This window comes from Lepidochelys kempii, chromosome 6, assembly GCF_965140265.1.
Source record: "Lepidochelys kempii isolate rLepKem1 chromosome 6, rLepKem1.hap2, whole genome shotgun sequence".
Lineage (NCBI taxonomy): Eukaryota > Metazoa > Chordata > Testudines > Cheloniidae > Lepidochelys > Lepidochelys kempii.
In genome coordinates this window covers 121,138,841-121,283,019 of record NC_133261.1, presented here as the reverse complement: position 1 = coordinate 121,283,019, position 144,179 = coordinate 121,138,841, and the positions used below count along the sequence as shown (strand labels likewise).

At 43.0% G+C, this 144,179-nt stretch overlaps 2 protein-coding genes across 2 annotated transcripts; one reads left to right on the top strand and one right to left on the bottom strand.

Annotated features, from left to right (window-relative positions):
* Positions 1–40,891: 40,891 nt before the first annotated feature.
* Positions 40,892–90,718, bottom strand: C6H14orf39 (chromosome 6 C14orf39 homolog). Its single transcript, XM_073350357.1, has 12 exons — positions 90,673–90,718; positions 80,765–80,854; positions 69,528–69,586; positions 68,750–68,956; positions 66,645–66,765; positions 62,736–62,830; positions 54,059–54,123; positions 51,892–51,962; positions 46,673–46,836; positions 44,637–44,772; positions 42,895–42,952; positions 40,892–41,094 (listed from the first exon to the last, which is right to left on the bottom strand). Exons 3-12 carry the CDS (start codon positions 69,584–69,586, stop codon positions 40,892–40,894), a joined length of 1,179 nt encoding a protein of 392 aa, XP_073206458.1. The 5' UTR covers positions 80,765–80,854; positions 90,673–90,718.
* Positions 90,719–107,734: 17,016 nt separating this feature from the next.
* Positions 107,735–112,353, top strand: SIX6 (SIX homeobox 6). Its single transcript, XM_073350739.1, has 2 exons — positions 107,735–108,306; positions 112,185–112,353. Exons 1-2 carry the CDS (start codon positions 107,735–107,737, stop codon positions 112,351–112,353), a joined length of 741 nt encoding a protein of 246 aa, XP_073206840.1.
* Positions 112,354–144,179: the final 31,826 nt, after the last annotated feature.

Genomic DNA, 144,179 nt, shown 5'->3' with positions numbered 1-144,179 from the left:
CTATTGCTGCTCTGATGGCTTTCTCTAGACAAACATCAGCACCTTGGACTGGGGTGCCAAAAGGTCCAGCTAGGTCCAGCAGCCTTAATAAAGAATCTCCCTTACTTCAATAGCTGAGTCCTGGCTCTTTGCAATCAAGAGAGGTGCCCCTGGTATATGGGCTTCCTTAGGTTCCTAGGTATGCAAGGGATCATCTGCAAATGGTGGGTTGGTGGGCTTCTTTTTAAGCTGCAAGGGGCTCTGTTAAGCATTCATTTTGTAGTTACAAATGTCTTGGGTCCCTGTTCCAGATGCTGTTGTGTGTGTGTGTAATATATAGGAGTGCAGTGCTCCACATCTGTCTCGGCATGGTATGTCTATATTTTACACTTGCTTCAGTGAGTGTTCGCAGCTCTGTCCCTGTTTCTCAGAAATGGATGCCATACTGTGTGTTAATTTGTGTAACCCATTTATATAGCTGATTGCTGCAAATCTTGGCCTTTTCCAGTATTACAAGGGGGAAGCAGAAAGACTGTCAGGTAGGCCATTCCCCCTTAGCCTAGACTGCCTACTATACGTACTCTTGCATCTCAGATGTGGGAGGAAAATTAATTATGTGAATCTTAAACTGGATCTTTTGAACTTGTCTTTCCCATTGGCAAACCTTGTCACTACCAGAAGCAATAAGCTTCTTGGCTCTAGTAGACGTATATTAATTAAGAAAATGGGCTGACTGATGGCATATTCAAGAGTGGCCAAACTGTGGCTTGCGAGCCACATGCAACTCTTTTGCCATTAAAGTGCAACTTGTGGAGCCCCTCACCCCCATCCCCCTTCTCCACCTGCTAGACTGGGTGGTGGGGAGCTTGGGACCTCTGCCTTGTAGCAGGGTGGTGAGGTAGGGGCTTCTGCCCAGTGGTGAGGGAGGTCTTGGGGCTTCAGCCCTGCAGGGTGCACCTGCCAGGGCTCGGGGGTTCAGCAGGAGCAGGGCTGAAGCCCTGAGCCCTGTCAGGCACCTCCCGCAGGGCTGAAGCCCCGAGCCCCGGCAGATGCGGCCTGGCTCCTGAATTTCTGAAGATTGTTGTATGTGGCTTGGAGGGTCAGTAAGTTTGGCCACCTATTCAGTGGATAGGAAAATGGAGGGCTGTATTCTGCTGTAGAACTGCTATACAGAGATCTATACTTGCCTCATGTATAGGTCCATTCTTATCTTTTCATCTCATTATTTCCAGTTTAGAAACCGTATGTTTTTCTATACTCCATCTAAATTATCTGCCTACGAGCCAATTTTCCACATGCAGATTATTTCTTTTATGAAGGTGTAAGCGGTGATTGTTGTGGAATTTATTTAATTAAATACCTGTACATGTTCTTATGCCTTCATGCTGAATATGAATATTGCTATTCTTGGTGTGGTGTTTAATGACATAGCGAGAATTTTGATTAGCAGTGTCAACTTTTCTGAATAGCTCCTTCAATAGAAGGACACTCTCTATCAGCTTTTTCATAGGAAGAAAAAAAGACAATTGGGGAGAAAGTCAGCTAGGGGAAAAAAGAGACTTGTTCCCTTGACCTAGGGGAATGGAGGTGTCCTTTTCAGAACAATGAATTAAGAAATGCTTTTCAATATTAAACATGTAAATAGTGATTGCCACTCACCAATCTGTTAAAGGAAATAACTGTGGTAAAAGATGGAGTGTACGGGAAGAAGGAAATATGTGGGACCTCTTGTCTGTGCCTTTATGTTGAAGAGGGTGCATGGGAGAGTAACTATTGTCATGTGGGGGCTCCACAGCTTTTAGTACATTTCTCTATGAATTACCTTCCTCTGTGCCATTTGTTAACAAAGAGACCACTTCAAACTGCTGTCAAGACTGACCAGAAAGTGGGTTTAAGAAGAAAATAAAGTAGAACAATACCAAGTTTAACTCACTGCAAACCAGCAATGTAGGGCATACGGAAGAACATTTATTAGAACAGATCTCATCCAATAGCTGAACCTGCTGTGTTTCATGCATGCTACCACGACTGAATCTGGTTTTCTAACCTGTAACCAGCTGGTGCTAAGATACTATCAGATTTTGTAAACTAAGCAAGGTTAGGCATGGTCATTAGTTGGATGGGTGAAGTACCAGGAGCATCTAGATGCTTCAGGGAGCAATGTGGTTTGATCATGTGGGACTTTTCCCTTTTGAGTCACTATTGAAACATTATTGCAGCTTGACAGCTGTCCAAATCATTTGTTGCAAACAATACACACTCACAAATCCCTTGCAAATGTGTCCAGAGATCTGTGTACCTCCAATACTGAGAACCTCTATTTGGAGACTTACCTGGGGAAAGTACATGTAGATGCTGATGTGAGGTTACTCATTCTGAATGTTCTTTTCGTACTATATTGCAGTGCAACCAGTGTGGCCATTCTTGTGTGAATGAGACTTGTAACTTAGCAAACATGTACGAGCTCTTTGGGGCAGGAGCAGTCTTTTTTGTTCTTTTAGTTTGTACAGCCCCTAGCACAATGGGGTCCTGGTCCAGGACTGGGACTCCTTGGTGTTACCACAATACACATAAATAATAATAATAATAATAATAAAGGTTAAGGTTTTCAAAGCAGTGCAGAGGTTTTAGCTATATATCTATCAGCATGTGGCAGACTAAGATGTGCCTTTGATACGTGGCTAAATCATCTATTCTGCTTTGAAAATCTAACATATTAATAAAATGCCTGCACAGAGACCACATAACCTGGCAGCTCCAACTCTCAAATGCAGAAAAAACACCAGTACTGTACCCTTGTGACTGGGAGTAGGGGAAATTGCGCTGCTTAAACCACATTCTAAAAGGAAAAGGGTATGGAAGTAATTGGAAGATCCTAAGCCTGTGACTGACATAGATTTATGAAAGAGGACAGCCTGTCTAACACACATGTGGACGTACAAGGAACAATGGCATGAAAAGCTGAGCAAACAATTTGCAACAGGTAATGCATCCAACCAGTTAAGTCAGCCTCTTTTTCTGCTGACTGAATGTGGACAAGCCGCTCGAGTTCCTTGAATTTAGTAAGTATTTGAAATTATTTACCACACTAATTTTATTTTTTATTTTTGTTTATGTATGGCCTAATTCTGGACAGTTCTCTGTAGGTATTCAGTCTTGGCTCCTGGAGAGGAGTTGGTTAGCTGTGATTGGTGAGACAATCTCTGTTCCTGTTCCTTTTACTGGATGAGTACATAAACATTTCCAGCATGAATTCTCATGCAGGAGAATCTGAAATGCATTTTCTGTGAATACAGGACTTGCATATGCAACTTTGAAGTTCACTTTCTGTAAAAGTTCAAGGCAGCAAAACTGAAATCACACAACTGCTTACAGAACGCAAATGTAAAGGGACATTAGCATGTCTAGAGCAAATGTATTTAAAAATTTGAGTATTACTGGACTCTTTTTGCTGTTTTGACCCAGCTCAAATGGTACATTTGGATGTCAGATCTGCAAGTGAAAAATCTGTGAGCTTTATGAATACTTTACTATGTGTTAACTCTTCATTGTTGCAGCATCCATCTTCCAGAGGTTAAAAAATAAATCTCAAACTTTCTGGGTTCAATGACTTATGGTTATGCAGATTCCTAAGGGATACTTTCCTGTTTTAACATATATATATTTAATATGCTTATATGAAGTATTCAGTCCCTTTCTTTAAAAGCAAGATGCTAGACTCTGCGTGGCCCAAGCTAACTCAGTTCTAGTATCTGTAAAAACTCCCAGGCAGTCAGAAGTCTTTTCACAAGAGTTGTATGAACAGTATTCATGTGGACACAGCAGAAATTGAAAAGTCCAATAAATAACATCTAGGTATTGCCCAGTACTTTGTCGCTGTCAGAGTCCTAGTGATTGGCCACTAACATTCCACACACAAAAAAAACTTATTTTTCTTCATCAAAGTGATTATTGATTGGCTTATGGCAAAGCTGGTGACTAACCATATGGGGATGTCTGTTATCCGATTGGATTAGCACTCAAATCTAACTACCCTCCATCTGAGAGTCTTTAGGATCAATAGAAGATGAGTGGCAGTGAAGAATGATTAGCCTTGTACACTCGTATTTTGTTATTTTTCAGAGTAGCACAGGAAGAAAATAGAAACTAAAAAGTAGCTTTAGAAAAATGTCAAATATCCCTAGACATTCCATTCTTTCATTTCCTAAGTAGGTAGAAAAAGTATCTAATAATGATTAGTAGTAAAGTAATATCAAATGTTGATTCCAGTATAGTTCTTTCTTCTAACCCTTCCATTAAAAATGATAAACAATTTAAAATGGTCAGTCATTTTCATTTGCTCTGATATAGTTCCTGCTCCTGACCATTACGGGTTAAGTGTTTTAATTAATGACAGATGAAAATTAAAGTATTTGCTTTGCTTCATAAAAATACATATTTATGAATGGAGAAGCATGTAAAGATTTCTAGGAAGTATTGTTTGAAAGAGATAGTGTCCTCTCTTTATTACATTTCTTAGAGAAGGCAGCTCAAAGGGTTTTTTTCTGCTTGGAGATGAGCCTGAGTAAAATAAATCTTTATAGTGGAAAAAAGCATCCCTTCCTATGTCAGAAAAAGCTTGGAGTTACTAATCCCTATTAGTAGGAGCAGATGTTGATTGTCCTATTAATCAAAGCAAATCATTAGGCAGTAATTACACTTAGTAACAAAATAATTGCTTGTTTTACCTAAACTGTAGTAGGAATGTTTTTCCCCTGAGTAAGATAAGCTTGTTTAACTTATGTCATGTGCATACTCAGTAAGCATAATGAAAGTAGAGCAAAATCTGGTTTACTGTGTACATTTAAGAGGTAAACAGTTTGCTAAGGAAAGGTCAACTGTTAGCTTTTCACAGTCTAAGAAGTGATCATCATCAGTCAAATGTCTGTTGCTTTATTAGTATGATACAGTACAGGAAAAGTAAGCCCAACGCTGACACACTTAACTGCTGCAGAAATCTGGGTCTGCTTTTCAGATGTGCTTAGTATCTTCCAGTTTGAACTCTGAGTGCTCAGCGTTTTTGAAAATCAGACTCAAATACAGTATGGAAAGAGCAGAAAGACTCTCCAATGCTAGTAAACTCCATTATCAGACCACTTCAAAAATCTAAATAACTAAAAATCTAAAGCTACAGCATAACGCCAGATGCTGATGTTTGAAATACAATCTCTTTTATAAAGGAATTGCTTAGCTTCCACAAGGTTGGGCAAATGGGATTTGCATGCCCATACTGGCCTGAATTCTCAGTTACACAAGACCCCCTTACACCACTCTGGCAACATGGAGGGACCTTAGAATAAATGGAAATCATAGATTCATAGATACTAAGGTCAGAAGGGACCATTATGATCATCTAGTCTGACCTCCTGCACAACGCAGGCCACAGAATCACACCCACCCACTCCTGCGAAAAACCTCACCTATGAAGTCCTAGCTATTGAAGTCCTCAAATCGGTTTAAAGACTTCAAGGAGCAGAGAATCCTCCAGCAAGTGGATAAATTGGAGAGAGTCCAGCGAAGGGCAACAAAAATGATTAGGGGTCTGGAACACATGACTTATGAGGAGAGGCTGAGGGAGCTGGGATTGTTTAGCCTGCAGAAGAGAAGAATGAGGGGGGATTTGATAGCTGCTTTCAACTACCTGAAAGGGGGTTCCAAAGAGGATGGCTCTAGACTGTTCTCAATGGTAGCAGATGACAGAACGAGGAGTAATGGTCTCAAGTTGCAGTGGGGGAGGTTTAGATTGGATATTAGGAAAAACTTTTTCACTAAGAGGGTGGTGAAACACTGGAATGCGTTACCTAGGGAGGTGGTAGAATCTCCTTCCTTAGAGGTTTTTAAGGTCAGGCTTGACAAAGCCCTGGCTGGGATGATTTAACTGGGAATTGATCCTACTTCGAGCAGGGGGTTGGACTAGATGACCTTCAGGGGTCCCTTCCAACCCTGATATTCTATGATTCTAAGTGACCAGTCCCCATGCTACAGAGGAAGGCGAAAAACCTCCAGGGCCTCTTCCAATCTGCCCTGAAGGAAAATTCCTTCCCGACCCCATATATGGACATCAGCTGAACTCTGAGCATATGGGCAAGATTCACCAGCCAGATACCCAGGAAAGAATTTCTGTAGTAACTCAGATCCCACCCCATCTAACATCCCATCACAGGCCATTGGGCCTATATACCATGAATATTTAACGATCAATTAATTACCAAAATCATGTTATCCCATCATACCATCTCCTCCATAAACTGATCAAGTTTAATCTTAAAGCCAGATAGGTCTTTTGCCCCCACTGCTTCCCTTGGAAGGCTATTCCAAAACTTCACTCCTCTGATGGTTAGAAACCTTCGTCTAATTTCAAGTCTTAACTTCCCAATGACCAGTTTATATCCATTTGTTCTTGTGTCCACATTGGTACTGAGCTTAAATAATTCCTCTCCCTCTCCGGTATTTATCCCTCTGATATATTTATAGAGAGCAATCATATCTCCCCTCAACCTTCTTTTAGTTAGGCTAAACAAGCCAAGCTCCTTGAGTCTCCTTAAGACAGGTTTTCCATTCCACGGATCATCCTAGTAGCCCTTCTCTGTACCTGTTCCAGTTTGAATTCATCCTTCTTAAACATGGGAGACCAGAACTGCACACAGTATTCCAGGTGAGGTCTCACCAGTGCCTTGTATAACGGTACTAAAACCTCCTTATCTCAACTGGAAATACCTCTCCTGATGCATCCCAAGACCGCATTAGCTTTTTTCACAGCCATATCACATTGCCGGCTCATAGTCATCCTATGATCAACCAATACTCTGAGGTCCTTCTCCTTCTCCGTTACTTCTAATTGATGTGTCCCCAGCTTATAACTAAAATTCTTGTTATTAATCCCTAAATGCATAACCTTACACTTCTCACTATTAAATTTCATCCTACTACTATTACTCCAGTTTACGAGGTCATCCAAATCTTCCTGTATGATTTCCCGGTCCTTCTCTAAATTGGCAATACCTCTCAGTTTTGTATCATCCGCAAACTTTATTAGCATACTCCCACTTTTTGTGCAGAGGTCAGTAATAAAAAGATTAAATAAGATTGGTCCCAAAAGTGGTCCCTGAGGAACTCCACTGGTAACCTCCCTCCAGCCTGACAGTTCACCTTTCAGTAGGACACACTGTAGTCTCCCTGTTAACCAATTCCTTATCCACCTTTCACTTTTCATATTGATCCCCATCTTTTCCAATTTAACTAATAATTCCCTACGTGGCACGGTATCAAACGCCTTACTGAAATCTAGGTAAATTAGATCCACTGCGTTTCCTTTGTCTAAAAAATCTGTTACTTTCTCAAAGAAGGAGATCAGGTTGGTTTGGCACGATCTACCTTTTGTAAAACCATGTTGTATTTTGTCCCATTTACCATTGACTTCAATGTCCTTAACTACTTTCTCCTTCAAATTTTTTTCCAAGACCTTGCATACTACAGATGTCAAACTAACAGGCCTGTAGTTACCCGGATCACTTTTTTCCCCCTTTCTTAAAAAAAGGAACTATGTTAGCAATTCTCCAATCATACGGTACAACCCCTGAGTTTACAGATTCATTAAAAATTCTTGCTAATGGGCTTGCAATTTCATGTGCCAATTCCTTTAATATTCTTGGATGAAGATTATCTGGGCCCCCCGATTTAGTCCCATTAAGCTGTTCGAGTTTCTCTTCTACCTCAGCTATGGTAATATCTACTTCCATATCCTCATTCCCATTTGTCATGCTACCATTATCCCTAAGATCCTCTTTAGCCTTATTAAAGACTGAGGCAAAGTATTTGTTTAGATATTGGGCCATGCCTAGATTATCCTTGACCTCCACTCCATCCTCAGAGTTTAGCGGTCCCACTTCTTCTTTCTTTGTTTGTTTTCTTCTTATTTATATGGCTATAGAACCTTTTACTATTGGTTTTAAGTCCCTTTGCAAGGTCCAACTCTACTTGACTTTTAGCCTGTCTCACTTTATCCCTACATGTTCTGACCTCAATAAGGTAGCTTTCCTTGCTGATCCCTCCCATCTTCCACTTCCTGTATGCTTTCTGCTTTTTCTTAATCACCTCTCTGAGATGCTTGCTCATGCAGCTTGCTACAACTCCTGCCTATGAATTTTTCCCTCCTTCTTGGGATGCAGGCTTCCGATAGCTTCTGCAGCTTTGATTTAAAGTAATCCCAGGCCTCCTCTGCCTTTAGATCCATAAGTTCTTCATCCAATCCACTTCCCTAACTAATTTCCTTAAATTTTGAAAGTCAGACCTTTTCAAATCAAACACCCTAGTTGCAGATTTATTTTTGTTAATCCTTCCATTCAGTTTGAACTGAATTAGCTCATGATCACTTGAACCAAAATTATCCCCTACAACCATTTCTTCTATGAGGTCCTCACTACTCACCAAAGCCAAATCTAAAATGGCATCCCCTCTAGTCGGTTCAGCAACTACTTGATGAAGGAATCCATCAGCTATCGCATCTAGGAAAATCTGAGCCCTATTATTATTACTAGCACTCGTCCTCAGTCTATATCTGGGAAGTGAAAGTCTCCCATGATCACGCAGTTTCCATTAGTATTTACTTCATTAATAACATTAAAGAGGGCTCTGTCCATATCCAGATTAGATCCCGGCGGTCTATAGCACGCCCCGAACACTATCCCAGGGGAGGCTCTAATAGTTTTCTTCCCCAATGTAATTTTTGCCCAGACGGACTCTGTCTTATCCATTCCATCGCTTCTTATTTCTTTACATTCTACCTCATCATTGATAGACAGCGCTACTCCACCACCTTTGCCTTTATTTCGGTCTTTCCTAAACAGCACAGACCCTTCAATACCCGTAGCCCAGTCATGACGACTATTCCACCCTGTTTCTGTTCTCCCTAGAATAGCTGGTTTCACTTCTTGCACCAGTAGCTCTAGTGCCTCCATTTTGTTACCCAGGCTCCTCGCGTTGGTGAACAAACATCTTCATTTTTGCTGTTTGGCCTCGCTCACATTCTGTACCCAATGAGGCACGGTCATTCTACAGCCAGTATAACCTATTAGACTGGTATCCACACTGCCCTTCCTCCTTATATACATTCTCCTACCCACGGCTGTATCCTTTCTTACTTCATTTTCTTCCCCCTCAATGCTAAAATCCGGCGTGGAGATTACCGGGACATCTCCCAACCATCGCCCCCAAATTCCTAGTTTAAAGCTCTCTTAATCAGTTGTGCCAGCCTCCATCCTAGAAGTCTATTTCCTTCCCTACTCAGATGAAGTCCATCCCGAGAGAACTGTCCTCTGTCCATGAATGCCTCCCAGTGGCCATACATCCCAAAGCCCTCCTTATAGCATGACTGCCTAAGCAATCTGTTGATAGTCATAATCTTGTCACACCTTTGTTGCCCTTCTCTAGGAACAGGCAGAATCCCACTAAAGATCACCTGAGCCTCAATTTCCTTAAGCATCTTCCCCAGCCTAGCATAGTCTCCCTTAACACTTTCCAGTGAGAATCTAGCCGTATTATGAAGGATAATTAGGGGATTCTTTCCTGTTCCCTTTAGGATCCTTTTCAACCTCAGGTCTACATCCCGTATCTTAGCACCTGGGAGACAGCACACCCTTCTATTCTCTGGATCAGCTCTGGTTACAGGCCTGTCTATTCTTCTCAGTAAAGAGTCCCCGATCACATAGACCTGCCTTTTCTTGGTGACGGTGCTATTCTCCAGTCTATCCCCTGTTCCCTCTGGCTGCAAGTTCTTTCCATTCCTATTCTCCCTTGTAATCCTCTTCAACCCATCCTGTATCCTCCTGGGGCTCATATTTGGTGTAGTCTCCATTGACTCTTACCCTTTTCCTATAGGGCTAGCCACTCTTCTCTTCTTCCTTGCCCTTCCACCTTCAGTGACTACCTGCTGAGCCCCTTCTTCATTTTCCAACTCTGCAAACCTGTTCTTGAGCTCTATTTCTCCTTCACTAGCCTGTCTTTTCCTCTGCCTGGTTCTTTTAGTCACATGCTTCCACTGACCACTTTCCTCACCCAGTCTCCCCTCAGAATTCCTCAGTCCTGCTTCCATCTGCAAGTCTGAACTTTTCCCTTCAGATACCTCATGTCTTTGCTCCATAATCTGCTCAAACCCCTTTCTAAACTCAACCAGACTTTCCACCTGCATCTCCAAACCTCGGATCTTTTCCTCCATCAGCTCTATCAGACGGCATTTCATGCAGACAAAACTCTTACCAGGCACCCCCTCCAGGATCACGTACATACCGCAGCTTCCACATCCAGTCATCTTCATTGTGTCTTCCACGACATGAGTCACTCCCACTGCTGCCTCTGAATCTGTCATAGCCTTCTGACCTAAAATCCTGTTAATCTGGGAAACACAAACCACACCCAAACACCACCACCCACAGCAAAAACAAACCCCAAACAAGCACCACAACACAAACTCCCCTCCAACAGAACTCCCACTGAAACTCCCCTGTTTACAGCTCTGTTTGCTGGCTCCTGTGCCCCTACAGCTGTCTGTGCCACTGCCTGACTACCTTTATAGGACCCCTAGTCAGAGAAGCCCCGCCCTCTAATCAGGGCTCAGCTTCTCTTCCAATACAAAGCCCCTACAAGCCTCTACACATACAAATTATACAAATACAAAACCAAATACAAATACCTTCTCCTTGAGGATTTGTTTACACTACCGCGCATGGTCGATCTAAGATATGCAACTTCAGCTCCGTGAATAGCATAGCTGAAGTTGACGTACTTAGATTGACTTACTGCAGTGTCTTCACTGCGATAAGTTGATAGCTGACGCTCTCCCGTTGACTCTGCTTGCGCTTCTCATTCTGGCGGAGTACCGGAGTCAATGGGAGAGCACTCAGCGGTCAATTTATCGCGTCTATACTAGACGTGATAAATCAACCCCCCGCTGGATCGATTGCTCCCCACTGATCCAGTGGGTAGTGTAGACAAACCCTGACTTCTCAAAGATTCAGGCACTGCCCCTACAGGAGGAAGAGGCGTGGAAAGGGACAGGCTGTTTCAGCATGACTTCAGCTGTGCTGGTTGAGGACAGTGCTGGACTTTTTGTAACAGTAACTAAACATTCCATTGAATGAGGTGAACAAGACTGGGTGGGCCTCTTGCAGTGAAAATGTGCTCATAATTAAATCTCTAAAGTGAGTTCATGTATAATCTTTATCATCGTACTTTAGGAACTGGCTTCCATTTGAGCATCTGAACAATGCTGTACTGTCTTTATTATTGTAGGATTGTATAGACGTCTTGATGAGTGTTTGTAAGGTTTCAGATACCAATGATTGTATCCCCACAACACCTTGGCAAGGTAGGGGAAGTGTCCTCATCCCCATTTTAAAGGTGGGGAATTGGAGGCAGAGAACTGTATAAATGACTTGTACAAAGCCCCACAAGTACTCAGGGGAAGAAGAACTCACATCTTCTGCTTCTTATGCCAGGTTCTGAACCCCAAGATCATGCATTCTTCAATTGCTTTTCAAAGGTATGTCTCAATTAACAAGCTCATGTGAGAGTGGCATTCTTATAAACACTTCTGTCCTCAGCCCAGCAGTCTGACAGGTACATAGGAAGCATTACTCGCCATGAATAAATAAAAATGTATCTTAATGTTAAAGGCCTGGAAGATGTCCACAGTGCCCCAGCTGGAGAGAGCTGCTCGTACACCACCTCCTGGCATGGTGGGGAAAGCTGGGAGTGAGTATGGCCGCAGACGCCTGTGCTCCAGCTCTCTTCACCAAGAGGTCAGCACCTGGGAGTAGTTCCAGTTGGCATCGGGGTTTTTGGGAGGGTGGGAGTGCGGTTTGTTTTTTAAGAGCGGCCTTCATGCTGCTCCAAGTTTCCACATGTTTCTTACAAACTGTATCTCACACTGCATTACAGCGTTAGAGAAGACCATCACAAAGGCAAAATGAACAAGGAATGGAGAGGGAGCTCAGTTCAGCCGGCATAAGGAATGAGGAAAGGACATGCTTCCAGATGGGATTCGAAAAGCAGACGGAGGGTCTAAGGAGCAGAGATGTACACAAAGGCCGTTTCTGAGGGCAGGAGCTCCTGTGGAGAGGTCTCTTGCACATCAACATCCACACTCTGCAATGGGCCAGGGAGGAGGATGCTGACAGACAAAGGGAGGGAGCAGGAAGCGTAGAGAAAGACAAGGTCAGTGAGACAAGCTGGATCATGTCAGTAGAGAGTTGTGAGGGGTTTTTTATTTTTAAAGGGACAGTTGTGACCTGGATCCCTGATGTGAGTGATGCTAATTGCTTAACACCAATTCAGAAGAGGCTTGTTTATTATTTATTAACTTTACTGTGGTAGTATCTAGAGGCTCCAGCAAAGACTGGGGCCCTATCCTTGTAGGCACCATACATGCTCATAGCAAGAGACTGTCCCTGCCCAGTAAAGCTTACAACCTAAACAGACAAGACAAAAGGGGTGAGAAAATAAGTTGTTGCTGTTTGTTATTATTTATGTACCTTTATTTTTACCAGTGGGGAGCTGAGGTACAGAAATATTAAAGGTATGTCTAAACTGAGAAGTCTTTCACGGGTACTTAAACCCCCTCCCTCCCTACAAAAGACAAAAGTTTTGCCGACACAAGTGGCAGTGTGAATGCGGCTTTGTCGGCAGGAGCACTCTCTTGCAGGGCTTGCAGGGCTGGAAGTATTTTGTCTGCAAAAGTGCTGACAAGGTACTGACAAAGAGCCTTTATACACGCTGACTTTTAGCAACAAGGCTGTGTCGACACAGCCTTGTCGCTAAAAGCTGCATGGTGTAGACAAGCCAGTGGCTTGCCCATGGGCAGACAGGAAGTCTGGGACAGAGCTGGGAAATGAACCGAGATCTGTATGGACAAAGTTAATTAAGGGAATTATTCCTTCTCCCTGAGAACTCATTTGGAACTTTGCCACTGATTTCAGTAGGATCGGGTTCGGGCCGTATCTTCAAACAACTGAGACAACATAAACTATTCTGTATTTGTTTAATGCCAGCAGTGTGCTCAGCACTGTGCAATAAAATAAATAAAAATAAAAAAGAGGGCCCCAAAGCTCTTCCATCTGTTCAGCAGGATCTTGTAATCTATGTACTGGCACCAGGACACTGATGTGGACAAAGTGAAGTGGCCCCTCCAGTCATAAAGGGGAAAGAAAGAGGGGGGAAGGCAGCTGGTGGGGGGAGACCGGGAGGGGAGTTGTTAGTGCGTTAGAGATTGTTGTAATAAGCCATCAGTCCAGGGTCTCTATTTACTCCATGATTTTTAGTGTCTAGCAAAGTTTTGAATTTATGCTCCCAGGCTCATCTCTTGAGGGTGTTGGGCAGGTTTCCTTTGAGAATAAGGACTGAGGTCAGATGCAGGGTGATTGTTTTGAGTAACTATAACAGTGTTTGCTATGAAAGCACTACCAAGTGTGAAATAGCAGTTTATCACAAGAGATGGTATCTCCTGCCCAACAAAAGAAGGCCTATAGACACTAGTCAAACCATTGTGGAATATCAGTGGACAAAAGACTTTGTTGATTGTTTTTCCTCATCACCCAGGATGAAGGGTCTTGTCCCATCACAGCTTGAATTCTAGGGAAAGGGAATAAAAATTCCTGTCAAGAAGACATTGTCGTCACTGTGCTGCTTGGAATTTGGAGAGTGCAATATTTCTAAACTTAAGCAAGGGATCCCCAAGCCTGAACATTGTTGTGATTTTTGGTGTAAGGGGCCATCTATCACAAAGGCAAGCTTGCCTGGGTGGCAAGATAGACTGGAGTGCCCAAGAGGCCTGTCTGTGACTCCATGTTAAAACTGTTATAGTGCTTGAAGAGTTGTTTTTGTCACCAGAGGACAGACAAGGAGATAAACTTCAATGTGACTTCTGAATCCACGCAGATTGGGATTGAGGAGACTAGCAATGCAAAAATAAACCAAACAAAATTCCATGCTTATCGCTGATATCTGATGCTCTGAATGTCCTTAAATCCTTAACAGTAGATACTGGGAGACGTCAAAATACCAGTACTACTGAGGTTACCTCTCCGGGGGAGGGAACTCCAGTCATTAGGAAAAGGCGGGTGTTAGTAATGGGAGATTCGATCATTAAAAGAATAAATCACTGGGTTTGTGATGACCAGGAGAACCGTACGGTGACTTGCCTGCCTGGTGCGAAGGCTGCGGATCTCTCAAGGCCTCTAGATAGACTTACGTGCAGTGCTGGGGAGGAGCCGGTGGTTGTGGTACATGTAGGTACCAAGGGAAGGGGAGGAGAGACGTCCTGGAGGCCAAATTTAGGCTGCTAGGAAAGAGACTAAAATCCAGGACCTCTAGGGTGGCATTCTCAGAAATGTTTCCAGTTCCACGCGCAGGGCCAGGTCGGCAGGCAGAGCTTCAGAGTCTCAAAGTGTGGATGAGACGATGGTGTAAAGAGGAGGGGTGTAGGTTCATTAGGAACTGGGGAAACTTTTGGGCTAGGGGGAGCCTATACAGGAAGGATGGGCTCCACCTAAACCAGAGTGGATCCAGCCTGCTGGCACTTCACATTAAAAAGGTTGCAGAGCAGTTTTTAAACTAGGAGATGGGAGAAGCTGATTGCTGCAGAGGCGCATGTGGATAGGACAGAGACTTCTCTTAGAGGAGAGTCTATTGATAGAGATTCTCTAGGTTTTAGTCAGGAGGAGGGGATGAAAGAGGATAAAGTATGGACCAGATCAGACGAGAAACATTCACATAAAGAATCTGACACATCAGAAAAGGGCAGACAAATAAGCAGTGATAAATTTTTAAAGTGCTTGTACACAAATGCTAGAAGTCTAAATAATAAGATGGATGAACTAGAGTGCCTCATGTTAAAGGAGGCTATTGATATAATAGGCATCACAGAAACCTGGTGGAGTGAGGACAATCAATGGGACACAATCATTCCGGGGTACAAAATATATTGGAAGGACAGAACAGGTCATGCGGGTGGGGGGGAAGAGTGACACTATATGTGAAAGAAAATGTAGAATAAAATGAAATAAAAATCTTAAATGAATCCACATGTTCCATAGAATCTCTATGGATAGTAATTCCATGCTCTAATAAGAATATAACAGTAGGGATCTATTATCGACCACCTGACCAGGACAGTGATAATGAAATACTAAGGGAGATTATTCATAGACTATCAGGATTGGAAGGGACCTGATGAGATCATCTAGTCCAACCCCCTGCTCAAAGCAGGACCAATCCCCAATTTTTGCTGGAAATGGCCCCCTCAAGGATTGAACTCACAATCCTGGGTTTAGCAGGCCAATGCTCAAACCACTGAGCTATCCCTCCCCCCTGGCTAGCAAAATAAAAGCTCAATAATAGCGGGGGGGATTTCAGTTATCCCCATACTGACTGGGTCCATGTCACCTCAGGACGAGATGCAGAGACAAAATTTCTGGATACTTTGAATGGCAGCCTCTTGGAGCAGCTGGTACAGTAACCCACCAGGGGAGAGGCAACTCTCGATCTCGTCCCGAGGGGGGCGCAGGATCTGGTCCAAGAGGGAACTGTAACAGGACCGCTTGGAAATAGTGACCACAATATAATACCATTTAACGTTCCTGTGGTGGGAAGAACACCTCCTCAACAGCCCAACACTGTGGCATTTAATTTCAGAAAGGGGAACTGTGCAAAAATGAGGAGGTCAGTTAAACAGAAATTAAAAGGTACCGTGACTAGCGTGAAATCCCTGCACGCTGCGTGGACACTTTTCAAAGACACCATAATAGAGGCTCAACTTAAACGTATACCCCAAATTAAAAAACACAGTAAAAGAACTAAAAAAGAGCCACCGTGGCTTAACAACCATGTAGAAGAAGCAGTGAGAGATAAAAAGGTATCTTTTAAAAAGTGGAAGTCAAATCCTAGGGAGGTAAATAGAAAGGCGCATAAACACTGCCAAATTAAATGTAAAGATGTAATAAGAAAAGCCAAAAAGGAGTTTGAAGAACAGCTAGCCAAAAGCTCAAAAGGTAATAACAAAATGTTTTTTTAAGTACATCAGAAGCAGGAAGCCTGCTAAACAACCAATGGGGCCCCTGGACGATCGAGATACAAAAGGAGCAGTTAAAAACAATAAAATCATCGCTGAGAAACTAAATGAATTCTTTGCTTCAGTCTTCACGGCTGTGGATGTTCCCAAACCAGGGAGATTCCCAAACCTGAGCCGTCCTTTGTAGGTGACAAATCTGAGGAATTGTTACAGACTGAAGTGTCACTAGAGGAGGTTTTGGAATTAATTGAGAAACTTAACAGTAACAAGTCACCGGGACCAGATGGCATTCACCCAGGAGTTCTGAAAGAACTCAAATGTGAAATTGCAGAACTATTAACTATGGTTTGTAACCTGTCCTTTAAATCAGCTACTGTACCCAATGACTGGAAGATAGTTAATATAATGCCAATATTTAAGAAGGGCTCTAGAGGTGATCCTGGCAATTACAGACTAGTAAGTCTAACGTCAGTACTGGGCAAATTAAATGAAACAAGAGTAAAGAATAACATTGTCAGACACATAGAAGAACATAAATTGTTCCGCAAAAGTCAACATGGTTTCTGTAAAGGGAGATCATGTCTTACTAATCTATTAGAGTTCTCTGAGGGGGTCAACAAACATGTGGACAAGGGGGATCCAGTGGACATAGTGTACTTAGATTTCCAGAAAGCCTTTGACAAGGTCCCTCACCAAATGCTCTTACGTAAATTAAGTTGTCATGAGATAAGAGGGAAGATCCTTTCATGGATTGAGAACTGGTTAAAAGACAGGGAACAAAGGGTAGGAATAAATGGTAAATTTTCAGAATGGAGAGGGGTAACTAGTGGTGTTCCCCCAGGGTCAGTCCTAGCACCAATCCTATTCAACCTATTCATAAATGATCTGGAGAAAGGGATAAACAGCGAGGTGGGAAAGTTTGCAGATGATACAAAGCTGCTCAAGATAGTTAAGACCAAAGCAGACTGTGAAGAACTTCAAAAAGATCTCACAAAACTAAGTGATTGGCAACAAAATGGCAAATTAAATTGAATGTGGATAATTGTAAAATAATGTACATTGGAAAAAATAACCCCAATTATACATACAATCTGATGGAGGCTAATTTAGCTACAACTAATGAGGAGAAAGATCTTGGAGTCATCGTGGATAGTTCTCTGAAGACATCCACGCAGTGTGCAGCGGCAGTCAAAAAAGCAAACGGGATGTTAGGAATCATTTAAAAAGGAATAGAGAATAAGATGGAGAACATCTTATTGCCCTTATATAAATCCATGGTACGCCCACATCTTGAATACTGGGTACTCATCTCAAAAAAGATATACTGGCGTTAGAAAAGGTTCAGAAAAGGCAACTAAAATGATTCGGGGTTTGGAACGGGTCCCATGTGAGGAGAGATTAAAGAGGCTAGGACTTTTCAGCTTGGAAAAGAGGAGACTAAGGGGGGATATGATAGAGGTATATAAAATCATGAGTGGTGCGGAGAAAGTGAATAAGGAAAAGTTATTTACTTGTTCCCATAATATAAGAACTAGGGGCCACCAAATGAAATTAATGGGCAGCAGGTTTAAAACAAATAAAAGGAAGTTCTTCTTCACTCAGCGCACAGTCAGCCTGTGGAACTCCTTGCCTGAGGAGGTTGTGAAGGCTAGGACTATAACAGGGTTTACAAGAGAACTGGATAAATTCATGGAGGTTAAGTCCATTAATGGCTATTAGCCAGTATGGGTAAGGAATGGTGTCCCTAGCCTCTATTTGTCAGAGGGTGGAGTTGGATGGCAAGAGAGAGATCACTACTTGTTAGGTTCACTCCCTCTGGGGCACCTGGCATTGGCCACTGTCGGTAGACAGGATACTGGGCTGGATGGACCTTTGGTCTGACCCGGTATGGCCATTCTTGTGTTCTTACTCTTTTAGTCTGCAAACCCCTGCGATGTGGAGATCAGCATTAACAGAGCAGTCACATTCCACACAGCATGTCAAACTGGGGTGGCACCAAGCTTGAATGCAGTCTATTTCACAAGCAAAGAGAAACAGTCTTCGCTTGCTCAGGTCAAAAATGCAGAACGGACAAAAAGCCTTGGCATTCCCGAGCAATGTAGTGTAGTAATTCATACACTCGAATCACATCATAAGCAAAACAGAAGCTAAACAAACACTATACAACTAACATCTGTGCTGTAGGAGAAGCTAGATTTTAGTCATTCCTTAGATTACTCCTCATCTAAGTTGCTTTAGTGGTGGCAATCAACTGTATCTAGCTACTGACAGTAAGCAGGAGAAGCAATCAAAGAGCTGGACTCCTTGCCTAACTGCAATAGTTCCATTCATTAGGCGTAGAGCAAGTCTTCCACAGCAGTCGTGTACACCCGTGGAAGAATACTTAAGCAGGAAGACACGGGAAATAAAGGAAAGAAACAGAGTTGAAATGAGCAGCCCTCCATTTTAGGATATGTGCTCTAGCTCAGGCCTCAATCCTTGTTTCTTTTGTTGCCTCCTCCCACTCTGGATTCTGTTCCTTTTTTTATCATGGTGCCCCTCTTCTCATGCATGCCAGGTGTTCTCATCCTTGTGCTTCAAATCTCCACATAAAGCCCACACCCCTCTGCTCCATACCTCATGGCACATTATATAACTGACGGACTGAGCCTGGTCAGTTTATATTGGAAGCACCGAGCTGGGGGTCACAAGCAGGCATCAGGCTGTCACAGCCACTGTCCCTTGTTTTATGTCTAGATGGGAAGGGGTGGGAGCATTGCTCAAAACTATTTTCTGTTGTGGCATCGGGTCAAGGTGTGGAAGAGGTTGAGAACCACTGGGCTAAACTGTGGGCCAAACACTACCCTTAGGTAGACTTCACTCAACCTCACCGATGTCAGTGGGATTGCATGGAGAGCGAGTGAGGGCAGGTCCAGCCTTGTGTTTTTTGTTTAGTTTGCAGGGAGCGTGGAGGGGGAGTAGTAGTGGGGGAGGGTTGTCACGTGCTGTGCACACCTGTGCCACTGTGTACACCGTGATTGTTCTCATCAATTATTATCTTGTTGCTGAGGATTAAAGGCTACGTCCATTGAAGTCCACTGGCTTCAATAATACAATACCAGGCCTTAAATGACCTGCCAGTGACAATCTGTAAGAACTGCTACCAAACGCAAGATCTCTCCGATAAGATTAGTGGAGCCACATGGACAGCCTTCTTTTCATATCCAGCAACAGATGCTAGAATCGGTTTATCTGACTCTACCAACAACAATAAAAGTAACCCTACTGCTGGTGGTTTTTACCACATAAAAATAGGACCAGGTCCTATGTAAACAGGCATAGTTCTGTTGACTTACATGGTGCCATGCTGATTTACACCAGCCAAGGATAGGCCTACTGTGTTGCACCACTGTGGTACAATGGGACATTTTTAATACAGAGGCACGTTCCACCATGCTGTGACTCTACCTAACTCTATTTGGAAAGCACCCATCACCAGCGTGTCTAGGCAGGGTTTGATCTTTCTGGTAACCAGCTCTGTACACAACAAGGAGCAGCATGCCGTATCAGTGTCATGATTTATTGTTAGCTGATATTAAGGGTTATTTCAATCCTTAAAATCACATTTCCATCTCGCCACTGGTCTCTCCTTCCCTCATCAGATTTGTTTTTTCACCATCTTCCAGGGCTGACATACACTTGAATGGACATTCAACACTTTGGAAGCTGCTGTTTTTCAAGTTTTATAAATTTCTCCTGGCTTAGTTCTTGATGACAGCTCTGCTCAGAGCATTATTTGTCATGCAGTAGCATCGATTTAGTGGAAAAGGCCAATCTGAATTTGATGCACAATGTGTTTCCCAGGTATCCTAAGGAAAGGAGGTATGGATCTTGGTTTTCTTAGTTTCTGGATTTTATTTTGCATGATTTGGGAATTGCAAACATTTAAGTCGTGGCATTTTTCACTTCAGCTGTTGGGCAACTAGCAAAGAAATCACTTATTTACACAGTTTTTTCAGTTAGCTCATTGGGCTTGGTCCAGCATGATGATGAATGCTTTTGAGATGTCTCCAGTGCCCTCAACAATCATTGGAAGTTCAGGGTGCTTAGCATCTCTAGGAAGCACCCAGCACCTTGTGTGATCAAGCCCATCCTTTGTCTGCCTTGTCTATTTAGATTGTAAAGTCTTAGGGGCAGGAACTAAATCTTACAGTGCCTAACACAATGAGGGTCCAAAATCAGTTGGGGTCTCTAGGCATTAGTGTAACATAGATAATAATTCCTACAGTTCTGCTGGATTATCATTCAAAGCAAACTCAGTGGCTGATTTCTTTTGCCACTTAAAAAGAAAAGAAAGGGCAAATTAACTCCCCAAGTCTGGTGTCATAAAAATAAGCTTCAGACCAACATTATGGTGTCCCAGGAAGCTCAACCCAGTCTTCAAGATGATCCAGCATGGACATAAGTCAAGGACTGTGTTGAGACCATGCCTGATAAACAAGAACAACATGAGACCAGAAATCAATGAACTAAAATTGGTGTGTTGGGTACTAGGCTTAACTGGTGGACAAAATAATGAGGAGATGGGTTATTCACCCCCATTACCCCCTTTTGGGGCTCTTTTTTTTTTAAAAAAGAGACATTTGGGGGAAAATATGAATGAACAGACAGAAGCTACCATAGTCCTGGCTGCCTGAAAGAAGGGGAAGGAGTGAGCTGTATCAGGCTGTCACCCCGCCATCTTTTAAGATGCTGGACCTTCTTTGTCCTGGTCAGAGAGCAAACGGAGTGAGAGGGCATGAGGCAGCTGCCTGCAGGAGTCTAGAAGCCAGAAGCAGGCTTCCTAAATGAGCCAGCCAGAGACACCTGCCATGGCGAGGGAACCTCAAGCAGCCAGATCCTTATAAGAGAGCTGAAACAGTTGTCTGAGAGGGCTGATTTTGGGCAGTCACCCCCTGAGAACTCATTTTAAAAAAGGACGCTGTGAAGGAAGAGTCCTTACCCAGGCTCTGAGGTAAGACCCAGGCCTCGGGGACAGGTCTGTGGGACTTTGAGTTTTACTTTTGAGTTAGTTGTCTGACTAAATCCAGAGCCCAATAAGGGTGGTGATTGGCTAAGCTAGTGTGTGGGTTGCTGTAAAATGGCCTGGAAGAGGGAGAATAAAGGGCAGGCCAGTGCAGAGGCATCCCGGCTCTGAGAAGGTGCGCGGGAGAAGCCAACTCATTTACAGTCCTAATCCTGAGAACTCTCCGGACCAGGCCCGGCCAGAGAGTGGGACCCACATGCCATCACCCCCGCCACTGCTTCAGGCTCCAGCTATACCCCAAACACCCCTTGAGATGTGAGACTTTGTCTCTCTCTCACACACACACATACACACTCTCTGTGTGTGTCCTTTTCCTTCCCCACCTTGCTTGCCTCTTTCCTCTCCCCCTCCTTTTTGCCTTCTGTCCAATAAGAGTCTGACTCAGCCAGGCAAGACTGTATATTTTGCAATGGTGCTATAAGCCTGTGTCAAGAAAGGGGCTGCTAAAAGCAATGTCCTAAACAGCCCGATGCTGGTACAAGTTTGCGGGGTCTTGGAGTGGCTGATCAGATCGTGTGCTGTGCCTATGTTTTTCCATCAACAAGGCTGCAAGTGAGAATCAACATCAGAGACAGAAGCGGCAGTTTCTCTCTTTTGTGTGTGTTTGTTTTGTTTGGTCTGAAAGAAAGCAGGATCTGACTTTAAAAACAATTCCCGCCCATCTCAACTAACTTCTTCTCTCTTCCCCAAACAGACAGTTATTACCACCTTTAATACCATCTGAGACAATGGTTCTCAGCAAGGAGTCTGGGGCCCCCCGGGAGGGCTGTGAGCAGGTTTAGGGGGTCCGCCAAGCAGGGCCAGCATTAGACTCACAGGGGCCCTGGACAGAAAGCCGAAGCCATAGGCTCTGAGCCCCATCCTGAGCCCCGCCGTCTGGGGCTGAAGTTGAAGCTTGAGCAATATAGCTTTGCGGGGCTCCCTCTGGCGTGGGGCCCCCAGCAATTGCCTGGCTTGCTCTGCCCTAATGCTGGCCCTGCCTTTAATGTGCAGAAAAAAGTTTGTTGTGGCACAGGTGGGTCGTGGAGTTTTTATAGCATGTTGGCGGGTGGGGGCATCAGAGAAAAAAGGGTTGAGAACCCCTGATCTAAGAGACTGCCAGCTAAGGAGGGTTTCTTTCTAAAGACTAGCTCCAGCTAAAGGGAAAGGAAACCTGGGATATGGTTGAAAGCCTTCGTTAATACTTTACATTTCAGATATTTTAGCCGCCCCCTCTTCTTTTCTGTGTCTTTAATAAATGGTTAAAATATTTGTAATGGTGTGTTAGCTATGGTACCAAGAAGGCTGAAGTCTCTGTATACCCAACCCAGAACCTTGTTTAAAATGGACAGTTTCAGGGTCATGTTAACACCTTTGACTCCTTGGGTCCCCTTTATTCCACCTAAATTAATACAATGGCACATTAATCAAATTGTATGTACAGTGTAACTTTCAATCATGTAAGACCCTCCAGTTATAAGGATTAGTGGTAATTACTGCTCTAGTGTAATTAGAGTGTAATTGCCAGGTAACTACTATATAATTACAGGTTTCAGAGTAGTAACACCCATTGTTTCATGTTCTCTATGTATATAAATCTCCCTATGGTATTTTCCACTGAATGCATCCGATGAAGTGAGCTGTCACTCACGAAAGCTTATGCTCAAATAAATTGGTTAGTCTCTAAGGTGCCACAAGTCCTCCTTTTCTTCTTACTATATAATTAGTCACCATATTATAAAATGGAACAAATAAATGAAATAAAAGATCAAATATTCGTTCCACATTTAGCGGTCATTCCTAGATCAGCTAAACATCTTAGCAGAGCAGTCCCTATACCACACAGGCCAAAACCCTGATATAAATAGATCCAAATGGTAATTACTCAAACAGTAATTTGGCTGGGATACTGGGGTGAACATCACTGCTCTGGGGGAAAATGCCACCAGATCTTTAATAATCACCAGTGATCAACCTGGACCTCAGTTTTTCACTTCACCTGAAAGACAGCACCTGCAGCAACACACTCCCCACCCTGTACCACTCTGCATTTAGTCTAGTACTGACTCTGCAGGGGGGATCACAGAAACAACCTCCCAAAGCTACCTGAGTTTTTTCATGGAAGTTTTTTTAGCTTGTGAGAGTTGGTAGGTCTGGAAACAAATGATACAACACCAGCTACCACTTGTCAGGTGCAATACAATTACCACAGTTAAATACAGGACTGATGATCTGTTTGTAGACTTGGGAAAGTCATTGAAGCTACCATTTTCAAACTTGGGTGTCTAAAATTAGTCCCCTATCCAACCTAAATAAATGCCCTTGTTTTTCAAAAATCACTGGGAGTCGTGGATACTGCACACCAGTGAACATCAGGTTTCTTCGTTAGGCACTTAGGCATTTAAATCCATACTTAACTTTAGGCACCCATTTTAAAAGTTTGGTCCTCATCTTTCTGCCTCAGTTTCCTCTTCTGTGAAAGGGAAATAATTCCCTACCCCACAGAGGTTTGAGGATTAATAGTTATTTGTAAAATGCTTAGAGGATGAAGAGTATGTGCTCAGTACTATCATCTTTCCTACTCTACTAATGCAATAAAAATCTTGTTTTAAAATTGCTTTGCATGCACATGAGATACCAAGATAATTAGCAATACTGCATTATAAATAGATGACAATTGATTCAATGAAATTAACCTTATAAGTAAGGAGAAATATATACACTGATCCTAACTTCACTTTATAATCTACAAAGACAATGTAAAAGCACTGCCCATCAACTGTCACCCCGATATGATAATAACAAGAGATAGCGTAACTATTTTTGAAGCCTTGGAAGAAATCACTAAGCCCGCAGCACTTCCTTGTCAAAACCATCCCTGTACCTGACAATGTAAGCAACAAAAGACAGAAAACAGAAATCCAAATCATTATTTTACTTTATGCCAATACTTGCAAATGATCTAAGCACTCTGCCCAGCCTTTGACAATCTACTTTATTCCAATAGTGTCATCTTAGGTAAGGCTGAACAAAAGGAATGGAAATACAATACCCTTTAGAATTTCTCTCTATCTTTTTGTAAGATGTGAAGTGTTCTGTGCTGACATTATGATATGTGAGCTAGTTGTAAAAAAACCACAATGTGAATCATAGAGCTGTCAGGCTTATGTTTTTTTTTGGCAGCTGTAAATTACACACAGAGAAAGACGTGGTCCTTGCCCTCTCATTTGCATCATGCAGCAACATAAGGTCATCCTAAATCCAGTTTGGCCAGAGAAGGATGACCTTGGTATTGACCCTCTATGCCATCCTCTTTCTGCATCCAGCATCAGGGTGTGGCCAAGAGAAAGGGGGCATGGCCAGGGCTTCCCTCTACCCCAGCAATCCTTGGCTGGGGCCATGGGCATCCAGCATAATTTTGAAAAGCCCTGAGGCGGTTCTACATGCGGAACTGGCCTGGCACCGAGTCACGCTACCCACTGCTCATAATGCTATGGTGTCTTAGCTGCAGCTAGGAATTGCAGCTACCTTATAGTTTGGCCTGCTGACAACCCCGCACTGTATTATGATGGCGTATGTCAGAGTTAACAGCTCCACTAGTTCAACACCTGGAATAAGACATAAACCATTTTATTGGAAAACAAGCATGTACACATTTATATCTATTCTTATGACTTTGGAGAAATCCTATAGAATTTAATAGGAATGGAGCCAAAAGCTATTCTGTGGAATTTGAGAGGGAATGAGATCTATTGTACAATATTAGTAAACAAGCCACTATAATTTAACTGAGAATTGTATGGTTGCTTCAGAATTCTACCGCCTCGTTTAATCATTCTAAAGAGAGGCTGTTAGTCCCCATTACATTCTATAGGACTGTTCCATAAGGGAAAACACAATTAACGTTCAGCAAAAAGGCATGAGGATCAACAAAGCTCACTCAAGCCTTCTGCCTATTCACAATGTGTCACTCCTGAGCCGCAATGTCCCAGCTCCCAAGCTGTTTTTGAATAGCTATGATGCAAATAACTGGATGTGAAAGAGATTATGTATAGTATGTTAGGCTCGTGGGACCAATCTTTGATTCCAGGTGAGTGTGTGTGACACAGCACCCGATGTGGGAGGAGGGACACAGAATGCTGCATGCTTACCTTTGCGCTCCCCCGATCCCTGGGATTGTTAAGGGACAGTTCAGCCCCCCAGCACAAGCTAGAGCCACTTCAGGGGCCATTACACAATCTGGAGACTGCCAGAATGCAGCAGTGCTGCAACCAGGAACAGCCCTAATCTGTCCCTTAACCCAGGGAGCTGAGAGAAGTGGTGGTGCTCTACTCCAGCTGAGGATTCCCCCATGCTACCTTATTCATGACTGCCCAGTTAAGAGCACTTTAATGGCCCCTTTTTGCCAGGCCAATGGTTAATTTTTAAAGATTTTTATCTGTATTTAGTGCTTGTGAAATTTACCAAATTAGCAGTCAGGAAGAGTGATGTTCTCCACCTATGCATGGAGAAGAAGGAGGGTCAAGTGGTTCACTGCCACAGACTTCCTGTCCTTGGGTAAGTCACTTAGGGTGGGATTCACAAAAGTACATAGGTGCCTAACTCCCACTGACATCAATGAGAGTTAAGCACCTAGATATCTTTGTGAATTCCACCCTTAGTCTCTCTGTGCCTCAGTTCTAGGATAAATTAAAGACACAAGATGTGTTGATACTATGGTAGCAGGCCAATAAAAGTATCTTAGATAGATAGATTGATCCACAGATCAGGTGCAGGAGAAGAAGCAGTACCACTAGTGCCCCATTGACGTCCCTGAACCTTGCCCCAGGAGGGCAATTTCTAGGAAGCTGAGCAAGTAATTCCATCATGGCCATTAAATTGTTGACCTTTATTCTCTAACTACCAATTTCAGTGGTGGCTTTTGGGATATGGACACCCACTGGAAGTAGATGGCCACTAAGCTCTTATCATATCAGTGACCAAACAACCATGTTTCAGACACTACTGCCCAGTGCTAAATTTGAACTCGCAATCTAGAAGTCAAAGATTCTGTAGCAAAAATACCAATTGCTGGAGCCAAATTAATATTACCTATTTAAATCATGTAAAGTTGGCTAAAAATTCAATGTATATCCAATATACCTTTAGGCATCAGACTGCATCGCCTATGCTAATACCAAGCCTGCTTATCTTGTGAGATCTCTTAATGGCACAATCCAAGGTGAAGTGGAGACTTACAGGACACAGCTACCCATTCCTCAAAACTAACTCCTCTTGAGCACTCTGGAACCGATGAGAAGTTGAGTTTAAAGGACCCTTGCATTGAAGTTCAATGCTGAAGTTCTCCACATGATCTGTGATTTAAACTCTAGTTTACTGGATAAACGAATGCTGCTTGGCCTCTCCTTATGTTTCATGAACATTAGTTCATGATTTGAGGGGATTTGCGCTTAGACAATGCACACAGAATAAAGACTATATTTAACTGAAAATACAGGGAGAATGTAGTTAGATGGAATGTAATTACTAGGGTTCAAAACTGGCTAGGAAGCCAGCATTATCATCTCTATTATTAACAGAAATAAAATAAAAATTGCCATGGGATCTTTAATTACCATAGCTGATCAGGGCCTCACGTTTACATCTTATCTGTAAAATGTCATCTCTGGGGCATAACTTCAGTGGAGGCAGCTGAGACCCTCTTTCTGCTGTGTGGCGGGAGGGGCGGGGAGAAGATGAAGGAAAACTGCATGTGGCAAGCCCCTTCTGCATGCAGATTTGGAAGAGGCATGAGCGGGCCAAATGTTTGGGGCAAGATTATCACATTTAGAGGTGAAAATCCCCAAAATATGTATCAGATAGAGTGGTATCTCTGAACCATGAGGCACGATTTGGAAGTGGGTCACACACCTGTCCTGATTGGGTCATGGCTAGAATGCTTCAAAGTGTTTGAAACGTCCATGAAAAATTTTTCATGGAAAATTTCACTTAAAAAATTTGTCAGAGAAACTTTTGAAGGAAAACGTATTTAGACCAGCTCCAGTGGAGTCCATAACTTCTGGGGAGCAGAGCTCTGTGGCCAGGGTAACAAGGCAGCGTCAGCCATCGCAGCATGCTGCATTTTGTGGAGAGAGCAAAATTTGCCATTCCCATGTCTCAAGAGGGAAAGAAAAGGAAGCAGAGATGGTGCTTAGCTCCAGGCTGTTCTGCTGTAGCACTAAGCAGACATGGGAGAGAAGATAAGCCTTCCAAGCCCCAAACTCAGCCCTGGACTGGCAACCCCCAAGCCTTCACCAGCCAACACCCTCAGCAATTTCAAACCCAGGCCTCTTGCCTGTGATTATCCCTCACCCATGGCACACAAAGACCTCCTGTTATTTTTTCCCATGACACAAATCCAAAAGGATTGTGGGATATAGTGTGGCACATAATTGGGTTGGGTTTTGGGGGGCGTTTTTGGGACCATTTTGTGGGTTGTGGAAGTTCCTTTTGGATAATGTTTATGGTTACCAAATTTATGCCACTAAAATATTGTATGTTGCTCTACTTCTGTGAGACTTGTAGCTTAAATTAGTTGTATACTGTGTATTTTTAGACTTCTTTAACTGAAAAATGTCCATCTTTTCTTTGATTTAACAATCCTTTTGCAGCATCTTGTGAAAAGAACACAAGTACAGGGCATAAATGCTTTTCTAAGGAATATAATAAAGACTATTGGAAAGAAGGAAATACTGAAAAATAAGAAGTTACCTTTTCAAAGGTAAAGTGTTACAAGTGCTAAAAAGAGCATCATCTTCACATCAAATCAAGCTAGGTACAGGATTCAAGAAGCACTGTGCCAACAGGCAATTTCTCAGCAAGATGTTAACATCAGAACAGATAGTGATGTGTCTGGAAGCAGAACTGCTGAGCTGCAAACAACCTGGGTGTGAGTCAGAGAATATTAGGACAGGCCCTGTCCACCAGGAATATAGACTTGATTGCATGTGACTTGTGTCAACTCTGGAGACATCAAGAGAAAAATAGAAAACCAAGGCAACAGCGATATTTCTAAATGAGCCATTCAGCCTCTAAGGCAAGTAATCTGGCAACAACTCCAATTCCAAGGGGAGAAGTCAACATGCCAAGTTTGTGTTCTACAGTTAAAGCCTTCATTCATTTCTTTCCCCCCAGGAAAAAAAAAATCACTAACACGTCAAGTTTTAAATTATGATTATGTCTTAGACTAGCCCATACTTTTGAAAGCAGAATCCAATCACCTGCTCAGGCTCATTAGTGTCTTTAGGATCCTAATGACCCACTCAGTTGCAGTAAATGAAAAACTAATCCTCATTTTATGCCATTGACCGAAAAGGATTAACCAACTCTTGCTACCCATGCAATCAGCCTTGTAGTAGGGCGATTACTGCCTTCTAATACAGTAAGTCTACACATTCCAAGCTGTTACAGTAAGTAGCATTTAAAGCTTAGTTCCTTGAAATGCTTAAGCGTATTAATGCTGTAGTATGTACGACTGTTTTCTTACGATGCAATGATTCCTTTGTCACTGCGACTAAACTTTGTATTTACACTATTTCCCAGAAGACATTTTTTAACTATGCCAAATTAGCAAGGGGGCAGCTAAATGTCATTTCCCCCAAAATGTCATTTCCATCTTGACAAAAGGATGCGAAAGCTGGAAATCCGTCAAAGTTACAGCCAAACATCTAAAGGCTAGATTCACAAAGTAGTGAGTAGTGTGATGCCTGACTCCTAGGCACCCTGCCACCTTGTGGAACTCCCAGTGCTGCATGCCCAGCTTCCCTATCCAATGTATGAGGAGAGCTAAGCACCTAAAATGAGATTCACAAAAGCTAACACACTGTTTGGGGAGCAGCCTACACTAGCCAATGCTGAGGGGAGGGCTGAGGCCTAAGTCCTGCCCCTTAAAGGGAGTTAGGCACCCAAGTCCAGGCTGGAGGGAGGTACCTATCACCACTTGGGTTCACAGCTGTGAGCCCTCTCCTGAAGTTAGGCACTTATACCAGGTCAGCCCTTTATGAAGGTGGTGGTGGTGCCCCCTTTAACAGAGGGGCTAACACTAGCCCCAGGAACAGGGACACCTGGGTTCAGTTCTCCCCTGCCTGGTGTAGGACAGGGATTTTAACTTGAGTGTTCAACCTCTGAAGTGAGTACCTAACTACTGTTCCAGAGGCATTCGTACACGTGGGACCCAATAAATATTTCAGTATTTATACACAGTGGAACAGCTTTCACAGAAGAGATTGAGTGGTTTGTCCCAGAATACCCCATAGCCCAGGGGATAAGGCACCCACTGGGGACGTGGGAGACCCACATTCAAATCAGTGCTCTACATCAGGCAGAAAAAGGTATTGAAGCTAGACAAGTGATCTAAAGCCAGAAGGGGGGCACTGCCTCCTCCTCTGGTGTACTTTGAATGGTTTTAAGTGTGCTCACAGCACCAGCTGGGGCCCCAAAAGCAAGATAGGTGGGACAATGCTTAGTTTGAGCACTGGGGCAGTGGCAGATTAGCCCCTGGGCCAACAGGGCCCATGCCCAGGGGCCCCAGCCAACTGGGGGGCTCCTGGAAAAACCCACCACTGCCGGCAGAAGCCCAAAGTCCTGGCCACCAGGCGGGCAGGGTAGGGGAAGCCTCTGCATGCCGATCCCACTCCTCAGCAGCAGCACTGGGCAGGGAGAAGCCCCCGCCAGTGGCCCCAGACACCATCCCCAGCAGAAGCCATGGGACAGCAGGGCAAGCCTCTGCACTGGACCTGCTCTCTGGCAGAAGCACCTGGCAGGTGAGGCAGGAAAAGCCCCAGCACCCGGACCCTGGTTCCCCGGGAGGGTGGCAGGGGAAGTCCTGAACCCCCACTGCAGCCCTGGGACTGGAGGAGCTCTCCATCCCTACTGAGGCCACGGGCAGTGACCTTGGGACAGAGCTTCTCCAGCCTTGGGGCTGCAGGGCAGGGGTGGCAGAAAGGACCTAAAGAGGTTGTAGGGCTGCAGTGCGGGGTGTGGAAAGGGGGGATACTGGATGGAACAGGGGTGGCCCTGGGGAAGGGGCAGAAAGGGGTGGGGAGGGGCTCCCCACTTGCTCTGTCCCAGGGCCCCTGGAAACCTTAATCTATCTCTGCCATGGGGGCGGCCGGGGGGGCGGGTGATGTTATGCACTGGATGGTGGCAGAACTGAGGCAACTGTGCACAAACTCAGCTGCCAAAATGTAGGGACTTCAGGCAGCAACCTAGTGAGGTTTTGTGAATGACAGTGCCATCTAAATGCTGGACTTAGGTGTCTAAAGTTGCAGCTAGGCACCTAAGCCCCTTTGCGAATCTAGCCCCAAATGCCCTTGAAAGTAAATTTCAGCGTTGATATAGCTGTGTTGGTCACAAGGTGGCTAGGTAATATCTTTGATTGGACCAACATCTGTGGGTGAAAGTTCGAAAGCTTGTCTCTTTCAGCCACAGAAGCTGGTCCAATGAAAGAGAGTACCTCACCCGCCTTGTCTCTTTGAAAGTAAATGTCTTAGAAAAAATACTAGGGATCTGTGATGCTCCCTGGAGCTACCTACAGTTGTAGGGTACCTCACCACTACCTGCCCTTAGTGTTAGGTAGTACTGTCTGTGCCTGAATTATCAGGCCCACTGTCCCCAAAGGAACAACACACACCAGCTTGTAAGATTTAGTGCAAAACCATCACTTCGTTTAACACCACAGCACTTAGATATATTTATAATGAAAACAAGAATAAATTTATCATCAAAGAACAGAGCTTCCAGTAAGAGTGGGTCAGAATATTGGAAACAAATGGTTACAGATAAAACAAAAACATAAAACTTTTGAGAGACCAAACAACTAACAGCTCAACCGTCTGTCTAAAGAAGTTTTATCTTAGCCAAAGTTCTTCTCAGTATTTTCAACCAAGCCTGGTTGACCCCTTTCCCATAAGCAAAACTCCATCCTTTTTACTTCCTCATTGAAGGGTGCCTGGGAGTCTTCTATGCCTCCCCCACCCCCAGCCCCCACATATAGTTAAGCAAACCTCTGGCATGCACCTCCAGATAAGCCTCTTGCACCTGCTGTTTTACTCTTCCTGTTAGATTCTTTCTTAAGTTCTGACAATCCTTTAATTGCATTCACGGCAGAATGGCAATAGGAAGCCCACTGTGAATGAGCCAATACTCAATGTACGTGTAAACGGATAGATGGACAAAATGCCTCATCTGATAGAAAACCTGTTTTTAACCTTTGCTTTTCACCAGTTCCTACAGACTTTAAGACCATATTTTCAGTATATATTCATAACTCTTTATATAATATTTGTACATACATTGCACAAGGATAGTGATTCCCAGAAGACACAGGCTTGTATTCGAGACCTCACATGACACACTTTGGTGAACTAGAATGTACACAGCAGACCCATGAGATGCCTGTAATCACTCAGCACCTCCCCTTGCCAGCTGGAATTGAAAGGTTCTTAGGTCACAGTGTGAAATGGAATCAATTTATAACAAATGCCAAGATTTGTCAGAGAGTCAATAGTTCATTATCTCTAAAGTTATCCAGAAAAAACAATGGAAAAATTTGGGCTGTGTTAAGAATGAAGTCAGAGAATCTGCCATGGCAGGCATGCCATTGTGCTGCTGGAGGGACGTGCAAAAGGTGCCAACCAAAAGAATTCCTTCATTGAACACTACTCAGCAAAAGAAAACGTGTGGGCCTTAACAACTATAGGACATGCAAACAGCAGCCCAAGATAGACAGGGATAGTAGAGCCGTGGTCATGCCTGGAAAGGATTCCGATTCAGATGCTACTTTACTTCTCACCTGTAGCTAAGTCTTAGGGTATGTCTACACTACGAAATTAGATCAAATTTATAGAAGTCGGTTTTGTAGAAAGCGTTTTTATACAGTTGATTGTGTGTCTCCCCACACAAATGGTCTAAGTGCATGTAGTCGGCGGAGTGTGTCCACAGTACCGAGGCAACCGTCGACTTCCGGAGCGTTGCACTATTGGTAGCTATCCCACAGTTCCCGCAGTCTCCGCTGCCCATTTGAATTCTGGGTAGAAATCGCAGTGCCTGTTGGGGCTAAAACATTGTCATGGGTGGTTCTGGGTACATATCGTCAGGCCCCTCTTCCCTCCCTCCTTCCGTGAAAGCAAGGGCAGACAATCGTTTTGCGTCTTTTTTCTTGAGTTACCCGTGCAGACACCATACTACGGCAAGCATGGAGCCCGCTCAGCTAACCGTCACCGTATGTCTCCTGGGTGCTGGCAGATGTGGTACTGCATTGCTACACAGCAGCAGTTTATTGCCTTTTGGCAGCAGACAGTGCAGTATGACTGGTAGCCGTCTTTGACGTAGTCCTGGGTGTTCTTTTAACCGACCTCGATGAGGTCAGGGGCGACTGGGCAAACATGGGAGTGACTCAGCCAGGTCATTTCCCTTTTAAGTTTCATCTCATGGTGATTCAGTCCTACTGGCAGTGCACTGTCTTTTAACCTCCAGCCAGCAGAAGATGATGGCCAGCAGTCACACTGCACCGTCTTCTGCCAAGCACCCAGGAGATGACGATGGCTAGCGGTCGTACTGCACAGTCTGCTGCCAGCAAGATGTATAAAGATAGATGAAGTGGATCAAAACAAGAAATAGACCAGATTTGTTTTGTATTCATTTTCTCCTTCCTCCCTCCGTGAAATCAAGGGCCTGCTAAACCCAATTTTGAGTTCTAACCTTGAGGTTTTGAGTTCTATCCTTGAGGGGGCCATTCTGCTTCTCGCAAAGCCACCCCCTTTCTTGTTTTTAATTCCCTGTAAGCCAACCCTGTAAGCCATGTCATCAGTCGCCCCTCCCTCCGTCAGGGCAACGGCAGACAATCGTTCCGCGCCTTTTTTCTGTGCAGACGCCATACCACGGCAAGCATGGAGCCCGCTTAGATCACTTTGGCAATTAGGAGCACATTAAACACCACACGCATTATCCAGCAGTATATGCAGCACCAGAACCTGGCAAAGCGAAACCGGGGGAGTAGGTGACGTCAGTGCAGTGACGAGACTGATGAGGACATGGACACAGACTTCTCTCAAAGCACGGGTCCTGGCAAGGTGGGCATCATGGTGCTAATGGGGCAGGTTCATGCGGTGGAACGCCGATTCTGGGCTCGGGAAACAAGCACAGACTGGTGGGACCGCATAGTGTTGCAGGTCTGGAACGATTCCCAGTGACTGCGAAACTTTTGCATGTGTAAGGACACTTTCTGACTTGCTTTCCCCTGCCCTGAGGTGCAAGAATACCAAGATGAGAGCAGCCCTCACAGTTGAGAAGCGAGTGGCCATAGCCCCGTGGAAGCTTGCAATGCCAGACAGCTACCAGTCAATCGGGAATCAATTTGGAGTGGGCAAATCTACTGTGGGGGCTGCTGTGATGCAAGTAGCCCACGCAATCAAAGATCTGCTGATATCAAGGGTAGTGACCCTGGGAAATGTGAAGGTCATAGTGGATGGCTTTGCTGTAATGGGATTCCCTAACTGTGGTGGGGCCATAGACGGAACCCATATCCCTATCTTGGCACCGGAGCACCAAGCTGGCGAGTACATAAACCACAAGAGGTACTTTTCAATAGTGCTGTAAGCACTGGTGGATCACAAGAGACGTTTCACCAACATCAATGTGGGATGGCCGGGAAAGGTACCTGATGCTCGCATCTTCAGGAACTCTCGTCTGTTTCAAAAGCTGCAGGAAGGGACTTTATTCCCAGACCAGAAAATAACCGTTGGGGATGTTGAAATGCCTATAGTTATCCTTGGGGACCCAGCCTACCACTTAATGCCATGGCTCATGAAGCCGTACACAGGCAGCCTGGACAGTAGTCAGGAGCTGTTCAACTACAGGCTGAGCAAGTGCAGAATGGTGGTAGAATGTGCATTTGGACATTTAAAAGCACGCTGGCGCAGTTTACTGACTTGCTTAGACCTCAGCAAAACCAATATTTCCATTGTTATTACTGCTTCCTGTGCACTCTACAATATCTGTGAGAGTAAGGGGGACATGTTTATGGCGGGGTGGGAGGTTGAGGCAAATCGTCTGGCTGCTGGACAACAGTGTGGTTAGAAGAGCACAGGAGGGCGCGGTGTGCATCAGAGAAGCTTTGAAAACCAGTTTCATGACTGGCTAGGCTACAGTGTGAAAGTTCTGTTTGTTTCTCCTTGATGAAACCCCCCGCCCCTTGGTTCACTCTACTTCCCTGTAAGCTAACCACCCTCTCCTCCTCCCTTCAATCACCGCTTGCAGAGGCAATAAAGTCATTGTTGCTTCACATTCATGCATTCTTTATTCATTCATCACACAAATAGGGGGATAACTACCAAGGTAGCCCAGGAGGGGTGGTGGAGGAGAGAAGCACGAGGAGGGGTGGTGGAGGAGGGAAGGACAAGACCACACAGCACTTTAAAAGTTTAAAACTTATTGAATGGCAGCCTTCTGTTGCTTGGGCAATCCTCTGGGGTGGAGTGGCTAGGGGGCCGGAGGCCCCCCACCGCGTTCTTGGGTGTCTGGGTGAGGAGGCTATGGAACTTGGGGAGGAGGGCGGTTGGTTACACAGGGGCTGTAGTGGCAGTCTGTGCTCCTGCTGCCTTTCCTGCAGCTCAACCATATGCTGGAGCATATTAGTTTGATCCTCCAGCTGCCTCAGCATTGAATCCTGCCTCCTCTCATCACACTGCCGCTACATTTCAGCTTCAGCCCGCCACTTACTCTCTTCAGCCCGCCACCTCTCCTCCCGGTCATTTTTGTGCTTTCCTGCACTCTGACATTTTCTGCCTCCACGCATTCGTCTGTTCTCTGTCAGTGTGGGAGGAAAGCATGAGCTCAGAGAACATTTTATCGCGAGTGCGGTTTTTTTCACCTTCTAATCTTCGCTAGCCTCTGGGAAGGAGAAGATCCTGTGATCCTTGAAACACATGCAGCTGGTGGAGAAAAAAAAAGGGACAGTGGTATTTAAAAAGACACATTTTATAGAACAATGGGTACACTCTTTCAGGGTAAACCTTGCTGTTAACATTACATACATAGCACATGTGCTTTCATTCCAAGGTCACATTTTGCCTCCCCCCCCAGCGCGTGGCTAGCCCCCCATCCCTCCCCCCTTCCTGTGGCTAACAGCGGGGAACATTTCTGTTCAGCTACAGGCAAACAGCCCAGCAGGGACGGGCACCTCTGAATGTCCCCTTAAGAAAAGCACTCTATTTCAACCAGGTGACCATGAATTATATCACTCTCCTGAGGATAACACCGAGAGATAAAGAACGGATGTTGTTTGAACGCCACAAACATATACTGCAAATCTTTGTTGTATAATGATTCCTGAGTATGTGCTACTGGCCTGGAGTGGTAAAGTGTCCTACCATGGTGGATGGAATAAGGCTGCCCTCCCCAGAAACCTTTTGCAAAGGCTTTGGGAGTACATGCAGGAGAGCCACGAATGCCAGGGCAAATTAATCATTAAACATGCTTGCTTTTAAACCCTATATAGTATTTTAAAATGTACACTCACCAGAGGTCCCTTCTCCGCCTGGCGGGTCTGGGAGGCAGCCTTGGGTGGGTTCGGGGGGTACTGGCTCCAGGTCCAGGGTGAGAAACAGTTCCTGGCTGTCGGGAAAACTGGTTTCTCTGTTTGCTTGCTGTGAGCTATCTACAACCTCATCAGCATCATCTTCCTCATCCCCAAAACCTGCTTCCGTGTTGCCTCCATCTCCACTGAAGGAGTCAAACAACACAGCTGGGGTAGTGGTGGCTGAACACCCTAAAATGGCATGCAGCTCATCATAGAAGCGGCATGTTTGGGGCTCTGACCTGGAGCAGCCATTTGCCTCTCTGGTTTTCTGGTAGGCTTGCCTCAGCTCCTTAGGTTTCACACAGCACTGCTTCGGGTCCCTGTTATGGCCTCTGTCCTTCATGCCCTGGGAGATTTTGATAAATGTTTTGGCATTTTGAAACCTGGAATGTAGTTCTGATAGCACGGATTCCTCTCCCCATACAGTGATCAGGTCCCGTACTTCCCGTTCGGTCCATGCTGGAGCTCTTTTGCGGTTCTGGGACTCCATCATGGTCACCTCTGCTGATGAGCTCTGCATGGTCATCTGCAGCTTGCCATGCTGGCCAAACAGGAAATTGAAATTCAAAAGTTCGCAGGCCTTTTCCTGTCTACCTGGCCAGTGCATCTGAGTTGAGAGTGCTGTCCAGAGCAGTCACAATGGAGCACTCTGGGATAGCTCCCGGAGGCCAATACCGTCTAATTGTGTCCACAGTACCCCAAATTCGACCCAGCAAGGCCAATTTCAGCGCTAATCCCCTTGTCGGGGGTGGAGTAAGGAAATCGATTTTAAGAGCCCTTTAAGTCAAAAAAAAGGGCTTCCTCATGTGGACAGGTGCAGGGTTAAATCGATTTAACGCTGCTAAATTTGACCTCAACTCCTAGTGTAGACCAAGGCTCACTTATGTTCAAACTCTTGAGAGATGTTCCAGAACAAAAGTTCTCTTTACTAGGGGACTGATCTTGCCAGCAATGCACATGCAGAATGTCCATTGATTGTAATGGATCAGGTCTTAAATAGCTCAAACTGAAAACAGCCTTTTAATTAGCTGATTAATATCGTAAAGTGTCAGGTTGTATTTTTGCATTTTAAAATTTTCTCAACAGATAAAGGCAATGAAAACCACTACTAACAATTAACATTCTTTCCCATCACCATTTTGGATTAAAGCTCAGTGCTGTAGCCCTTGTACGCTCTGAACTTGTTCCAAACGCAGATCTCCTGTTGATGGGTATTTCACACATGAAATGAATGAATAATTATGTGACAGAGAACCACAGCATGAATCCAGAGGGACAATTTTTCTCAAAATATTGACTTGTCATTGTCAGTAAAAAACAAATATGGCAATGAACCAGTTGTGAATTCTAACACTATTATTTGAGAGTAAGCAAACTATGTTCTCATGTGTCAGTGCTAAAGTTTTCGCTGATGTAAAATCCAGGTGCTCCTGTATTTATTTGTAAGCATTTTTAATCATCACAAAAACTTTGTAGTGAAGAATATTAATGTAACACTTTTTTTATTGTGTGAATGTCAACCACAAAATGACTGAAGACGAACTGCAGCTGCTATCTGGGAAATCTGTATTTTGAGTGAAAACAATTTTGTGAGTGTCCAATTTTGCACCAGCTGTGCAGTGCGCCATAATATAACAGCATTTCAGCAAAGTAAATTCTGTATACAAGGAGGAGCACAGAGACTTCCCAGTTCTCTTCACTTATCTTTGAAATTCATCCTTTGTGATCCAACTTGTCCTCCTGTCATTTATTTGCTTTATGCACATGTTGTGTCTTATTTATACAGTTTGTAAGATCTACGGGGCAGAGACTATCTTTCTTTATTGCCCTTGCCCCTTATCAGACCCTCTTGACACTGCCACCATATAAATAAACAATGATAATGAATTCCCAATTTTAAGGTGATGTCCCTTGACAAACTTCAGACCTTTTAAGGCAGTGGTCCCCAAACTGTGGAGCATGCCCGGGGCCAACCACCCAGGGTGGAGGGAAGCCCCACCAGGCCCACTCTGCCTCCAGCTCTCCTCCAGCCCCGCCCCTGGTCCCAGTCTCCAGATACAGCTGCAGCCCCAGCTCTGCTCCTGGCCCCTGCTCAGCCGCCAGCCCCCACTCTCGACCACCGGCCTCCAGCCCCCGCCCCCTGGCTGTGGCTCCACTCCTGGCTCCCAGCCCACAGCCTGGCTGAGACTCCGCTCTCAGCTTGCGGAGGCGGGGACACATTCCATTACTGGTAAGGGGAGTGCAAGAGGAAAAGTTTGGGCACCCCTCTTTTAAGGGGCTTATTGTGGACAAATAACTCATCTCGCTCATTGTTGGAGGACAGGGAGAGTTTTTCCCCCCCCCATGGTTTTCCCATTAACTCCTTTCTCATCCTTAAATTTTTTTAAATGATGGATACAAACATACTTGTACTAAGTGGAAGCCTCTTCTGAACAGTAAAAACTCATTTTGAAGTAAATATGATGGGAAAATATTCTTGTGGCATTTCTGGTTGAAATACCAGAATACTGACATATTTCTGTGGGTATTTTTCTGTGAGAAAGATGACTGAGAGGCATGCAGGGTTTTCCTCCTGGCAGCACCGGGTGGGTAACAGGATAACGATTCTCTATGGTATATACATATTGTATTCAATAGATTCAAATACAAGAAAAGTAGCTAAATACCCTGATATTTATTAACATTTTGTTGGACTTATGTGTGCTGCTTAGTTTTATTAAATGTTTCCTTTGGAAGAGAGAAAGTATTTAACAGTGCGTAGGTTCTATGTTGATGGGCACAAAGTAAAACCTCAGACAGCCACTAACAGTTAAAAAACAACTGAAATATAAAGTTAGGTCCCCGACGGATGTAAATTGGCACAGGTTCAGTGAAGTCAATGGAGTTATACCACTTTACACCTGCAGAGAATTTGGCTAATAGTATCCATTACAGGCATTGATATGGTGCTTTTCATTATAGGGTATGTCAATTAAAAACCAACAGCTGGCCCGTGCCAGCTGGCTCAGACTAAGGGGCTGTTCAACTGCAGTGTAGATGTCCAGGCTTGGGCTGGGGTCTGGGCTCTAAGATCCTGCGAGGTGGGAGGGTCCCAGATCTCAGTCTGCAGCACAAGCTGGAATGTCTACACCGCAATTAAACAGCCCTGCAGCCTGAACCCTGGGAGCCCAAATCAGCTGTCACAGGCCAGCTGCAAATGTCTAATTGCAGTGCAGACATACCCATGTCTAGGAGCACTGTACATTGCTTACACTGAGACAAAAAACAATTCCCATGTATGTAACTAATATTCTATAACACCACCCCTCTTTCCTCCACTTCCAGGGACGCAACTTTAAAAAGATAGAGACAAGGATGACATTGAGAGAGTAGATGACAGAGGAAACCAAGAGTCAATTATGGAATAACTAGACAAATAGGTACATTTTGCAAGGCTTTCTAGATGTGGCCAGTATTGGACTTAGGAGACTTTCTGGCTGTAGCATATTCCAAAGCTTTCTATCTACAATGACCTAACTCCAGCTCCCTCAAATCTCACCCTTACCTTAAGTGTTCCCGATAAGTACTGATTGGATGGTGGGTCAGAAAGAGAGTTCTGAGACAGATCAGGCCTACATCATTTGGGCCCCACACCACAAAGGTATTAAGGCACTAAGTTCCAGTTTTAGGCTCCACTGCAATCCACAAAACTCCCACTGAACTCTGTAGGCACCTAAACTCACTTGGTGCCTATATTTTCAGGGTAAAAATTCCCTCAGCACCTAACTGATTCTGGGCATGCACACAGCTGCCTAACTCTAGGTGTCCAGATGTCTATCTCCCAGCTAAGCTCCAGAGCGATCCACAAACTGGGGGAAGGCAGGCAGATGAATGCCTATCTTGTGTGCTGGGCCCACTCCCATAGGTGTGCTGAGAGGGTGCCTACCAGGTCTCATTCAAAATATGATCACTGGACAAGGTGGTGCTGCTACCCAACTTATAGCCCAATGGTTCGAGCACTCAACTGGGATGTAGGAAATGCAGGTTCAGTTCCCCCCTCTCTGCCAGAGGGGCAGCAAGGATTTGAAAAGGGGTCTTCCACATCTCAGGAGAGTGCTCAGACAACTGAGCTATGGAATATTCTGATGTGGGACTGCATCAGTCTCTCCTGTTGAAACTGTTCCACTGTGGAAAAATAATGAAAGAGTGTGTGGAGCAGGATAACTGGACCCTGGGTGTCCACCTCACAGGTGGGTACCCTAACCACTGGGCTACCCAGTCATTCTCTCTCTTTCTGGCCCAACAACTGTTCCACTGTGGATAAATACTTAAATAATCATCAAACTTCACACACAACTTAGGTGGCTGAATGCCTGTCTTCCCTGGGTTTGTGAATTGCTCTGGGGTTTAAGTGGGTGTTTTGTGCATCACAGTGGTACCAAAACTGGGATTTAGGCACCTAACTCCTTTTGTGCATTCTGGCCAAAATATCAAATACTCTAATTACAGAATTATTTCAGTTTGCAAAGTTGACTAAAACACTCATTCACAAAAACATATACGGTAATTGACAAACAAGTTTATTTTAAAAATGTGTAAATTTTTACTTTAAATGAGACAATCAGCCAATTTCTGAATGCTGTATTTAACCCAATAAACAAATTCAAACACTGTTTAATGCTGCAGTAAAATGGTTATTTTTTTTTACAATAAATGAGTTAACTAAAACCATACAAAACAGTATTTATACCACTGACAACAAGTGTTCTGTTGCTATTACTGACACCAAAACCAGCCTCCATTTTTTGATATCATACATTTAATGTATTCAACACGGAGGTTTAATATTCAGTAAGAGGTACTGAATAAACGGAATATGCTATTGCCATTGATATTTTTTCTGTTTATGTTAACGTGTGCAGGTTAAAGGAGAGCTTATCAAAAGGTTTCATGCAAACAATACATTAAATCATTAAAGTGATAAAAAAAATAAAAACATCTAAGAGCATGTATGATCAGTGGAGAATATTTAAATGCTCTTGATGCAAGTACAGTAATGTCACCTTACATTAAATGACAGAGAAGTGAAATGTTATGAATTTTTCTTAAGTTGCTGAAAACAAGGGTCAAGGCTAAGCAGCAAAAATATTCAAAAGAAAGTCAAGAAATCTATTCAAAAGAGTGTAAATGGCTTTGTATTTTGTGATGAAGAGTGAAAACCTTTCAGAGAGGAAGAATGTGATGATCTCTGATCCTGTCCAAATGCAAATGGAAAGCTGAAGTCATCTTTTCCTTCCCCATATGCATGAGAAGACGACTCTGATGGAAAGGAAAATGTAAATACATCTTCATTTTCCGATTTCCCAAATAAGCTTCCTAGAGGGAATACATATTTTAATTAATCTGTTAAATTAGATGAAATCTTATTTTAAGACAACTGCAATTGACTGTATTTCTGAAATAATGTACTGTATTTTAACATCCTGTTGAATATCAGCATACAATGGCATGTTTATTCATGCATTAGAAATGGAGCTCCCATTACCGAGACACTGTATTCAATGAAGGCTAGCAAGACAGTTGCATCTAATTGATTAGAGTCTTTCATGGCGTTCTATAGAGCTCTTCCTGATGGTCCACAGAATGAAATATTTTGAGACAAGCTTTAGAGGGATTGGGTGTTGAGAGGGGAGGTGTTCTGTAAAACGATCTCTTTTCTTACAAAGTGGTCACAAAATGAAAAGCCCCACTATTCTATGATTCTATGATATTCTAAGATTGAGTTCACTACGTCCGGGTGAAGGGACCACTTGTGGCCGTGGAACAACCTGCTCAGATGGTCCGCCAACTTGTTCTGGAATCAAGGGAGGTACGATGCTTGCAGGTATATGGAGTCCTCTATACAGAAGTCCCACAGAATGAGGGCTTCCTGGAAGAGGGGAGAGGAGCATGCACCCCCCCTGTTTGTTGATATAAAACACCACTGTGGTGTTGTCTGTCATGACTGATATACATCTCCCTGCTAGGTGGGCTCTGAAAGTGTGGCATGTCAGGTGCACTTCTCTTAGCTCTCTGACATTGATGTGTAGCGCGAGATCCGCCTGAGACCAGAGGCCTTGTATTCTGAGGTCTCCCAAATGTGCTCCCCAGCCCAAGTCTGACGCACCTGTCACTAGCAAGAGGGATTGCTGAGGACTGGTGAAGGGGACCCCTGCACATACAGAAATGTGATAAAGATGAGCTTGTATCATACATATGTATATAATTATATATACTTGCTTCGCTATATTCTAACAGATAATGACTGGCCTTTGAAGTTCTAGTGCTCCAAATGAGATGAGAGTATAATTCCCAACTATGAGGTTATAGAGAGACAGAGGGTGAAATCCTGGCACAAAGCTTCCATTGACTTCAGTGAGGGCAGGATGTTAACAAGAGGGTACAAATCAGAATAGCACCCTTGATTTCACTGGAGCAATGCTGATTTACACCAGTTGAGGACCTGGCCCAGAGGGGCTGATTTTCCTCTCATTCACTTCAATTTTACATTGATTTAAACAGAAGGAAGTGAAAGCAGAGTCAGGTCCAAGCATTTCACTAACAAGATGGAAACATTACTTGTACTTTAGAGATGCCCAAAGATACACAACTTCTCCTTCTTACATTGATAACCCAAAATGTTATTAACAGAACCAACGTGCACTTACAATTAAGTGGAAGCCTTGGGGTAACCCATAGGCATTAGCTGTGCTATGGCTGTTTAACATTTAATAGGACAGAAATGAGGTTTTTTAATGAGTGACAAAGCTCTCAGAATTGCTCCTTTCACCTTGGTGTTCTCTCTCATGGATTGTTCCAAGTACATCTAATGCCAGACTTCCCCCTGCCCCTCCACTGCCTCCCTCTCTCCTCCCACTTCTTCTTGCCTCCTCCTTCATGTAAATGTTGTCCAGTTTTTGTGGCTCTGATGTAATATTCAGGGACATATTTTGTGCTGTTTCAAATACACATATATACAATGGGCCACTAATTACAGGGTCACAGTTTTACTATTGCATCATTATTGAACAACATTTCTATTCATCAGGGATCTCTTTTTGAACAGAGCCACATGTAGTTAAATTATCAATTACATGAATATGAAATATAAAACTACTTTTCACTTTCAAAGCTTACCAATATCTTTGTGTGGGGAAATAGGGTTTATATTTCCTGCAGAATAACTTTCATCAGTCTGAAACATAGAAGCCATTATGTTTAGCAGATGAGAAAACTACAATATAAACTATAATACTGATGTAAGTATTGATTAATTTTACATAATTTCATAATGATTAAAGTTTTTAATTTAGCTAAATTGTTACATTTAAAGACATTAAAATAGTGTGTTTTACCTCTTCAGTCAATATTTAAAGATTACAGATGATTCAACGACTGCAGTGGTAACCAGTAAAACTACAGTCCCAAAATCAACTTTTGACCAGCTTCTAATTCCGGCAGCATATGCCTGCAAAGGGCTAATATTGTCATTATTATTCCATCTTTAATTCCAAAAAGTAATCAATAACTCTCAGAAAGATGGCATCTAAAGTCACCCTATTGGATAGCCTTTATATGACTACTCTTTGGTGTATGAAGCTATATCCTACATTCCAAAGAGCTACTGCAGTAAAAAGTTGTTGATCTCCATGCCATGAGTGCAGAGGTTGGACTAGATGGTCTCAAGGTCCCTTCCAGTTCTACAATTCTATAATTCTTCTGTTAAATGAAGTTCGAGCACAAGCACTCACTACTCTTGTAAGCCCTCACTACAAGCACTCACTACTCTTGTAAGCCATCTTATAAAGATGTTCCGATTAATTACTAATCTTTCCATATGGCTTCTGAAAAGTTCTATAGACCAGACAACATGAGGGGATCAATCCTCAGATGCTCTATGCAGCTGAGGTGTGAAGATGGGGAACAGGAAGGTAAAAGTGGCTCAATGCTACATTTGCGACTCTCCATCCTGGGGAGCAGCAGGGGGCTGGTTCAGCTCCCAGTGCCTAAGTACTCCATGGAGTTCTAGCCATGTCCTTTTTGCCCCAGCCAGATCAACCAGGCTTACACATGGCAGTGGGCCTACACAACAGAAACTCAACCAAAAGATAACTTGGGATGACATCATATTCATATTCAGGGCTTGAAAAATCCATTTGCTCTGCATGAGTAGGAAACTTTCCCATGGAAATGATATCACCTTCTGCAGAAACTAAGCTTTCTTTAAAATAATTTTAAAAAAACCAAAACCCTAATATATGGTTGCAAAGTAAACCTTCTAAACTGGAACTGAGTGTTACTAATGCATTGTTTGCTTGTACCTGCAAAGTCCTGTCAGTTTTCACTGCTGTTTTTCAAGTTGATAAGAATCAAAGCAATTTCCTTCTGCTGCCTCTTAGGAAACCTAAGCAGAGGCTGGCACTGGAGCTATGCACGGAAGAGGGGGACACAACAGTGAAGGCTGAAGGAAGGGAAGAGTAGTGGAACCATCTCCTCTTTTCCCTGTTCAGGAGCCAAAAGTTGCAGAAGGGTCCTTGGCCAAGATTCTCAAAGGTATTTAAGTGCCTCATTTCCATCAGAATTAGGCACCTAAATACCTTTGAGAATCTGAGCCCTGTTGCCTTCCATTGTACCAAATGCACAAGGGCCAGCCCCAGCGAGAAAAAATTCATACCTGAGCTGAAATTCTCGTACTGGAATTAGCAGTAGAAAAGCAGTGCCAAAGGTTATATTTTATAAAAATAAACAAGCTAGTAAACAAGTGACAACGTAAGTGAACACAAAGGATGCTGGAAACCTTTTACGCAATCAATGAAGTTTTCTAAGAATACTTCACTTTGAGAAAATCAACAGATCATATCTTTAAGATTCAATATTACCTGGTCTGATAAATTTTCTGCTCCAAATATAGATGAGTCAAATAAATTAAAGCCAGGTGACTTCTGGGTACAGGGCATAAGAAAAGAAAAAGCAGGTGATTTGGGGGCTGGTCCTTCACAACCTAAATTATGACTCCTGTAATGAAAGAAAGGAAGAAACATTTTAAGAAAGCATTTTATCTTGAGAGTTATAAAACAGAGTCTCCCTATGTTTTAATAGAAGACCCTAGGTACACTGGGTTTGATTCTGATCTCACAATGGTTTTACATTGGTGTAACTTCATTGACCTTAACAGAGTTACTCCTGATTTACACCTATGTGAAATCAGAACCAGGCATTAATTCCTGGCCCTTACACCAACAATTGCTTCCTGTAGCACAAAGCAGGTAACAGTATTACTCATAAGAACATAAGAACAGCCATACTGGGTCAGACCAAAGGTCCACCTAGCCCAGTATCCTGTCTTCTGACAGTGGCCAATGCCAGGTCCCCCCAAGGGAATGAACAGAACAGGTAATCATCAAGTGATCCATTCCCTGTCACCCATTCCCAGCTTCTGACAAACAGAAGCTAGGGACATCATTCCTGAACCTGGACCCATTGATGGACCTATCCTCCATGAATTTATCTAGTTCTTTTTTGAATCCTGTTATAGTCTTGGCCTTCACAGCATCCTCTGGCAAAGAGTTCCACAGATTGACTGCACTGTGTGAAGAAATACTTCCTTTTGTTTGTTTTAAGCCTGGTGCCTATTAATTTCATTTGGTGACCCCTAGTTCTTGTGTTATGAGAAGGAGTAAACAACACTTCCTTATCTACTTTCTCCACACCAGTCATGATTTTATAGACCTCCATCATATCCCCCTTAGTCGTATCTTTTCTAAGCTGAAAAGTCCCGGTGTTATTAACCTCTCCTCATGTGGAAACCGTTCCATGTCCTTAATCATTTTTGTTGCCCTTTTCTGAACCTTTTCAAATTGCAATATATCTTTTTTGAGACAGGGCAACTCTAAGCATGTCACATGTTTCTCCCCCTGAACGGATGCCCCAAGCAAAGAGTTTAAGAAAGAAAAAACACACAGTCTAGCAACTTTTTCACTAGATTAAAAAAAAACGTTCAGCCTTTGAATGTTTCCCACAGTCATAAATAACCCCTGTCTATGGAGCTTTTCTCCACCAGGAGAAGCAGAGTGAGCTCATTGTAGCCAGTCAGAGCAAAAGATCAAACATTGGTTCTTATTTACAGATAAATGCTGTAATACTAAAATCAATAATATACTGTAAAAATATCCCTTAACAGAAGGACTTTCATACCGGGGAAACATTTAAACTTGTTACAAATATGTGGCAAGAAATTGGAAGTAAAAAACAAAAAAATAAGCAATCAAATACAATCTCATATACACAAATCCTCAACAAGAGAGTTATTTGGAAAGCAATAATGCTGAAAAAGATTTAGTGTGCTGGAGAGCTAGTTAGACATGAATTTCAAATCTAACATGGCAGCAAAAGAAGCCAGTGCCATTTCTGGCTACATAAACAGGCAGATCTTTTTCTCCTGCAGATTCTGTAGTTAAGAAATAATATCAGATTTATGTTTTCCCAATGGCAATAGAGTGTGAGATCATAAATGCAGGATTATGATTTCACTTCAGTATCAAAGAGAGTAAGAAGCATTTTAGATTACCAATAGTCATGGTGGAATCTAAATCTCTGGCAAATTTTAAATCAAGGGGGAAAAGGCCCTTATTTAGGCATCAATGCCCCAAATAAAGCAAAAGAAAAACAAAGAATAAGTGCCCAGTACACTGTTGAATGTATAAATGTTCTCTTTCAAGTCTGCTTCAGTATGAACGTCCCTCCAAAACAAAATTCTATTTGCTATCATAATAATTTAAATAAAACCCGAACATTGTTCAGCACTGTCTTGCAGGAAAAAAAGTGTGTTTTTGCATAGAAAAATTAATCAAAATATTTATAAAATGCATATCAACATCACATGATTCATGAAAGATCAATAAAATTAAAACCTTACAATTCAAAAGGAGGAGTTTTAGGGAACTGGGCTTTCTTCCCATTAGATTTTGGTGTTCTTATAAATAAAGGCATTTCAGGGGTTTGCAGAAAATGTTCACTACTTCCTTCTGTTGCTTCAGGATTATCCTCACTTGACTTAATAAAACACTCTGTGTGTACATTCTGTTAAAAAGAAATGTCACATAATAAAAAACAAGCTTATGGCATTTTCATCTTTTACAAAATGTCAATAGTCCTTTTATCAATAAATATATTGACTGTATTTTTGTCTCCTTTGTTTAGGTAAAAATTTAATATTTCATAAAAAATAAGGGAAGACTTTAATAAACTGCTAAAATTTTAATATATTTTATTTTTTATTGGACCACTTTCTGTTGATGAGAGAGACAAGCTTTCAAGTTTACACAGGGCTCGAAAGCTTGTCACTGTCACCAACAGAAGTTGGTCCAATAAAAGATATTACCTCACACACCTTGTATCTTTAATATCCTGGGACCAACACCACTACATATGCACACTATAGTTACCTTTGCATATTAACCTATGTGGTTTACAAAAAATCACAGCTGGATTGAGACCATACATTAAAAATTGCAGCACAAAAAGAAACTGGGAAAACTTATAAAAAGACTGAAAATAGGGATTTAGAATGGAAGAGCCACCTCAACCTTACCCATCTCCAACAGATCACTATATTTCTCACAGTGGAACTATTTAGATTTAATGCTTTTAATAGCAGTGGAAAGGGATAACCTTTCAGTACTCTCTAGTGGAATTAGGGGACATCACCATGAGAACATACTTCAGTTCACCGAGATTCTCTCTTCCCAAAGGAAAGGTTAGATGAGAATGGACACTTGAACTCTGAACAGGAAATCTCCACCAGGACACAGGTGATATTTTTGTAAAGGAGATCCTTCTCTACAAGCAGCACTCAAAATGAGAGCTTTTATTAGAACTTAAAACATAGTTCTGATGGGTGAAAGTTGACACTAGACAAATTGAGACTGAAAATAAGGTGTAAACTTTTAACAGAGAGGGTAACTAAGCATTGGAGCAATTTACCAATAGTCATGGTGGAATCTAAATCTCTGGCAAATTTTAAATCAAGACTGGAATTTTCTTTTTAAAATGCAGTGTCTAGTCAAAAGGAATTATTTTGGGGAAGTTCTATGACCTGAGTTATACTGGAGATCAGACTTGGTCCCTTCTGTCCTTGGAATCTATGAACCTCAATAAATGGAATCCTATATTTGGAAGACAGAGTCAAGTGGAACAACTACAAAAATTCTACTGTGATAACTGTATGGGACATTGGTTATGAAATAAAAAGGTACAAACACACTCCGGGTTTCAGTAACCTGATTTAACTAAATAAGCCAAATCCTGGAATCCTTAAACTGACCTCTACTATGTAACTCTTTTCCCACGAATCGAGGCCTTTGCTGCCTGTCCTTAATTAACCAAATCCTACAGTCCTTACTCAGGCAAAAATTGCATTTATCTGAAAACTCAATGAGCTTTACCATGACAAGTTGCAAAGTGCAATCTTGGTAGTTTAACACAGTTAAAGTTCAGTTTTCCCCACCTTTGTCTAGATTGTGCAATTTAAGGATTCAGAAACCTGTGGATGATCATTACTTGGTTGGGGGATGGTTGTTAGTACATATATATTTGACTATGGGATACTCCTTTATCTGGCTGTGGTGGTTTCAGTGAAATAAGCAGTCCTGGTGTTTAGCAACCAAATTCTTTTGTTTTTTAGATCTGTGTACAAAACACTGAATCAGCACATCCTTTCACCACCTGGCCATTCCTCCTTCACAGGCAGCATTATTTGCTCTTCTAGATTGTGCTGGCTCTTCCCAGAGAGCCCAGTGAAATTCATAGGTTCTAATGCCAGAAGGGACCAAGTCTGACCTGCATTACACAGACAATATAACTTCCATAAATAATTCCTATTTGATCTAGAGCATATCTAGTGCCATGGAGGCTGTGGCTGCTTTTCACTATAGCAACTTTGTCCATTACAACTGAGGATTTAGCACTTTAGTTTAATCTGGTAGAAGATGTCTTAATTATTAATTATTCTGAGTGGGTGAAATTTGCCCATGCACATGGCTGTTCCCCTGCATGGGGGTGCATGGGGCTCTGTAACCTCTGTACATGGCAGAAGTGACCACTTGTACACAGCACACCACAAAGGGATATGCATCAAATGAGGCCAAGAGAAAGCGGTCCTGGATCCTGCTCCTATTGAAATCAATGATAGAGAAGCTGTGCAGGGTCTGTGAAGCTGCCCCATACTCTCACTCACATGGGCTGCACAGAGTCTATTTGCTCTAGCTTTGTGGGAACAGGGAAGGGTTAGGGTTTCACTCCAGTTTATTTGCAATTCTAAAAATATATATATTTAAAAATTGTAATTCACTTTGACGAAAAGCTGATGTGCACCAATTTTATAAAGCTATATTTAATGTGTGTGAAAGAGAGATTTTACATATAGCAGAAAGCTGCCACAAACTCCACATAGTTAAGGTACTGTAGGGAGTCAGGGGATACAATATGGGCTAGAGGACAGAGCAACGGACTGGGAATCCGGAGATCTAGATTAGCCACTGACTTGCTGTGTGACTTCAAACAAGTCATTTCACTTCCTTGGTGTATCTTGTGTATTTAAACTACAAGCTCTTTAGGGCAGGACCTGTCTCTTACTATGTGTTTGTATAGTGCCTAGCACAATGTGCTCATCTCAGTTTGATGTGGTGTGTCCCTGTCCAGCTGTCTCAAATAAAAGGGTTGTTGTCCCATTAGGGTCCCCCACCTAACTAGTAGCAAAGATGGAGAAAGGGAGGAAAGTTTACTTGTACAGAGCAGGGACAAGCAGGAAAGGACTGGACCAGGCAGGAGATCTGCTGACTGGAGGAGTATATGAGGGTGGTATTTATACCCAATGCAGCCCTGGAGACGCTCTCTTTTACCTGAATTGGGCTGGTAGCACCCACCCATAAAATCTGCCTAGGGACCATGTTTCATCAGGACCTGCTGTGTGCTTATGCTAGATACCCTTTTTTTCTGGAGGTGGGGAAGAAATTTTTCCCTCACCTCGTGATTGGAGGAGGCGAAATGCGTTTTTTTGCCTTCCCCACAGCGGTTCTGGGACCTGGTGGGCTGGGGTTGAGGGGATAAGTTATAATGTCTCATCTCAGTAAGTAAAACTCATGGTGGAGGTCCAAGGCATGTACTCATTATGGAAAGAATATGGTTATTGGACAAAAGGGACTAGAAGAGGATCTGAAGGGAATTCTCCGTAAAGAGATCTGAGTAAGCGCGGGTTGGGGCTCTTATGTCTGGTACAGTGGGAAGATGTCCCACCTCTTTTTTAGCTCCTTTCTTGCCTCAGACAAGGGGTGGGCAGGGTACCAGGTTGGGGATTATGTGCCAATGATTAAGAAAATGATGATGACCTGCACTGTACAATTTACTGTCAAATGCGCCCAGATGTTTTAAATGAATAAAGCTGCAACCTAATTAAACCACATGCATTGCCTCCTGTCTTTCTTCTGGCATGGCTGGAAAATGGGGCCTGATCTCAGCTGGGGCCTTTAGCAGTGCTTAATTTGTAATGAAAGAGGTGCCAGCCAGGGCTCAAGCAAATAGGTGCTGGGGCTCAAGCAATTTTTTTACTCTCATAACTGATGTGGCAAGCCCAGAGGCACCAGGCTATGATCTGCCACACCTAGAGGTGCCAGGGCTCAGCCCTGGCAAGCTCTGGCACAAATTAAGCACTGGCTTCTAGGTGCCACTGTGATGTGTCTGTACATAATGAAGTAGAAAGGACAAAAATGTTGAATATCTTATTTTATAGGACAGCTTCTGAGCTTCTGCCAGTGTAGATACAGGGGTCCCAAGATAGAAAGTTTCTGGGAAGAGGTTGAAGTGGCTGAAAGCTGCCACAAGCACCACTCAGCTGCGGGACTATAGGAGTCAGTATAGCCCCAAAATTGGCTAGTGCTGGCTGAGGAAGGGGCATATAGGCAGAATGATTGAGGTATGTGATGAATCAGTGCATCCTCTCAACATCTACCCTCTGTAGAAAATAAATGGCCTTCATGCAGCAAAAGGAACAAGGAAGTATCACCATCTGTCCTTACACCAGGTAAATTTCCTGTATTGCGCAGAGAAATCAACTGTTATATGGAAATATAATTTGTACCTCATTCTACCACCTTATTTGAACCAGGCTCTGTATACAATTAATTCCCAAACTATTAGTGCAATGGCAATCTGAATGTAGCACATCTCTACCATAATACAAATACAGTAATAAATCAAAATAGGTTCATATTAGGTAACACTCTAATTATTTAGTGACTTTAATTAATACCAAAATCCACAAACATGTACCAGAAAATTTCACAAGTTAATGTTGGCCCACTTGTTGTTTCTAAAAAACAACCAACCAACCAACCAAAGAAGTCCCTGGTTTCTTAATAAAAGTTCTTTATTCAGCCACCTGAAATTCATTGTGCAACAAAAAGCCCATAGCCTCCTGAAGAAAAATTTTATAACAGAAAGGTTCAGAGCTCTTATAGATATAAAACGCACAATTTTCACTACCAGCTGATATGGCTTTCAGTAAAAATTCCCTCCAGGAGGACTAATCTTTAATAATCCAAAACAAAAGAAGACACTAAAGCTTGCTTGCTACAGCAACAACTCCTTTGTTCAATCAGCCACAAAACAGAATCTCAGGGACACTCCTATATTATAGTAACCACGTTTTCTCCTCCCTGACAAAACTATAGAAGTAAGTCATTTCATTGAGGTCCTAGAGTCACGAACAAGCTGACTGTGCCGAAAGAATGCATGGTATTTCATAGCGATCTGACCACTATCCAAAAACTTTCTTGCCCTGACAGAAAGCTCTACTTTTTACAAGTATCATGAGTATGTTAATTCAAAAATTGTCACATCTTGGAGGATATGTAGTGAACTTAAGCTATCTTTAGGGGTGACTTGGATATTGGAGGAACATATCATTTTAAAATTGAAAAAAAAGTCTTTAATGTGCAGATAAATGATTGTATTGAAGGCTGTAAAAACCAAGGACTAAATCCTGCTCTCCTTGTTCTTGCCAGTAGTCTCATTTCAGGCAGAGTAATCTCATTATTCTAAAAAAAATAACTAGTTAAACAAGAAAAATGTTTAACTTACTTGAGATATATACGCAGAATCTTTTGACTTACTTGCTGCTCCCTTATCTGCACATTCAGCATCTTTGTTTCCTATACAAAGAAGTTGGCATTGTTTGTATCACAAATAACAAATAGCATTTATTTTAAAAAAGATAGTTCTTGTAGCTAAAATGAGAAACCTGATATGGGAAAAGGGTACTTGAAAATGTTTACTAACTTTACATTGCTATTCATAGACTCGCAGACTTTAAGGTCAGAAGGGACCACCATGATCTACATATTGTAGGCCACAGAACCTCACCCACCCACTCCTAGAATAGACCTGGCTGAGTTACTGAATCATGATTGAAAGGGTATGTCTACTCTAGCACTTTTGTCAGTAAAACTTTTGTTGGTAAGGAGCGTGAAAAAAAACACATCCCTAACTGACATAAGTTTCACTGACAAAAGCATCAGTATGGACAGCGCTATGTTGGCAGGAAATGCTCTTCCATCGACATAGCCACTGCCACTCATTGGCAGTGGTTTAATCATACCAACAGGAGAGCTCTCTCCTGTCGGCATAGAGCAGCTACACAGGAGATCTTACAGCAGCGCATCTGGAGCCGTACACTGTGCCACTGTAAGCTTTGTAGTGTAGACATAGCCAAAGACTTCAAGTTACAGAGACTCCACCATTTACACTAGTTTGGGTAACATTTGTATTGAAGCTGCTGAATTTGTATATTCATCTTACTGATTCTGCAAAGCATTTGATGATGATCAAACCAATTCAAATTCCATGACAATGCTTTTCAAGTGTCCTGTAATCTTAATGAAAAGGAGTACTTGTGGCACCTTAGAGACTAACCAATTTATTTGAGCATGAGCTTTCGTGAGCTACAGCTCACTTCATCGGATGCATGCCGTGGAAACTGTAGCAGACTTTATATATACACAGAGAATATGAAGGTATTTTTTCATATTCTCTGTGTATATATAAAGTCTGCTACAGTTTCCATGGCATGCATCCGATGAAGTGAGCTGTAGCTCACGAAAGCTCATGCTCAAATAAATTGGTTAGTCTCTAAGGTGCCACAAGTACTCCTTTTCTTTTTGAGAATGCAGACTAACACGGCTGTTACTCTGAAACCTGTAATCTTAATGGAATCCCACTTTGTGGCCATTTTCCAAGTAGTTTTCCCATCATTCTGCCACTTGTTCCAATATTATGGAAGCACTGCTTAGGCTGCTATCATAATGCCTGGTTTTCTCTGTTCCTCCTGACTGATGCTACTACTCTCTGAGAATGTTAGTAGCAGACACAAGAATAGAAGCAGATCTGCTGATGTGGAAGCATCCCCATACAAGGAGTGACAGAGGAATCTCTAGCGATAGGGAAAAAACAAGATGGGAAAGATAAAAGATACAGAGGGAAATGGGAAATGTTATCAGACTTTTTGTCCTAAATTTTAGGATTTACAATGTGAAACTTGCAGTGTCCCACATATTGTGGATCCTGATCCCACATTGCAGTACTGGGAGGTATAGGTAGGATCTTCACATATACAAACTGCACTACAATTTCTGACAAGGATTTAACCTGACAATACCATGGAAATACAATTGAAACCAAAACTCAGACTTGTGATTTTAAAATTATTGGTTATCTTCTCTTATTTCTGTTCTAATTTTGTACCTGTTCAGCATGTATCCCACAAATAAATTCCTATTCCCTTACAATTTACCAAAAAAAACTACAGTTACTGTGCCTATTCTCCCAATTCTTCTTTGCCCTCCTATGTCTTTTATTCTCTTATTTAGTGTTTGTTTCCCTTCTATTTATAAGTTATTTATCAGATCTTACTTCGACCATTCTTGACAGCAAAATCACTTAATTTGTTACAGCCCTTTACTTGCCATTTTCTTACACCTTTCTGACCACTGTTTCAGACACTGGCTTCCATTTTTATGCAGCCAATTTGTGTCTATAATTTCTAAGTCACTTGGATGTCTCAGAACCTCACTGCATCTACAAACCTAAATTGCCTAAGTAACCAAATTGCAGGTGCAAAAATGGAGGCCCAATTTATTCCAGGATGAAAATTTGGCCTCTCATCTTTTTTATGTCATATGTTTTATCCGGGTATAGAGGAGCTTGCATTTTGATAGCACCTTCCATCCAAAAATCTCAAATAGCCCCTTACCTATTACTGTAGCTTCATTTTCAAACCATTGCTTGCAAGTTGTTTGCTTCTGAGGAACTAGCAACCTAAGAAAACAGAAATAATGCTGCTGTTTGTCTGAATGTGGATTATTTCCATGCAATTCATCTTCATCTATAATTTCAGCAATGAAAACAAGTTTACTAAAAAAAGTTACCTGAACTGCATTTGGTTTTGCAAGCTTGCTATGGATGGAACTTTGGCAATTTTGGGATTGTTAGACCCTGCAGTCTCATTAAATTTCTAGAACACAGGAAATATTTCAAATGAAGGCATTTACAAAATTGTTACTTCAGCAATGATATTTTGACTTTTCCTTAGGCTGTGCAAATTCTGTCCTCTTAACCTCTATTTATAGGTCATAACATGCAAACCTTGTTGTTTTGCTGCTTTTCTTTGGATTACCTCCAGATGAGCATTTTTTCTACAGTATGGATTCCCAAATGATGTCCTTTTGCCAATATGACCTCAACAATGTTGTACGGAGGGGAATATTTCCTGGTTCCTAAAGTAATACTATAATTTCCCTCTTAAAACCTCATTGGCGTCTTTGTGGCAGCTTCATGTTTCATGCCCACATTTGATTTGTCTATTAGCAAACCCAAATCATTCTTGGTAGTTATTCCTTCACAGCCATGCAGAGAGTGGGGCCATAGCCTGCCTCCATCTCTAAAGGCCGATGTGTGCACACTCCTAAGCTGAGATACAGTGAGCCTGCAGTTCCTGTGTGTTGGGGAGTTCCAGAAAGCAGAACTAATACCGCCCAGCAGAGTTCCCCCTGGGGTGGTCCTACACGCTGTGTGTAGCACATGTCTGTGCCTTAATGGAATGCCTACGTAGCAGAAACACTGTACTTTATAAGGTGCTTAAAGGCTTTTTTTATTTGCAAAGCACATACCAAAATGAACTGAGCACCAAAAAGAGGACACTCATTAACTTATCTCACCCTGTTTGGGATTTTAGAGAATACAGTTAATAGGCTAAATTCTAAGATCAGGTACTCCTGGGCAACACTTTTTAAACCAGTGAGGTTGTACAGGTGTAACAGATGGCAAAATATGGCTAAGTTTGTGTGTTTCCTGTTTCTCTACATCTTTTGCCCTGTGAAGCATTATCCTGCAACTGATGTATGACTTTTACATATTCTGATCATTAAAATCTTCCAGAAAATATTTCATAATTCTGGAACCAGGTAGTTTAGTGGATGCTAAATGCTGTGGGGCCAAAATAGACCTAATTTACTCATGGGTTAGATAGCCTTGTGGTTCAGCGTATCTCTAGATTCACTATCTGAAATATTTTAGCTATGAGACATTTTCAAAACTGATTCACTAGACTCAAAGTGAACAGTGAATCCAAAGTACACCCTATGTTAAGTATCAGTATACTGTGTTTCTACTAAATAACTGGACTTTTTCTCTGCTTAGCCCCCTTTGTTCTATTATGGTGTGTTAAATTATGCCAAGACCTCTTAGACTCCAATCATGCAAAAACATTTACATTTGCTCAACTTTGTCAATAGGGACTATTCACATGCTTAATAATAATGTTTATGCTTAAAGCCTCTGCATAAACAGGGCCTTAATTAATATTGTATGTATCTGGAACTAATCTGTACCCAGGAAAGAACTAGTTTAACTGTATTGTTCCAGCTATTCCGTCAATTATCTTAATGTTTGGAGAAATGGGAATAGAACTTAACTCATTAAATACAGAAAATTGATGAAGAGAAAACTTATAGAACATAAAAAAAATCTGTACTGATTTCATAATGCTACAATACTGTATATAGTCTGATTCAGTGTAAACCTTTGCTGACAGAAAACAAAAACAATCATTATTCAGCATTTGTGGTTTTCACTCTTCTATAAAGGCATATATGAAATCCAGAAATCAATACTATAATTGGAATAATACTTTGCATGGTCCTTGAAGGGATGACACGACGGGAAGTAGGTGGATCTGAGGGCTGAATTATAAACTGGCTTGAAAAAAACCGCAAAACACTAGGATCATTGTGTGTGTATGCATGCACGTGTGAATGTCTTTTTTAAATCAGGTTAGCTATCCAGAGTTTAGCTAATTCAGGTTAAAATAGCAGTGAAAACACAGCAACTTGGCTATTAACTCAGGTTAACAGTTTAATACCAGGCTCCTCTACAGGCTTTGACTGTAGCTGCTAACCAAAGTTAAAAGCCGAGTTGCCATGTCTTCATTGCTGCTTTAACCTAAATTAAGAACATACCCTGTTTTTGCAGTGCAGACATACCATGAGACAGTGGACTCCAGTATATGAGAGCTTTCTGGGACTGAATTGAAAGAAGGAGCCAATAGAAAATCCCACTCCCCTATAGGGATAGAGAATGCTGGGGTTGATAAGAGGAGGAGGGAAAAGAGCCATGTATACCTCTCCCTCTACAGAGAGACAGGGAATACTCCTTTCTCCTAGAAGGAAGAACTGCAGGTAAGAAAACTGCCACAAGCAGTAGGGAAAAGAAAGCCCCCATCACCTTTCTAGTGCTGAAAGATACTCCTCTTTCACTCTTCTAAAAATGCAAAAGGCCACCCTCACCACACACCTAGCTGCCCATAAGTCTACCTTTTCCTTTGACAATTGCTTCAACGTATATCTGTTGCAGTTATGTATTATTAATATTAAATTCTGCAGCAGCACTTTGACATTCGGGGGCAGCATAAAATAAGCAGCTTTCCAAATGAAAAGCCTGTATTCACAATATAAATATGAATGCTAGGTACATTTTACTGATTGCTATTTATTTTAATCATAGAATATCAGGGTTGGAAGGGACCTCAGGAGGTCATCTAGCCCAAACCCCTGCTCAAAGCAGGACCAATCCCCAATTTTTGCCCCAGATCCCTAAATGGCCCCCTCAAGGATTGAACTCACAACCCTGGGTTTAGCAGGCCAATGCTCAAACCACTGAGCTATCCCTCTCCCCCATAAAAAATAAAAGTTACTGGATGTGCTTTAAGCTGTAATACATTTCAATATACCACAAAATCTGTTTTTCTGGGCATGGGAGGGAGAGACAAAATGTAAGTACAGGTTGTTCCAGTGTATGGAGAGGCTCTGTCTGAGCCTTTAAGATATAGGGCCCTGGTTTATTTTCCCTGTCTAATCTTCAAAACTGAGCTGTCAACCACAGAGTCTAATGCGTCTTGGCGTCAGTTCTTTATTAAATTCTTTATTGGGGTAGCCAGCTGATGATTCTTCAGTGATTCAGGAACATGCCCCTGTTTTAGGATGCCAAGATCTTGCTAAACATGCCCAAGTGAATCTTCTGATGTCATTTAAAAGACTTGGATACCATGTATGAGTGCGTAAGGCATAGTCATAGACCTGGATTTTGAAAAAGAGGGCAATGGTGGAATGCATTGTATGATGACCAATCTCATTTCATAATGGCCATCAGAGACTAAAAGCATTCAGTCACTAGTGACTGGAGTTTGATTTGAAATAGCAACCCTAGGGGGAAAGATTCTCTACCCTTTTACCAAATCCTGAGCCATCTACATCCCTGTGTTATCTAGTTTTAAGATACAGTATCCCTGGAAATATTTAAGTGCTTTTAATTTAAACAAATAAAACACATTCTGTGGCATCATGTCCTCAAGTGGAGAACTGCATACCTGTATTTCATTGTCCATTTGGCTCAAGGAAATACTAGCAATGCCTGAATGGTCCATGGAATTGTCTCTTTCTTCTCCACCTGCATTATTCAATAAACATTACTTAACATTGTTAGCAGTATTATATTTAAACAGTGTGCCATAATTAAATTGAACTTGTGAATAAAACTAATCAACTTGGCATTTAATATGGATCTGAGGGAAAAGTATTGCACAGTATAGAAGTACCAGGCGATTTACTGTAAACTAATGTATGCTGTTATTATATTTTATTTGTATTTGAAAAATTTTATCAATGCAAAATTTCTAATATTTCAATACTTTGTACTGGATTTACCTAAAATGAGTAAAATACTATCATGTCCCTTATGGCAGAGAAGAGACAAGAATCAGAGGTGGGGGAGATTTTCAAAGCACAAAGGGCAGTAAGATGTCCAACTCCCATTGAAAGTTCAAATTCAGTGCCATAGTAGAGACTATTGATTAGATAAGTTACTATGGTTTCTATATTTTCATTACTTTTTTAACCAAATTCCACACACCTCTGGCCCCCCACAAAACAAATAAAAGAAAGAATATCATTAGAAACACACACTGCACCTGTTTCTGTCCTTTGCGAAGACAGTCTAAAGGTCTGTACAGATTGGACTAATTTCTGAGGAATGCAAGGCAGACGTAATGGTTTATACTGTTGATTTTTCCCATTTAATAAATGTAGATTTCCAACCTCTTCAAACATCCTAAATTAAAAATGGAGTTAACAATTAAAAATGAAATTTAGTAAAACATGACTATTCTAAGTGGAGTTTTCAAAGGTGTTTTCCTCCCAAGAGCCACACTTCAAGAAAGATCCAAACCCTTTTAGCCCAGAAATCCATCAGATTTCAAACTTTCCTTAAAGCTTGCAAACCAAGCATCAAGAGGTCTTGAAGACAGCAGAAGCTGAAAGTAGCAATGGCTTGATCATAACTAAAGGGACACAGTCAATCTGAAAGTATGTCATTATAAAAGAAAAAAATAAAAGTAGTTTCAGGTACCTGCCCTCAAGTCCTCTTTGCATTATTTTGTCATTTTGAAATAAAAATTTCCTAATTAAAAACAAAAGTTTTTCCTTCCGTGTTGCTGTCTGAAAGATCCACATAACACAGCAACACACACACAAAAGAGGAAACTTTGACTTGATCTATAAGTGCACTTAAGCACATGAACGCAAGTGTTTACTTTAAGCAAGTGAATAATTCCAGTGAAGTCAATGGGACTACTCACAGGCTTAAAGTTACGCATATGCTTATTGCTTTGCTGGATTGAGGCATAATGAACTAAACAGGTGATCATACACCAAGTGCTGTCTAATGCACAAAATAAACGAACTGCGGGAAAAGAGAAGAATCTTTCGGCTATAGTATTCATATGTATTACTTCTAGCAATAGTGGATACTAAATCTTCCAAAAGAAGTGTGATATTAAAGCTTATGGTGTCATTTTAAGATGTCATAGAAATCAATGCATGGCAAGTGCTGAAAAGCAACCATGGATAAAGTTGGAGATAAACTGAGAGCTTTTGCTAGGACTACTTAGGTGCATTTTGTTCAGGATTAGTCTGTTTGGTGACACCTTGTTGAGGCCTTCATTCTGCACTGAATTGGACAAGGCTGTGATATAATGGCGGTTATGAGCAAAAACTACCTGATACTACAGGCCAGATTTTTAAAGGTATTTAGATACCTAAAGATGCAATTGGGTGCCTAGTGGGATGTTCAAAAGCCAGTGGGAGCTAGGCATCCAGGTGCTTTTGAAATCTTTAGGTGCCTAAATACCTTTAACAATCCGGCCCTATGGGAATAAAGTATTTTTACATTATTTATCATTCCAGGAAAATACATCTTTCAATCACAGCTACTGAAACAAGACTTCAGTGACACGTCATAATTTCTTAAGATGACAAAGATAAATATATAAATGAAGTCTTAGGAATAAAGACCTTCAAATCAGCTTGGAGTTAAACTTAACACATATACAAGGTGGTTATATACTTCCCCCCTAAAAATGCCATTGAAAAATCCATAGGAATCATATGGTCTTTCCTTCTCTCTGACTTAATTGATAATCATTAAATGAAAAATCAAACTACAGACTGAAGTTCAAAAGCTTCAAAATTGCAGCACAAACTAAAAGGATAATTTTTTTTCAGTATCTACTTCAGCTATACTGTTATTAGTCATCTGAGTATATAAGAAATCTTTATCTTGACCATAATTGCAAAACAGATAATTCTTTTGGTTTTTTGCAGATGGCAAAAGTAGAGGCTCTAAAGCCAAAATAAAATCTCATGTCCACAGCAGTAATTTCTTTATCCTAGCTTGATGAAGCTGCGAGACATCAGTGAACATGGCCTTGTCTTCACTACAATATTTATTGTGTTAGAACACAACCTTGAAGAGCCTCATTAACACAATGCTCACGGTGACTTTGCAGTCAGCATAGACAAAGACAAGTAGTGCTGAGTATTTTTAACCATGACTAGCTGACATGATGCTGAACATGACTTGTCCTTACCTACAGCGCCTGTGCTTTCATGGTTGGCACTGACTCTTCAAGGTCATGTTCTAAATTTCATAGTACAGACAAGCCCCTTATGAATATTTTTATTCTGGAACATATCATGAACTTTTTCCTTTTTCCTAGTAAATAAAATCTAATCAGTCATGATCTAGAGAGGATGAAAGAATTACAATTACAGACAATGGAATAGGCTTTCCAGACAGCTTTGACAAAAATCTCTTATTTGGGAAACAAATATTGTAGATACTCAAAGGGAGAATTAAAATCTTTAGTCAAATTGGGAAACAATTTGCACTTTGTCTCTCAAACAATTTTGGCGGCACGCAAGCTGATTTTCAGTCGCACTCACACTGCCCGGGTCCTGGCCAGCAGTCCCAGGGGCTCTGCTGCCAGCCTGGGGCACCATCCACCGACCCCCTGTCAGCAACGGTTCTGTCCGCCAGCCCCACTCAGCCCGCTGCCAGCCCCAGGTCACAGCCACCGATCCCAGGGGCTCTGTTGCTGGCCTGGGGTACCGGCCGCCAGCCCCTGCCAGCTGGGGTTCCTTCCGCCGGCCCCGCTCAGCCTGCTGCTGGCTCCGGGTCCTGGCCACCAGTCCGGGGGGCTCTGCAGCTGGCCTGGGGTACCGGCCGCCGGCCCCCTGCTAGCCGGGGTTTGCCGGCCCCTCTCAGCCCGGTCCAGGGGGCTCTGCTGCTGGCCTGGGGTACCGGTTGCTGGTCCTGCTCAGCCCGCTGCCAGGCCCCAGGTCCCAGCCACCGGTCTGGGGGACTCTGCTGCCGGCCTGGTGTCCCGGCCGCTGGCCCGAGACTTTGCTCCTGGCCTTGGCCCGGGGCTCTGCAGCCGCCCCCAGCTGTGGCCCTCTGGCCCCAGCCTGGGGCAGTGAGGGGTGCAGACAGGGCCAAGAGGGGACGCAGCTCAGCTTGGATCGTATGGATTCTTATTACTGGCACGTGAAACCTTAAATTAGAGTGAATAAATGAAGACTCGGCACACCACTTCTGAAAGGTTGCCGACCCCTGACCTAGAGCATGAACACCACATGTGTCAGTGTCATTTTTTAATACTTTGACCTTTCTGAGCAATAGCACATTATCTATAACTGATAAACAGAGGGTGGGATTTCTCAAAAGAGACTGAGTCACTTGGGAGCACACATCCCTTTGAAAAATCAAAGGAATCTGTGTTCCTAAATTACTTAGGTCCAGGTCCTCAAAGGTATTTAGGTACCTAAGTCACACTTAAATGAATGAGAGAAATTTGAGGATCTGGATCTTAAGTGTTTTTGACAATCCCACCTGAAGAGTTTCAGTTCGTTCTTATTTAGTCTGTTAGCCTTTTTTGCTTCTCTTTATTTCTGAAGCCTTACCAACAAAAGGGGGGAAAAGGAGACAGGGATGCACACTAACATATTTATTCAGGTGCAACTGATGTACATGTCCAAATAATCAGAAATTATTTGAACACATCCAAAGTCTGTGAGAAGACATAAACAGAGACTTCAATGAGTGGAGATTTCTGGAAGAGATTTCAAGGATAATAAAAATGATAAATGCTTCCATTTTTTGTCTCATAAACACTAATTTAAAAGCTTTAAAAATATATCATGTTCATTTTACAAGGAGATCATAATGCAAGACAATTTAATGCACAAGGATCAGGTCAAGTCCTTAAGACATACTAGGTATACATGACCACTGACTAATTTACTAAGTCATTAATCCTGTCTATACAGCTTTCAATCATGCATTTTTTTAAGAATTAAATTAGGGTTTAGATTTCTTAAGTGGCTCAAAAAATGAACTGATCACAGATGACATTTGGAAGCCTATAAAACCTGGATTGTTAGTTATGCACCAAATATTTACAACTCTTTTTGTGTGGCAAAGACGACGTGGCTGTTACTTCTGATTTCACAATAACTGCAGCAATATTCAACAGCTGCAACATGTATACATAAATCTAAGCAGTGGTGGTGTGAATCAAAGACCAACACCTAACAGATTTGAATAAGATGTCTTCAGACAGATTCAGCTTTTTAAAATCAAGTGTTCCCCAGCTTTTACTAAAAACCCAAGATATATGAAATTTTATTAAATCCCTTTGTGTTGAGATGAGATGTGCAGCAGTCATAGCCACAACCCTGGGTGTAGTTTGGGGAGCAGGTGGTATACTGTCCCCCGAAAGTGCAAGCCTCGGGCAGGCGCAGAATTCCACCCCCTCTCCCTGACGTATAGCCCCATTTGCCTGACAGGAGCTGCTCCCCCATAGACAGAAGTCAGACTACACCAATGGGCTGGTGAAGCCACTGTGGAGAAGCTGAGCTGGTTCTCTGCACAGGACTGTGGGAAAATTCTAGTGCCACAGAGATCCCAGGCTCTATACAGGGTTCCAGGCTTTGCCGCATCACACTTATCTACAGACTGTAGAACTGAGTTTAAAAGTTTACCTTTCTTTAAGCTCCTTCCTTTTCTCTAGATTTTTTTTATTTTTTCCTTCAATAATTTTAGAATGATTTTGATCTTCTGTACTCCTTTCAAACTGCTTAAAAATTAATGAATAAAATAAATGTCAAAAGTTGAAAAATATTAACTCCCTGCCACAGACGTCTGCTGATGTTGCTAAATCCATTCATAGTTAGGAGCTCTTTAGCTCTTTAATTATTATAACATGACTGTCCCTAAGCCATTTTATTGAGTGTTTATCCAGAGCCCTGCACAGTGGGACCTTCTCTGATTGGGGTCCTTAGGCACTACGGTAATACAAATAAATAAATAAATAAAACTCAAATAGGGACTGACTCTGTTCCTACTGCACTTTTGACTTAATTTTTGCCATTGACTTTAATGGAATCAGGACTGTCCCTTAGTTTATAGAACTGCAATGCAGCTTCTTGATCATTTTTATGCCTTTGATACAATGAAGTTGTATCAGTGATGGATCAATTTAGGCTATTGTTCCCCTTCAAAATCCTTTATCAATCTGCAGCAAGCCAGCAAGTAGCAAATTAATAGAAATATATCAAAAGAAGAGCAAATAATAAAGAATTGGACTAATATATACAGGAAACATGAAACCAATATCAGATGAAACAAAAATATCTGTCCTAATGCTAAATCTTTACATGGGAGAATAATCTTTCTTCCCATAGCTTCCACATTTACAAAGAGATGTGTATGTTTTAGATAATCCGATCCTTTTATGTGATTTCCAATTCTCACACCTTCATAGTGGAACTATAAGAGTCTATATTAAAAATTCATTAACATTTAATTCTTTTTTGGTTAACGTGCATAAATGTATTACAATAATTCCAACAAGGCATCAACTACATAATGCTATACTTAGGTTGGAGACTAATTTCCCAGCTTCTAAAGTTTTGGGAGTCTTCAGGAAGAACTCAGGATAAACTGTTCAGGAAGATATCACCAAGAGGTCCTGGACTGGAGAAAATTTCGCAAGCATTTAAGGAATTCCAAATTCCCATACAGTATATATTTTATTATGCTAAAAGTATTCTGGATGAAACACTATTGACTGTGAGCTAACCTGGATATTATGGGCCATACTGTGCCTTAATGCCACTGCCCACAATCTCGGGGTGCAGAGGAGCCACAGGGCAACAGAAGGAATTTTGGTTAAGTTAGCCAAAATGCCTCCTGGGCAGTGCATGCTGGAGTATCCACTGACAGGTATACAGTGTGCCTTCCTCCACACCAAGCCAGCTCAGTTGGGTAGTGTGTTAGGAGTGTGGGGCTATGGCTCTGTCCTTACACACACCTTGTTAGGAAGAAGAAAAGGAGTACTTGTGGCACCACAGAGACTAACAAATTTATTCGAGCATGAGCTTTCGTGAGCTACAGCTCACTTCATTGGATGCATTCAGTGGAAAATACAGTGGGGAGATTTATATACATAGAGTACATGAAACCATGGGTGTTACCATACACACTGTAAGGAGAGTGATCAGTTAAGGTGAGCTATTACCAGCAGGAGAGCCGGGGGGAGAGGGGGAAGGACCTTTTGTAGTGATAATCAAGGTGGGCCATTTCCAGCAGTTGACAAGAATGTCTGAGGAACAGTGGGAGGGCGGGGGGGGGGAATAAACATGGGGAAATAGTTTTACTTTGTGTAATGACCCATCCACTCCCAGTCTCTATTCAAGCCTAAGTTAATTGTATCCAGTTTGCATATTAATTCCTATTCAGCAGTCTCTCATTGGAGTCTGTTTCTGAAGTTTTTTTGTTGAAGAATTGCCACATTTAGGTCTGTAATCAAGTGACCAAAGAGATTGAAGTGTTCTCCAACTGGTTTTTGAAAGTTATAATTCTTGACGTCTGATTTGTATCCATTTATTCATTTATGTAGAGACTGTCCAGTTTGACCAATGTACATGGCAGAGGGGCATTGCTGGCACATGATGGCATATATCACATTGGTAGATGTGCAGGTGAACGAGCCTCTGATAGTGCGGCTGATATGATTAGGCCCTGTGATGGTGTCCCCTGAATAGATATGTGGACACAGTTGGCAACGGGCTTTGTGTAGGTGTTTGTCTACAGCCAAGCTCTACGATACAACTGCATTTGCTCCAACCCCTCAGACAGAGACAAACACCTACACAATCTCTATCAAGCATTCTTACAACTACAATACCCACCTGCTGAAGTGAAGAAACAGATTGACAGAGCCAGAAGAGTACCCAGAAGTCACCTACTACAGGACAGGCCCAACAAAGAAAATAACAGAACGCCACTAGCCATCACCTTCAGCCCCCAACTAAAACCTCTCCAACGCATCATCAAGGATCTACAACCTGTCCTGAAGGACGAGCCATCACTCTCATGGATCTTGGGAGACAGGCCAGTCCTTGCTTCCAGACAGGCCCCAACCTGAAGCAAATACTCCCCAGCAACCACACACACCACACCACAGAACCACTAACCCAGGAACCTATCCTTGCAACAAAGCCCGTTGCCAACTGTGTCCACATATCTATTCAGGGGACACCATCACAGGGCCTAATCATATCAGCCGCACTATCAGAGGCTCGTTCACCTGCACATCTACCAATGTGATATATGCCATCATGTGCCAGCAATGCCCCTCTGCCATGTACATTGGTCAAACTGGACAGTCTCTACATAAATGAATAAATGGATACAAATCAGATGTCAAGAATTATAACTTTCAAAAACCAGTTGGAGAACACTTCAATCTCTTTGGTCACTTGATTACAGACCTAAATGTGGCAATTCTTCAACAAAAAAACTTCAGAAACAGACTCCAATGAGAGACTGCTGAATAGGAATTAATATGCAAACTGGATACAATTAACTTAGGCTTGAATAGAGACTGGGAGTGGATGGGTCATTACACAAAGTAAAACTATTTCCCCATGTTTATTCCCCCCCCCGCCCTCCCACTGTTCCTCAGACATTCTTGTCAACTGCTGGAAATGGCCCACCTTGATTATCACTACAAAAGGTCCTTCCCCCTCTCCCCCTGGCTCTCCTGCTGGTAATAGCTCACCTTAACTGATCACTCTCCTTACAGTGTGTATAGTGACACCCATTGTTTCATGTTCTCTGTGTATATAAATCTCCCCACTGTATTTTCCACTGAATGCATCCGATGAAGTGAGCTGTCGCTCACGAAAGCTTATGCTCAAATAAATTTGTTAGTCTCTAAGGTGCCACAAGTACTCCTTTTCTTTTTGCGAATACAAACTAACACGACTGCTACTCTGAAACTCATTAGGAAGGTGGACCTAGCTGGAAGCAGTGCTTCTGGTACCCAACGGGATTATGTTTAGCTCTGGTGCAAAGGCACAAGCTGTGGAGGTGAGGATCATCTGAGACTGAGAATTATCTAGCATTACATCTATTCAAAAGAGAACAGGAATGTTTGCCATTCTGACAATGAACTCCATATTTAGGTACAATGCATTCATATTCACAAGGTTAACTTGAAACATCTTAAATGCCAGCAGGAGCTGGGAGCACTGTGGCTCATTTAGGAATGGCACTGATAGGTTTAGCCTTCTTGAGCTGGAAGAGAGGCCACCATGACACTGTGCCTTGAGGAAAATGATGGTGTAAGCTGAGATCAATATAAGGGAATCCTCAAGAGTCCATAAATTCATGGAGTCACATTACCCCCTTTCCTAAATAGAACACTTACAATGCAACAGAAACAATACAGTAATTACTCATTCTGGAATCATCCTGTGTGCTAAGAAACACAATATACTGTTATCACTACAGAAAGACACAGTGACATATTAGTGTATATCCATGCATATACAAATGTAAAATACAATTTTATATAATTAAATTATATATTAATACACTGTTACCTGTTTGAAATAATTAATTTTCATTTCTACTTCATCTGCTTCTTTCTCTAGTTCAAAAGATTTCTGGGTAAAAACTGCAGCATGCTTGAAGACGTCTTGTGTTTTTTCCCTCAGATAAGCACTTTTATGTTAAAGAATCAGTGAGTATCATATGTATGACATGACATGTTTGACAGTCATGTCAAAGAATACAGACATTAAACTATTAAATCTGTATGTATATTATACTGAAAAAGTTTCTATCTACACAGTCTATGAATTACACCTATATGATCCCTATAAGGGGTAAAATTCCCACTGGGTCATATGCTGAAGTCCTATACTCAGGGTCTGAATGTCACCTGCACTGTTAAAACCTGCTGTAGGGAGATTTGGGGGAGGAAATCTTAGTGATGATTTGTTTTTGGAGATTTTCCTACATTGTCTGTCAGGGGAGTAGAGTGTGTCCACTCACAAAAAAAGGGTACAAGGGCCACCCACAAGCCTGCAGAATCAAGGAGACCAGGGTCATCTACGTGCAGGCTATGTGCCTCCACATTAGTGTTGAATCCACTGGAGCTGCACTAACAGGGACTCCCTGCTGGTCACAGTAAGGGACTGGGCACTAGAAGTACTCTGGGACTGTACTCCCTTTTCCAGATAAGGTACATGGAGTCCCAGCCCACCCAATCACACCCTTATCCCCTCAGTGCAGACACTGGATATACTGAAAGAGTTCTGCCACACCCAGGTGGTGGTGGGGGTGCTGAAGAGTTGGCTGATCTCCCATAATGTGCAGAAACGGGGAGATTCATGAAAGGGCAACCCCTCTGAGGTAAGGATCTGGCCCATAGTTTTTACTCAATCCTTAGGCAAACTCCCTTTAAAGCCAATGGGAGTTTTGTATGAGTAAGTTCTGAGGGCCAGAGGTTTCCTTAATTGTATGCATGTAACTGCCATTTTAACTAAAAAGGGGTGTGAATGGGTAAGAAATGGCAGTATTTGACCAGTAAGTGGGAAGAAAGGTCCAGCCAGCTACACAGCACTGTTTCCAACATGTGTGCGCACACACACCTATTTCCTGGAGCCCTTTCGGATTCCAGATCCACAGTGGAGAGACAGTGAGGTTCAGCGGAACCCTTTTGGATTGAAGAAAAGCATTTCCTCCCCCAAGCTGCTCTGGAGGTTACCTTGTAGTGCAGCTACAATGTAGTTATGCAGCTGGGTGCTTCAGGGGCCTTGGAACCAGTGCAGAGGCACATGCTATATGTGCAGATAGCCTCAGCAGACTCTTGAGTCAAGGTTTGGAGACTAAATCTTCTTATTCTTCCATGGTGTAGCAAAGCCCCACCCTTCTCTATTGGAAGATTTTGATAAAAACTTCATGAAAGGAACCTCAGTTTTCTTCCTCCAGGGGCCCCACTCATGGATGGTACTATTTGGCCCTCAATTTTCCCTCGGGCAAAACTCCTGCAGAAATAATGTCTAAGTGTAAAGCTGTAATTTAATTACAGTAATTTCTTGTGGCTATTATCACATTCAAGGCTACAAAGATAATGAAAAAGCCAAACAAACTTTTCTACCAACCAGCCAGTAAAGAATGCATAGAGAATGTGTCATGGATACATCTGTAATGCCCAATCAGAAAGTGACCTAAAAGGAGCAGGCTCTGAAAAAATAAAGTTGCATTTTAGGATGTTCATTCACTAATGTCATATTCTTTGCAAAGACAATTAATATAGAATATTAATTGGTTGGGGAAGCACTTTGCGTTTATGCTGAAGTGCTGTACAGAAGAGCAATATAATACAGATGTAGAACAACAACAATACTAGGAACAGCATAAAATAAATGTTTGAAAATTAACTTCAAAATAGTAAAAGAAGCCTCCAGTGCAATGGAATACTCTAAGGACCTGTTACCACAAGCCAAAGGACATGTGGCCTAGAGGAATGAGCACTCAGAAAGCCCTGAGTTGAAATCCAGGTTTTGCCACTGACTCCATTTGTATAATGGAGAAAATAATTCTTACCTATGAAGGAGATTAATTAGTTAATGTTTGTACAATGCTTTTAATTTGCAATGCACTATAAATTATTATTATTTAGATTATACAAATAGTGTACAATATGGTAATACTGGTACCTAAAATATGCAGAAGGGTAGCTTCCTTCCATTTAAATTGTTCAGAATGTGTCAGAACTCTATTCTGGATTTCTTCAATCTCTTTTTTTTTCATATAATATTCCTGAGCAAGAGCATTTTCTGCATATTTTGCTTTGTGTTGTTTCAAAATCTCTTTATACTGATTCATGTGATCCTGATACATTTTCCTGTTAAAACAACAAAGTGGAATAATGTTTTGATTCAGAATATTTCTTGCATTGATGTATTGTAAGTCATTTAACTTAAGAAAGAAGTTAATTATGTAAAAAAAAAAAATCAACAAAATTAGATCTGTTACTCTGTTGAAAAAGGTCAGGTTATAATTAGTACAACCTTATCTGGCTGTAATTATTCCCTTTCATGGAATACTATGCAGTACAAAACAGAGTACACAGTTGTGAAATGAAAACAATAAGTTCTCATTGTTCTGAAAGTGATGCAGAATATACATGTTCAAAGACAGCCTTGCAGCATTCAGATGGTTTCATTTTTATATGGCTTAACATAAAACATACAGGAGGCCAAATTCTCTTTCAATGGAGCTGAACCAATTTATGGCCCAGCTTCCTTAAGTGCTTCTCAGCTTTCTATGTTAACAAACAGGGGCCTAATTCATAACTCGTTTAAGGGCTTTCTCTTAGGAGGTACTGAGCACTCTGAAAGCACACAAATTAGTCCCATTAAATGGAACTATTCACATTGCTTAAACATTTTGCTGGATAAGGCCAGAACACTCACCAGTTGGCAGGACTGAACCCGAAATCAATTTTATGCTGGTATAAATCCAGTGAAATCATCTGAGTACACATCCCCAAAATTAAAAAGATACATAGCATCAGTAAAAGAGACCACATTAAAAAATTATTTCATTCTCTAAATTTAAACCAGCAATGTTTGGGAATGCTTTTGTAGGCATTACTACAAACAGAAAATAAACACAATATAGAAAACATGTCATTGGAAGCATTCAGCACAAAAAGTGCTAACATGATCCATATCATCTTTGGAAAACACAGGAAAGAAAAGGAGCGTTGCATAGAAAGGTAATCATCCTGTGTTAAATCAATAAAGGTAAACCATGTTGCAAATGACTAACTTTGGTCTGTTTCTTCATCCTTACAAGTTATTTATAGGATAGATGGCCAATGACAGATCATATCTCCAACTGTCTCATTGGCATGAGTCTTTAATGTATGCCAATAATTTGGCTGAATATATCTCAAGTATTGCAGACCATTTCCATTGCAAATTTTTCAAACTAGGAACTAGTTCTAGTTTCTTAAGGCCACCCACAAATAATACAAGTTGTGGGTCTACAGGAAGTTTATACTGTTACAAAGATAAAATTTTCACTAGTACAGCCTTCAAAAATCAATGTAATAAAAAGCAGTGCATATATAGATGCAGAGTTAACAATGCTTTCACATTTCCTCCTATATTTGAAAATTATGAATTAAGCTATGATATTGTCACGGATAGGAGATATTGCCAATACAAAAGAGGACTGGAATATCATACAATGTGATCTGGATGACCTTGTAAACTGGAGTAAAAGAAATGGGATGAAATTTAAGAGTGCAAAGTGCGAGGTCATGCATTGAGAGATTAACAACAAGAATTTTTGCTATAAACTGGGGACTTATCAGTTGGAAGCAAGAGAGTAGGAGAAAGACTTGGGGGTATTGGCTGATCACAGGATGACTATGAGCCACCAATGTGATGCAGCTGTTAAAAAAAGTAATGCAGTCCTAGCATGCATCAAGTGAAAAATTTCAAGTGGAGACAGGGAAGTGTTAGTACCATTATACTAAGGTGAGATCTCATCTGGACTACTGTGTGCAATTCTGGTGTCCCATCTTTAAGAAAGATGAACTGAAGCTGAAACAGGTGCAGAGAAGAACTACTAGGATGATCCAATGAATAGAAAACCTACTCTATGAGAGGAGACTCAAGAGCTTGGCTTGTTTAGCCTAATCAGAAGAAAGCTAAGGAGAGAGATTATTGTTCTCTATAAATGCATCAAAGGGATAAATACCGAGGGTGGCGTGGGGGGAGAGAAAGTATTTAAGTTAAGCACCAGTGTGGACACAAGAACAAATGGCCATCTACAAGTTTAGGCTTGAAAGTATACAGTTTCTAACCATCAGAGAAGTGAAGTTCTGGAACAGCCTTCCAAGGGAAGCAGTGGGGGTAAAAATCCTATCTGGCTTCAAGGCTGAGTTTGATAAATTTATGGATGGGATGGCATGATGACTGCCTACAATGACATGTAGCTGATCTGCAACTGCTAGCAGCAAGTATCTCCAATGTCTGGTGATGGGACACTAGATTGAGAGGGCTCTGAGTTACTGCAGGCAATTCTTTCCCAGGTGTCTGGCTGGTGGGTTTTGCTCACATGTTCAGGGTCTAACTGATAGCCATATTTGGGGTCGGGAAAGAACTGTCCCCGGAGTCAGATTGGCAAAGACCGTAGGAGGTTTTCGCCTTCCTCTGCAGCATGGGGCACAGGTCACTTGCAGGTTTAAACTAATATGAATGGTGGATTCTCTGTAACTTGAAGTCTTTAAGTTTGAGGACTTCAGTAGTTCAGCCAGAGGTTAGGAGTGGTGGGTGAGATTCTGTGGCCTGCAATGTGCAGGAGGTTAGACTAGTTGCTCATAATGGTCCCTTCTGACCTTAAAGTCTATGAGTCTAAGACTAAAGCTATAAATTGACCCTTCCAGGATTCAAATCTGTGAATCTAGGGAAGCTAGGTATTTCAAATCTGATGTGTAGATCCTTAAGTCTTCCATCTTGTACATGAATAGTTTTGAATCTGGGTTACAAACACATTTTTGATTCACTGAATGTTTCTGGGCTCTGTATCAGATTTGCTGGATGTGACAGTTAGAAAATGTATGTTGGAAAATGTACATCAATAATATTACAAATATAAAACACTATTTTGTTTATTATAATAGATGCCCGTAAAAATAAAGATGACTGTAGCAGAACAACAAAATAATTCATTGACAAGCCAATTATTGATTCCCAGAGATATTTTAAAAATTACCGATAAAATAAAAATAAAGAGATTTTGGATAACTCAGAAAACTAAATTGCAAGCTGTTGAAAATAATGTCAGAATACTCGGCCATCCCCACGAATTCTTAGAGGACTACATTTCCCAGAATACCACCAGCCAAATGAATATTTCTGGCAGTATATCCCCAGTAGCCTTGAAAGACTGTCATAGTTTTTAATATTCCTTAAGAATAATCCAAATTTTCAGACTCAGCGATTTAAAGGCTGCCATTTAGTGCATGATACTGCTCCCACTGAAGTCTGTAACAAAACACCCAGTTAACATCAATGGGCATAGATTGGACCCATCAAAAACCTTAAAGTTATATGTATGACTGTCTTCAAATATGTTAAGTGCTATTATAAAGAGGACAGGAATCAATTGTTCTCTGTGTCCTCTAAAGGCAGAACAAGAAGTAATTGGCTTAATCTGCAGCAAGGGAGATTTAGGTTAGATATTAGGAAAAACTTTCTAACTATCAGGATAGTAAAGCTCTGGAATAAGCTTCCAAAAGAGGTTGTAGAATCCCCACCATCGGAGGTTTTCAAGAACAAGTTTGACAAACACTTGTCAAGGATGGTCTAGGTTTACTTGGTCCAGCCTCAGCACAGGAGGCTGGACTTGATGACCTCTCAAGGTCCCTTCCAGCCCTACATTTCTATGATTGTTCCTTCTTTCCTGCTTTATATCACTAATTTTCAGACTATTTTTTCAATTCCAAAATTACTTGTACGGACAATAACACTATTAGAGACACTCTCTTAGAATGCAACATTTTTAGAATGGAGAGCCTTCATACGACAAGCCTAATTAAATGTTCACTTTGTAATAACAAAATGCAAATTGACCTAGCCATCTTTTTTTTAAAAATTTCCTCCAACTGTACAAATATGTGCTGAATGCCTCCAGCAGCCAGACTAAGTGGGGCATTCAACACATTAAGTTTTAAATGTGCTTATTTTTCTTTACAAGTTTTATACTTAGAATTTGCTGAATGCCCATCATGTGACTCTGAATCACTCCTCACATACAGCTATAAATGGAATATTTTTTAAATTGTGGACCACTTTTAAAGAATACTTATTAAATCCATTACATTTATTTTATAATTTACAAATAGTCACAATACTTATAATTTGACACAGAAAAATAATAAATTAAATCAAACACTTTTATATTAGAATTGAAACTAGTCAACTAAACAAGCAATTTAAAAGTAATGCTTCTCCGGCTTGTCACCTTAAATTAGTGAAAGCTAGAATGGCTTAACCAAAAACTCACCGAAAGCCAGTTTGGACTTGTTTTTCACCAAATACACAGTTCTAAAGAGTAACAAGACAGATAAACTACTAGCTGAGTTAATTAAAGACTATCAGGCACATCATGTTATTTTGGTAATCATAGACTCCATTGGCAAAAAGCACAATTACAACAAGATATGAATTCAGGCCAAAATTTTCAAACTTGAGTGCCTAAACTTAGGTTCCTAAATCTGTATTAAATAGATCTGACCTGATTTGCTGCATTGCTAAGCAACTTCAGCTTCTGCTGATACTCAAGGGAACTTGAAAGCACCTTGAAAAAGAAGCCCAGTTCTACTTAAGGTCTTGTCTACACTGCACAGTTTTGGCAACAAAAATCAGCTTTTGTCAACAAAATAGTGGAGGTGTACACACTTCAATGCTCCGCCCACTGATTTAACTCTTTTGCTAAGCCAACAAAATAAAACCACCTCGGCGAGAGGCATAGAGCTTTTTGCGGCAAAGTTAGATCAACACAATGTCAATGTAGACACTACGCTTGGTTATATCACTGTAAATGGCCCCTAGGAGGTATACCCATCCTGACTGCTCTGCTCAGCAGTTCAAACTTTGCTGCCCTGCACCCAGGTACACAGGCATCCGCCCCTCCCCATTTAAAGGTCTGGGAATTTCTGAAATTCCACTTTCTGTTTGCTCGGTGTGGACTGCTCATATCACATCTTTCCAACTGACCACAGTGGCTCCATGCACTAAACGATCTTCCACCTTGAGTACACTGGAGTTGTTTGATCTACCGGCTTGGTGGGGAGAGAAGGCTGGGCAATCTCAGCTCTGCTCCAGCCATAGGAATTTTGATACCTTTGGAGGATTTGTCGTGGCATGTTGGATAAAGGCTACGAATGGGACAGGCATCAGTGCTGTGAGAAGATCAAGATGCTGAGGCAGGCATATCAGAAGGCAAGGGAGTCAAACCATCATAGAATCATAGAATATCAGGGTTGGAAGGGACCTCAGGAGGTCATCTAGTCCAACCCCCTGCTCAAAAGCAGGACCAATCCCCAATTAAATCATCCCAGCCAGGGCTTTGTCAAGTCACTCTGGTGCTGCACTGAATACTTGCCACTTCTATAAGGAGCCGGACTCTATCCTCGGTGGAGACCCCACCTCCCCCGCCAAGAGCCCTGTGGATACTTTGGGGGGTCTGGAGACAGCAGCCAGCTGACTCAACCCCGCGCAACTTCGCGCAGCTCCCATTGTCCGGAACGGCAAACCATGGCCACTGGGAGGCCATAAACAAACTGTCTTGCAGCCGGCCAGTGGATTACTCTGATGGGCCACATATGGACTGCGGGCCGCAGGTTGCCCACCACTGACCTAGACCCTTTTCCCCATATTGACTGTGCCTCCCACCCCGACCCCAGGCGAAACTCACCATGTTTAGGGCATTCCGCCAAGCTGTGTGCTTGCCAAGGGGCAGTGAGAAAGAGGTGTAGTTTACTATTATGATTTAATGCTGTGAGTGCACTAACAATCTTGCCTCTGTTTATTGTTTCTTGTGCTTCTGCAGATGTGCCCTTGAGGGGAACCCTCTACTCTATAGCAGAGTGTGTCCACCAGATAAGGAACCAACCCAGAAGGAGCAAGGAGGACATGTTTCGGGAGGTGCTCCAATCCTCTGATGCTGTAGATCAAGAACAGAGGGTGTGGAGAGCGACAATTAATGAAAACTTTAAAATAGATAGCCAGGACAGGAAGCAGGGCCAGGAGCGAATTTTAGATGGCCAGGAGCAGATGATAAAAGTGATGGAGGCCCAAAAGGAGATGCTGAAATCCCTAATTGCGCAGCAGGAAGAACACATGCGTGCTCCCCCAACTCTCCCTGACCACTCCCCCCACAGCCTATATAGAACTGATTGCCATGCCCTCCCCAAACTCCTGCCACATATTCCTTGCATCCTCCTGGCCCATCGCAGTACCCTGTTCACTCCACCCCAAATGATAGCTGGAGTTACACACAGCAATGAAAGCCTCCATCAGGAAAATGCTCCTCTCAGTGCTATGTCCCTTTCAAGAAAGCGTTTTTTGCGTGTTGGTTATTGCTGCTTAATAAAAAAATACTCTCTGAAAGATAATCAATCCTTATTTGTCTCCTATACATGGTGGTTGCTGCTGGAATTAATACACAATGGCAACTGTCACATTTGCACACTACAAATCATAGTCAGGAAGCACTGATCAAAATTTTCATTCAAGGCGGCAAGGTAAGAAAACATGGCAGAATGCTTTATAGCAGTGGTTCCCAAACTTGTTCCGCTGCTTGTGCGGGAAAAGCCCCTGGCGGGCCGCACCGGTTTGTTTACCTGCCGCGTCTGCAGGTTCAGTCGTTCACAGCTCCCAGTGGCCGCGGTTCGCTGCTCCAGGCCAATGGGAGCTGCTGGAAGAGGCAGCCAGTATGTCCCTCAGCCTGCGCTGCTTCCAGCAGCTCCCACTGGTCTGGAGCAGTGAACCACGGCCACTGGGAGCTGCGATCGGCCAAACCTGTGGACGCAGCAGGTAAACAAACCGGTGCGGCCCGCCAGGGGCTTTCCCTGTACAAGCGGCGGAACAAGATTGGGGACCACTGCTTTATAGAAAGACATATTGCTGGTGTGCAGTGTCAAAATGGTGCCTCAAAGCCTCCCTGATTTGAATAGCCCCCCATTGTGCCCCTCTAATAGCCCTGGTATCTGGCTGCTCAAAATCAGCTGCTAGATGATCTGCCTCCGCATGCCACCCCTGGGGAAACTTTTCGCCCTTAGCCTTACAAATATTATGCAGCACACAGTAGGCCGCTATGACCATGGGAATATTTTCCTCACTGAAGTCTAACCTGCCATAAAGGCAGCGCCAGCAAGATTTTAATCTGCCAAACGCACATTCAACGGTCATTCTGCACCTGCTCAACCTATTGTTGAAGCATTCCTTGCTGTTGTCCAGGTTTCCCGTGTAAGGCTTCATGAGCCATGAGAGTAAGAGGTACACCGGGTCTCCAGGATCACTATGGACATTTCAACATTCCCCACTGGAATCTTCTGGTCTGGAAAGAAAGTCCCTACTTGCAGCTTTCTGGACAGGCCAATGTTCCTGAAGATGCATGAGTCATGCACTTTTCCTGATCACCCTAGGCTGATATCAGTGAAACGACTCCGGTGATCCACAAGCAAATATTGCTTGGGCATGTAGGAATGTTATCAGGAGGGCCAAATCGCACCTGGAGCTGCAGCTAGCCAGAGATGTCAAGAGTAACAAGAAGGGTTTCTTCAGGTATGTTGGCAACAAGAAGAAAGCCAAGGAATGTGGGCCCCTTACTGAATGAGGGAGGCAACCTAGTGACAGAGGATGTGGAAAAAGCTAATGTACTCAATGCTTTTTTTGCCTCTGTTTTCACTAACAAGGTCAGCTCCCAGACTGCTGCGCTGGGCATCACAAAATGCGGAAGAGATGGCCAGCCCTCTGTGGAGATAGAGGCGGTTCGGGACTATTTAGAAAAGCTGGACGTGCACAAGTCCATGGGGCCGGACGAGCTGCATCCGAGAGTGCTGAAGGAATTGGCGGCTGTGATTGCAGAGCCACTGGCCATTATCTTTGAAAACTCATGGCGAACCGGGGAAGTCCCGGATGACTGGAAAAAGGCTAATGTAGTGCCAATCTTTAAAAAAGGGAAGAAGGAAGATCCTGGGAACTACAGGCCAGTCAGCCTCACCTCAGTCCCTGGAAAAATCATGGAGCAGGTCCTCAAAGAATCAATCCTGAAGCACTTGCATGAGAGGAAAGTGATCAGGAACAGCCAGCATGGATTCACCAAGGGAAGGTCATGCCTGACTAATCTAATCGCCTTTTATGATGAGATTACTGTTTCTGTGGATGAAGGGAAAGCAGTGGATGTATTGTTTCTTGACTTTAGCAAAGCTTTTGACACGGTCTCCCATAGTATTCTTGTCAGCAAGTTAAGGAAGTATGGGCTGGATGAATGCACTATAAGGTGGGTAGAAAGCTGGCTAAATTGTCGGGCTCAACGGGTAGTGATCAATGGCTCCATGTCTAGTTGGCAGCCGGTATCAAGTGGAGTGCCCCAAGGGTCGGTCCTGGGGCCGGTTTTATTCAATATCTTCATAAATGATCTGGAGGATGGTGTGGATTGCACTCTCAGCAAATTTGCGGATGATACTAAACTGGGAGGAGTGGTAGATACGCTGGAGGGGAGGGATAGGATACAGAAGGACCTAGACCAATTGGAAGATTGGACCAAAAGGAATCTGATGAGGTTCAATAAGGATAAGTGCAGGGTCCTGCACTTAGGACGGAAGAACCCAATGCACAGCTACAGACTAGGGACCGAATGGCTAGGCAGCAGTTCTGCGGAAAAGGACCTAGGGGTGACAGTGGACGAGAAGCTGGATATGAGTCAGCAGTGTGCCCTTGTTGCCAAGAAGGCCAATGGCATTTTGGGATGTATAAGTAGGGGCATAGCGAGCAGATCGAGGGACGTGATCGTTCCCCTCTATTCGACATTGGTGAGGCCTCATCTGGAGTACTGTGTCCAGTTTTGGGCCCCACACTTCAAGAAGGATGTGGATAAATTGGAGAGAGTCCAGCGAAGGGCAACAAAAATGATCAGGGGACTGGAACACATGACTTATGAGGAGAGGCTGAGGGAGCTGGGATTGTTTAGCCTGCAGAAGAGAAGAATGAGGGGGGATTTGATAGCTGCTTTCAACTACCTGAAAGGGGGTTCCAAAGAGGATGGCTCTAGACTGTTCTCAATGGTAGCAGATGAGAGAACGAGGAGTAATGGTCTCAAGTTGCAGTGGGGGAGGTTTAGATTGGATATTAGGAAAAACTTTTTCACTAAGAGGGTGGTGAAACACTGGAATGCGTTACCTAGGGAGGTGGTAGAATCTCCTTCCTTAGAGGTTTTTAAGGTCAGGCTTGACAAAGCCCTGGCTGGGATGATTTAACTGGGAATTGGTCCTGCTTTGAGCAGGGGGTTGGACTAGATGACCTTCTGGGGTCCCTTCTAACCCTGATATTCTATGATTCTAAGCACCTGCAATACCATAGAGAAGTATTCCTTTCTATTGATGTACTCCGTTGCAAGATGGTCCGGGGCCAAAATTGGGATCTGCATGCCATCTCTAGCCCCACCACAGTTAGGGATCCCATTGCCACAAAGCCATCTGCTATTTCACGCACATTTCCAAGAGTCACAGTCCTTCATAGCAGGATGCGATTAATGGCCCTGTGCACTTCCATGAACACAACTCCCACGGTGGACTTCCTGACTGCAAACTGATTTGCAACTGACCGGAAGCAGTCCAGAATTGCCAGTTTCCACACAGTGATCACCACATGCTTCTCCAGGGAGAGGGCAGCTCTCATTTTGGGACAGGGCAGGGGCGAGCTCCACACACAGTTCCAGGAAGGTGGCTTTCCAAATATCCTGCAGCCACTGCTCATCATCCCAGACTTGCATAAAGATGCAATCCCACCATTTAGTGCTTGTTTCCTGAGCCCAAAAGCAATGGTCCACTATGTGCAGCTGCTCCATGAATTCTAAAAGTAGTCTGGAATTGTTTCTTTCCATGACACACAGCAAGGCAGTCACCACGGATTCCTGTTCAGATTCGAAGCTCATGAAATACTGCATGATCAGCCATGTCGTGTTCATAACACTGACCACAAGACGGGAGAGCAGTGCAGGATCCATGCATTCAGGCAGAGATGGAAGGGATGCAATATATAGGGGCTGCTGAAAATATAGCTGGAAGGCCATGGAATGATGGGACAGAAAAAATGCATCATGGGACATTAAGCCTCCACCCATGATGCATGCAATCCACTCCACCTTCCCACAACTCTTAGCTGCAGAAGGTGGAAAGTTCCACAATGGGATAGCTACCCGCAGTGCACTGCTCTCACTGTCAATGCTAGAGCGTCAACTGTGAACGCACTCTGCTGACACGTGAAGTGTTGTGTGAACATGCACAACTGATATAATTATAACAGTTTGTAATCGTCAGCGTAACTTGCATCGACTTAACTCTGTAGTGTAGATGTAGCCTAAGTACCCAAATATAGATACAGGAGTTTAACTTTTGGGCACTCAGGTTTGTAAATTTTGGCCAGAATCTTAAGATCCACGTAAAGAAGTCCTTGATCACATGGAAGTTGTTTTATGCAGCTACACAATTCTTGTCTTCAGAAGGTGTAAATGTCTCTATTAAGTGAAAGTGAAACCTATGTGGAACACTACTCATTCAACAGTGTGCATAGTCACAACTAACCAGAATCTCATCCCCAGCAAACTTTAACATGGCATCAGAAATGGCCTTCTTGACCTACATCCCCTAATCTTCAAGGCACAATTTTCAATTTGGCATGCTCTTTGGGCACTCTGAAAAATACAGAGCCAAAGTATACAAAAGTTGATTTGACTACGCAATATAATGATCACATTTAAATAGTAACACTAAAGTGAAGCAGAATTATTTTAGTACTTGTAATTACCATTATCTGAATGTGGTGCCCCACTTCACTGGCTTCAGTCAAGTGATGTATCTCATTAAAAAAATGAAAACTGAATGCTTTTTAAAAAGACTACTTGAACTACTTCTCTACAGTAGAACCTCCGAGTTATGAACACCAGGTTATGAATTGACCGGTCAACCACACACCTCATTTGGAACCAGAAGTATGCAATCAGGCAGCAAAGACCAAAAAAAAAGAAAGCAAATGCTGTCCATTACAGTACTGTTAAACGTAAACTACTAAAAAAAGGGAAATTAAAAAAAGAAGATTTGACAAGGTAAAAAATTGTTTCTGTGCTTGTTTCATTTATGATTTATTTCAAGATGATTAAAAGCAGCATTTTTCTTCTGCACAGTAAAAAGTTTCAAATCTGTATTAAGCCAATGTTCAGTTGTAAACTTTTGAAAGAACCACCATAATGTTTTGTTCAAAGAATTACGTACATTTCAGTGTTATGAACAACCTCCATTCCTGAGGTGTTTGTAACTCTGAGATTCTACTGTATTATCCTAAAACTATTGACACTACAGTATACTTAGAAATATGTCATAGTGATGACAGATAAGTCACGGCAGGCATCAGGCTAACACTATTTAAATGGTTTCTCATTAGTACTCACTGGTTTTTACCACATATGCCTGCCAAACCTGAAATATTATTGGTCTCTGTTTCAAGGAGGAATTTTTTCCTTAAATTGTATACAGTAGAGCAAGGGTTTGAAATATTCCAATATGTACTTGAAAAGCAGTGAGGAGTTGGAGTCATTTCTAATGAAGGGCCACATTTGACCCTTAATTTTTGTATACTTACATGAAGAGCTGTACAAGCATAAGGATAAAATATGTCCCAAAATTAGTATAAGACAGAACGTTCTGAATATGCATGAACTCATATATCTCTAATGAATATTCTTTCAATTATGAAGACATTTGTTATTGTCCGGAAAATTGAAAGTATCAATTAAAAAATGATAGCTCCCCTGCAATGCTGTTTGCAGACTTCTACACTTAGCGGCTAGAGTACTTATTATCATTGTTTGAAAGTGTTCTTAACATAAAACAATCTCAAATTCTCATACTTACTTGTCGTTTTCTGTAGTTTCTTGGCAGTTTTTGAGTCGGTTATTCAAATATTCTTCATGCTTGCTAAGAACTACATATGTTGGTTTCCAGCTATGGCACAAGTTAAAAAGTGTATTAATGATTTTTTTTATTAATTAAAAGTCATTTCAGAATTAAGCACATCAAGAAGATTAATTAAATCAATCAATTTAACTGGGGCTAATCCATACGAATTATTCATCTTATTATTTGAAAATCAAGCAAGGATTTTTTCTGTAAAGGTTTTCATATACAGAAATTTGTTTTCCCAAAGCTTTTACAGCTGTGAGTCCAAAAGCATACATGGCTTAGAAAACCTGCCAGTGATTACTGTTTGATTAGACTCATTTTTTAAAGAAAACACAGGGCTACATTCACAAAGGGGACATAGGTGTTGCAATGCTAACTCCTAGAAGCCTTCTATGCAGTGGAATTCACAGCTTTGAGTTAGGCATCCAGGCTTCCCATACAATGCATGGGGAAAGTTGGCACCTAAGAAAGGGATTTGCAGAAGCCACCAAGCTGAGTATGGAGTCCCCCCTGCCTAGGACTGAAATGCAGAGGAAAAAGCCAGGGCTTATGTCAAGGTTCCTCCCCCACTCTGAACTCTAGGGTACAGATGTGGGGACCTGCATGAAAAACCTCCTAAGCTTATCTTTACCAGCTTAGGTCAAAACTTCCCCAAGGTACAAAATATTCCACCCGTTGTCCTTGGATTGGCCGCTACCACCACCAAACTAATACTGGTTACTGGGGAAGAGCTGTTTGGACACGTCTTTCCCCCCAAAATACTTCCCAAAACCTTGCACCCCACTTCCTGGACAAGGTTTGGTAAAAAGCCTCACCAATTTGCCTAGGTGACTACAGACCCAGACCCTTGGATCTTAAGAACAATGAACAATCCTCCCAACACTTGCACCCCCCCTTTCCTGGGAAATGTTGGATAAAAAGCCTCACCAATTTGCATAGGTGACCACAGACCCAAACCCTTGGATCTGAGAACAATGAAAAAGCATTCAGTTTTCTTACAAGAAGACTTTTAATAAAAATAGAAGTAAATAGAAATAAAGAAATCCCCCCTGTAAAATCAGGATGGTAGATATCTTACAGGGTAATTAGATTCAAAAACATAGAGAACCCCTCTAGGCAAAACCTTAAGTTACAAAAAAGATACACAGACAGAAATAGTTATTCTATTCAGCACAATTCTTTTCTCAGCCATTTAAAGAAATCATAATCTAACACATGCCTAGCTAGATTACTTACTAAAAGTTCTAAGACTCTATTCCTGGTCTATCCCCGGCAGAAACCAGCATATAGACAGACACAGACCTTTTGTTTCTCTCCCTCCTCCCAGCTTTTGAAAGTATCTTGTCTCCTCATTCGTCATTTTGGTCAGGTGCCAGCGAGGTTACCTTTAGCTTCTTAACCCTTTACAGGTGAGAGGAGCTTTCCCCTGGCCAGGAGGGATTTCAAAGGGGTTTACCCTTCCCTTTATATTTATGACAGCTTAGGGCCCAGATCTACAGAGCCTTAGGTGTCTAACTCCCATTGATCTAGGCCTTACATGACTGACAGGCCAGAGGGAGGCACCTATCTCTGCTCAGGATTCTCAGCAATAAACCCTCTCCTGGAGTTAGGGCTGACCTGGCTTAGATGGAAGGTGGGGAGAGGATGAAGAGATAGACCACTCCCAATGTAACCAAATAGTCCAGTGGTCAGGGAACTCCCCTATGAGGGGGATAAATCAGGTTCAAGTCTCTGCTCCAATGACTATTTAATTAGGTACATAAAGTTGAACAGCTTCAACAGAAGAGATTGAGAGATCTCCACCCCAGAATAGCCAAGAGCATGTGGTTAGGGCAATCACCTAGGACGTAGATAACCTGGGTTCAAGTCCCTAAACTAAATCAAGCAGAGTGGGGATTCAAACCTGTCTCTCCCACACGTTCTAAGTAACGAGTGTCCTAGCTGCTGGGAATTCTGATGCATGCATGTACACACCACCTGCCTCCCAGCTGTCTTTTGTGCAGGTTAGGCTTGCTCAAGAGCATGCCTACCGGATCAGGTGACACAGGCTTGGGAATGCTTAGTTTGAGAATCCCGCCCAAACTCAAGTGTGAGCTAGGCTATCCAGCAGCTCAGTAATGTCAGGACTTTGGTGGCATTGTGCATTCCCACCAGCAGAAACTTAGGCACCTAAGGGGATTTAAGTGGCAGCTGAACAGTGATTTTGTGAATGTGAGTGGTACCTAAGTGTTGGACATAGGTGCTTTTGTGAATCTAGCTCCTAGTTTCTTTTTCCAAAGAAAAATCAAACCAGACTACTTGTCTGCACCATCTAAAATAATTAATTGATCTCCAATGTCTTAAGAAAAGAAACCTGACTGACAGGACTAGACAATGAAGTTCTCAAGAACATGGGCCAAATGCATCTTTATAAACTAGCACAAATAAAATCTATCCATAGAAAGGTACAACATGAATGATGCCAGGGATAGCTAATGTCTCAAACCTTGCTCAGTCTCAAACATTACCTGAAAGAATGACCTTTGCGAGTAAGCAGAGAACTCCATCCACATGCTCACTGAACCTCTGGCTTCTCTTAAGGCTAGAAACAAGGGCACCAACTGTAATGCTGATTTTTGAGATGTGGGCCCTGTCATTTGTTAATGGGACTAAGACCACCAAATTAACATATGAGCACCTTTGGTTAGGACTAGAAGAAAAGGAGTACTTGTGGCACCTTAGAGACTAACAAATTTATTTGAACATAAGCTTTCGTGAGCTACAGCTCACTTCATCAGATGCATCCGATGAAGTGAGCTGTAGCTCACGAAAGCTTATGTTCAAATAACTTTGTTAGTCTCTAAGGTGCCACAAGTACTCCTTTTCTTTTTGCGAATACAGACTAACACGGCTGCTACTCTGAAACCTTAGGTTAGGACTATTTGCATACTTTATTATCCTATCGTTAAATTATTTATTGTTATTTATTTCAGTATTAAATTCTTTTTTTTTTACACTGCCCCTAAATCTTCAGTTTTAAATGTGATGCAGAATTTTGTTTTGAAAATGTAAAACTGCATTGTGAAAGTTCTCAGGGAGGAATCTGGATGTTTTGGAAATCTAGTAGGAAGTTTTTGTGACTTTTGGCACTTAGAAAAACATAGGGGTTGATTTGGAATTGTGAGATAAGCATATCAGTTTCATGTTGCAACTAAAACAGTCATCATGAAGTAGTTAACACTGTGGGCAATTATGTCATTGTAATTAGATTTCAGAGGTAACACCTTAGTGACATAAATGGGGCAGTTCACATCACAAATAGGTATTTATTCACGCTCTGTTTGCAGACAAAGGAAAACAGCATCCCATCCATTTACATTCCCACAATGAAAATTTTCTTAATAACCAGAAAGTTAGAAACTTATTTTTTTAAATGAAAGGAGATATTCTGCTACACAATTCTGCAGCAGGAGTAGATTCTGCAGCAGATTCTGTGGCTCCAGAACAGCAGAGTGAACTTATCCCTGTTGATAGTCGGTAAAATCACAAATTAATTCTTTAAAATATTTTGGACCGTTTCATTTTTTCTTGTGTTAATTGTTTGCTAGTTGTAAAAATATTAGGTTAAGGAATATAATCAGTAAATTAGATTATTTTATTCTGAATAATATACATATATCAAGATCCCTGCCTTTCTTTCAAAAAACAATAATATCCATCTATTCAAAGAACTTTCCCAATTTGTACTGTGCTGTATTGTCCCTGCTTGTGTTGTAAGGTCTTTAGGGCAAGATCCTGTAACTTGGCAGAAACTCACTTATTGTACATTGTCAATATACATATACCACTATATAAATAATGTTAAAAATGGAGGATATAACCAAAACCTGAAAAATAGTTGGTTTCATGACTGTTACCAAAATAGTGACTTCAATAATGGCTGATTTAGTGTAATTGCTAGCAAGAAGACAAATATTTAAAGAACAAAGACCTGACATTTAATTTGCTGAACAGGACTGCAAAAACCTTGAATAAGAAATAATATATTCCAGGTGCTGAGAAGACACAAGAAGATATAATCAACATTCACCACAGCATTAAAGTTGCAAATAAAAAGTGAACAAAAATGCAATATCCATCCAGACAACTTAATATTACTGTAATAAATGTTTGATACTATTTATGACTAAAAATGTAATTACAAAATTCTAATTCACTACATGTATTGCAAATTGGGCAAAAAGCCACATTAAAAAAGGGCCAAGTTTTTAAACAGCAGAGACTGATGGTGCACACACAAAAAACCCACTGGCACACAGGGATTGCTGTGACTTTCCTCAATTCAAAAACCAAAACCCCTGCTTTTCTTCTGGAGAAAACAAAATAACACTGAAAAAAAAAACCAAGAAGCTTTTATTAAATGAAACACAAAATGTTTATTATTAAACTCACTATGCAAGCATATTTATTCCTCAGATATAAAAAAAGACACACTGTTCAAACTGAAGAATTGGAATTCTGAAGTAAAACACAGGAATGCAATATGCAAGACACCAGTCTAACAAGTTAGGCTTATCACTTTCATATTTTCCCTTAAATACTACTACACTGTTACCACATTTATTTGCTTTTCCATCACTCAGCCTATTATAAAGTTTCAACCAAAGCAGTCCAAATATGCTAGAAATACATCTGATTGTTAGTTAGCCAGCAGAATGAGAGTAGAGGTTTTTAAAAACTAATGAAATTCTGGATTGATCTGTCTTGTCTTCTATGATTTTACTTCTACAAGTTCTCTGATGCAACACACTGTGATATAGTCTCCTTCTCAAACAAAAAATTGGGATAAATATCTGGATTTTCAAATTTAAATGCTAGAAGAGAAGGAGGAAGATCAGGATTAGATTCCATCAACCTTGTTTCATCTTCTTCTTTCAGTTCTGGGCTCAACCTTTGTATTTGTGATCACCCATGGTGGGTAGGTAATGGAAAAGTTACCTAAGTTTTTCTAAACCATTTTTCAGTTTTGTCCTTGTATGATTCCAGTTCTTTCCTGTTAATTAGATCAAGAAAGATTTCCACAGAGATATGACAATAGGTATCATCCACCTGTAATCTGTCAAAGCTCTCAGAGACCTCCTTTTCTGTAGATTCCATTGTGTAAAATGAATCCAGTGTTGCGTTCAAAGTCTTCTAATACTCAATGCAAATTTCAATATGCTTATGGTCCGTGCTTAATTTGTTTCCAGGGCTTGCCAGGGCTGAGCCCCAGCACCTCTAGGCTTTGCAGTTTATAGCACCGGCTCCTCTGGGCTTGCCAAGTCAGTTATGAAAGAAAAAAAAATTGCTTGAGCCCTGGCACCTCTTTCATTACAAATTAAGCACTGCTTATGGTATTTGGATACAAATGTAGAGACTATCTTCTTGAAAGTTCCTCTGAATGTTATTTACAAGCTAGTATATTAATCCTCCTTTTTACGTCAACCAACCATGAGGATGATCTTGAGGAACTTTCACTCTGTATAGCAGGACAGTGGAGGCCAGAGTGTTCCTACTTTCTCAATTATCTTTAAATAGTGTGCTGACCACATTTCAGAAGTTTACAGGGATTCTAACTGAGCAGATCTCTTATTTCTTTCATTTCATTTTTATTGTCTGAATAAATGGAAAAGGCTTCTTTATTATACTTTTCAATGCATTCTTGAATGCCTTCTTCATCATTTTAAAACACAATATTCTGAAGTTTTCTGAATACATTTTCCTTATATGGACACTGTAGCCACTAACAGGTTACTTCTCATTTTCAACCAATCATCCTGTGTTAATGTCAAAGTTTATTCTTTTTTTTTAGGGCCTGAGCCAAAGCCCACTGAAGATCAATGGATTTTAAATCAGGTCCTTAGTTCCTCCTTTACTTTTGTCTCTATTTCTGTGTCCAGTAGTGGAGCTGAGAATTTAAAACCTGTCTGGAGGAATACATTCAAAGCAAAATGTTTCAATAGTTCATTAAAACTGTTCATTGTGTACTATGTTGGAGGTGAATTGTTAATATAAAAGAAGGCTACAACTTTCCTGTCAAGTTCAAGTCTTTTCCTTTCCCTTTTTTCATAAATTACCATAATCGCGGCTCAGTATCCAATGACAGTTAATTCCACCAAGTAGTCACCTCCCTTTCTCCAGTCACCAATGACTCCACTCCTTCCCCTTCCTCTCTAGGCTTTTAGATAGTTCTAGCACTAATTTAGTCTTTCCTAATAGGCATAACAAGAACTTTCATGTTCTCATCACTTCTCCTTTTACTTACACTTTTCATTCAAAGGCTGAAGTTAAAGCCTAATTTTTCTAGTATCAAAAATCTTTCAAATATATGTTGTATACTTTTTTATTCCAACATTTTTATTTAAGTAGAAAATATTAACAAAAGAAACAAGATTTTTTTTTATAAAACATCAATTAGGTTACATAGGAGCTAAACCAGGACATTGTACCAGGGAGAATCATAGAATATCAGGGTTGGAAGGGACCTCGGGAGGTCATCTAGTCCAACCCCCTGCTCAAAGCAGGACCAATCCCCAACTAAATCATCCCAACCAGGGCTTTGTCAAGCCTGACCTTAAAAACCTCTAAGGAAGGAGACTCCACCATCTCCCTAGGTAACCCATTCCAGTGCTTCACCACCCTCCTAGTGAAAAAGTTTTTCCTAATATCCAATCTAAACCTCCCCCTTTGCAACTAGAGACCATTACTCATACACACACTTTTAGACTACTGTTTGGTAAAGCTTCTTGCCGCATTAGACTCAGTGACCCTTACACTCCCTTCTAACCCTGTGGTTCTATGGTTACAACCATCTGTAATTAAAAGTTCAGCTTATATCATACTTACACATTGCAATTGTCCTTACTAGTCTTGTTATGCTTGTGCAAATAAACAATTGCATCATTATTGTTGTTTATATTTTCATGTAATCTACAGATTTCATTCTTTCTTTCCACAATACTTGCAGTATATACTGAAATAAAGAATATGTTTATTTTATTTACCATATATCACTCACAACAGACAAAATAATAGACTGGATTTACATAATACTAGGATCTGGCCTTGTGCAGTATCTGGAGTTCTTTGAGATTTGTGTCTCTATGGATGCTCCACTTCAAACGTGCACGTGCCCCTGCACCTTCCATCAAAGATTTTCAGTAGCACAGCAGTCCTTTTGGTCCACACATGCAACCTACACATCCTTGTGCCCCCTACCAAGGATACATAGGATTGCACAGGTGAATTGCCTTCAGTTGCTTCTCTACCGCAAAGTCCCTGAAAGAAAACTCTGAAGCAGAGAGGAAGGAGGACAGATAGTGGAGCACACACAGGGACACACATCTCCTATGAAAGACACAGGGGCATATATGCATGCCTGAAATGGAGCACCCATAGGAACACTACTCAAAGAAGAAACAGTATGTTGTACTAACTGAAATTACCAACAATTACAAGGAAGTATTTGAGGTTAGGCTGATCTAGCAGAAAATTATATTTCATTCACACTGGTCCTCACATAGATTAAAGTGCATGGGCCACAGACTGCTCCTGGAGATGTGAGTCTCCCAGAGTTACATTGGCTTACGTGTTTTGGGAATGTCTCAGGATACAATCCTTTTGGCTAGAAGTAGACAGGAGAATTAATATGATAATACATATCTCCTTAAAAATTATGTCCCAAAACTGTATTTTGGAATATATTCCATCATCTTGGAAACTCTCCAAGTTGGTTCTCTAGAGCGGTGCATTTAGTCAAATGACTCATGTTGCTTAGATGGAAGAGCAGACTGCCTTCAAAGACAGAAGGCACCGAGACCTGGCTGACCTAGCAGCTAAAGATCGGGTAAAATCTTGAAGAAGAGGGACATCAGACAAATCTGAAAAGATTTGGTCTAACCTTTTAGAAACCTTTGATTAATTCCTAGTGGGTGGAAACTGAAATGTTGCTCTTCTTCTCCCCTTCCTTCCTTACCTTTCCCTCGTTTCCCATTTTTTTTTACTTTTTCTGTTCTTCCCTTATTTGTGGGGGGACGGGTGTCAATAAAATATAAACTGAGGTTTTGCCAGCTGCAGTATTTCTGCATGTTATATACACAAGATTTAATTATAAAATCAGCTCTTAGGGTAGGAATCATCTCAGCACAATCAGGCTCCAATCCTGACTGTGGTATCCAGGTACTACTGTAATATGAATAAGGAATTCCCATTATTCTGTGGTTACATAAATTGGCAGAGAATTTAAATGGATTACATCAACTTAAAATCTAGTCCGTTTTTAAAATTAAGTAAAAAGTAGTTTCACATATTACAGCTTCCTTTGAATCCTCATGTCAGTATTTGTGGGTTTCCATTCACATTTCTCTCCCCTGCTGCTGGGTGAATGACCCACACAAACAGGGGAATGTGACTCTGTTTGTACAGGGGTAACAGTGACATTGACTATAAAGAATAACAAATGAACAAAGCAAAACAAACAAAAAATAGATAAAAATATTAGCAAAATATTTTACTCTAATCTGTTAGTTATAGTCATCTTAAGTGTTTCTTGTAACAGCAAGTAAACATGTTCAGAAAAAGTGTGATATTTAAGTTGAGGTGCAGATTTAAGTTGCTGTCACATAATTCATAGTATAGCAAAACCTATCTCAAGGGACTGACAAAAACAAGTTGCTTAATGGAGGTGGTCTCCCAATAAAGGTGGAGGAAAACTGTACTCTTCGGCTGACATCAACTGACGTAGCTCCACTGAGAGCAAAGGACCTTTATTAATTTACCCCAGTTGAGGAACTGCCCCATATGCATTAAGGCTTCTTTAAAGAAGTCTTCTAAGACATGAGGAAGGTCTATAAGAGAGGTTTCATGTAGTTATAATATTTCCAATGTTTTACTTTTGTCTATTCTATCATTTTTAATCTGTATTGTTCTGACCTTCTGCAAAATACAGTAAGCTTTTTGGCACAATTTACTGATAAAGATAGCTGTGGAGAAATAACCTGATGTATTTGTAGATACGTTGGATAAATGATTATATATTGCAGTGAATAGGCTATTTCCTGCAGCTGAGGCTGGGGTTTGCAAGGAGTCTAAAAATTCTGACACACACACCCCCCCCCCGAAAGGGTAAAAAATAAATGGAGAGAGCCATTATGAATTAACGTGCCACAGGATATCATATCAAGAATATCTCTCTCTCTCTCACACACACACACACACACACACACACAGTTCAAATATCTACCCTCACTGATTCAAAACAGAGACTTGAATCTGAGTCTCCCATATCCCACGTGAGCACACTAACCAGGCTATTGGCTGTTCTGGGGTAGGTATCTCTTTCTGGTTTTGACCAGAAATTCCATTTTGGAGAAACATTCCTGACAAAAATTATGTCTAAACTGATAAATTTCAAAAGTTTTGATTTTAACAAAACAGCATTTTCCAACCAATCAAAAAAAAATTCTTCACCAGCTCTAGAAAGAGGCTGGAGAAAACAAGAGAGGCAGGTAGGGGAGATGTTAGAAGCTGAGCAAGGGAAGCTGAGCGGAAGAAGTGCCAGCCAGATGTGAGGAGCTACAGCTGTGTGCCAGCCAACTGGGCAGGGGCAGTTGTTTGAGCAGCATGCCCCTGGATGTACAGAAGAAACTGAGCACCACGAGATAATAGTGAAAGGAGAAAGTAAAGGCTGCTGGAGGAATAAGAATAAGAGTAGCTGCAGGCAGCTTTCATTATTCATTCATCCACCCTTTGAGCTCAAAACAGCTCTGATGTACTAGGACTAATGGGTTAAATGCAATACGTTCAAATGTCTGAAAAAAGTCTTATAATGTAAGACTACTCACAATTTATCTGGTGCTTCACATGTTCCTTAGCATAAGAAGTTTTCTCAAGCTGGAAAACTGAAATAAAAATATTCATTTTTTGTTTACTATCATTTTCTAAACAGAAATTGAATGATTAAACAATTAACATTTCACAACACAACTTATTCTTTTTTAATATTATATCTTAGCAAGAGTTACCTATAATTATTATCTCTCCCTACAAATAGCCCAGTTATTAAGTATCTGAGGGGTAGCCGTGTTAGTCTGGATCTGTAAAAGCAGAAAGGAGTCCTGTAGCACCTTATAGATTAACAGACATATTGGCGCATAAGCTTTTGTGGGTGAATACCCACTTCTTCAGATGCATGTCTGAAGAAGTGGGTATTCACCCACGAAAGCTTATGCTCCAGTACATCTGTTAGTCTATAAAGGTGCCACAGGACTCTTTGCCCCAGTTATTAACTAACTCCTAGCACCAACCTCCAACAAAACCCCATACATAACAGAATAAAATAAAGACAAAAATAAAAACTGATTACTTAAATGAAGAATGACTGCTTAAAGTTGAAATCTTCATTATAAATCAGTCCTCACATAAAATATTACTCAATTCCAGAACTCTCAATATAATATATAGTGACCTACCAAGCTCTAGCAGAAGTTTGTCTAAGTTGCTTAAGAGAGTGTCATTCATTGTGTGAACTACAGCAAAAGAAAAAAACAATACAAGGACTTACTGAAAGAAATTCAAAAGCTCATATTAATAGAATAAACAAGACAAAATTATAAGAAAATAACAGATATTTAAGATAAAAAGAAAATAAATATTTTAAAAACTATAAACTGTCTAAACTGTTTTGATAGAACTCTCACATGTACTTCATTCAAATGGTAATGGACTCCATTATGACTCTGAGCTACGTTGAGGAGAGAAGGAGGTGCATCACCTGAGCAAAGCTGTCTGGAGGAATTATACCTCTAAAACACATATCTACCTTCAGAGGCCTAGGGCAGTGCAGGGAATGGTGCCCCTTGTTATACCTGTACAAAAGTTGCAGCCACTGTTCCCCCCAGTTTAGCCATTCTGTCAAAGGCCATCCCAACAGGGAAGAGGCTACTCCCTGCTCTGTTCACACCTCTTGGAGAAGCTGCAGCATAGTTAAGGCCCCAGTTAGCACGATAAGCAGTAATAAAAACACCATATATTGTACTTGCAATGTATACTTAGGAAATGGCATAATGGATCAGACCAACAGTATGTTTATATAGCATCTAGCCTGACTGGGGTCTCTAGGCACCACCATAATACTAATAATAAATACGAATAGTGTAGCCCTATATACTGTCTAACTACTAGCACAGTACAATATTAGATGCTTCAGATAAAGGTGAAAAATACTCATAGTGGATAGCATGGCTATGGGACAAGTTTCTTCTTAATCTCTAGCAGTTAGTGGTTGGATTATGACCTGAAGCACAAGAAATAACATCCCTTACACATATTTATCCTAGCTAGAGTAACTATGGATAGTCCTCATAGTATTCATATGATGCTCTATTCTTTAAAATCCTACTACAATATTAGCCTCAGTAATATCTTGCGGTACTGAGTTCCACAGATTCTTATGTGTTGTGAAAAGTATTTATTTTTATCGGTTTTAACTATGCTGCCTTTAAATTTCATTGGAACACCCCTTGTATGTTATAGGAGATGGTAGCATCACCTACTCTATGCTGCTAATTATTGACTCTTTTATATCTTCTCTTGTACATCTCTCTAAATGTAGTAGTTCTAATCTTTTTTCAATTTATTTTCATATGTCTAATAACTTTTGTTGCCATTCTCCAACCCTTTTCTATTTCTTTCATATACTTTCTGAGATAAGACTGAACATAATATTCAAGGTAAGGGCCATGCCATCTGTTTATGTAACTGCATTATACTTTCAGTATTATTCTCTGTCTCCTTCTTAATACAACCCTAGAATCTTGCGGGGATATTTTTATCACCACTTTGCCTTAAACAAATGTTTTCACTGAGCTGTCCATAGTGACATATACGTCCTTTTGCTGACGGATTACAATTAATTACAGTTAATGATAGTCCTCATAGTATTCATATGACTACTCATAATTACAGTTAATGTGGCAGAGCAACCATTACTATAGGATACCTTGATTTATGAACTTCCCAACTTTTAACGTTTATATTTTCAAACGAGTATTTCATTAACAAATATTTTCTTTGCATTCATGTGCAATGTCTTCATTAATATCTGTCAGCACAACATATCCCTAAAATCCTCACAAAATCAGAATGATCACTTGATTGACATGCTCTATTTCTGCTGAAATGTGCCAAATAGAAGGATTTTGATGAAGAAGTTTCCCTGGACTGAAAACCGAGTCTACTGTCTGCAAAGCATTAGAAAGAAAATCTTGCAGGCCACCCTGTTGGTTGTGCATAAGCACTAAAATACTAACCATCTTATGCTAAATTCTCAAAGCAGGATAGAAAAGGTGCACCCCCAAAAATGTGTGCCTGGATGCCAGTTGCAGGCCCAAAATTTTACATGTGAATTTTTGCAGGTGCTACTGCTAAGGCTGCATATACTTTTGAGGAGCACTTATTAGGCCCTGTGTTGAAAAATTAGCAGGACATGGTCCACTAAAGAACTTTACAGGCTCTGAAAGAATTTCAGGAACAAGACAGAAGAGATGATGGAGCAAAAAGCTGCTCACAAGCAGCAGGCACCACCTGTGCTTTACCTTTAGGCAAAAGCAACATAAATGTTTGGCACCTAGGGGAGACTCCTCAACACACACATTACCCCAGTCTTCCCGTCAGCAAGACGAGGGAGGAAGACAATGTATAGATACAATCTTCCACCTCCGGCAACTTGAAGCCTCACTTTTATCTGGTGACACCACAATACTGTTCATCTGAGGCCCATGAATTGAGTCCAGCACTGGGGAGACAATGGGGGTTCTGGGCCTTAATGAAGAGTGATAATAAAAGGGAGTAATGGCCTTAAAAAATAAACCTATAGGGAGCCCCCTCACCCAAGGTGTATTGACAAGAGACCCAGGAATGGTGATACTATGGTGGATGCTATAGAAAACCATAACTTGACACAACTCCGGTGTCAAGTGGAGTGCCCCAGGGGTTGGTCCTGGGGCCGGTTTTGTTCAATATCTTCATAAATGATCTGGAGGATGGTGTGGATTGCACTCTCAGCAAATTTGCGGATGATACTAAACTGGGAGGAGTGGTAGATACGCTGGAGGGCAGGGATAGGATACAGAGGGACCTAGACAAATTGGAGGATTGGGCCAAAAGAAATCTGATGAGGTTCAATAAGGATAAGTGCAGGGTCCTGCACTTAGGACGGAAGAACCCAATGCACAGCTACAGACTAGGGACCGAATGGCTAGGCAGCAGTTCTGCGGAAAAGGACCTACGGGTGACAGTGGACGAGAAGCTGGATATGAGTCAGCAGTGTGCCCTTGTTGCCAAGAAGGCCAATGGCATTTTGGGATGTATAAGTAGGGGCATAGCGAGCAGATCGAAGGACATGATCGTCCCCCTCTATTCGACATTGGTGAGGCCTCATCTGGAGTACTGTGTCCAGTTTTGGGCCCCACACTACAAGAAGGATGTGGATAAATTGGAGAGAGTCCAGCAAAGGGCAACAAAAATGATTAGGGGTCTGGAACACATGACTTATGAGGAGAGGCTGAGGGAACTGGGATTGTTTAGTCTGCAGAAGAGAAGAATGAGGGGGGATTTGATAGCTGCTTTCAACTACCTGAGAGGTAGTTCCAGAGAGGATGGTTCTAGACTATTCTCAGTGGTAGAAGAGGACAGGACAAGGAGTAATGGTCTCAAGTTGCAGTGGGGGAGGTTTAGGTTGGATATTAAGAAAATCTTTTTCACTAGGAGGGTGGTGAAACACTGGAATGCGTTGCCTAGGGAGGTGGTGGAATCTCCTTCCTTAGAAGTTTTTAAGGTCAGGCTTGACAAAGCCTTGGCTGGGATGATTTATTTGGGGATGGGTCCTGCTTTTGAGCAGGGGGTTGGACTAGATGACCTTCTGGGGTCCCTTCCAACCCTGATATTGTATGATTCTATGAACTTCCATGAGAATAAAAATAAAATACAGTAAAAAACCCACCCTCCTACATACTAACAAGACAGAGAAGCAGGTTAAATACCCAGGCCTGCCCCAGCCCTTCTGCCCCCCAGGGCACTATGGGAAGTGAGCTGGGATCATGGGGGTAAATACACCCACCCTTCCCCCCTCGGGGCACGGTGAGGAAGAGATGGTGGGTCACAGGGGCAAATACCCAGGCCTGCCCAAGCCCCTCCCCCCTCGGGGCACTGTGGGGAGTGAGCTGGGATCACGGGGGTAAATACCCCAGCCCCCCCCCGCGGGGCACGGTGAGGAAGAGCTGGGGGGGTCACAGGGGTAAATACCCAGGCCTGCCCCATCCCAGGCACTAAGCTGAGGGCGGGATCCGGCAGGCGAACACCCGCCCCAGGGCACCGCGGAGAGAGGGGGCTGAGAGCGGCAAGTACCCAGCACCCCCAGGGCAGCTCCCGCCAAGCCGCGGCACCGCCTCAGCGCTGCCTCCAAGGCCCGGCCCGCCGCTGCGGAGCGCGGGAAGGAGGCGGGACGGCGGCTGCCCGCAGCCGGGTGAAGGGGGGCACCGAGGGGGGCAGCCGGGCAGAGGACGAGACAAACGGGGGGGCAAGGATCCAGACCCGGGAGTCCTGAGGTTTGGGCGGGATTCCCCTCCCCCATTTTCATCCAAATCTCCCGACCCGACCCTTCAGCTCTGCCTGCAGGCGAGCCCCGCCCGAGCCTGGAGCTCTTTCTGCCCCCCCCCCGCCCTTTGCTAGCCCTAGGGGCGGCCAAGGCGAGCAGGATCGGACCTACGGACGCCGGTGGCGCTTGCCCGCGGCTTGTCTGCTCCCTTCTTCCCCGGGTGCCCTCTGCCGTCGAGGCCGTGGCAAGAACTGCGGGGCTGCTGGAGACATTTGGTGGGGGAAGTCTTTACATCGGCGCGCCTACCGGCACGCCAGGACCTGAGACGCCCCCCCCCCCCCCCCCCCAGACTTTTGGGTTGTCGCGAAAAGACGTTTCTAAGCCTCATGGTTGCACAGGAAAGCCTTGAAAGTGAGGCCTAAAGGTACCTCGGACGGTCTTTTTTTAAAAGAGTACATACAAAAGAACCCCAAATGCATTATTTTTATTTAAAAACCGCATTATATTTAAGCCAATCTCATTAGTGTGGGGGATCTAACTCCTGTTTTTGAATGCTTGGGGTTGGGATTACTGGGATTGCATCCATTATCAATGCAGCATGCTGCCACACTAGGTATTCAGGTACAGAATCCAGTTCATGTCCTTTGGTTACTGACTGGCACAACTGCAGGATCCTTGGTTGGGAGTACTGCCCCCAGGAAGTCAAAACACCCCATGTAACCCTTCATTGCAGCTTTAACAGGCTCTGGAAGAAGCTGCTTCCAATCCTCCTTGCCAGAGGGAAGGTTGCAATAGCACAGGGTTGTGCTTTGAGTTGTGAATTCTGAAAGAGCTCCACCTGACTGAAAACAAAAGGCAGGACATTTTTCATATGAGCAGGTCAAAAAAGTAAAGATACACACAGAAGGCTGCACTAACAGAAGGCCTGAACTTGCATTACTTAAGCAGACCAGCTCCCACTAAAGTCACAGTATGCCCATTGTAACAGAAGTTAAGAAAATGCAGGAATAGTCCTCCTACAACATAGCCCGTTGGTTCCAGCCTGTGGAAACCCTGAAAGATCAGCTTCTATGAGTTCCCAAAACAGAAATTCTGTTTTCTTACAGCGAATCTTAAGTAACAAGCAAAAGATAAAAAAATTGGGGGGAGGAATATATTTTGCCTTGAGTACCCTATTCTTATTGCAAGTACTTCAGGAAAAGCAATGAAGATGCTCCATCTACTGGAGAGGTTGTGCAATATATCTCAAAACAAAACAAAAACTGAATAAGTAAACAAAAAAAAATTCCATATTGTACACCTTAATATTTGCTGTTGTCAAGTTATTCCAGGTGTTTCATGCAACTTGTGTAAGATTCGTGACCAAGGCAAAAATAAAAAGTCATTTTTAAAGGAAAATATTTATTTTTTCTGAAAAAGTAATATCTAATAAAAAGGTTTGACTGATATTAAAGATTTAGAAAGTACTGGTGCACTATACGAAACACATAATGATAAATTGTAAAATTAAGGTATTAAACTAATTTACAATGACAAATCTTTTCTTGAAATCCAGTCTGTTTTCTAAAATGTTACATAAACACACACGATTGTACAATCCTGTAGCCCTTGCTCCTGGAGTAATTCCAATGGGACTACACATGTGATAAAGGTTGCAGGATTGGGCTCCTTTTCTGATCCAACACATGTAAAAGCTATTACCTAATATGATAAACTGGCTTTTGGTTGTGCGTGGTACTTTGGCCTTTGACTGCAAAGGGCCTAATTCTCTTGTCACTTCCATCAGTGTAAATCTGGAGTAACTCTAGAGAAGTGAATGGAGTATACAAGACAGGAGATTCAAGCCCTGTATATTTTCCATAGATAAAGTGAATAGCCACGTATCTTCAGGCCTTATAATTTGTATATGAGCATGATTTGATGGCAAAAAGTTGATACAGTTGAGCCTATGCTACCTGCTCCTAGCTCCCTTGCCCCCAGCCTGCTGCCCAGCATAGGAAGCATGGCTGGAGTGCCTTGTGTCCCTAAATTAGAGCAAGCCTTATTCTGCTCTAATTACACCAGGGTCCAAAATGACCCCCCTGGCAGCCTCAGGAGAGAAGCAGAAAGGTTCCATTGGGCCACCTTCATAGAATATCAGGGTTGTAAGGGACCTCAGGAGATCATCTAGTCCAACCCTCTGCTCAAAGCAGGACCAATCCCCAATTTTTGCCCCAGATCCCTAAATGGCCACCTCAAGGGTTGAGCTCACAACCCTAGGTTTAGCAGGCCAGTGCTCAAGTCACTGAGCTATCCCTCCACCCCTAACCATAGATCCTACACAATAGTACATCATGGCAAGACCCAGGGATCTGGCCCAAAAAGTTTAAAAGATTTTTTAAAAATACATGAAAGTATCATAGCTTACATCATGGGCTAGTGCCTTAACAGTAATTTTACATTAAATCAAAGCTGTTTGGGGTATTATGAGTTTTGACAACCATAAGATGCAATCTAGCAGCCCTTATTCACATGAGTAGTCCATATTCTTGCAAACAGTCCCATTGAAGTCAATGACATGTGAGCAAAAGCTGCATTTATCAGTCCTCAAAATCCTTTACACCTTTAGTAGAAGCAGTTTACATAAAGAGAGTCCGCATCATGTGATCATTGTGGATCACAGTAGTTCATGGACTGCAGTTTGTGAATTACTCACCAAGGTAATATGGCAATTGGTGCTCAAAAAATATAGCAGAGAGAGTAAAGGAGTATAGAAGAAATGGATGGAATGAGGGTGAAGGAAGGTAGGAGCATATAGAGAGTGAGCAGAGATGGGTTGAAAACAGGACTGACAGTAAGGGAAATAAATGAGAAATAGCGGGGAAATGCTTGAACATAAATAGAAGAAATAAAACAGATAGGAGGAGAGAAGACACATCAGGAAAAGAAGAAAGGACACTAAAAATTGAAAAAAGGCAGATGTTAAGATAGAAGAAAAAGGCAGAGAATTAATTCTGCCATAAACAGCACCTCTTGTCAATTACAAACAGGAGATGCTAACTCAAGTAAAGCTAAACCAAGCATCAGGAAATGCAGGTGCAAAGTGGAAGGGCTGACTTACCTGGCCTACAGTCAAAAATGAAGGGAAAAAAGAGAGACAAAATAGAAGACAGTCATTTCTTCTAGAAATAAAATGTTTATAGATGTATCTATTCAAAAACTTTCTAAGAGAGTTACCATCCACCACCCCTTGTATCTGGAATTCAGAACTTACAGTAAACGTAGTCTCTTACCTAAGAGTCTCTCACTCTCTCAGTCCATCCATTTAATCCGGAGTCACCTACAAAAATCACTGCTGCCTATAGCATCATGCCGGGACTTTGTCTCCATACTCACGAGGGCTTAAGTAGCCCATAACACCTGTCCATCTTTGAGCTCTTTACTCCGTAGGTGATCTTAGGGCATCAGTAATTCCAATTTTACATCACTGCTCTAAAATGCTTTAGAATTTGAAATCCACTAAAAATTGCTTCAGATTTGTTCAGTGTTGGTTCAAATGTCAACAGGAATCTTATAAACTTCTAGAAATAGGAGTTTGTAATACAAATAATGTAGTGCACATTCAATTATAGCAATGCTAGTTTGCACATCTCTGTGATTTTTAGTTTTGTATGTAAGCAACAGTGGTCACTGGAAAGGGCATTTCTCTGAAGTTAATGGTCCAGGGCCTGAAGTCATTGGACTACCATTGACTTCAATAAACTTTGGATCAGATTCCAAAGACCTCCATTGAATTCAGCATGTTACTTAAGTAAGGACTTTCTGGATCAACTCCCTACTGGAAGTTTTGATGGCCCAAGAGTTCCTTTAACCCAGGATTCACTAATTGCTTGGAAATGCCTGACCAGGTGTCATTACTGCAAGCCTAATAGACATTTTCCTAAAACTGTAATATCTTAAGCTTTATGTGCACCTGATATTTTTAAATGCCATTCTTTACTTAGCAATAAATAACTAACAATTATCAGTGGGAAAGCAAGAGTTAATTCTTTTTCATAATACCTTCACTAATCAATGAAGAGTAGGTTGACTTCCTCAGAAGAGAGATGTGGGCAGTTCAGTGCTTTGAAAAGGTCCTCAGGACCTGATCCCCTCCAACATATCTGGCAAATGACCAGAAGAAGTTCTGCCTCTGACACCAGACAGTTAGACTGTTCTAACACACCCACTCTTTAAATTTTCTTTTCTTCATTACTCATGCCCTTTCCCTCTCATTTTGGAGTACATACATATATTTGTCTCCTCAGGAAGCTGTCCTCTGGAAAGCTGCCTTCAGATCTTCATTTCCCTTCCACTCAAGATGGTGGAGATGATCAGGAAACACAAAACCAAATCCAGTGCAATCCCAGTGTAATAGGAAATTTGTTTCTGAGGAAGTCTATAGGTCATTGGTACTCTCAAAAAGTCTAAAAAGATAAAAAAAATAGCTGAAAAAGACCAAGAAAATTTAATCTAAATCCTATAAGAAAGCAAGGAAGCATCATCTTTCTTCTGTTCTTAGTCCTCTCCTATTTCTCCTCCTGAAGAGGAAGAATTATTAGCCTCTCAAGCTAAACAATCATACCATGACAAATAGAAACTTTATTCCCCCCAGAGTGTGTAGAAACTATATGCAGACAAGTGATTAACACCATAGGCATCCAGCTAATGAAACAAGAGGAAAGTAAAAATGTCCCAGACAAATACCTTCCTTCTAAATCCAAATCAGAATCCTGCATGCCTCTGTTCTCCTCTTTTGAGGACGTAATTAAATCAGAATGAGAATGCCCAGATAATGGAAAGAAGCTAAGCTATCAGGCATTACATTTCTACAAACTTAAGGCACCCCTTAGCTCCACACCTTTTATCCCAAAAATAGACACAGCAGTCACATTGTCTGAGGAAATGGTGTTTCCTTCAGAAGGGGATTTCCATTATTACATATCCTCCTTTATAATAAAGCAATAACAAAGAGAATAATCCCAGAAATCTGTATCGGTAGATGGCCTATTTCATCAATAGTCAAAATCCCATGTGTGCATTCCTTCCCATACCTTTACTTCCCCAAATTGCAAACAACAACAAACAGAAAGAGCAGCAATCATATTAATCACTCCAGCCTGGCTAAGAAGACCTTGGTACTCACACTTAATAAGATGCCCCAGTTGGCACATTCTTCTACCTCACAGATCAACCCTCCTATCCCAGAGCTCCATTCTGCACCATCCTCCCTTGATCTAACTGTATTGAAACAGAAATGGGGATTCTTTGTGAAACAGGATATACACATGATCTCATGTATGTAATCCTACTGACTTCCAAAAGAGTATCTGGAAATCAAAAATATTCTAACACTGGGAAAAAAATGCTATTCTTCCTGACTTCACAGTCCCAAATACTTAGAATGTAGAAAGCAATTAAACTAGCTAAAACCACATAGATACCACATTCTCCCAGTATGGGATTTAAATCTGGTTCTTCAACTATCTCTACCACCTTTAAACCTATGAATTCTGCAGAGCCCTATATTCTATTAAAATATGTTTTCCTAATTATAGCCCACAACTCCAGCAAGGGAATATCAGTAACTTCAGTATTATCCATTGAAGAGCCATACTGTATTTTTCATAAAGACAAAAAAGTCTTCTGTACATCCCTTGCTTTCATTCTAAGGTAGCACTTCATTCCCAATTCCCCATAAATTGTTCTCCTCTTGTTTTGTCCAAATCCAAAGAACAAAATGGCAGATGAAAATCAATGTTGATAGGTGCCAAGAAATGCATATTGGAAAAAATAATCCCAACTATAGGTGCAAAATGAGGGATCTAGCTGTTTTCACTCAAGAAAGAAATCTTGGAGTATCATGGGTAGTTCTCTGAAAACATCTGCTCAGTGTTCAGTAGCAGTCAAAAAAGCTACCGGCATGTTAGGAACCATTAGGAAAATGATAAATAATAAGACAGAAGATATCATAATGCCACTATATAAATCCATGATACTCCCACACCTTGAATACTGCATGCAGTTCTGGTTGCCCCCTCTTAAAAGAGATATATTAGAATTGGACAAGGTAGAGAGAAGGACAACAAAAATTAAGGGTATGGAACAGCTTCCATATGAGGAGAGATTAAAAAGTCAGGGACTATTCTGATTGGGAAAGAGACAACTTTGACATATGACAGAGGTCAATAAAATTATGAATGGTGTAGAGAAAGAGTTATCTACCCCTTCACATAACACAAGAACCAGAGGTCACCCAATAAAATTAATTGGCAGCCTGTGTAAAACAAACAAAGGAAAATATTTCTTCACTGGATGCATAGTCAACCTCTGGAACTCGCTGCCAGGGGAAGTTGTGAAGGCCAAAAGTAGAGCTGGTTTCAAAAAATAATTAGGTAAGTTAGTGGAGGATAGGTTCGCTAATGGCTATTAGCCAAGATGGTCAGGGACTCAAGCCCATGTTCCAGGTCTTCCAATGCCTCCAACTGCCAGAAGCTGGGACTGGAGGACAGGGGATGGATCACTCAAATTTACCATGTTTTGTCCATTCCCTCTGAAGCACCTGGCACTGGCCACTGCAGGGACAGGATCCTGGGCTAGATGGACCCAGTACGGCAGTTCTTATGACCTTCAAGGGGAGCTTTGGCATAAACTTACAAGTTTGAAGAGCAGTAAAGATTTACCTGAAGCATAGTAGCAAATAAGGAGAACCTGTGTACTTCTCATTTCCTTCCATCCAAAATGTAAAGGTACCAAGCCTTCAAAACCAACAATATCAAGATTTATTATTTGCTATAAAAAGAGAGACAAACCAGTTTCTGAGGGCATTCCACCAGGTCCACAACTACCAGGTCCTGGACAGAAGGAACTTCAGCATCCACAGAGGAGATATGGAAAACAGAAATGTTGTCCTCCACACTAAATTCAGGAGATACTATCAGATAGGCCTGCGGATGTATATTTGGAAAGAAGATGCTTCAGTTAGTGGTCCCTAGATAACACGAAGTCCTCTTGGCATTAGGGATTCTCCTTGCACCTTTCCCTTCTGATTTCCCTTCCTCTTCTTTTTTCACTGCTTGCTACTTCTTATTCATCATGAAAGAACAGAGATGTTATGAAAGAGAATGGAAAATGTGTTACCTGATAACTTTCTTTTTCTGTCACTTTTGTGTTATTTCATGTAACTGCTTTGCTACTGTTACGTGATTGCCATGTGCTGTGCAGGAGTGGTGTATATAGTTTTATTTTTTAACTATGGTTAAAGTTTTGCTCCTAAAAAGAATATATGCCAGCTAATGTGGTACAGTAAAATGGTAACTTCTGTGATATTCAATGGAATGTTATTACCTTTCTCTAGAACAGTAAACATAAAATTGTTTAGCATCTCTGGAAGATTTTTCTCCTCTCAACCTGTAGTGTGTCTATGCCCCTCAGACATACTGTGTAATCTGAAGTGGAAAGTGGAGTATTCCTCCCCCAAGATTTTTTTATATTAGAATACCTATCATTTGCTGTCATCTGGCCCACTGCAAGGCAAAATGTATTTTCTCATCATATGTATTTTTAAAATTTTATACATCTCTAGTGACTGTGATTAACAGTCCTTGCATCTGAAGAAGTGGTTTTTTACCCACGAAAGCTTATGCCCACATAAATCTGTTAGTCTTTAAGGTGCCACCCTACTCCTTGTTGGTTTTGTGGATACAGACTAATGCGCCTAGTCCTTGGGATACAGTTGCTTCTGCATGTGAAAGTATTTAAAGATAAACAGCAAAATCACTCCTTAGCATAATTTGGCTTTGTGGCACTTCCTCATGGATGTCTGGCCCACATAGGCCAATGATTGGATTATGTTCATCTGTGAAAGATATAATAGGGATAATAATCTTCAGTTCTAATATGCAAGAATATCCTTCATGTAGGGCCCAATTCTGACTTCAATTACACAAGGATAATTCCCCACAACCATCCCTGTGTATCTGAGTTCAGAACTGGGCTCTAAATCATTATCATTATTGTTATGTAATAATAATAAAAATGAGAATATTCATGTAATATACAAACTATGAATAAATGCAATAGTCATTTACCTTTCTCTGTCTCCCTCCCTCTCTCTGCGTATATATATACGCCTACATATCACAAACAGTACATACAGAGAGAGATGGTATTTCCTAGTCATACATATCATGGAGTTAAAGATCGTTTGTTTTTCATATGAAGCTACTCATAGATAAGCGAATCTATTATCTGCTACATCGAGGTGATTTACTTGATCAGACTAGAAAACCGATCAAGACACACAGTACACATAAAAAGCATATATGAAAAAAACTCTATTTGGTACTGAGAAGTGCGCTTTAGAAACCATGCCAGCAGCCAAATCCAAAGGCAGGCGAATGTGCTGTATTACAATGCCTTGGTCACACATACATCCCCCAGAATTGTTCTTATATGGTAATGCAAAGTTTTCTTTCCAAAGAGCAAAATTTTGCCCCCACAGTTGTAGAGCAAATATTGTGGGGGTTCCCAGCATGAGAATGAAGATTTTTACCATTAATTTTTTACCAGCCCTTAATTTTTTTCTTTCGCAGAAAGTTGCCAAAAAAAATCCCCTAAAAGTGGAAGGGATCAGGGAAGTCCTATCTATTTAGAAAATAAACTAATGCACCTCTAAAGTAGTGTTTCAGTTGTGTCACAAACCCCAGAAAGAAAGAAAGAAAGAAAGAAAGAAAGAAAGAAAGAAAGAAAGAAAGAAAGAAAGAAAGAAAGAAGCAGTCCCTCCGTGCGCCGTCTTTAACTCCTCTTTTACAAAGACACAACCGAGTTCAGAACCGTGTCTGGTTGCCTCAGATTGTAACAATATTTAAACGCAGAGGTTTGCATTTAATTCTCATAATTTAAGACTCACTAATCATGGCGGGTGGGCACTGAATGCTCAGAAGTTTCCCTGGAGACCCGAACTTTTTCTTGGAAGCTAGTGCCGTATTTAAGCCGGTCGATTTGGGTTTATATATGTACAGTGCCTTTTATTTCCCCTCAGGAAGGTGCTGAAAGTCCCCTTCGGGCTGCTAGCATTTTCTCACCCAGCCCAGGCTCTGGGAAACAAAACTGGGACAAGGGGAAGAAGCCTTCCAAAACATTGTGCTGATTCTTGTCCTCTCTAGCTGCACCGGATCTCTTCATTAGAATTTCCTTAGCCTACGGTCTGGACTTTCATTATCTAGACTGCCTCCACTCTGTTCATGGTCATTACACTGCATCCCAGTAATTCACTTGTTAGATCATGTGCACATTAAAAGCCTACCTATGTTTTGTTTTGTTTTTAAAAATCTGACCAGTCTGAATAACTACCGCGTTAGCACCGTGAACCAGACAGACTTTCCGGCCACACCGAAGCAGGAAGGTCTCAGCGGCGGTAAATGAGGCTCGAAGGTCACTTATACCTGCCTAGGACAGCCTGCCTCGTTCACCTTACGATGAACTTAGGGTCTGGAGATATCTCAACGTACAATGGCAAGACAGGGAAGATAAATCGTTGGGACGAGTTATCGGCGCTTTAGTTACAGTGGGGGAAAGCTGAAAATAATACCAGGAAACCCGCCAGCTCTATAAACTCGAGCACCTTGTCCCCCGCTTGCTCGGCAATATTTTCACACCCTCCGATGCTCTTTTGAATGATGGTTTGTGCTGGGGGGTGTCTGGGGGATTTATTTTTTCATTTACAGAGTCCTATTGCCTTAATTGTGCCACGCATTTTAATTCTCCTGCACAACACTGGAGGGGAGGGGAAGGGAGGGGGATCTCTTCCTGGATTTCTGAGTTTCAGAAGCGTTTACAAGCTAGGTCTTCTCCGAGGCCTGTCCTTCTACACATCCTCACAAATTAAACACTGGTGTAGAAGGTTGAAGCCGAAAAGTCTTCTATTTCAAAAGTTTCTAGGGCGTGTTTCGGACCTTGGGATTTTGTGTGCATGCGCCTCCTTCTCCTTCTCCTTCTTCTCTTCTCTTCTTCTTCTTTTCCCTCTCCCCACCCCCGGCCCCAGCCCCCGCGCTGTCGGGTTTTATGAAAATGAGCAGTATTGAAAGCCTTTCCATCCCGCTAGCTGTGAGCCTCACATAAATGATGTAAATGGCTCCGAGGTTTCTTTTTCAAGTGAACTGTGTAGATCTGTGAAAATAATATCAGGGGTTTCCGTCAGAATGAGCTTAGCACGGTACTGAGGCATGCCATAATCTGACCCGACACCTCCAACCATCTGCGCTATCTATCCGCCTTCTGATTTACCAAATCTTCACAAGCAAAAGACAAACTGTACTTGATACTAAAGAAAAGACGGCGAGCTCCGGTCCAGGGCCTTTCTGCGGAGAGATGATGGGAGAAACTGTAAATCTGGTTAATTTCAGTCTATAGGCAACTGGCAAAAGATCCCCCCCCCTGTTTTGTTTGTTTTGTTTTGTTTTGTTTTTTTTAAGAAACAACAGCACAAGAAAATCAGATTAGGAAGGCATTTCTTTTGACAACTGTTCCAGGGGAAAAAATGCATCGCACAGGGCGTAAGAAAACATCTTGAGTTTAATTCCGAATATATGCTGCCTTTCCAAGCCTGGCTCCTAATGTTCCCACAAACAAATTGCTACCTAACAGCCCCATCTAGAATAAAGCTTGGCTGCTTTTTTCCCCCCATCCCCCTCCAGAAAACACAACGGATCTTAACAGTTCAGAAAGTGATTTCATTTCTTTCCTGGCAGCCATGATAATAATGCATCTCTTTATTTATTTGGGCAGGAGTGGAAGGGATATTAATAAATTCGCTTCTCTCCCAGGACTAGAATCATCACCCTCAGTTTAGGAACAGTCGGAGCTGATTATTAGAAGGCCATCAATATTTTAAAAGATCCCTAAAATCTGCTTTAAGTTGCTGACTTGACCTACAAATGACTTCTCACTCTCGATGGTTATTCTCGGTGTTTATTCTGGGCCACTCAACCGAAACCAATTAGGTTGTAAATGTAAACATATAAAGCTTTATTTGGGCAAAGGAGGGAGCTGGACTCCCCGAAATGAATCCCTCGCCCTAATTACCGAGGGGGGTCACAGGGCCCTGGGTGGGAGATCACTGGAGGGAGAGGTTGATCTGTCGAATATTGGCTGCCCATTTAGTGCTTCTGACAATATTCCATTATGGTTGCTTGCCTGCTTCATTTATTATCTGATTTCTTGGTTGGACCTGATCTCATCTTTTCCTTGGCAGTAGACTGTGCAGAGCTGTCTGGGAGGCAGTGCAAAGCTCACTCCTGGATTGGATGGCTCTATAGGAGACAAGGGTGGGCGCAGCAGTCTTCGAAAGAAGCTAGACAAGTCCCCTGGTTCACTGGAACCCAGCAGAGGCGGGGGGTGTACGTGTGGGTGGGGGTGGGTGGGGGTGACATTCGCATGCTTCACTCCAACTGCAATTTGATATTGTCCGCTCCCCAAAGTGCTCTGTTTATTTTCCTTTTCGCGGCCCTGTTAGGGTGCCCGCTCCACGGAAGAAAGCCTTCCCACGCGTGCCTGTGGAGATGGGAGGAGGCGGGGGATTGGTTTTTTGTTTTGTTTTCAGGCTGCGATTTGGGAAAGATCTAGCCCTCGGCCCGCTGAGACGCATGGGCAACGGGCTGCTGGGGAAAGCTGCAGACAGTATCCCCCACGTCTCTGCCGGTGTGAGTCCTTCCCCTTGCCGGTGGGTGGGTGCACCTCCTCCTGCTTTTGCAAATACCTTTGAAAGTCAAACGCTTCACCAAAGGGCGCTGGGCGCTGTCGAGTCCTGGGAGGTGCTGAAATCTCTCCAGCGCGCTGCCTTCCGCCTTGATGGGCAGAGGCTGACAGTGAGTGGCAGGCCCCTCCATGGAAACCGGGGAGCCAATCTGCCCAGTCCAAGAGCAAACCAGGATTCCCCTCCAGCATCTGAACAGCAGCGTGTTCTTCGCTTCTCCCCCCGCCCCCCACGCCATCCTCCTCCATCCCCCCACCCCCGCGCACACCTCCCCCCCCCCTGGAAACCGCCGCCTAAGCGCTCCCAATTCCTTCCCCTCCCTGCCACTTCCACCGCTGCAGCCGCCGCCGCCCGAGCGCCCCTGCGAGCCCGGGGAAAGGCGCACGCGGAGCCGCAAATCCGCCCAGTACCCCCAGATTCCCGTGTGGGTGTGCGGGGCTGGGGGGGGGAATCTCGGGGTCCTTCCGCCGCGCGTGGGTTTCCTCCCCTTCCTCCCGTCGCTCCCCAGCCGGGCGGAGACGCTGCCGCGGCCGCCTCGATGTTCCAGCTCCCCTCCCTTAATTTCAGCCCCCAGCAAGTGGCCGGGGTCTGCGAGACCCTGGAGGAGAGCGGGGACATTGAGCGCCTGGGTCGCTTCCTCTGGTCCCTGCCGGTGGCCCCCGCGGCATGCGAGGCCCTGAACAAGAACGAGTCGGTGCTGAGAGCCCGGGCCATAGTGTCCTTCCACACGGGCAACTACCGGGAGCTCTACCACATCCTGGAGAACCACAAGTTCACCAAGGGGTCGCACGCCAAGCTGCAGGCCCTCTGGCTGGAGGCGCACTACCAGGAAGCCGAGAAGCTGCGGGGCCGGCCCCTGGGGCCCGTGGACAAGTACCGGGTCCGGAAGAAGTTCCCGTTGCCCCGCACCATCTGGGACGGGGAGCAGAAGACGCACTGCTTCAAGGAGAGGACGAGGCACTTGCTGCGGGAGTGGTACCTGCAGGACCCTTACCCCAACCCCAGCAAAAAGCGGGAACTGGCCCAGGCTACCGGACTTACCCCTACACAAGTGGGCAACTGGTTCAAAAACCGCAGACAAAGAGACAGGGCAGCAGCCGCTAAGAACAGGTCGGTACCTTGCTGTTTTCCTGCTTTTCGGTTTAGAACAAGCTGCCCCTAGCCTGGTTCTTCTCCTCCGCGCTGAGCAGGGGATGCTTGGCGGCTGGAATAAAGCTGGCAGAGCCGCATTTCCCTCCAGCTGAGCGATAGACTTGCTTTTTAATACTTTGAAAGGTTGCAATGCGTACCATGGACGCTGCTGGCTTTCACTGGCACTTGCATAAATACAGAAGGAAGGCGGAAATTAATGCAGTTAGTCCCTTAAAATCTGCGCCCTTTCCCCAATCCCAGTACTTGCTCGCCTTTTGTCCCCATGTCAAATATTAAAGCTCTGAACGATATTTCTGTGTCTTGGACCCATTGCGGAAGACATGGGGTTTGTTGCCATTTCGGGGATGCTTTGTTTTATGAGGATGGTTTTGCCTTTTACATTATTCTTCAGATTGCAACATAGGAAATGACATACTTGAAAGATTCTCCGTGTTGGGGAAGCTTAAATTAATAGATTAGCTGCAAGAAACGATTTGTATTTCCCTTGAAGAAGTAGCGCCTTAGGTGGGGCATCAGAAAAGGATTTTCTGCACGGTTTCTAATAGTTAATATAATGAATATGATACAGAGATGGGGAACATTCGCTCAGTCACTCATTTTCCAGCCTTTTGCCCTTTAAATATCAAATATATAAAGAAGCTAACCAAACATATATTTAAAAAAAATCTATTCGCATTCCAAGTTTTGATTTAAAGTATTTAGAAAGCTACATAAAATAGACCCATCTATTAAACCATTAGTATAATTTTGCAGGCTCCTTTCAGAAAACATCATCAATTGTTCTAATAGGAAACAATGTTGTACACATATTTCAAGATCTGATTTTAAAATAGCCTTATTATTTACAAGACACAATCTTTTCATTTTGTTTAGTTGCGGGCGCTTTTAAACCCTTAGGAATCGTTTCTGGATTATTTTTGGTGGTTGTTGTTTTCAATAGAAAATGGTTTGTTTGGGTTTTTTTTTTCCTTTGCAATGTTATTGTTTTGTATTATTTATCTGAAATTGGCGACATAAGCAAATGTCCTGGAAAGCGGAAACGACTCTCCAAATTATGGATCAAATTCCTGCCAGTGATTCCTGGGTTGTTGTCTTTTTCAGAAGTCAGCAGGAAGATAACTAGGTAAAGTGCATGGGTCGCACCCTGGACTGGTTCAAAAAGAGTTCTGAAAAGACGTGACTACATAATTAAAAAATAAATATTGCCTGACGGCTGTGAATTAAATAAAAATACCGCAATCCCTATTTCTGGAATTGTTTAAGAGAAAAAATTTAAGCCTTTCTAAACATGGGCAGGACACACCGCCCTTGTGAATGGCAAAATCATGCTCTGTACGGGGATCCCCTTTCAAAAGAACTAAAGCTGCTGGAAAGACTTCAGGAAGGGAGTGGGGGCAACGCGTGGGCGCAGGCTGAAGCATCAGGAGCCGGGGGTCCTGGCTGTGTGTTTGCAGCCAAAAGCTAAATGGCTGGTCCAACGTGGCTAGATTTGGCTGACTGGGGAACTGGGGCTGGTTTGGCCAGCGAGGGTGGCAGTATGGAGTGGCTGGTTAGCTGTTGGGGTAGGATAGGTGATTAGGCATGGGGTGAGAGGTATAGGTGAAGGCTGGTTAGCTGTTGGGGTAGGGTAGGTGATTAGGCATGGGGGTAGGAGGTCTAGGTGAAGGCTGGTTACCTGTTGGGGTAGGATAGGTGATTAGGCATGGGGTGGGAGGTATAGGTGAAGGATGGTTAGCTGTTGGGGTGGTGATTAGGCATGGGGGTGGGAGGTATAGGTGGAGGCTGGTTAGCTGTTGGGGTAGGTGATTAGGCATGGGGGTGGGAGGTCTAGGTGGAGGCTGGTTAGCTGTTGGGGTAGGTGATTAGGCATGGGGGTGGGAGGTCTAGGTGAAGGCTGGTTATCTGTTGGGGTAGAATAGGTGATTAGGCATGGGGGTGGGAGGTATAGGTGAAGGATGGTTAGCTGTTGGGGTAGGTGATTAGGCATGGGGGTGGGAGGTATAGGTGGAGGCTAGTCAGCTGTTGGGGTAGGTGATTTGGCATGGGGATGGAAGGTATAGGTGGAGGCTGGTTAACTGTTGGAATGAGATAGGTGGTTGAGATGGGGATAGACTGGATGGAGTGGAGAGTTAACTGCTGGAATTAGTTTGATTGCAAATGGTAGGGTGACTGGCTAGCTCTTAGGATGTGGTAGGTGATTGGCTACCTGGTGGATGGGATACATGATTGGGGTAGTGTGGCTGGTAGGCTCTTGGATGGGAGAGGAGGTTGTGGTTGGGTGGTGTGACCAGCTGGCTGTTGGATGGGATAGGTGACTGAGGTGGGGTGGCTGGTTGGCTGTTGGATGGGATAGGTGATTGGAGTGGGGGCTGTTGGTTCTTGGCTAGGATAGGTGACTGAGTTTTGGGCGCTGGTTGGCTGGGATAGGTGGCTGGTGTGGGGTGGGGTGGTGGTTGGATTGGATATGTGATTGGGGTGCGAAGGCTGTTTGGCTGTTGGAAGAGATAGGTGATTGGGGTATGGGGACTGGTTGGTGGTTGGATGGGATAAGTGGCTGGTGTGGGGTGGGGTGGCTGTTGGATGAGATGGGTGACTGGGGAGCTGGTTGGATGAGATAGGTGACTGGGCTGGAGTGGGTGGCTTTTGAATGGGATAAGTGACTGGGATGGGGGTGGGGTAGCTGTTTGATGGGATAGGTGACGGGGTGGAGGAGCTGTTGGCTGGTATAGGTGACTGGGGTGGGGGAGGTGTTGGCTGGGATAGGTGATGGGGGCTAGTTGGCTGGAATAAGTGACTGAGGTGGAGGAACTGTTGGCTGTTGGATGGGAGAGATGATGGGGGCTGGTTGGCGGTTGGCTGGGATAGGTGACTGGGGTGTGGGAGCTGTTGGAAGGGATAGGTGGCTGGCATGGGGGTTAGGTGGCTGTGGATGGGATAGGTGGTGGGGGGCTGGTTGGCTGTTGTCTGGGATAGGTGAGTAGGGTGGAGGAGCTGCTGGCTGGGATGGGTGACTGGGGTGGGGGAAGCTGTTGGCTGGGATGGGTGACTGGGGTGGGGGAAGCTGTTGGCTGTTGGCTGGGATGGGTGACTGGGGTGGGGGAAGCTGTTGGATGTTGGCTGGGATGGGTGACTGGGGTGGGGGAAGCTGTTGGCTGTTGGCTGGGATGGGTGACAGGGGTGGGGGAAGCTGTTGGCTGTTGGCTGCGATAGTTGACTGGGGTTGGGGAAGCTGTTGGCTGCGATAGGTGACTGGGGTTTAGTTGGCTGGGATAGGTGACTGGGTGGGGAAGCTGTTGGCTGTTGGCTGGGATGGGTGACTGGGGTGGGGGAAGCTGTTGGCTGTTGGCTGGGATGGGTGACTGGGGTGGGGGAAGCTGTTGGCTGTTGGCTGCGATAGGTGACTGGGGTGGGGGAAGCTGTTGGCTGTTGGCTGCGATAGGTGACTGGGGTGGGGGAAGCTGTTGGCTGCGATAGGTGACTGGGGTATAGTTGGCTGGGATGGGTGACTGTGTGGGGAAGCTGGTGGCTGCTGGCTGGGATGGGTGACCGGGGTGGGGGAAGCTGTTGGCTGGGATGGGTGACCGGGGTGGGGGAAGCTGGTGGCTGCTGGCTGGGATGGGTGACCGGGGTGGGGGAAGCTGTTGGCTGGGATGGGTGACCGGGGTGGGGGAGCTGGTGGCTGCTGGCTGGGATGGGTGACCGGGGTGGGGGAAGCTGGTGGCTGGGATGGGTGACCGGGGTGGGGGAGCTGGTGGCTGCTGGCTGGGATGGGTGACCGGGTGGGATATACGGCTGTTGCTGCGCTGTGATTGTGTCTGTCTCCTGGTTCCTTGCAGGCTACAGCAGCAGGTCTTATCCCAAGGCTCGGTGCGCTCGCTGCAGACCGAGGAGGAGAGCGCAGGGGAGCCGCTGCGGGCCGCTTCCAGCCCCGCAGCCAGCCTGTCCAGCAAAGCGGCCACCTCTGCCATTTCCATCACATCCAGCGACAGCGAATGTGACATCTGACACAACAGCCAGGACAAAACAGGGGGAGAGAGATCGAGCTAAACACCGTGCCTGCCTACAGAACACCCTGGCTCGCGTCCCCACTCCGAGCCTACCCCGGGCTGCCAAATTGCCAGGGCGCCATGATCCATGAGCATGCCCTCTTCCCGTGTAAACGGCGGGCGCATTCCGTCTTAGACCCGTAGGAGACTCTATTAACAGAAATCTTTGTCGCCTTTATTTAAAAGGATCTGCTGAAACGATGCCTCGAAAACAAAAATGCCAAGTTGCAAAATGTCTGAGCGCCCGCCCTGTATCCCGCGTGGGTATTTCATGTTGAAAAGACGCTGTTATTAATTATTATTATTATTTTATTTTATTATTATTATTTTCTTTTTTTGCTTTACTTTAAAGGGTTTTTATATATATAATGTTTATTTACTTATTTAAGGGATTGCTATGGTAGATTTTTCTATTATTATTTTATTATTATTATTTTGGCTTGTTGTCTATGTGCACAGGTGACTTGTAGAGCATGTGCAGGATCAATACTGTATGAAGCAGCCTAAAACAACAATAAAATATTTGGTGAGCAACTTTTCTTACTTAAAGGGTCTGTTTTTAAATTCTTGAGGTCGGAGCCAATGCACAGAGCCCGTCGGCTTAAGGAGGTGGTTCTCTGATTCCGTTGAAATCTTACCATAGATTTGCCTGGTTCCGAAATAATTAGTCATTTCTCATTTGCAACACAGGGAGAGGGAGAGAGGTGATGAAACGCTCTGGATTCTGAGTGACTTCCCCACGCAGGGTTTATTATACAGTTCAGCAGTAACTAAATATCAAATCCATTTCACAGGCGTTAAAAGGAATCAAAACGGGGCGGGCTGGGCAGCGTTGGGAAATCTGCATTTTAGTGAGAGCACAATGGTAAGGGAGAATTTGACTCATCCACGCAGGTCAAGAGAAATGAATGTGGCTAGCTGAGAATCTAGGATCTAGTTAGTCCCATGTGGAGGAAGGGGGCAGGCAGTGCTGCGCGCTCGGCGGATAGCAAGATCTTGCTGTTTGCCTGGATCTTGCTTCGAATGGCCGAGATTTCGCGCTGTATCAACAAAGAATTATGAATGGGGGAGGGAGGAAGCCTGTAAGCAAGGCCATAAATACCCCTTCCGTGTAACATCAGCTGCAGCTCCCTCATTTACCTGGCAAATAAAATAAAGGTTCATAAATTAAGTAACCCTCCAGACTAGAACACCATTATAGATCAGATGGGGGGGGGTCATTCCTTCGCTACGGGTCGTTAACGTGCATTGTCTGGATTTTTTTTTTAAGATTGTTTTTGCTCCGAGAAAGCCAACGCCATCCAAAGATAGCTAAGCTTTTCCCCAGCAAAAGGATTTTATATTATACATTCTGACATTGATCTCTAAATCGCTTGAGCTGTGCTTTTTTTGTCTGCTCGGGCTCATTGCATTTGCCTCCCTGTCCTCAGAGACGTGCCACCCCGAATAAGCTGATTGCTTGGCTTGTTTGAGCAGGCGAAGCGTTGTACACAGGGGGAGCAAAGGGGAGATGGACATGGGGCTTCCTAGACAACTGAGGGAATCCTGGGACCGCGAATATCCGCTTTTGGTTCTAAAGGAGACAGTCCCGGTTCAGTTTCAGGAATCGAAAGAAACCTTCAAATCAGACACCCATATTTACTGGAAACATATCTTAAAAGGGTTGGGGGTGGGGAAGAGAGCCGTTGTCATTCAACTGCATTGATACAGTCACTCAGTATTTGCTCCCCAGTTGCAGAAAGCAGATTCCCACCTGAGCTTTTAGCTGACCCTAAATTTGTGCTTTAATCGGTAGAAGGTCGGCACTGAGTCTGCGTTTTACTTCCTTATGATCATAATAATTCCTCGGTGTTTCTTCCAGTGCACCAATGATGGGCCGAACACGCAGAGGCTAGTTTTTACTAACTAAATTCTAAGTCCTTTTGGAAGCAAACTATTTCCTATTTCAATAGCATGAGAAACTAACAGATCTGTGGATGAGACATATACGTTATGAATATGTGCCTCTAAAAAAAATCAATTATCTACTTTCATTTAAAAACATGACCAGGCTAAATCGCTTTAGAGCTTTAGGATCTCTGGTTACCTTTCAAAAATGTTATCAGAAGACGCTTTAAAAAACATTAGACGTGGTGTTTTCCCACCAAAGCAGCAGATCTACTGAGTCTGATCAAAGATGATAACTACAAATAGAAAGTTGCCCGGATTAATATATTGGCTTTGCTGTATTACCAGACTTCATAGCTTTTAAAGTAATCATTCCTAATTAAAATCCCGTGGTGCTCAAAGCAATCACCTAATTCTATGTTAAAAGAGGAGGCTGAGAATTTTTTTTATGGTCTGGTACCTTCATTTCAAAATCAGATTCTCATTTTGTTTGAGGATAAGAAGTTATGTTTTAACTACATAATTTTAATTCCATAATATGCATCTCTCTAAAATCGGACACGCTGCTCAGATTAAAAACCAGAACGTGATTTACAAGCTTGTTTAAAGGGAGCCTGTGACTGAAACACATCCGCTAAGAGTATTGTGGCTTCTTTTTACGTTTTAAGCGCTGCATTTTCTTGACAGACAGCACTTTCAAACAATTAGTTGTTATCTCATAAAGATTTTCTTCCGAGCTGTGAAGTGAATCTGCTAGAATTGAGTAAAATATTTTATTTCCATCCAAGTACCCACTGAAGTCTTTGAGAGTTTTGCCATTTACTTTTATAGGACAGGAACAATATCGGACCTTATATTTGTTCTGATTCTATCTATGTCTATCTTTGTTTGCTATCTATCTATCTATCTATCTGTCTGTCTGTCTGTCTATTTTACTAGACAGAGATAAAGAGGTACATTTAGATCTATATTTAGATATTCTAAATATCTATCAATGTATGGAAGATTTTGATATCTAGTTAGATAACCATATAAATAGTTTACAGATACAGATAATCTTACTGTTCGTTTGTAGGATTTTCTTTGCTTGTTATCTTCATCGTATCTAGCTAGCTAAGATTTTCTTGGTTTTATGTCCCGTGATATATATAACAATATAAAATTATCTATATTTATATACAGATAGGAGTACTATGAGGATACAATAAGATAGACTATAGATTTATGGATCTTGAAAGAATAACATCAGTATACAGAGAATTCTGAGAGATGAGAAAAATTGAACGTTTGGTGACCTTAATTACGCACTATAGCAAAGTATAAAACCATCGGGGCCATATTATCTCGTCATAGTATATAGATTCATACAGATCATTTGTAAACTATAGTACATAGATTCATATAGACCATCGTCGTTTCAATTCATTTAAATCATCAGACACCGAGGATGTGTGTGTGGGTGAGACAGAGAGAGATTTTAGCAATGTAACGTGTATATGAAGACAGAATGTTCCACTGATCGTCCTATATTTTGCTACAAAGGCTGTTAAGCACTTTAGCAGCTCCCCTCACTTCTCAGCCTTCCTGCATGTTGATGTTGTTCTTCTTGTAAGAACCATCGAGGCAGGAATATCTTTCTCACACACATGAGATGCCCTGACATTCTCTTCTCAAAAATCAGCGCCAGGCACTTAATGTATTTTTCTCCCACTTTGTTTGCTTAAAAAAAAAAAAAAGAAAACTGTATTTACATTCAACAAAATGCGAGAGAAAAGTTCGCTAAAAGTCTGCCTTGACCTCTCCCTGTTTAGCGGAACAAAGAAGAAAATATTGTATCAAAAGTAACGAGAATGGGGAGTAAGGAGAAAAGAAACAGCTTCTTCTCTATTCAGCTGGGCTGGGGGCGGGGGGTTGGATATTTCCGTTTCTTTGGAGAAGCAGGGCAGCCCTGGGCAGGGATGAATGGAAAAGTCTTGTAAGTGGTCTATGAGGCTGTCAAACTGCTCAGAGTAATAAGCGCTAATGATGGGGTCTCGAGTCCTCCCTGGGACAAAAGGGGGCTTCGAGGCCTCGCAGAGGCTGAATAGCTAATAAGTTTTCAGGGCGCGGGGGAGGGAGGGTGAGGTAGGTGCCGACCAATTGATTTTGCAAGTGCAAAGAAAAGCGAGGCTTGCAGGTTGGGGCGAGTCTTGTCCCGGTGCAGCTGGGGACAGAAGGCCCACTTACCAGGGTACTGCATTGTAAAGGGCAAAGCTAGGCCCTGGAGAGCAGAGAGGCTGCTACGAGCGGGTGACCACAATACAGCCAGGAGAATGCGCCTAGGGAAAGCCGCAACACGCTTGTCCAAACACTGCAGGGCGAGATCACCCGTGTACATGCCGGGCACAAGCGTGTGCAGAGTGAGTACACACGCCGACAAATCTTTCGCTCCAGTTTGCACACCCCTGGAGCAGGAGGGGGTTGCTCCATGACTGTCCCGTATGCTGACCCCGCATAAACGAGCAATTGCTTTCTTATTGTTCTGTGGCAGTCTTTTGCTGATCGCCTGCTAACGCGTTTTCATTGCAGACAAAGGGGGATTTGGAAATCAACTGACAGCTCCACCCTGGCTGAGAGAGCTGCTCTGCCTGGCTTGCTGTCCCGAGAATTTAATGTGCTTCCTTGTCGGTAGAGGTTAGAAACCAGACCTGGTATAGAACAGACGCACAACTCCCCCCTAAGACCTCTGCGAAGGAGACGAGTGTGTCTTTTAGGGCTAAACATGGGCGAGCTTTGCATTCTGGGCCTTTCCCGCATCCAATTAAGTGCTTGGGAGGATCAGAATCGCTCCCTGTTCCAGCTACTCCCTGGCACTGTCCACACATTATAACTGCAAGAGGCGGGTGTGGCTGCTAACTGCCCCTTCCGCTGCTGTTACCGGCATTTAAGGCGAATGTTTTAGGAGTGCGGGGTCACAACCAGCCCAATGGGTGGAGCTGCGGTACGAACCTACAGCCCCAGAGTCAGGGCCCGGCCCTACGGAGGAGAAGCCCCACTGAAAACCGACCCATGCGTTTGGCCCGGTGGGAAAGAGAAGGAAATGCGAATGGGACGTTTAACACAGCGTTCGAGGTGGCGTGGCCCGGAGGGGGGAGGCGGGTGATAACAAACATGCATATTCCCAGGGGCTTCTCCCGCGGGACCCCCAATCTGTGCCTTTGTGTGGGAATGAACCATATGGGCCTGTGTCCCTACCGCCGCCCCAAGCCACTGGCCTGGCTAGCAGCAGCTCCATAGCCTGGACGGAGGAGGAGGATGGAATTCAGATTTGCACCCTGCATACAGACTACGAGTAAATGGAGCAAGCAGGCCTTGGGTTCCAAGTCAACGAGAATTTCATGCCACTCCCCGATCTCTTTGGGCAAAATCCGCATGAGGAGGGGGCGCCGGGGGAGGGGGCGGAGACCTCCCTTCTCATCCACGGAGGGAAAACTTCACCGCAGCCTCATTGGTGAATGGAGACTTGGTTGCATAAAACTATCAATTCCAGCCTTTTAATGGGGGGCAGGTTGCCTCTATAATATAACAAAAGGCTGTAAAATACCAGTAAAGGCGACCCTGGCCCTTACACGCATGCACAGCTCAGCAGGGCTTTGCTGGGGACCCCTCTCCGCAGCCCTGGAGCCCTTCAGATTGCTTGGCTCTGAAATTGTGGGCCTGGGAGCATCGTGTTTTAATTGCAAACCAGTGATGTGTTTAACAGTTTGGGGGCGAGGGGGGGGGATGAGCAGTTGCTTTATTTATTTTATTTTATTTTCTTACCCTCCGCTCTTTGGTGCCCGTTGTTATTTTTATGGGAAATTACGTTAAGAAACTTGCCAGTTATTAACTACGCGCAGCGGCCTCCTGATTGTCATCCTTGCAGTATTCAATGCCCGGTGGCAGCTAAGCTGTTTCAGATCACATCGGGCTGCTTCCTGAAGTCCAGACTCATCCCTTGGGTCCCACTGTCTCTTCCTTCTATTCCCCCTTAAATAAATGTGGGTGTTGGGGGGGGGAGGGGAATATTATTTTTTCTTGCGTCAAAGCCTAGGGATTAAAATGGTTTAGCTTCTTTCTTAGTGGTAATCACTAATATTACAGGTTTCAGAGGAACAGCCGTGTTAGTCTGTATTCGCAAAAAGAAAAGGAGTACTTGTGGCACCTTAGAGACTAACCAATTTATTTGAGCATGAGCTTTCGTGAGCTACAGCTCACTTCATCAGATGTTACATCAACATCTGATGAAGTGAGCTGTAGCTCACGAAAGCTCATGCTCAAATAAATTGGTTAGTCTCTAAGGTGCCACAAGTACTCCTTTTCTTTTTACTAATATTACAGTGGATGTTATAATCAATGGATGCGAGAAAGGTATTGATATTAGACTAATAACCACAACCAGTTGATCTGTTATTTTACTCTATTACTCGTTAGACTTTAGGGTAAGATCCTATTGTACAGGCTAATAATCCACTGGAGCCAGTAGGTAGATGATCAAGCTTTGGCTCTTGTTTCCTACTATGTTTAATAAGCAAAATCCAATTAAAATTAATCGACTGATGCTTTCCCCGCACTATATTCTTGAATAATACCCAATAAAATTAGATAACGGTAGTTTCTTGAGTACCCTGCCTCAAAAAAAAAAAAATCATTTGCCAAGCTGTAGTATTTTGCCCTTTTATGAACGTGATAGTTGTACTGCTAAAAAGACCTAATGGACCATAGAGCGGGCGCTCTCCTGGGTTTTTAATGGGGCTTTATGTAGGAAAAAAACAATCTAAAGCACGACTCTGGTCTATTGCGCAGAGGGACCGCCTATGATGAGACGTTAAATTGTGGCCACTGCTGTCTTTGTGCGTAGGCAGTTCGGCTTGGGGTCCTGTGATTTTTAATTCTGTCGTTCATTTCCACAGCCAGGCCACTGAAGATGAAACGGCCCGCTCGATTGCCAGTGGGCTTCGAGCGTGGGGAGCACCCAGCCCTAGGAAGGAGGAACCATGGGGGCAGCTGCAGCTGCGCACGCGCCATCCCGACCATTACACTGGGCTGGGACGCTCCGGCGCGGCTCCGGGCTGGACTCCGAAGTAAAGCCACGTGAGGCCGCTGGCTGCCACGCCCTGCGCGCGCCATCCGGGTCTGCACCCTGGCTGGGTCACCCGGCCTGAGCTCGGGGGCTGCCTGGGTTTGGAGAGCGGGAGCGCTGCTCTGTTACGGGTGTGGTCTGGAGCTCCGGCAGCAGGAGCGGGGCTGTCATAATTTGTTAGTGGAGGGCAGCTGTGGGGAGCTTGCAAAATCTCTTTTCCTACAAAGGATCCTACAGCCCAGTTCCTACTGTGTGATCTCTGCAGCGCCCGCCTTATCCTGCATCAGCAGACTGCCGTGGGGCTGGAGGAATGCAGAACAGGTCCACTGTACTGTGTAGTTTTAAGCGATAGGCAGACCTATGTAAAAGGCATGGGTTTCTCTGTTTTCCTTGCTGGAGGAAGGGTTGCTTTGAGGTGGAACGGTTAGGGCAGGGAGCAAAGGAAGGAAATGGGAGATCATGGGAAATGCAAGAGACCCCCCTGGGCGTTGGGGATGGTTTAGGGAGCAAATGGTTTATACCATTGGCTTTCCTTTGGCTGAAGGTGGTGGCAAAGTGCTCTGTCATAAAGCTCCTCCTCCGATTTAAAATGCCCTATGATTACCACTGGAGCTACTCCAGATGTACAGTGATGGGAATCTGCCCCTTGGATTCTAAAGCTCTCAATCTCTCTTTGTCACACACCCATCCTCGTGCAGAAGGAATTGAATTTGTTCCTTGTGCGGCAAAGAGCTGATTTACATTGTGTGCTCGGAGATACTAGAGAGAGAATAAGGCCACATCTACACTGCAAAGTTTCGTTCACACAATTTATGTTGGTAGGAAGCCACCATGGTTGCTTGTGCACGTATGTATTTGGGCCCTTGTGTCAGTGGGCACATACTCACCAGGAGTGCTTGTGTCGATGCACAGGGCAGAGCACCATGGGCAAGTAGCCCAGTATGCAACTTGCCACCATCCAGCGCACTGTCTTTTGGAAAGTTTTGTCAACGCGTGGTGGGGCCGAAACAAGTTGTGCAGAGGTGCTGGGAGCAAGGGGTCAACTTCACAGTGTACAATTGTCTCCATCCCATAATGTCCTCTATATCCCATAATTTTCTCACTTTTTTCGAAATCCCACAAACCTGCATGACCTTCCTTACTGTCCATGATCTCTGACAGAAGCATGGAACCTGCACAGCTCTGTACTATTGTCATGAGTGTTGCAAGCATAGGATGCGTGATACAGAGCCACAAGAAGAACCAAATCAGTGGGGAACACGATTCCTTGGGGGACAGATTGCTGTAGGACACAGCAAGAACCAATTCAAGGTTGGTGGCATTCACAGAGAAGCTGCAGATGGTGGAGCGCTGCTTCTGGGACTGAGAAGTGAGCCCTGACTGGTGGGATTGCATCATAATGCAGGTTTGGAATGATGAGCAGTGGCTGCAGAACTTTCGGATGCATAAGGCCACTTTCCTGGATCTGTGCACTGAGCTCACCCCAGTCCTTCAGCTCCGGGTCACCAAAATGAGAGCTGCACTGACAGTGGAGAAGTGAGTGGCGATCACACTGCGGAAACTTGCAATGTCAGTTTTCTACCTGTCAGTGGGAAATCATTTTGAAGTTGGAAAATCCACTGTGGGGGCCATTGTCATGCAAGCTTGCAGGGCCACTAATCACCTCCAGCTATGCAGGACTGTGACTCTCAGCAATGTGCAGGACATCGTGGATGAAATATGCAGCACTAGGATTCCCAAACTGTGATGAAGCAATAGACAGCACCCATATCCCTATTTTGGCACCAGACCACATTGCCACGGAGCACATCAACAGAAAGGGCTACTTTTCTGTGATTATGCAAGCACTGGTGTATCACCAGGGATGCCTCACTTACATCAGTGTTGGCTCATCAGGGAAGGTGCATGACATTCACATCTTTAAGAACACAGGATTTTTCAGAAAGCTACAAGCAGGGACAATCTTTCCTGACCAGTGGGTTAGCACTGGGAATGTTGAAATGCCAATAGTGATCCTGGGGGACACAGCCTATCTGCTGCTCTCCTGGCTTATGAATGCATACACCTGCCATCTCAACAGCACCAAGGAGAGATTCGACTACCGATTCAGCAAGTGCAAAATGAGACTTGAATGTGCTTTTGGTATATTAAAGAGATGCTGGTGTTGTTTACTCACAAGATTGGATCTCACTGAGAAAAATATCCCAATGGCTATAGCTGCCTGCTGTGTCCTCCATGTATCTGTGAAGCAATGGGGAAAAGTTGTTACTGGGGTGCAGGGTGGAGGTGAAGCAGCTGTCTGATGAGTTTGAATAGCCAGACATAAGGGCTATTAAAAGAGTTCAATGCAGAGCTATACAGCTCAGGGAGGCTTTGAAAGAACATTTTAACAGTGAGTCACAGTAATGAGTTATGGTGTACTGTGCTTTACCTGGCCCTGCTGTTTTGTGGCCTGTTAGGAATTGTGTGGTGCTTGCTGTACATGTAAGAGTATAACACTGCCAATGTACTAATTCATTTTGTTTGTCACCGAGCCTATGAGTTGTGTGCGGTAACAAGTAATTGGTTGCTTTCAGAACTGTTTAGGCATTCTGCAGCCTATGCTGTGAATGAATAAAGATGAATTAATTTTCCAAATAATAGAATTTTATTGAGTAACAAAATCAGTGTAAAGAAAAAATCTACATTAAAAGAAAATGCATCAAAAACTTAATAAAGTAATAGAAGAGAACTTATGAAGGGAAAAAAACATTCATGTCCATTTTAGCTACATACACATACACTAACCGAGGCTTTCACAGATTGGTGTATGTGTGACGGAATGCACCCCTGTATTCACACCTTACAGATTATTGTAATATTCTTTGTACAAATTATGCCTTGTGAAGTATCATTTGAAAATTCATAACTTACTGATCAGTAATATCATGGTAAAATATGCATAGCTGCATTATGTGTAAAATTAAACATTTCCCCCTGTATGAAGTTAAAAATACATGTTTGGACTCAGGTAGCACCAAACTGGTCAAATAGACCTGTCTTGAACAAAGGAGTGTATTCTTCTCTTAATTTACATTTAAACAGTAAACAGAGTCATCAGGCAGAAAGAGGGAAGGGAGCAACAGAAGACGCTCACACAGGTGAAAAAACACAGCAGGGAACATCTAACACAGACTCTTTTTCTCCTTGTTCTCAGCTGGAAATGCTTTTCAAGAGGGGTAGTGAAACTATAAAAAGGAGATGCAAACAGCCCAAAAGGCCTCCCTTCTCCCTCCCTGTGCATCTCACTCTTTGCACCTGAGAAGACAAAAGAAGCAATCGTTGGATGTGAAGGAGGGGTCCTGACCTAAAGGCTGGTCAGTAATGCTGTTGGAAGCATGTGGTCAAAGCTTTGCTTTAAATCTAATATAGTTTTATCTTTATTTTTCTTGTAACCATTTCTGACTTCTATGCCTCATTGCTTGTGCTCACTTCAAATCTCTCTCTTTGCAGTTAACAAACTTGTTTTATTATTTTATCTAATCCAAAGTGTTTCAGTTAAACTGTCTGGGAAATTGTATTTAAGGTTATAAACTGGTGTATTTATTCCCTTAAAGGAATAACAGACTTAATATATTTGGAATGTTCAGAAAAGGGCTGGGCAGCACAAGACATATTTTTGGGGGGAAGTCCAGGACTGGGGGTGTGTTGGGGGTCACCCTGCAGAAGTAACTCAGGCTGGTAAAAGCCATAAAGTAACCCAAGTGTGGCTGGCTGGCTGCAGTTACACACACACATACACACACACCCCTGCATGCTGGAAGGCTGTTTGTGAGTGGCCCAGGTGGGAGCTACTGCAGCAAGTCATGGGTGCAGGGCAGAGGTAACACAGCCCCTCACTGGTCTGGACTGCACCCTGGTATGTACCAGTATGTGAAGCTCTGGTTGTCTTTAATGCCCCTGGAGTAGAGTGGTAGGGGTAATGCAGTGACCCCTGATGCCACCTTATATGTTGGGAGCTGGGGATGGGGGTGGGGTGGAGAGAGGTGCCTGTAAGTCCAAAGGAATCTGCAGCATCTGTTTGCTCCCAGAAAAGCCCCATTATGTCCTGGTGCTTCTCCCTCTCCTTTTCCTGCTGGGACCCCTGTGCCTTTCTCCTCTCCACTCTTTCCTTTTCCAGGCTGTCTGCAATGTTCGCCCTGTGCTCACTGTCTGATGCAGCACGGGCTTGCAGGATCTCATTGAACATGTCATCTGTAACCCCAGAACTTGACATTACTTCAGTCAACCATTTTGTGTGTCCAGCCACTGCTAGCTGAAAACCAAATACCACATAGCTAGAAATAATTTTAGAGCTGAGAGGCAAGGCCAAATAGCTGCACAGTTGCAGTTGTAACAAAAAGTTAATATACCATAAAAATAAAATGTTTAAGCAGCTGACCTTGGTTAAGTGTCCCTGACATATAAGTTTTATTGTTGTTATAACTAAAAATACAAAAAATGTTTTAATAATAAAAAATAATAAGTAATTTACTAAAATTTTAAAAATTGGCAATGCACTAGGGTTTCCTGTGGTAACCCACTAAAATCACTACATGTTATGTTCTTTTTTTAAAGTTAACTATAAAAAATTAAGCAAAAATATACACTATAAAGCAGTTCAAGGGAACTTTTCTTTGGGCAGGGAGCTGGCACATAAATTCCCCAGCAGCTGGAGGGAAGAAGGGCCTCCGGGAGCCTGGTTGCTGATTACTCAAAACTATGTCAGATGTTAGGTAAATATAAATGTTTGGGATGCTCTGAACCTACTTCTACAGCATGTTTGTGCATGGTGTGCTTAAAACCTAACAAAAAAAGGAGTTTTAGGTAAAAGCACTTTTGTATGTACCAATCATTTATCAAACAAAGGAGCTGTGTCCTCACTAATTTATTCCTAACACTGCCTAAAAAAACCCAGTTAAGTTAGCACTGCTTTCAGTTTTAAAAACCCTGGGTAACAATCCTGTGTCCTTTCTTTCTCCTCCTTATCTGGCTCAGGTGTTCCATGGGTGTGCAGTGGGACCCCCTCAAGGCCTCAATGGCAGTAGCTGAAGATAAAACACATAGAGGTACCATTGTCAGTATAGTCACAACGGAAAGGAAAACTTAAGATTCAGAACCCCTTTAAAGTTTTTAACAAGATATGCTCATTCACACTTCTGCTTGGGATTGCTTGTGCACGGCGCCATTCGCAGCAACAGCAATGGTGAGCACGGCCCGCCGGGGTGAGGGAAATGAGGAGCGAGTTGCTTGGTTGTATGAAACTAGGAGTGTAGGGAAATGGCACTGACTACTGGCACCATTTTCCACAGGTGGTGGTGATTTTATGTGATAACTCACTCCTGGGAGCAACAAAGGCACAGAGAGCACAGCTGCTGCTGGCGTCCCAAAGCCGCCCGGGCCCGTATGCCATTAGTCTATGTATTGCAATGGTGCCTGCCGGTGTTGTCACTGAGTGGCATGAGAAAGCATCCTCCCCTGGAGGAAGAAATAAGGCTGCCATTCAGGGGAGGATTGCAGAGAACCTCCCTGGAAGTATCATCAAGATCTCTCAGGAGGAAACAAGGGACATCTCTGAGTACATAAACACACTGCTCAACAAGGCCTCCCTTGCCTAACTCTGCAGGCTATGAAAAACAGACAAGAAGTTTACCTCTCACTGTTATACCGCTACCTCTTCTAGTACGAGTCAATTAAAGAAAAGTCAGTAGCTGTGTCTTGTTAAGTTCACGGCGCCATCACTGTAATGGGAAATACATTTACCCGATTCAGAGTAACAGCCGTGTTAGTCTGTATTCGCAAAAAGAAAAGGAGTACTTGTGGCACCTTAGAGACTAACCAATTTATTTGAGCATAAGCTTTCGTGAGCTACAGCTAACTTCTTCAGACCTCAGACCTCTAAGACAGGGGGCCATATTGTATCATCAATAGGAATCTCTGTTTAACTGATGGCCCCACAGTGCGGAGGAGAGACCAATGCGCTGGAGGTAGAATCCTATGGACAGACTAAAATGTGCATTGGTATAGATGTAACACTCTATTATCCCCCGCATGAAAATGTTGTTCCCCTTCCAGTGTTGCAGCAGTTGGTTCTTTATTGGCCATCATAGCTAGAACACTGAGGTGCAGTTTTGGAAATGTCTTTCAGATATGTAGGGAGAGAAGGTGTATCTCCAGCTCCCCAAACTCTGAAAATCAAGAGGAGCATTTCATTGTTCTCATTCAGCGGTGAAATCCCTGCATCACAATCTTTCCTTATGCTGAGCAGCAACTTGACTACAAAGGGCCCCTTAAAAAAGAGCGGTTGGGAGCCGGTGTAGAGTTAAACGTGGCGTAGGAACCTGTCTGTGCAGCTCATGGACTGAGGCTACCTCGGTGCTGTGCACTAGCCTGCAGTGGTCTGGGCAGGTGAGGAGGCTCATTGGCACTGTGCTCTTTTATCTATAGAATTCAGCCATATTGGAGCCTTTCTCATTTAGGAGAGTGAGGGCAAGGCTGGAGTGGCGGATAGCCTTGTTTAAAGTGATCTCTGAGAAGATGTTTGAGGGGGGGATGACTGTGGAAAGGTATCTGGGTTGCTGTGGAAACTACAAGATGAATGGTTACTAAAGGAGAGGGTGATGGACTGGAATAAAAGAACAAGACTACGAATTCGCTCTCCAGAAAGGCTCTCTCCTTCCATCCCCCAAGAGGTGCAGACCAAGCCAAACAAGCGGACAATGATCACGATTAAAAATGCCTGTGGTTCTAGAGTGTGCTATGTGCTATTTCCTAGAAAACCCCTGGAGAAATGTAAGAGACTGCATCTGCCCCATGCTCATTCTCAAATAACCAGGATGGCCTTGTAAACTGGTTACATTACGTATATTTGTATTTGGGAATCTTGGGTCACATCAAGGCATCCATTTTAGGGCAGGACTCTCCACTGATTTCAGCAGAGACACCTGCTTCAAAACAGATGGGGCTCTATCAGCCCCTTAGTAATTATTTATTTGTTTGTTCATTACTATAGTGCCTAGGAGTCCCAGTCACAGACCAGGACCCTATTATGCCACAATGGAATAATCATTTAATAGAATATCAAGGTTGGAAGGGACCTCAGGAGGTCATCTAGTCCAACCCCCTGCTCAAAGCAGGACCAATCCCCAATTTTTGCCCCAGATCCCTAAATGGCCCCCTCAAGGATTGAACTCACAACCCTGGGTTTAGCAGGCCAATGCTCAAACCACTGAGCTATCCCTCCCCCACAAATTTTTGAAAATTTGAGATTTTCAAAAATGTTTAAGGGATTTTGAATGGAACAGTTGTGTCTAAATCCCTTAGAATGCTTGGAAAAACTCAACTTATTGGGTGTGTTACATTTGTTTCTATAACATTCCCCTTGTTTAAGAAAGTAGAAGCAGGAGAAACAATACGAAAGTACCAGACTATCATCATATAGGGACACACACAAATACACACACACACTAGCAGGAGGGGAAAAGATTTTGCTTGAAGAGTCCAGTTTGAATTTGTTAGTTAATTCTGTTCCACTGTAAGCATTTTAAACTGTGGATTGAATGTAGATTTCACAGGAGAACAACTGGAAGCTACTCAAGTATGGTGGAGATTTAACCACATACACACACGCTGACTGGGAGAAAAAAGGTCTTTGTTATCCATTGCTCTTTACTCAATGTTCCATAGTAACCCACAACATCACAGCTACTGGATGCTATCTTTTGTGTAGGCTTTACTAGGATGTGTCTTATGAAGGTTATAATCTACCAGCCATTTAACCTTTTTAAAGACTTGTGGATTTCAATGGGAAGCTCTGCAGAGAGGTGGCAGGAAAGTGGTCCACTGAATTGGGATTGTCTTCTTCTACTGGGAACCTCTGCAGCCTCTTTCATCTAATCCCACTTGATCACTTTAATCCATGGGACTGTAGTTCTCCACTGTTAGCTCAATTTAAAGGGAAGATTGCCATGACCTCCTTAGCTCACCCTCTTGTGCCGAAGCACTGAAGCTCACATGCTTCTTTAGGAGTGGACCTCAGAACACTCTTCACATCAGATTAGCTGCAATACCAAGGTAAAAGAGTGGCAGCCTTCCTTCTGAATTTCCCAGGTTTTGAGGGTGTAAATTAGAACTTCCCTCTTATTATCTATAAACCATAACTCCCAGTAAGGTGTATAGTTATACATGTCAAATGATTTCAGCCACTTCAAGAAATGTAGAGACACAGACCATAGCAGTGCTTCAGGAACTGAACTGTTGCTTTATAATAAGGTTTTTATGAAATAAATATATTCTAGTAAACATCATCATCCATACACATTCCTCTCTACACTGAAGATTGGTATTTCAGCTCTGTTTTTGAGTTGTTTCAAGTCTGTTTGAAAGCCTGACAACCAGTTCTTCAAAATTACCATGGTCCTTGCTCCCTTTCTCATTAATGTTGCTTTGTCCACATCTACCTGCCGATTTACTGCAGTAACTTGGTGCCTGATTTTTCATCCACTGAAAACTTCGGGAGGTTTTCGTGGATAAAGACTGCAGAGTAGAGCCCAAAGTCACACTGAGCTGTTCTACTGGAAGCCTGCACTCCTGCAGCATTCACCACCCATTCAGATGCCTCCTTTCATAATACCCACTTGACACTTATTGGTAAGAATGCATTATAGGTCCGATTCCGAAGTCCTTTCTCATGCATTATAGCCATTGAAGCAAATGAGGTCTGTGTGTGCAACAACAGCTTTCAGTCTTATGCGGGTATCTGGTGTGACACCATGGTTCAAGACTCCCTAGAAAATCTGTTCTCTAGTATATCTAGGCCCATCAAATGAAAATAGTAAAGAAATCATCTTAAATATGCATTTCCTACAATATTTTTTAATAATACACTTCTAATAAAAATTCCAGTAGGCATCATTGGAATATTTTGGTTTGTCTCTGTCATTTTCTACTGTTTGCTATTGCTTCCGCTGGAAGGAAGACCAACATCCCCAGGAGCCAGTATACCAGTAGACCTATTTCTCTGTTCCAAAACCTAGCTACCAAACAGAATCAGTTGGAACCACTTAAAAATCTTCATTTGGGTAACACCACTGGTGAGTAATGCACTTTGCAGACATTGTTTCCTGCCCCAGAGAGCCTACATTCTAAGGCCTCGGTCCAGCACACAATTCACCATCCATTGACTTCAACAGAACTACTTCCCTTAGCAAGGTTGTGCTCGTGCTTAAGTGTTTTCAGGATCGGGGTTTAAATGGGAAAAATACAGGTAAATGGGGTGTGGAATGCAGCCTGAGAACAAAGTGAATATGCTGTTCTGTCCATCATGTAACATTGCACTCCATATGTTTTATGGAAATATGCTTATGAGTGTGAATATGATGTAACTGGAATATGCTTTATGCAAAAGGTCTCTTGTAAGGTATCATAACAAAGGTTATAATCTACTGAATATATTCCTCCTATTTGTATGCATATATCATTCTTGTATCTGCAGCTAGAAATATGAAGTATAACTCTGAGGTCTTACTGTAATCATGCAAAGTGTGGGCCATTAATGGTGGTTTAGAATCTTGATGGTTCCCATTGATTAGGACAATTTGTTGTAAATGGTTGGTTTACCTGCAAGCCTTCCTGTGTACATGTGGGCCAACCCAGGAAGAATGGAGACTGGGGGGAGGGGGTCTTACAGTGACATGTGACCATGTCACATGATACTGGAATCCATCTTAATCCTTGTACTTTTCCATTGATGAGGTGGGGGTGGGGACAAGCACAGACAAAAGATTCCTGCCTTGTGCCAAAGCTATAAAAGGGGGTGGAGCAGGACAAAAGCGTCTGCCAGTCATGAGGAAACCCCTGCTTACCACCTGAGATGTCTGCTGGATCTAACAAAGACTTTACCGGGGACTTGGCCCAAACTAGGAAGGAGTCTAGTCCATGAAATAAATTTATTGGAACATCTTTGAGGGTGAGATATTACCTTTAATAAATTTCTTAATGTATTAGGCTTAGACTTGCGAGTTTGTTTTATTTTACTTTTGTGACTTACTTTGTTCTGTCTGTTATTACTTGAAACCACTTAAATCCTACTTTATATACTTAATAAAATCAGTTTTGTTTATTAATAAACCCAGAGTAAGTGATTAATATCTGGGGGAGCAAACAGCTGTGCATATCTCTCTATCAGTGTTATAGAGGGTGGAAAATTTATGAATTTACCCTGTATAAGCTTTATACAGAGTAAAATGGATTTATTTGGGAACTGGGTGTCTGGGTGCTGGAGTCAGATAACCTGCTGAGCTGTTTTCACTTAAGACCTGCAGCTTTGGGGCCGTGGTCCAGACCCTGGGTCTGTGTTGCCGCAGGCTAGTGTGTCTGGCTCAACAAAACAGGGTTCTGGAAGTCCCAAGCTGGTGGGGAAAATGGGCTCAGAGGTAATTTCAGCACATCAGGTGACAGTCCCAATGGGAACTCAGGTTCAGTCACACTTCACTTTGTTAAATCCAAGGTATTCATTTTTACTTTGTTAATTGTAATTTCAGTTAAATTAATGGATTCTGAAACGAGGCACGAGAGCAGGGCTGGATAGTTTTGGTGGAAGTCTTTCTGGAAGAAATGAGTTTTGAAGAGTATGATGGGGAAACACGACACATGCCATGAAAGGTTGAGCCTGGTCCGGAGAGGCCAGTTAATCTGCCCGCTGGCACCAGGAGGGTGGGCCAAGCCTAGTTAGAAATAAAGCCCAGCTGGGGAAGAGCAGGGGTTTTGTTATAAAGAGCTGGATGACCTAGTTAGACAGAGGAAACATAGAAGAGAGCAGGGGGGCAGCTTCCAATCTCTGAGAAGCCACATGAAGGTAGGCTAAGGAGGGGAAAGAAGGAAAGACCAAACAGGCTCCAATGGTGAGCTGGAGGCCTAAGTGAAGCCCTTCTTGACCCCCTGAGTAAGGGGAGGAATGGGTTAGCCCCAGGATTGGGGGGTGGATTGAGGCACAGAACGATAATCTAAAGCAATAGAGACTTGCCTGTGATGAGGTGTTGGCCAGCTAAGCTAAAGGTCTGTTTTTTGTATAAGTTACTTTAGTGGAAAACTGTGGTCCCAGAAGGGGCAAGACTCTACAAAATGGTCTTGCTGGGGGGGCCAGAATACTCTTATGTCATCAAAAGACAGTGGAGGATACTAAGGTAAAATTTGCTGTAGTACCACAGCCAGCCGGGGGGGGGTGTTGGGGTGGCAATTCTGCCACAAGGAGTATAAAGTGTTTACTACACGGCTCCTAATACATTTGCCTGGCTTCGCAAATCTGCACCTGCTCCCGTTTCTGTTGTGGGTAATGGGAGCTGCAGGTGCTCAGCATTCTTATTAAGTTGTCCAAATATGGATTTAGGCGCCCAACTTTAGGCACCTAGGTTTGAAAACTTTGGCCTAAATTCTTACATTTTGGGGGGGAAAGAGGACTAACCATTTTAAAAATCTTTGTCTTCACACTTTCAAAGCAGGCACTTAAAAGGTTTTGATACCCTCCCCTCAACACTACATCAAACAGTGCAGTTATAATGCATTGCTTGGTAGTTTGAAAGTACTCACCCTCTTGCATCAGAGCCATTGCTGAGAGAGAGAGAGAGAGAGAGAGAGCAACTGAGTAAACTAAATGTCTATTACAGAAACAAACACGTTTGAAGAACAAAACCTGTGCATACACATTAGATATTTAATGGGCTGTTTCTTTTGTATGTACAGTATACATCCATTTCTATAGCAGAAATCTCTCCTCTTTGAGCAAAAACATTAACCTTCTGCAGTTCACCTTGGTTTGCAAATGGTAAGAATCAATTCACCTAAGATGGATGTCAACTTTTAACTAGCTTGCTACATTATCTCAGCTGGAGAGGACACTAAAAATAGATGCATTGCATTTTACATTTTCAACAGGGAGACTTTATTATCATTTAGATTCATCATCATTACATTACCTACCATGGCTCTTTGAGCTGAAATCCACGGAGCTGGCACTGATGAAGTGCTTTCAGAGTTCACATACTGATGAATGGAACAACTTGGACAGTATCTCAATTGCTAGCAATAGCAAATGGAGCAGCCCATTTCCTAGAGCTACAGTATAAAACTGTTATAGAAAATCTACTGAAGAGGACTTTGCATTGTTTCAGCTTCTTCTATAAGATCCAGTAAAAATCACTGACTTTTTTTCTGGCCTTCTGCAGAAATGACACTGACACTGAGTGTTTTTGTGTTTTGTTTTTTTATTGCACACATCTGTTGGGTCACTGATTTGCAAACCCTTACTCCTGTGAGTAGTCCTTACTCTGATGAGTATCCCACTGAAATCAATTGGCCTATTCATAGCAGCAGGGACTACTAGCCTGAATAAAGGTTTCTAGGAACAGTCCCTATGTTGAGTGAAAAGGGAGTACAGAAAAAATGCATGTTCCAAAGTTCACACACCAATATTCTTATCTGATAGATTTTATTTGTTATAATACTTGGTTGTCTTTTGTAGAAAGTCAAGAAGGACCAACCCAGTTTAGATTCTGATGGCATTTTTCTATTGTTGAACTCCTTTCAGGAGTTAGAATCTGGCTATTTATTTTGTACTCAAATACTGTCCTATACTTTTGTATTCCCAATACATATCACCTCTCAGCTGTGCTATTAATAGACGTACTCAGCTGTTACAGTGATGGGTACTGTATAAAATCCTAAGTAGATAAAGATTTTTTTAAGTAAAAAAACTTGTAAATTATTTTTGTCTTTTAAGTTTTCAACGTAAAATAAGGATGTTTGAATGTACTGAGGGCCTGATCCAAAGCCCACTGCAGTCAAAGGAAAGACTCCTGCCACTCTGGCCCAGTCACTAATGATTCTGTTTATTCTGTATCAATGACACATGCAGATTTGCAGAGGCATGGCTCAGAAAAGATGTGATTCACCTTGGGGCATCCACAGAGCAGATGGTACAAGCAGCAACTTCTTGGAAGTATTGCATTGTAATGAAATATATATTTATATTTAATAGAGTGGTAAGAATTAGCTGTTCCAGAAATAAACCTTACTTCATATAGGCTTTACTATGCAGTGGATTTGTGTTTTACTGTATAATCCACTGTTAAACCCCAGTTAGGGTCTGATCCAAAGCCTATTAAAGTCAATAGAAAGACTCCTATGGATGTCAATGGAGTTTGGATCAGGCCCTTATTGAATGACATAGATGTGAAACTTCAGCTATATATTTTTAATTTTTAGGACAAGATTACCAACAGCATGTCAAACCTTGGGGAGAAACTCCCTGATACCCAGCTTTTGTCCATGGTCACAATGTTATATCATAATTTCACAAGGACTTATGCTGAGATGCCTCAAGAAAGTCTACGGAGCAGCCCACTGTAATGAAGTTCAATAAAGTGTGCCGTGATTTTTATATGGAATGTTTACCCAAAAAAGTATATCAAAGTCAATAGACTTCCAGCTACTGTTGAGTAAAAGGGTATTGATTGGTTAAGTTTTCTTTATCCAAGTGGAATGTGTGTAAATTGCAGTGGAAGGGATAACATGTATAGAGAAGTTACAGAGTGTGAACTGCACACATCTTCAGGAGCAGGATCATTATTTAACAAGCACACAATTGTGGATGTTATGGAAGAACACCGTGAATAGGGGTAGTCCTGACTCAGGCATTGGCATCAATGAATTTACTCCCACGAGTAGGGATTACTCTTGGAGTAACAATTGTGGCATTGGATCTACTGTCTCACCTGACATTCGGATGTCATTTTTTTCAAGCACCACACAAACTGCACAGAAACTAAGGCTGGAACTGCAGCCAGGTTGACCCCAGCTTTACAAAGCTCTCAGAGGACACCCAAATCTAGAGTCAACTCAGAAAGTAGAGTATCTTATCAGCTGGGGGGACATATTGACAATTTGTGACTCTGGGTGTCAGGAATAGGTTTCACTCTGCACCTCATAGGTTTGGGTCCATAATAGCTCTGAGCATCTGCTCATTTCCTTCTCCTAGAAAACACCCGGCACTGAGATGAGTCTCCCTCTACGGAAGGAGCCATGCAGTCTCTCTGTTTGTCTTGTCCATAAGACAGAACTCCTGTCCCAGAGGTAAACATCCAAACTGTCTCTTTGGGCATTGTACTAGAACCAGAGGTTCTCAAACTGTGGGTCAGGACCCCAAAGTGGGTCGCGACCCCATTTTAATGGGATTGCCAGGGCTGGCTTAGACTTAGCGGTGCATAGACAATCCAGGAAGTTTTTGGAAAGCGTAGGGGACAATTTCCTGGCGCAAGTGCTAGAGGAGCCAACTAGGGGGGGCGCTTTTCTTGACCTGCTGCTCACAAACCAGGTAGAATTAGTGGGGGAAGCAAAAGTGGATGGGAATCTGGGAGGCAGTGACCATGAGTTGGTTGAGTTCAGGATCCTGACGCAGGGAAGAAAGGTAAGCAGCAGGATACGGACCCTGGACTTCAGGAAAGCAGACTTCGACTCCCTCAGGGAACGGATGGCCAGGATCCCCTGGGGGACTAACTTGAAGGGGAAAGGAGTACAGGAGAGCTGGCTGTATTTCAAGGAATCCCTGTTGAGGTTACAGGGACAAACCATCCCGATGAGTCGAAAGAATAGTAAATATGGCAGGCAACCAGCTTGGCTTAATGGTGAAATCCTAGTGGATCTTAAACATAAAAAAGAAGCTTACAAGAAGTGGAAGGTTGGACATATGACCAGGGAAGAGTATAAAACTGTTAGGATATAGATATTCAGGCCTGTCTGCAAAGGCCTGTACTCTAAGAATTTAGGTGTATTCTTATCACTTGGCTAGTGATAGAGGTATAAAAGAAAGAATCAAAATCACTGTCTGCTGGTGTAAGGGCCTTCTCTTACTGTGACAGTCTGAGGCCCTGTTCTTAGGCTAAGGCCTTTGGCTAAGCAGCAGAGGCAGCCATAAGCTGGGAAGCGAACGGTCACATCCTCACATTCCAAACTAGTCACATTGAAATAAGGTGCTATTGGGCTGTTAGGCACTATCAGGACAGGATTGTATTCCTATCACCTCCAGAGAAAGGGAAGTGCCTAGAAAATGTAAAAGGAAACTTAGTTTGATAGCATCCTGTCTGGCAAGAACTCACTTATCAATAGCTGGGATGTGAAATCCTCACTTCTGTATTGTTTTGTCATTATAGTTCCCACTTTGCTGTTGTTTGTCTGTATAATCTCTGTCTGGTTCTGTGATTGTTCCTGTCTGCTGTATAATTAATTTTGCTGGGTGTAAACTAATTGAGGTGGTGGGATATAATTGGTTACATAATCATGTTACAATATGTTAGGATTGGTTAGTTAAATTTCAGGAAAATGATTGGTTAAGGTATAGCTAAGCAGAACTCAAGTTTTACTATATAATCTGTAGTCAATGAGGAAGTGACGGGGGTGTGGGTGGGCATGTGGGTGTGTGAGATGGGAACAGGGAATGGGGGTAAGAAAATTGGAATCATGTTTTGCTAAAGGGGGAAATGGGAACAGGGAATGGGAGTAAGGAAGTTGGAATCATGTTTGGCTAAGGGTAGGAATGGGAACAGGGACACAGGTGTAAGGCTCTGTGGTGTCAGAGCTGGGAAGGAGGATACTAAGGAAGGAAACTGGAATCATGCTTGCTGGAAGTTCACCCCAATAAACATCGAATTGTTTGCACCTTTGGACTTCGGGTATTGTTGCTCTCTGTTCATGCGAGAAGGACCAGGGAAGTAAGTGGGTGAAGGAATAAGCCCCCTAACAAAAACTATTGCTCGGGCATGTAGGAATGATATCAGGAGGGCCAAATCGCACCTGGAGCTGCAGCTAGCCAGAGATGTCAAGAGTAACAAGAAGGGTTTATTCAGGTATGTTGGCAACAAGAAGAAAGCCAAGGAAAGTGTGGGCCCCTTACTGAATGAGGGAGGCAACCTAGTGACAGAGGATGTGGAAAAAGCTAATGTACTCAATGCTTTTTTTGCCTCTGTTTTCACTAACAAGGTCAGCTCCCAGACTGCTGCGCTGGGCATCACAAAATGGGGAAGTGATGGCCAGCCCTCTGTGGAGATAGAGGTGGTTAGGGACTATTTAGAAAAGCTGGACGTGCACAAGTCCATGGGGCCGGACGAGTTGCATCCGAGAGTGCTGAAGGAATTGGCGGCTGTGATTGCAGAGCCACTGGCCATTATCTTTGAAAACTCGTGGCGAACCGGGGAAGTCCCGGATGACTGGAAAAAGGCTAATGTAGTGCCAATCTTTAAAAAAGGGAAGAAGGAGGATCCTGGGAACTACAGGCCAGTCAGCCTCACCTCAGTCCCTGGAAAAATCACGGAGCAGGTCCTCAGAGAATCAATCCTGATGCACTTGCATGAGAGGAAAGTGATCAGGAACAGCCAGCATGGATTCACCAAGGGAAGGTCATGCCTGACTAATCTAATCGCCTTTTATGATGAGATTACTGGTTCTGTGGATGAAGGGAAAGCAGTGGATGTATTGTTTCTTGACTTTAGCAAAGCTTTTGACACGGTCTCCCACAGTATTCTTGTCAGCAAGTTAAGGAAGTATGGGCTGGATGAATGCACTATAAGGTGGGTAGAAAGCTGGCTAGATTGTCGGGCTCAACGGGTAGTGATCAATGGCTCCATGTCTAGTTGGCAGCCGGTATCAAGTGGAGTGCCCCAAGGGTCGGTCCTGGGGCCGGTTTTGTTCAATATCTTCATAAATGATCTGGAGGATGGTGTGGATTGCACTCTCAGCAAATTTGCGGATGATACTAAACTGGGAGGAGTGGTAGATACGCTGGAGGGGAGGGATAGGATACAGAAGGACCTAGACCAATTGGAGGATTGGGCCAAAAGAAATCTGATGAGGTTCAATAAGGATAAGTGCAGGGTCCTGCACTTAGGATGGAAGAATCCAATGCACCGCTACAGACTAGGGACCGAATGGCTAGGCAGCAGTTCTGCGGAAAAGGACCTAGGGGTGACAGTGGACGAGAAGCTGGATATGAGTCAGCAGTGTGCCCTTGTTGCCAAGAAGGCCAATGGCATTTTGGGATGTATAAGTAGGGGCATAGCGAGCAGATCGAGGGACGTGATCGTTCTCCTCTATTCGACATTGGTGAGGCCTCATCTGGAGTACTGTGTCCAGTTTTGGGCCCCACACTACAAGAAGGATGTGGATAAATTGGAGAGAGTCCAGCGAAGGGCAACAAAAATGATTAGGGGTCTAGAACACATGAGTTATGAGGAGAGGCTGAGGGAGCTGGGATTGTTTAGTCTGCAGAAGAGAAGAATGAGGGGGGATTTGATAGCTGCTTTCAACTACCTGAAAGGGGGTTCCAAAGAGGATGGCTCTAGACTGTTCTCAATGGTAGCAGATGACAGAACGAGGAGTAATGGTCTCAAGTTGCAGTGGGGGAGGTTTAGATTGGATATTAGGAAAAACTTTTTCACTAAGAGGGTGGTGAAACACTGGAATGCGTTACCTAGGGAGGTGGTAGAATCTCCTTCCTTAGAGGTTTTTAAGGTTAGGCTTGACAAAGCCCTGGCTGGGATGATTTAACTGGGAATTGGTCCTGCTTCGAGCAGGGGGTTGGACTAGATGACCTTCAGGGGTCCCTTCTAACCCTGATATTCTATGATTCTATGATTCCTGGGGCGGAAGCCGAAGCCTCAGCCTCACTGCCTGGAGCCAAAGCCAAAGCCCGAGGGCTTCAGCCCTAGACAGCAGGGCTCAGGTTACAGGCCCCTTATCTGGGGCTGAAACCCTTGGGCTTTGGCCCCCCACCCAGGATGACGGGGCTTGGGTGGGCTCAGGCTTCAGTCCCCCTTCCTGGGGTCATGTAGTAATTTTTGTTGTCAGAAGGTGCAATGAAGTTTGAGAACCCCTGTACTATACAGTCAGGCTAGCCTTTCAGGTTTCATGTATGTAGTTTAAATTTTTCTTCAGAGCCTTTTAATGCATTTTAGTTATGTTCCTTATGGCTGTCCCTTAACTAAAGGAATGTATAGTTAGTGGTACATAGCACTTACAGATGTCTATAGCACTGGTTCTCAACCAGGGGTTCAGGGCACCCTGCGGGGGCCACGAGCAGGTTTCAGGGGGTCCTCCAAGCATGGTCAGCATTAGACTCGCTGGGGCCCAAGGCAGAAAGCCAAAGCCCCAGCGAATGGGGCTGAAGCCTGGGGCCCTGAGCTCCGTCACCTAGGGCTGAAGCTGAAGCCTGAGCAATGTAGCTTTGCAGGGGGCCCTGTAGCATGGGACCCCAGGCAATTGCCTGGCTTGCTACCCCACAGTGCTGGCCCTGACTTTTATATGCTGAAAACCCATTATTGTGGCACAGATGGGCTATGGAGTTTTTATAGTATTTTGGGAGGGGGGCCTCAGAAAGAAAAAGGTTGAGAACCCCAGGTCTATAGGCCCACTGTGTCTGGGATGATGTGATGTCAACAAGGGCCATCTCTATCCTGTATAGTCATCAGGAAAACCCTTAGTTAAGGTGGAGTTAATAATCATTCTGACCAAAAAAACACCGCCCTGTGATCAGCATGGCCCTCCTGAATGTGAACTTTTAAATGACCAAACTGAAAAACCCAGAAATCTGGTGGCAGTACCAACACAAGATAAGCACACAACCCTACCTGCACCCTCAGGGATGCCAGGAGAAACTGTGAACATCACAGTACCTACCGAAAATTGTTCTGCGAGAGCACTAATAGTTGAAACATCAGGCTTGACCCTATTTTATTGGATCTGTGGTAAAAGTAAAGTGTTTTTCTTAGGTTGGGAAGGAATCTACCTATCTGGACCTTGAGGTTTGAGGTAGATCCAGGAGCAGAATTTTAAGAGCTGAAAATGGCAGGATAGCAGCAATCACCAGTTTTCCTAATGACATTTGTCCATGGGAAGCCAAGTTGTGTACACAGCGGAGGTAAGATGAGAACCAGGAAGCAATACAAAGACATAGGGATGTTATATTTCCCTGCTCTGGCTTTATAAAATATATTTTCAACATGAGACAACTCTTAAAAATCCTTACGGCATGTTGTCCAACAAGACTGGACTACGCAAATGAACTAGAATTACATATGACCACCTCTCCCACCCTGTGTCCCTGTGGACTCCGAACTGTGAGAGGGTGACTCCTCCCCTCCCCTCCAGAGGCACTAGGAACCATGCAGTGTCCCAGCCCCCAGATCATGTGGGCTGGGGAAGAAGACAATTCCAGGGAGGACCTAGTCTTAGGGCCTAAAGAAGCTAAAGCCAGCAAGAGCAGACTCAGAAGCGGCCCCAGTAGGGAGCGATGGACACTGACAGTGTCATTGGCAAGTTTCTGCTGTTCTGATATTGTACATTCTCCTCCCTGTACTGACTGGCTGTTTGCTCCAACCCCCTCCTCACAGTCTCTTGACTTCAGCCTTGCTCCACAGCTGCCCTTCTTGTTCCCCTGCTTGCTCACCTCCCACTCCTCCCCTGCCCTGTCCCCTCATTCCAGCCCCTTCAGTGTGCCCTTGGCCTTCCTTTGAATTTCTATTGAGCTAATCCCCTGGCAGCAAACCCCTTCTCCACAAAAATCACTGCACTAACAAGCTATTTTCCACCACCACACTGATCACTCTGCTTGTGTGTTATACCCCATCCCCCTCTCCCATGTCTATCTTGCCTACTTAGATTGCAAGCTCTCCAGAGCAGGGACTGGCTATTCCAATGTTTTGTACAGTGCCTAGCACAATGGGGCCCCGTTCTCAGTCGGTCCCTATGCACAACTGTAATCCAAATAATAAATAATAACAATATCCTGAGCGACTCGGCCAACCCATTGTCACACTCTCATCCAGCAATGAGCTCTTCTGGGTTTGTGCTTTACACATTAAGTTCAGTAAGAACCCCACTGCTCCCCAATTCTTTTATCTCCTGTAATAATGGATCTCCAACAACCAGAATCTTATGAAAAACACCTCAGTGGTTAGCAAAGGGGCACTCTGTTACCTCAAAGGGGAGCCAAGGTAACTGTAGGTATAGGTGTAGGTATCAAGAAATAAGACAAGCCCCTTTTACTCAGAAGAGCAGACCCGCCCTCTGCTGTATCTGTCACGGGTGGACTGGTACACAGACAGATCTCCCTCCCTCTTCCCTAGGTGTGGTGTGAGAATGACTATAGGTAAAGTTAAAACAACAGGTAAGTGTATTAAGGGAATAAGTACAATAAAGGGAAGGGGTTTAAGTATGAAATAGACAGTGGCTATAGAAAACTAACACAAAACAGTGAAACAGCAGCTTAAAACAGGAGCGTGAAGCTCAGGCCCAAAACACAAAATCACCCTGGCAATCAACTGTATAAAACCCCAACTAAGAGAACTCTAATTGTCTCACCATTAGCACGTCTGTGGCGGCAGTGAAGTCCAGGACCTGCGCTCGTTGGGTAATTGAAACCCTCAGAGGAGGAACACTGGAGAGTCCCACAATGTGACCCGGGATGGAAGAAGCGGACTGAGAACCCTTTGGTGGTGTCATCCCCCAGAACAGGAGCAGGAGGTATACGGCTTCTTCTTTCTTCTCTTCACTACAGGAAAGATGGTATCCTCCGACGATGCACTGATGCTGCGAAGACCTGAACCGTGCACGCACAGCCACTAGGATGGACTGTGGCACTTGTTTGTGATCACAGTTCTTTTATGCAGTTTGTGGTGGGAAAACATGGTATGGTCCCAGCAAAGGCAGGAAACAGTCTGAGGTAAAATTGTTCTTGAGATCGCCCAGTAGCGGGAAAAAACAGTTTGATCAAGTTATAACTAGGCCAGGATGACAGGGCACTAAGGGGTGACAAGATGAAGTTTACAAAATGGTGATTCAGACTCCATTTTGAATTGCTGCTATACCCTTACAAATTACATATTGGGTTTAACATACACATATTTTAATAAGCTATAACGAATCACACCCAACACTTTGTCAAGGGCTTTAATTAAATACATTATTTATCATTTTTGTGAATTATCAAATATTAAAACAAACAAAAATCCCAAACAAACCACACACAGGTATGGCTTTGTATGTATTGACATTACAATGACACCGGAACCTCTGGTTATTGCATATACAAGCAGAGACGGATTAAGGCCACCAAATACATGAGGTATCCAGTGCTGGGAGGGGGAAAGGCATATAGCTCACAACTGTGCACTTTCTGTGGATAATACAACTTAGTTTTACATTGCTTGGGGAGGATTTAGCAGCTGGGATGGGGTCTAGCAGCATGGAAAGAAATGTGGATGTTTTTCACAGGGGAGGAGGGAACTTCCATCCTTACGGCTCCTTATAAAGGTTCTTTAAGCCTTGCTGCCTTCGTGTTATAGCTCAGAGGGGCACCTCCTCAATGAGTTGTCAGCAAGGTAATATGTAGTGGAATATGGGTATTTTAGATTACAGTAGGGCCATCCCTAGATTTTGAAGTTCTTGTAATGGTCAATATTGGCCTTTTAAGGGAGGCTGCCAAGGCACTCTGGGATTTGTAGTTGACAGTTGATGGAAGCTGCGGGCTTCACAGCAAGGCATGGTGGGAAAGAAGACAATATAAAAGGACACCCATCTGTTTGGTGTGGGGAAAGATGTAGGAATAAGAGATAAGGCCTGCTGGGTGATAGTGGCAGAGTATAACCGCTGTGCTTTATACTGCAGTGTTTGGTTTTTCTTTTCTGGCCCAAAGGAAGGGAAAGAAGCAGTGAGGAGGAGACTAGGATTTTAGCTGGAATATTCTGTGCAGAGAGCAGGGCAGCTCAGCTAGAAGGGCCCAGAGACATCCAGAAACAGGGTGTGACAGTTCCTGGGCATGCTCTGAAGCTGTGGGCTACCTACCTGGCTAGTCACACACAGTCACCCTCAGAGAGCTGAGCCGATCAGAATGTGATGAGGGAGGATTATAAATATATGCTTTAACCTATTGACAATGCAGCTGATTAAGGCAGGCCCTAGTTGTGAGGGCTGGGTCCCAATAACTGTTCCACTTTGGATTCTGGCTACAGATTTCTGCATCACTAGCAATGGAAGGGACTAGTCAGCTATCTATTAACCCAAGGGCTGAAATGCTGCTGGTTGTGGAGATTCCCCCGACTGTCTGTTTGAGGACAAGGCTCAAAAATGTTTTGAAAGGACTGAGATGGTGCCACTCTGCTCAAGCTCTGTAAAGTCCAGGGTGACTTGCAGTCCAGATTGTGGTGACATTAGAAAGACGGAGAAATCATCTCTGAGAGATTATCAGAGGAAGGAATGGATGTGTGTGTATGCTTAAGTTTGGAAATATAGACATTAAATTTAAATATGTAGCAGCAACAAAGGGGGAAGTCTGTGTGAGGAACAGCAGTAGATTTTCTAACAGCTTTTGTTTAAATGTTATTCATAGTATTCAAAAGACCCTTTACAATGTTTTTATACTCTTTACAATGTTTTCTATGTGCTTTGAATGTTTGTTTACTAAGAAACTTCGATGCTCTTTCTCTTTGAAGTTGACTGGGAAATAGTAACACCTACATATCACAGTTTTATACAGTATTACAATAAGTTAAACCTCAGGGCTATTGTATCTAAAAAGACAGAACTTGGGCCTTTGCTTTAGCAAAGAGTTAAGCTGAGGTGCAGGAAGAAGGGGAGTTTAGATTGTTTAGATCAGTGGTTCTTAACCTTTACTGCAGCCTGCACCCCTTTGGTTCTCAAAATATATTCTCGCACCCCTTATCAAAAATCATTGAAATAGGTCAGTTCTTTAAACCTAGATATATTTTTGTTTGTATATTACAGTAATTGTTAAAAGTATAATGTTAATAAATACATAGGTTTGATTAAACAAAGTAGTTGTACTTACGTGGCTGTGCTTAATTTGTGTTTTTCAATTATTTACCTTCTAAAAAAATCTGGCATGTCTTGCAGCCCCAGAAAGGGCATCTTGCACCCCCAGGGGGTGCATGCACCCCAGGTTAAGAACCACTGGTTTAGATTATTCTAGGGGAGTATGTAGCTAACTACTTATGCTAAACAATCTGTTCCACCTTGCATTTAGCTGTGATGCTTCAAGTACCTTTCCCAGACCTGAAGAAGAGCTCTATATGGCTTGAAAGCCTCTCTCTCTCTCTCTCACTAACAGAAATTGGCCTAATTTACCTCACCCACCTTGTCTTTCTAACATGACAGACTGACATACAATGACATGGAGTCTGGAGGGAGCAGGAGTGGCTTGTGGGCACCTCTGCAGATGAGAAACCTGCTCAGCATCACTAAGGAATCCTGGAGAAAAGGGTGATTTAAGGACTATATTGGGGTGTCTCCCACTCACCCCGAATGGAAGGGGTTAAGGTGGCCAGGTAGGCCTATTAACTCCACAGGCTGCCCCTGGAGGAAGAGCCAGGGAGTTGATTGCAAGCAGGTTCAACTGGGCAGGAATAAGTGGGGCCTATAAAGCCAGGCAGCTGGAAACAGAGAGGGACTGCTGAGGGGAAAGGACAGTCCCTCTCTGGGAAGAGGGAGGAGGGTTTGAAATTGGTACATCCAGAGAGAGGAGGGGAACCAGGAGTGGTAGGAAGCAATCCAGGGAAGGAAGAGTGAGGGCTGGGAGAGGAAAAGCCCAGAACTGCTGAGGTGTGGGGTCCCTGGACTGGAATCTGGAGTAGTGGGCGGGCCTGGGTTCCCCTACCAGCCACTGAGAGGGTGGCATAGACCAGCAGGACAGTGAACAGGAAGACTACCTGAGTCACTGTGGGAGTGACAGATAATTGAAGGACTGTACCCTGGAAGGGGGGAACGCCAAGTGACCTAGCCGGAAGGGCTGAGTCACAAAGAGGACACTGCAGTTCCTAGGATGAGAGAGGAGCTGCAGACCCAAGAGAGAGACGTGTGATCATGGAAAGGGGTGTCAACCTTGAGAGCTAATCCCCAGAGTGACCAGGAGGAGGTGCCAGACAAGCGGTGACTGGTGCGCCCTGTGACAGGGACTCTGACATTGTCCTCTAGCTGGGAGCTTCAGGGGAGACTTGTGAGGTAGCTTTTTGCTTTAGATTGTCTTCCTGGAGACTTTTGGAAAAAATAACCCAGAAACAGAGCTGGGAGTGAACTGACCTGTCTAGTTTGGAGGATCACTGTATTGTGGGTTGATACCACAGCAGGCATGGAGATTTAGGGGTATTTGGTTTAGTCTGAGAGAAGGAAAGTGGGGTGATGGCCAGATCTGATGACAAAAAGGAGTAAAGCCACACTCATATAACTTGTATGTGTGGGGTTATGCAAACTCCCTTCCCACCTCCATGTCAATCCTCCGCAGCCGGCTGCCTCGCTACAACCTCCATCCTGTTATCATGGCCTTCACTCCAACACCTGTTTCTAAGGCAATGTAACCGCTAATGGTAGACTAGTGTGAGGATATTTCTACAGCTTCTTCAGTGTAGTTTAAGAAACCCAGACCTGTCCCATGTTTTAAATCCTTTTGTAATCCACCAGTTAATGTGTGTGACAGGTCCCACGCTGTGCCTGATCCACGAAGTACAGGAGTCTGTTACCGCCCCAATCTACAAAGCCCAGTTCTTCAGAGCAAGCCGTAGCTCCTTGTGCTTTTAGCTCTGGGGATCCCTGGTGTCACCCAAGATGACAGCTATCTCAGTTTACCAAACGTGTGGTAGACCATTGTGTTTCATGAGGAATTCCCTTTATATTACCTACTGTCTTCCATTGTAATACAGACACTTAGCGATAACAATGAGACGTCC

Bases quoted from the DNA above. Each gene is read 5' to 3' on its own strand.
- SIX6 (XM_073350739.1), top strand. From the start codon at position 107,735: ATGTTCCAGCTCCCCTCCCTTAATTTCAGCCCCCAGCAAGTGGCCGGG. The intron at 108,307-112,184 runs GTCGGTACCTTG...GGTTCCTTGCAG, and splicing joins GCAGCAGCCGCTAAGAACAG to GCTACAGCAGCAGGTCTTAT.
- C6H14orf39 (XM_073350357.1), bottom strand. From the start codon at position 69,586: ATGATTTCACTGGATTTATACCAGCATAAAATTGATTTCGGGTTCAGT. The intron at 66,766-68,749 runs GTACACTATTTG...TTAACATAAAAG, and splicing joins GGTACCAGTATTACCATATT to TGCTTATCTGAGGGAAAAAA. The intron at 54,124-62,735 runs GTAAACTTTTAA...CTGTTTTCTTAG, and splicing joins AGGAAGGAGCTTAAAGAAAG to GTTGCTAGTTCCTCAGAAGC.